Below are 144179 nucleotides of genomic sequence, written 5' to 3' on the forward strand. Positions count from 1 at the left end.
TTTCCTCAGTTGTGTCAGCCTCAAAAGTTTCCTCAGGAGTATCTTTCTGTATGTCATTCTGCCAGGTATCTGTAATATCATATCGTGTGCCATCTGTGAAATCATTCTGTCCTTCATCTTCTGTTTTACTGTCTTGTTTTTGGCTCTCCATGGTGATGTCACGCTCTCTGAGTTCCTCTGTGACGTCTTGCTTCTCATGTACCTCTGAGCTGCTTTTGAGGAAAACAAATTATCAACACTTAAAGATAAAAAAGGTAGGAAACTGCTTTCAGCTGACTGTTTACACCACATCTTGTTTAAACTTTAAGAAAATTCCAGCAAAGCATGTGGACTATAAAGTTTACATATTTGTTCACAAATTAAAAGACTGTTTGCCTGGAGGGCAAAGTAATTTTACAGCATATCACTTTTGAAACTTTGCGGCTTCAGATGTCCAAACAACATAAAGAGTGATTACATCCTAAGGCTAAGTTAACCAGAAATCCCTTCTCAAATGCTGCGCCCTGGGGACATATGTTCAGAGTGACGAGTTTTAATAGTCTGGAACATGAGTGAAACCTGCAAATACCAAATGTGAAATGATATTCGCAGCCTGACCTACAGCTGTACTACAGCTGCTATGATACTGAGATGGACATGGGAAACTTAAACATGGACGTGAAAATATGTACAATTTTCTATTTAAGTAGATTGGAGAAGCTATGCACTATTGGCTCTCTAAAAAAAATGCTTTTACATTACAGGAGAGCATAAGTAAATCTTTGAAGATTAGTGATTTTTTCAACATATTAATTTAATAAAAATGTGTGAAATATGTAATGTATGTGTATGTATATGTATATATATATATATATGAAGTCAGTGTTCCATTGCATGGGCCTGAGGTGCATTATGAGTGGGCCCCCTCTCCCTTGGCCGAACGAATAGCCTATATCATATAAAGGACCTTAGTGGGACCCCCTCACCCCCTTGGGGGCTGAGACAATGTTCCTACCTTGACGACGGCCTGCAGCTCAGTAATATCTGTTGGGAGCCGTTGTTGAGTTGAATTTACTTCATCTGTGAGCATCAGTTTAATGCCATTCCTAGCATGAGTTACTCTAGTCTGGCCTCCTCTGTTGTGAGTTTCCATGGAAGTGAGAACTTCACACTGTCGCCAGCTGAATGCTAGACACTAACCACACAGCTCACAATGACACTTAATACTGCCTCAGTGGCACAGAGGACTCATGATATCACTCATGTATCCTCATTAACTGCTCAAAGAGGATGGATGAATGAGTCCATTATTTTTGGCATTTGAAAATGCTAGCCATCTATTTCGTTTCATGTAGTTTTTATTGTACAAGGGCTCTTTACCCTCAACATGTTCTCACTCACAAGGCATCCAAAACTGCTGCATGTTTAAGTGACATGATGTCAATGAGAAACATTTGCTGTCAATGGAGTGCTGCAGCCTTCAGGGATGGTTTTATTATAGTACAAGTGTAGTAACCATGTGTTTTTGGCATACTGATTTCCATTTGTATAACCACATTTTACTACAAATACATGGTTAAACTATGGTTAGTGTAGCAAAACCATGGGTAATTTGTGGTTACCATATTTTAACTATAGTAACCATGGTTATTTATTTATTATTGTCTGTAGTAAAACCATGATTAATTTTAGTTTTTTGTTTTTTTTTGTAGGTCAACCCAGAAGTTAGCATCTATATTAAAAATGTTCTGGCTCTTTCAAGCTTTATAATGGCAGTGAATGGGTGGTGATATTCAATAGTCCAGTAGAAGTCCAATAAGGTGCATCCATCCATCATAAAAAATGCTCCACACATGAAGTGAAGCAATGCATATGTGTAAAATATATATATATTTTTAAAAGTCACTAGCCACTAGTGTTTCATAATAGTGAAACTTTAAAGTTCTTATTTGTGTTGGGATGAGATATCAATGCGTTTTTTATATGCCATTTTCAACAGGGTTGTTTACCTTGGTTAAAGTATGAAGTAAGTGATGTGTTCTGAAAGCGATGTCAGCTGTCTGTTTCATTATGTGCTTGATCAAACCCTCTTTTAAAGTTGTAGGCCAAGCTCTGTTTTAAAAATTGTGTACTGGTTAAGTTTTAGTTTTACCTTTTTTCCTGTCCCGGTGCTGTATATTCTCCCTGCTCCTGCGGCTGATATGATGAAGGCAGGTAGAGATGTAGTAATGGGGTTAGATTTGGACTATCCTCTTCATTAAAATGTTGAGGTTGTTCATCTTTTCTTCTCCAGATAATCTTGCACATAGGAGTTTCTCCATAAAGAATGACATGAGAATTAGTGTGTGAGAAATGGACTGTGAAAATGATCTTTAAATTTGCTGCTCACGTTTTGTGTCTTGTAAGCATTTGACATTATTTACTCTGAGAAGGAGAACATAGCAACGTTCTTCCGCTAGTTTACAATGTTGATCATGAGACCTTCGAGATGACATAAACAATTTACTCAAGTGAACAGGTCAGTTAGACCTGTCTCAGATGCCATACAAAACTCTCAGTGTGCCTTTGCTCACAGAATCTCAGGAGAAATACATTTATGTAGGAGTTTTGGGAACATTAGCTTCAATTTTGTTGTCAAATATTTAATTGGGTTTATTTTATATGGAAGATGATTTCGATTTTTTAAAAAGTAAAATGCACATTTCCTGAATCAAGAGGTCAAATCATTAGAGTATTTTAACATATCCAAACAAGCTTTCTTGATGTTATGCAGAATGAAAGCCTGTGGAAATTTTGCTGAAAATGTATCCACCCTCTGGTCTTTCAAGATGTAGTTTGTTTCTTCATCAGAACAAATTTGGAGAAATGTAGCATTACACCACTTGCTCACCAGTGGATCCTCTGCAGTTGAATGGGTGCCGTCAGAATTACAGTCCAAACAGCTAATTAAAACATCACAATATTCCACCCATTCACCACAGAGGATCCATTGGTGAGCAAGTGATATAATGCTGATTTTTTTCCCAAATATGTTCTGAAGAGATAAACAGAGATACAGAGAGACACCATGAAGTGTTTCATAGTGGTACCTGGTGTGCTTAGTGCTCGGCGTCCCGTCTGATTATCCAGTGGGACAGTGGAAGGCCGGTGGCTTGAATCCAGCGGGACTCTCTGTCTGTGTGTACTGCTTCTCGCTCGCTGTCTCTCCTCAGTTCTTTTTATCACAGTGAATGCATCCCATACCTTCAGTTCACCCTCTGTTTCAACACAGTCTCTACTGTATTTCTGTCCTCTTGCAGAGATGGAATGAGATCTGTCTTTCTCATCTTTATGGGGTGGTGATGTGGAGCAGTTGGAGGGTCGTGGTGACAGGACACATCGCACTCCACATGCTGTAAAACATAAACACAGATCTTGATTAATAGGGTTTTATATATATATTTATATATAGATATATATATATATATATATATATATATATATATATATATATATATATATATATATATATAATATGTTTTGAACACATTATAAAGAGATACTTCTGGTTATATTTAATATAAGATATTATAAAATAATATAATACACAGTATCTGTTCTTTGCAAAAACCCTATGTAATGTAGTGTTTAAATATATCTTTAATCCTTTGCTTAACCTTTTGCTCACATTTTAGAGAAGCATTGACAAATAGTTACCTATGAGCAGAGCTTTTTTGGCTGTGAATGATCTCCTGGTGTTTTTTTCAGAGAGGATTCTTGAATCTCTAAGGGACCTCCCCTGAAGCATGCTGTTGCTATAGGCACCAGTGTTTGGAGAAGATGATCCATGTTGATGTATTGGAAATGTTTTAAGAGGTGTGACCCCTCTCTGGTTTGTGACTTGGAGCTGCAGTCTTTGTTTCACCGTGGAGTTCCATGCCATTGAGCCTGCTGTTCTGACGGGTCCTGTGTGGCCTCTGAAGCATTTCACAGGACAGCAGTGCATCGCATGGCTGTGCCCATTTTGTTCACGGGTCAACATGAGGCACCTGTGATTGCTTACAATTTACACCTAAGAACGACAGAGAAAACATACAGTAAATTATTAACATAAATTACCTATTAAGTTATGTATTACCTTTTGAACTGTGTACTTTAACTTGCTATGCCTTTAAGGACATAATTATATAAAAGGGTGTTCTAGACTTCCAAAAATATGTTCTGGTCAAAATCAACTTTATTAATGATGACTTGAATATTTACACAATAGAAAGAAAATGAACATGATGCAATCTAACAAGATGAAAATAAAGAGCTGAATGTAGCCATAGATATTTTTAACTGCTTTTATAATTTTATATATATCATACGGATTTCTATATTTCTAATGGAATGTACGAAGTGTCTAATGGGACAAAACTTTTCCATTCCACCGAGAAAATTTTTGTATGCAAACATGCAACCGGTGACGCAAACAATATGAGATGGTAGGAAAAATTATATTTCAGTGCTTTTGTGTTTGCTTGTAACTTTGCATTTACCGATTAAATTTGTGTTCACTTCTCAAATATTTGGTTCTCTCTCAAAATTTTGCAAGTGAATGTAAAGTGAGATGGAAGGAAAAGCTATATTTCAATGCTTTTTTGAGTGAGCACAAGATTCTTGCATAAATTCAGAACTTTTACGAGAGAATGCAAGCTTAGTAAAAAATGCATGAAAAGTAAAAAATTTAAATTAATTAATGAATAATTAATTGAAAATGTAAATTTTGGAATAAATATCAAATAAAACTATATTCATAAATTTCAAACATTTTGATCACAGAAAGGAAAAATATGGAGAATCTCCTGAAATCACCTGTAATATATAGCTTTTTTCATGTTAAGTGCTGAACGCAGGGACATGGCAAAAATGACATTTGATAAAACTTAATTGTTGTATTGTAATAATATAAAACTAACTACATTTACATTTATATTTAGTCATTTAGCAGACGCTGGTTTCCATATTAAAAACTGTGGGTTTAATATTTTATCTTATATACTAAGACATAAAACAGGGTAATGAAAATGTAGAATGAGGAATAGATTATCTGTCAGTCAGTGCCAGTATGACTCATTTAAGGAATGTAAGTCACAGCTGCATCTGCTGCCTGCACGTAACCCATGTGTTCTCTGCGTCCAACCCTATCGCTCAGCATTTTGATGTTTTATGATTTTGGACAGTCAGTTAATCTATAATCCCATGATGAAAAGCTTCTGGCATATGGAATGTGAGGTCAACAGTAACACCAAATAAGGGCATCATCATTAGTCTATAATTAGCTTATAAGTTGGGAAGGTTTTATTTTTTCTCTCTTTGTGTTTTCTCCAATATTGCAGCAAGATGTTCAGACAAGCTTTAGGCAATAAACTATATTTTTATTCATTATATGTTGAACAGGATAAAGTGTAATTATGTTATACAGCTGTATATACAAAGCAACAGATGTTGAGCTGCTTTTTATGTTTTACCGTCCAAATGTTTATCTTGCACTGATACCAGAAAATTCTGAGGATTTTCTTGTGAAAAAGCATACAAATAACGATGTAAAGAAAATTTGTTAAAATAATGTACTTACTGTAAGTTTTAACTGATTGTAATGTTTTCGGACACTGCTATTTGCAATGCAATGAAAATGTTTTATAGTTAATATGCATATTAAATGCAATTAGTTGAATTTCAGCGTGTTTTGACCTTAAACGCATCTTTATGTAATTTATATTGTCGTTGAAAAACTTAATGGCTGTACTGTGGACTGACAAGCACTAAATACATTTTATTTTATTTCTATTGAAAATCGTATGTCATGTATTTAAATATATTTGCACATTTGTAATATTGGTATTTAAAATATATTAATTTTAATGTAATATTGCTTAACACTACAGTTCAAAAGAAAATCAAGTACTTTACATGCTTTAGTATGTTAGTCAGCAAATCAAAATAAATGTACTTCTTTAAAGCACAACAAAAGATTATTAAAACAATGATTTAAAATGCGCTTGAAAACCAGAAATGTTATTTTTTTTTAAATTGCTTAAGTGCATTAAAAAACATGCAAGTGTACTGTCTACACTTAAGTGGCCTTTTATTTCAGTGATATTTTATTAACTCTTTTTAGATTTGAAGTACACTACAAGTGGGCATTCAGTACAATTAAGTGTGCTTCTTAATCAAAAGGGTTTATCTGAAATCATCTCCTGACAAGTGAGCAGAAGCTAGGTTTGACAACGTTTCTAGTCTGTGAATATAGGCAAAAATAGATGGGGAAGGGCCCTCATTACACCATTCCCATGCTACCACAAATACACAACATCTGTAAATCCTTAAATGATGCACCAACCAAAGAGATACATACATTCTCTTTCATGTGGCCCAACCCTGGAAAGGGATTGTTCATGAAAGCCCCTCCGGTTCCTTTGAGAAACAGGGAAACAAGATTTCCTCACAAGCTTCAATCTGTTTGTTCGAGAAGGTTGCTGTCTTACCTGCCTGTAAAGTTTAGGTCCAAAATGATTCTTCTGCTTTTACGCAGTGTTTTAAACTCCAGTTCAAAAGAGTCTCTTTGTTGAAGGTTTGACCATCTTTGCAGTTTCCTAGGGAACTTGCAGATTTGTGGTTTGTTTAGAGTCTAAGGCAAAGGTGAATGAGCAAGACCTATTATGTAGTCAATGGATACAACAACAAATTCTTGTATGAGCTCCATGTAATTATGTGTTTCAGTGTCAAACCAGGGCACCGGTTCAAATGAGACTGCTCAGCGTTTCCATAATTTCTTTTCTGATTTCATACTTGACAAATGTGTTCACATGTGCAGCATGATTGATCTATCTACATTCTGTGCGTTTTGTCATTCTAAAGCTAGCAAGCTACAAAAACAGCAAAGACTGTGAAATACATCACAGATGGATTAACATCCCGTTCCCCTCCTCAGCCTCCCGCCCATTGTTAAACTGTCAGGGCATGGTGATGGCTGCTAGCTAAAGAAAAGCATGTTTTAGATTTATAAGCATGTGTAGTCATTCCAACAGCATGTACCTTTGTTTCCAATAACAATAATGATTTGTCCATCTATTACAATTATGAATAAGTGACCTGATAGTCAGAATTTTGTTATCATTCAAGTCTTTTGTCTCATTCTTGAGTCTCGAATTTTGAGTCTCATTTACTCGCCAAATATGCCCTGTCTTTCTGTCAGCACACTGGCCAATGCAAGCCCCCATGATCCTTTAGTGCCGCTGACTTATGTCAGTTCCACAAATGTACATTACCTTGCAGTACAGGTGATGTAATGTCCACTGAGAGAACGCTTGCAAAACAAGTTTGAATAGTTGAACTGGAATACGATATTAAATTTTGGCATTTCAATAGCAACCATAATAAAATCGTTCTGTCTGATGGGTTTTACAATGAGGGGAATGTGTTTAAATCATTTTAAGTTCTTCAGAAATAGGTGGTTTTGTTCTCTCAACACCCTAGAATAAATATAAGATGACTGTATTATTTAAAATGTATAATAAATGTATGTATATACAGTATATATATATATATATGTGTGTGTGTGTGTGTGTGTGTGTGTGTGTGTGTGTGTGTGTGTGTGTGTCAGATGTCATACTAATTTATTAAACATTTTGGATTTCTATCAGATTATTTCTTCAATGGTGATATAGTGTGAATGTTTCAAAGTTTAGAGTTGCATTTAAATATAGTTAGATTGTGAAGAAACACTTGATACAATTGCCCTTATGTTTTCACACACAGTTGCATTGCAGTCTATGGAGGTCCCCTGCTGGATAGGTAGACGTCACTCAGAGCTTCAGGACCCCACTTGGCATGTTTAAAAAAAAAATAAAAATGATTTTTTTAAGTTACAGTATGAAAAAAGACCTTAAATGAAAATTTTGTATGTCTTTTTTGTTTCTTCAAAATGACCAGAAACACTGGTCCCCTCTTGGTCAGTGTAGAGTGACAGTCCTCTCTTAGTAACATAGATGTGTGTGTGTGTGTGTGTGTGTGTGTGTGTGTGTGTGTGTGTGTGTGTGTGTGTGTGTGTGTGTGTGAGAGAGAGAGAGAGAGTGTGTATATATCGCTTTTGTATAATGACAACATTCCCAACAGCCAACTATAACATTAGCATTATAAAGTGAGTGTCTCAGCATATTATGGATTCACACTTTATCCGGTGACAGGCAGGGGTCCAGTCTTTCTTTTTTCCATTCTTCTGTTGATTTTCACATATGGAGCCAAGCTTGCTGCTATATAAACATCCTATCATGTGTATTAGCAGAACCACATTGCATTAAAATTGCCCACTAGCAGTGAAAACAGATACTAACTGCACCAACCAAGCTCTTCAGTGATCTTCCTTATTATTTTAGCACCAAAGCATGGTAACACACATTCTCTTTTAATGCGATTTGCTTGGAGCTGTGCTTATGTTGGATAATATCAATGAGAACCCAATGTTGTACAGTTTATGCTGACTGTGACAGCTGCTCACTCATTCTTCATCTACATTTCAGATGGATCAAAACAGACAGTTGGCGATGGATTCACAGAGGGAAGTCTCAGGGTAAGGAATGCAACGAACACTCACTATATCGACTTCAATATCATCTCAAACAAACTCTTCGGTGCTGTAGAAATTCAAGCAGGACTTATTACAGCCTGTGGGTTAAGATATAGATCACTTACAAATGTCCATTTCATTTTTCAACACTCAGTTTGAGGTCTAAAACACATCAGGCTCCCTCGACTGACCTCCTTGTATAGATTCAGCACCTAATGTGTTCAGGCTCAGAATGGAGCTCATAAGCCATATAACAGTGTTTCCTATTCCTGCCCTAGAGGTTCTCAACCCCGGAGCCTCACGGGACATGAATGGGAAACACTGCCCTGCCAGATTTAAAGCAGTCATTAAAGGATTAAAAGTACCTGAATGGGTCTTACTAGGTCAACATTAAGTTTAAAATCATAGAGAGAGTCTAATGAATTTACAGCTATAATATAATGAAATATAATCACAAACTTTTGTTGAAACATTTATACTGAAACTAGTAGGATAATTATTTAGAGTGTTATTATATATTATGTTTATGTATATATGGTTCATGCCATTGACAGACAAAAGGAAATATTTAGACTTAAAAATATTTCCTGAAATATATTTGAAAATTTGTTTCATATTTCTTCTTAAAAATGTACACCATTTTCCGAGTGCATATTCCTAGTGTTATTGTGCACGATTCATCAGTAGACATAAAATCTTTGTTATTTTTGCAAACAAGATGTCATCACTTTGTCTTCCTTTAAGAAAACATTATCTTTTCAGCTGATGTCACAAATTTAAAGGGATACTCCACCCAAAACTAAAAATAATTCTCTCAACATTTACTCAATGTCATGCTGTCCCAGAATGTACTTTCCTTCTGTATGTACTTTCTTTGTTTCTGTGACACAAACAGAGATTTTTAGAAAAGTAATCCATCTCTGTGAGTCTATATAATGTAAGTGGATGTGACCCTCCACGCTGATGCTTCAAAAACCATGCAAATTAAAACTGTAATCCATACGACCTCGAATGATGAATTAGTGTCTAGAAGCAAAACAATAGGTGTTTGTGAGAAAAATACTAATATTTTAAATGTTATAAACTATAAACCATTGTTTCCCAGGCTTCACAATGCACTTCCATCATGCTTCACAATGTGCTGACCATATGTCAAGTTTTCTATAAGCAATGTTTTAGAAAAAAAATTATTTTTCTCACAAACCTATAGTTTCGCTTCAGAAGACATTGAGGGACCGTCAAAGTTAAGGGTCCCATCCACTTATATGGACTCAGAGAAGGACGTGAGAACGCATGAGGGTGAGTAAATGATGAAATAATTTACATTTTTGCTGGGAGTATCCCTTTAATCCTGCAGATAAACTGTTATCAGGTCTTACAAAGTTACCATTGAAAAGGTAAATTCATGTTTCTCCCAATTTCAGAAATTATTCTTGTATGTGTAACACCATTTGGATCACAAGATACAGATCCTGCTTTCAAACATATGAGGTTTATTATGACAGAAGCATTTTAACATGGATTTTGAGTGACGCTGAAGATGAAGTACCAGTCTTTGGGTAAGTGGAGCAGATTTAATAAACAGCACAGGAACAGCACATATTTCAAGCTGTCACATTGTTTTAAGTTCATGCTTGTTCACATTCATCTTCTCAACAACTTTGGGCAGTGGCTCCTTAAAAAAAAAAAAAAAAAAAAAAAAAAAAACAATTCTACAATTGGCAGCACATAAGTAATAAAAAACAGATGTATTGAAAGAATAACTTCACTTTATAGCTCTTCCATGTCTTTGCGCTCCATTAAGACAAACAATGGAAAGACAATGAACTGAAGGCCTATGTATCCACTGTAATGTATCCACTCTATATAACTCTCCAGTGCTCCTGGATTCAGAGATGCTGCTATTTCCTTCATAAAAACCCCACAGACAATTCCATGGAATGAGCGTCTAGGAATTTGCACCAGATCCTTTTCTTCCCGCTCGACTCGTGCCCTGCCAACATCTGCTCTTTTGAAGACACCAGTAAATCCATTTTTATATTATTCTTTAAATTTCTACCCAACACATGCAGATACTGCTGTCCACCACAGCTGTTGGAGGAGAGTTTCAGAGCTAAGTGTAACTATGTGTGTTTATAAACGAGGAGGACAGGCTCTATCAACTCCATTGTTTTCATGTCATTTTGGTCTTTTATATGATTGTTAAAGGAATAGTTCACCCACATTCAATATATCATATTTTCCTCAAGGTCTCTGTGTCAGGTGTTTCTTGGCCTTTCTCTTTTCCTTTTCCCTAGAGGGTCCCTGTTTTTGAGATTTGAGATTTCACAATTTAAGTGTTTATTCAAGAAAAATCTGATGAGAAAAACTGTGATGTCTGATTCTTACATATTGAATATTTTCAATGCAATGGTTGGCTCATTTTACAAAATTTAAATAATTAATTCACAAATCAGACTGATTCAGTACTTGGGTTCAACTCGCTGACACAGAGTTACATTGTTGCGGTGTTTAAAAGATCAGATTATCAGCAAATAACAACTTATTTAGGTATTTTCCTCAAACAAAGCTATTAAATGACTTCAGAAGACTTGAAATAGAGTGCAGAAATCATATGGACTACTTGCACAGTACTGTATGGTGTGTCCTGTTGAAGCTTAAGATCGCATTCCAAATTGAAAAAAGAGTGACCAGTACAGTTTTCAAAATTTATCCTATTGTGCTTTCCAGAAGAAAGAACAGAATGAGTGAATTATCCTTTTATCATGAGTTTGGCCTGACAGTTTGCAAAATGGCTTCGGTCAAAATTATCAATGACTTGTTAAAGGCTTCTGATTCTGGTGCCATTTCCATTCTCATCCTTCTTGATCTTAGTGCAGTTTTTGATGTGTCAAGAACAGTTTTAAACTGGTTTAAATCCTATTTTACTGACTTTTCCCAGTTCATTTCTATGGTTGGTTACAGGTCTGAGATCAGCTTTATGTGTATTGGTGTTCATCAAGGCTCAGTTTTGGGGCCTTTTCTGTTCAGTATTTACTTGTCACCACTGGGGCGTCTTTTGTGATTGCTTGGTCTACATTACCATTTCCATGCTGACGATACTCAAATCTATACACTTAAAACCTGGTGAAAATCTTGATGTCTGCTATCTATCTGATTGTATTTCTGAGATAAAAACATGGATGAATAATAACTTCCTCTGCCTTACTTTTTAAAATGAGCATTTAGCACTTGTTGAAGTTTATGTTATTATTTTATTTATTGTGTTTTGCTTATTTTGTGTACAGCGCTTTGAAAAGCTGCTTTAAAGGTGCATTATAAAATAAAGTTTATTATTATTATTATTATTATTTCCATATCCACTCTCTCCATACACCAAACGCTCACAAACTTCAACCTTCTCAGATTCAGTTCCGGGTGACAGAACAGTTTACTTTTCGAAACCTTCCTTTTCACCCCATGTTTGCATTGGTGCATCTGAATCTCATTGGCTTCAAAGTCAGTTGCAAAACAAGGCATAACAATCAGTTACAATATGAGCCACAACCATCAGAGATGCAGGGCGATCTTATTTCACAACATATGGCATCACCTGTTCTCAAGCATATCGCTCATCCCAATATATACCATTCAAACATCTGTGGCCAATTTATCATTCTCACATTAAATAGAGGATTTTTCAGATGCCTGACTAAATCTTCTCTCCAGCCCATAATGCACTAAATCCTGCTTTATCACTCACAGCATATTTCAGCATGTCATAGAGAGAAATGTATACACCCTATTTTTGGCCCAGATTATGGAGGTTGGGTTGGATAATTATTAATTAAATGTTTATTTGATTTTCTCAGAGCTTTGAACCTGTGGATCAGATTACATGAGTTAAAACGTAGGGGAAATTGGTACAAATTGTCACACAGGGAAGTTGGAAATTGTTACAAAATCTCAGTATATACAATAAAACCTTTTTTTATGTTTAATCAAATAAATGCAGCCTTGGTGAGTAAAAGACTTAAAAACAATAAAAATCACACTGAACTTTTTTGATGTTTCATGAATTGTTTACTGTTTTAATTTTAATGAAAAGCCATTGTGAAATTTACATATATGTTATATTTAATAAACAACAAAATTAAAAATATATATATAAGATATCAATTCAGTGTATGCGTAAAATAAATTCTTCCTAAAGAAATATTCACTCGAGTAAGAAGTCTTCAATTTTTATGCGTAAACCTTCTTCCTAAACTCGAGAAATCATCCTAAAAACATAAAGTGCATCACACATAAAAATAAATAAAAGCTGAAGTAAGAAATTGCTCATGTGTGTCATTTGAAAAACATAGCAGGCCAGATGAAGGGTTTTATTTACATAAGGCCTCCCCCTTTATGGCTTGTATCAGCATCACCTGGGGCATTGGGTGATGTCATCAGACCTTTTTCTGAGTGACTCTTTAAGGCATTAGTTAGAATAATAAATGAAAGTGCATGTCATGGGTTCAGGTTACTAGGTTGTTTCCTCATGTTGGGTCTGGACAGGAACAGGACCACAACAGAAAACAATGATTAGTATTTTTGTCAAATATTGTACACGCACTCTGACCTTACATGGAAAATTGGAAAAATATAATTCTATTTAGTGATAGATTGTGTGAATTTTTATGTGTAAAAAAGCTAAAAATGGTGCAATAATACTTTTGCAGTATTGGGGTGCAATAAAATGCTATACCATTTATTGCTAGAGATTCAATGTCATTTTTCTTTTTAAAAGGCTGTCCAGAAACACAAATTCATTTACAGCATGAGTGAGTAATGCTTTTTATTAGAAATTTGTTGCACAAGAAAATTAAAGAATGATTCTAGCAAATGATTTTAGTTTTATGGCACAGCACATGCCCTTGGAGACTGCTGTTGTTGACAACAGCCTTTTTATAAGTATTTTCTCAAAGACTGAAGCAATGAGACGTTTTGATATGATTCCGATTACTCATGGCTTCCAGGCAACTGGAATCTCCTTCATCTAGAGCAAGAAGCAGTGAAAATATCTCAACAGTCCACTGCTTTCCAAATAAATGAAAGTACATTTCTGCAGAAGAATAACACATTTCAGCAGGGCTGCTGATGGCAACGCATTCTGTTTTTCACATTCATTTTTGTTCTCAGTTATCTTGCATTTAACTTTGTTTCAGACATGTGTTTAAAAACACATCAATAAAACACCAACTTCAAACACAAATTATCAAATAGCAAAACTTTAAAAACATACCTATATACACAAACAACATCATTTTACAGCATAAAAGAACACACTAGTGGCATTAAAATGCCAATGACCTTTATTCATTTTTTTGGCAGTTTATGGCAGTTTATCGATTAATAAGGAACTTATTCCACGCTGTTCCTTGCACAATACTATGTTATGAGCACAAAACACGTTTGCCATAATGTATGATTTGTAATACATTTTGATGTTTTCATCACATAATGATAGCTCTATATTTATGGATTTTCACTAGTCACTATAAAAGAGCTCAAAGACTTGTAGAAACTAGCTCAAATGACATGGTTGCTTCAGCAAATGCTTTTACAGCATCTCATGCAAGACACAGAGTTCTAAAAATGTGACACAAATTAAAATAAGTTCAACTTTTAAAAAACATGTCTCTAGACCTTGAGTTTTTTTCCCCATTCCAGTGTCCGCATCTTGGCTTTTTCATAGCAAAAATCAGTTCTGTGTGAATGGCCCTATAGAATTTGGTAAGAAATGTTAATAATAAAATATCTGATTTTGACAAATCAAAGCACACTTGTTGAGACCTCTTCTAATATGCTAGAGGAGCCTTAAAATGATACACATTTAGTCTGAGAAGCTATTAAGATATTAAGGAGATTTCATTTGTGATTTTTTGTTTGATGTAATTTGTGTCTTTTGTGAGGGTATCTGTTGGTATGTGTCAGTCAAAGTATATGTATATTTTAGACACAGAATCAACTATAGTCAATGTATCCTTAAAAAAGTGATGTTTTTAAAATATAAGATACTTTATTATGTATTATGCAAAGACAACTGTAAGTAAACCATCTGTAGTGTAAACATTGGGCCTTATCATACATTCAGCACAATGCGGTGCCAGGCGCGACACAAATATTTTTTTACTAGTTTCAGCAGTTATCATAACACACATAACACAGTTATCATTTTCACATGAACAATATGAACAACGCACATACACTCTGCTTATTACACACACAGGGACAAGCAGCAGCGCACAAATATGCTAAATATTAAAAATGAAAGGATTACAATGTAAAAGATTATAGTTGTGCCCCGAACATGGTCTGCTCACGCACTTTAACCTCGCGCACGAGCAGAACCTTTCCTCTCTGGAGAAGCGTTCAGTCTTTGCTCTTGCAAATTCCGCCATGTAAATAGCGAATCCGCCATGGCGCAAGTGCAACTGGGAGGTGGGACATGAGACTTGGATTAGTTTATTGCACAGTATGCCCAAAACACACCAATGACTCATTATGAGAATAGGTACAAACCTTTTGTGTGCCGACTGTTTTTCCTGTCGTTAAACTAGCAAAAGTGGATTATCTAAGGCTACGTTCACACTGCAGGCAAATTTTTCCCAAAACATATTACTCTTTTACCCACATTTCACACAGATCTGTTTTTGTTATGACAGTGTGAACAGCACAAACTGCATGGAATCTGATCTTTTCAATTCTGATTTGTGCCACTTTCATATGTGGTACTAAATCCAATCCATGTCAGATGTTTTGCAATGCGACCGCAGTGTGAACAGTCATGTCGGATTTCATGTGGCTTTTACGTCACTCTAGATCGATATTTGTCATAATTCCGTGCTGTCGGGAGACACTTCAAAGATTTTACATACCCAAAGTTATCAAGACATTAGTGAAAGGTAATCGGTGGAAGTGTGATGTGTCAGAACTCAGTGATGTGTATTACAGTGACAACTCTACAACTCACATCCTTGTCTTAATTATTTCATATTGCCTGTTCATAAATTCACTGGCTTCTGCAGAAGATCACACTATAAATAAATGCATAATTGCTTTCTTTATATCCTCCATATTTAACATACTTCTGTATGATGGCGCGTTATGCAAGTGTTGCCAAATCCACATTTTCCCCACAGAATTGGGCTTCTTTTTCCTCTGTTGCCACAGGATGTTTTTCAACTTGGTGGGTTGATGTGACCCCACTAACGTGATGTTTACCTCCATGAACATGATTGGGCAAGTTTTGGACTAGTTTTGAGAAAGAACTGGGCGGATTTTGTTGTGAAAATCTGGAAACCCTGTTTGTATCGTTCTTTTGTGCATGCAGGTCAGTTCAGAACTATGATCTGTTCACACAGAAAATCTGATATTGGCCACATTTAAAACAACAATGTGAACAGCTATACCAAAAATTGGATCTGAGAAAAAATGAAGTATGAATGAAGCCTAAGTGCACTTGCGGCGTGTCCTTTAGACCATGTGCTTAGATCGTTAAAATAGCGCCCTTTGTCTCTGTGGCGTTATCAACATGGTTTGTTTGAGGATCCCAGCAAGCTCAACCCAGTAAACAGCTCAACCACTGGTGTGAGTTTGAGGCAGAACTATCTGTTTGACTGACCAATGACAGATTGTAGAAGTGTTCAGGGAAACCTGTAGGGAAACCTGTTTGAAAATAGTCATTATTTTCAAATTGAATCTTTGGTGACACTTAGTGGCACTAGTCACACTGCATTTGCGCCGTGTCCAGCTTTAGACCATGCGCTTGAGATAATTAAAATAGTGCCCTTTGTCTCTGTGGCGTTATCAACATTGGTTTGTTTGAGGATCCCAGCAAGCTCAACCCAGTAAACAGCTCAACCACTGGTGTGAGTTTGAGGCAGAACTATCTGTTTGACTGACCAATGACAGATTGTAGAAGTGTTCAGGGAAACCTGTTTGAAAATAGTCATTATTTTCAAATTGAATCGCATTTGGTGACACTATAGTGGCACTAAAATTACACACTTCATCTTGGATCCACGTTTCATCCACATTGCTTATTTTATTAGCCAACTCTGGGACATTAATTAAAATATATTATCTCTTTACCTTGTGTTTATTGTCCTTGTTTGACCCTGTCACTCCCAGCATGCTGAAGGAGATACTTTCACAGCTGAGTGACTTGAATCACAAGGTTTATTTACAGCATTACGTTGTCTTCAGTGGTGCTGAACTCAGTCTGGACAGCACACAAGAGTTGATTATTCTGGCATTTGACAGCATGCTTTGTGTGTGCATGTGTTTGTGTGGATGGATGGGTGATTTGTGTGTGTTAAGTGTGTATTTTTCTTGTCCGTTTTCCTTAACATTGTGTTAAACCGAGCAGCTGGGTAACCGTCGCCACGTTTTGTTGCATATTTTTGGTCGTTCAAGCACCAATGCCCACACTGCCAAATCAATAAAAAAAAAAAAAAAAATCGTTTTTTTTTTTTTTTTTTTTTTTTTTGCATCATTAAATTTTATGTGTTTTGTCTTTTGTTTCTCCTCTAGTGTGTCATCTCTCAATGTGTCTGGAAGTAATCTGTTCTGCTTGTGCTTGTAGGTTTGTTACTCTTTACAGTACATGGCAAATGTGGAATTTTTCTTTGGAAAGTAACAATTAGAGTTATTTGTGAAACTTCCCTTGTGAAAAATGAGTGTGCTGAATTGTATTGAAATAAAAGGCCACTGAAGTGTACTTAGAGTCAAGTTTTATTACACTGTCTTAACACTTAAGTACACTTTTAAAAAAGTGCACTTTGCAAAATGTCAGATTAAAAGGTAAACTTTTTTTGTAATATTTTGTTGTGCTTTAAAAACCACCTATATTGATGTGTTGACTAACATACTAAAGCACATGTAAGTATTTGGTTATAATTTAAACTAACATTAAAGGATATTTTAGTTACCATAAATGCTTGTCAATACATCCAGCAGTACACTTTAACCCAAGTAATTCTGAAATTGTGAAGATGTACTTATGTCCTACTTAAGTGGGTCAAAAAACACTCTTCGGTTCAACTATTTGCATTTAACATGAATTTAAACTATAATACCTTTTAATTTAATTAGAATTACCATGCAATTAAGTGTCTGAAAATATTACATTCAGTTCACACTGAAGTATATTTTTATATTTCTTTATTTAAATTAGTAATAAGTATGCTTAAAAAATGCTTAAGTGTACATATTGTCTCACATAGTTACAAATATCAGATACCCCAAAAATAAATAAATAACTATTTTTAACAATTACATAAAATTTTTTGACCATTTGACCTCTGTATAAAAATTCATATCACCACATACTTACCATTGGAAAAGATTTCTATTGCTTTCTATCATAGATGTCTTAAGTGGTGTAATGCTGCTTGGTGGCAATGTGCCCCTTGTGGTTCAGCATGTAAGATGTATGTCCTTAGCATCCTGTACGTGACCCTTCTTGTCATTTCTGTTTCCTCTCAGTTTGAGAGCCCTTGTGACCATAGTTTACATCACAGTCTGAAAATGTGGAGCTTTTTCTGTCACAACACAGGCCATTATTCTCTCTCGACTCTCTTCCCATGGATGACATTTACTCTAAATGAAGACAAACTACATTAATTCAGCTTCCTGTTGCAGCTGAAACCCTCAGCACTGTGGATGATGAGCGTTACACCAAGCCCCAACTCAAATACAGTGCTACGAGTCCATGAAGACATCTCTTCAAAAACAACATGCCTTGGGTCAGTTTCTTCATCAATATTTCTGCTTTTTATTTCAGGCAGTGATGTATGAAAGTGAAGTATGAAGTACGACAGTATTCAAAGATTTATCCGAACATAAATCTCTCATTTGTCATCATGAGTGGGACCTCTGAATTTTTTTTTTTTTTTTACAATGACTTCCTACAGTGCCCGTTCACTGTGTGTGTGTGTGTGTGTGTGTGCTTTTTGTGCACGTGTGTGTGTGTGTGTGTGTGTGTGTCACAAGGGCTACTTCTTTGCTGATTAGGGCTGTTTATACAGTACCCCTCACATCCTGTTAGCAAATGCTTGCACACACAACGGGACACATCTATTACTGAAAGAGTCTAGTCTCACTGACTTCTTTTTAAGCATATACTTCAGTCAGTGTTGCGGAATCTATTTTGAAACTGTGTCTTGAGTTAGGCTAAGTCATGTTTTTCAAAAAAATAAAAATAAAAAATTAACTTTACCACATTACATATGAAAGAAAATCATTTAGTATGAACCAATTCACTAGAAAGATTCAGATTTTTTTCCCAGTTCTCTGAGAGAGAGAGAGAGAGAGAGAGAGAGAGAGAGAGAGAGAGAGAGAGAGAGAGAGAGAGAGAGTTGTTTAGTACAGTACATTACTATATGATTCAGATTTTTCAATGCTACATATGAGAGAAAGAATCATTTAGGATGAATTCACTATAATGCTTCATTAGAATATTTACAACTTTTCAATACTATTTGTGAAGTAGAATCGTCTAGGATGAACCGATTCAATAGAATGATTCAGACTTTTATAACTAGGCTATATGAGAGAAAGGACTGTTTAAACAAAACTGATTCACAAAAATGATAATGATTTCTCAGTGCCCCAAGAGAAAGAATAGTTTAGCATGAATCGACTGACTGGAATGATTTGGATTTCCAGCATTTCATATGAGATATAGGACAAAATTATTAATTAGTATGATTCAGACTTCAGTGCAACAAATGAGAGAGATGAATGTTTAGAACAAACCAGTTCATGAGAATCATTATAGGTTTTCCAATACCCTGAGAGAGAGTTGTTAAGGATTGACTCACTAGAATGATTCAGATTTTCCAAAGCTACATATAAAAGAAATAATTATTTAGAATGAATCAATTCACTAGAATGATTCTGACTTTTGAAAAATGCAATTCCTAAACTACTCTCAGGCTACTAGAAATGTAAAGTTTAAGTTAGTTGCTCCCAAACACAGCTTTTAATTGACTAACGTAGCCTGTTGTAGACTACACATTTTTTCTTGTTTTGTTTTGATGGGTTTCCACAGAGGAATCAAGCAAACAAGTCTTCAGTATTGTAATGCATATAATATGACTTGAATCACAGCCAGACAATTGCAAACTCAATTGGCAAATCAACACTTATTTGTTAAGCGCCTTGCGTAAGTGAAGGACTTCTGGGGGCTTCTTGCAGTGTTATTGTCATAATGAGTTTCAATCCCCTTGTGGTCAGGCTTCAGATTTTGTTTTGTACTCCTTAACTGCATTCAGAGAGTGCTGAATTAAGGACTGCTGTGGAAATTAACCTCAATGAGCTCCAATGAAATAAACAAAATCCAGTTATTACTGCAGTGGAGGACAAAGCCTCTGATGGGCAGGAATGGAAATCCCCTTTTTGAGTGAGCACTCATGTACAAAATTCAAGAACTTGTCGACCCTTTTGACATTTAGTACTTGTATCTCTGGGACTAAGTGTTCAGTGGCTTCAAAATCTGTTTATTTAGTGTTTTTGAAGGAATAGATGACTCAAAGTCCCAGCGTTGTAATTTGGATTAGGGTGTGTGTTGGAAAGGTTGACTAGACTCTCCAACACTCGACTTGTATGCAAGCCAAGGGGATCTTTAGGGGGTCTAGGACATTAGAGCTGCACAACACTATCCCACTACGGCTCATTTGTCTTCTCAGTTTAATCACATTAATGACATCTTGCACCAAATATGACAACCTGCAGCGTTTATTAGGGTCACGAGTGAGGTCTTGATGTCTTAATGCCCATGTTAACAAAGAAACGCAAGCATCCACGTGTGGTTTGCACATAAAACAAATCCTTATCCCGCTGTGCATTTGCGCTGTAGTCTAACAGATAGATGTGGTTTATTTGTGCATCATTGATGGAGTACTGATGTTGGCTTGGAATTCTGCTGTGCAAGACTTTGGCTCATGTTTAAGTGTCTTGTGGGTTAATTCAGATGCAAACCCTCCACGCATTAAAGCCGAACCTCCGCCCTGTTCCTCCAACAATATACTATACCTCTCCTGAGTTCATCCACACACCCTGTCGTGTCCGTCAATCATCACCACACCCAGACCTCCCAAAATGCAACAATGACCTCATGAAAAGACTTTATCTGGGTTTTCTCTTTCCTGCTTAAACAGAATGAATGTGACCTCAGACCTGGAAGACCAGAAATCTGCATGCCATTTGTGCATAAACACCCACTGATTTGCTTACAGGAAAAAGTGTGGTTAATGGATTTGAGCATGTAACTAAATGGTTACTAGGGTGTTCTGTGTAGTTTCTACTGTTTCAGCTGTTTTTGTCCATATACTGCAAGTCAATGGGGTTCAAAACAACAAAAGTGAGGGTGAGTAAATGATGAGAATTATCAATTATGGATCAACTATTCTTGGTATGATCAATAGCAACCTTGTGAAAAAGAAGTGCACTTAAATGTGAACTAGTAGTGTACTTCAAACCTTAAAAGTATATTCTTAAAAAGCTATGCTGGCAAATTATATCATATGAAGTAAAAGGACACTTAAGTGTACACTTATGACTATGTTTTAAAGTACACTTTGTATTGATGTCAAATTAATAATTTAGCTTTAAAGTACTTGTAAAATCAATAAGAAATAGATAATTAGATAATATATGTAATTATGAAATTGAATATAAAAATGATCAACTCCTACTTGAGGGTCAAAAAAGCACTGCAATATATAATTTTTATTTAATTGCAATTAACATGCAATTCATTTCTGAAAATACAAAATTTAGTTTACACTTAAGCATATTCTTTTGAAGTATATTATTTAAGTTCTATATTAAAGTATGTTTTCTTTAACAAGGCTAAAAGTGCTAATAATAAAACATTTAATCTAAATTTACTGTACACTATGATCTTTATTTCCCACTATATAAAATGTGTCTTCAATCATATATTGCAACATTTTAAAAATGTCAGACATCTGAAGATGGGGAGTTGTATGTCAAGTGACAATGATTTACTGTATCGGAACCATTTATGGTTGCATACTGTATTGCATACCACATAGCGAGGTACAGAATGTAAAACATTACATTGTGCATTAGCAAATTCATACACAGCAAATGATTTTACACAAAATGTGAAATTTTACACATAAATGCAACATATAAAACATTGTAACTCATCCAGGAGTAATCATAAGTAAACATTTATGTTGAATGACTATAATATTAAATATCTGGGGATGATAAATCTGAGGTTTAATAGCAGGAATATTGTAACACATCTTACTCTTGAAAATATTTACGATGAGAATGTAATATTTTACAAAATGAATATCTAAAATAATGAAATTTACATAGCATTCAAAATCCCATTGCCCAAAATTGATATTTTGTTGCTTTTAAATGATATTACTACACATTTTGCAAATCTTGAATGTAAGAATAAACATTACTGCAAAAAGTTGTGTGAAAACATTACGGTTACACTTCATGTTTGTTCAAGATCATTAACTGTACCATTTTTTACAGTGGTAAACTTTGGGGCCTGATTATTTTTGGATTTTATTTATTTGATATTTTTCTGTATTCCTTCAAGATGTAATCATTGTGATCTTTTGATCGGACTGATCTTTTACATTACATGCATCAGAGATATTTAACCCTGACAATAATTAATACTTTTTCTGTTTACTTATATTTTTGTATAACATCCTTCACCACACTACTGTTGTTGTTTCTTTTCTTTACCACACCACTCTATCTAATCTAGTATATTTTGTAATAAAAAAACAAAAAAAAAAAAAAAAAAAATAAAAAAAATTAAAAAAAGAGAGAGAGAGATTTGCATCACCTTAAAGTCCAATAACTCTTTTGTTGAGGGAAAAAATATATTCCCAAATCATGTGGACTTATTTTTTATGAAAGTTTATTTCTGCCATGTAATAAAAAAGATATGTATAAAAAAAAATTATTGCAACCTTTTATATCACTTTTTATTATTATTATTATTATTTATTTATTTATTTATTTTAGTTTTATTCTTGCAATTTGTACTTTTTCTTACAATTATGTCCTTTTTCCATAGAATTTGGATTTTGGACATCTATATTTTTTTAGACACCTGACCGCACACACATGCACAATTCTGAAAAAAAAGTCAGAATTGTGAGATAAAATATTACAGTAAACTTTTTTATATTTTTATTCTGCTTCCATAGAGTTTAAACTTTATCTCAATCACCATACCATTAAAGAAAGCAATGTGCTCCCATGGTGTATTTCCCTATGCACCAGGCCAAAATAAAGAAGACCGCGTCAGATTCTAGACAAAACCTCACTGACCCACAAAGTGAATATTGTAGGTCATCTGATGGCCATTGTCCCAGGCATACAGCACCTTATCTTTGGGATTGTAGTCCACTTGGGTGACAAAGGCATACTCATTAGTGAACGGCAAATGTGGAGTGGCCTCCGTGTTCGTGTGCGTATCGTAGGCATACAAAATCTCAGCCTCTTTCTGGTTGTACACGTCAATGCCGTACAGCACGCCGCATACGATGAAGCAGTTTCCGTACGAGCTGCGCTTCAGCCCAGTCCTCCATGTTGTCTCCTTCTTCATGGACAGGTCGCTTGGGTCCAGCTTGCTGATGACGATGACTTCGTGTTGCGAGTAGTCATAATCCAGCGCTGGGTAGATCACCCAGAGGCCACTCTCGTCAACGGCAAAATCGATGTCTGAATGTCCTCGCCATTTCCACGGTGTGGTGTCCTCATACACCGCATCATGAAGCTGAGTCCAAGCTGCCACGAAGCGCATGCGCAAGTCATATTTGATGATGTTTTTGGTGAAGGCTCTGTTATAATAAAAGGCACCATTGTAGACCACATGACCGGTTCCTATCCAGTTGTAGGGAAGCTTGAAGAGGTTACTCCAGCGACCTATCATTGATGAAGATATTCGAAAGATCTTGATTATGATACAGTCTGTTAAGCTTTATGCATGTATAATTTATATTATCTACACAATACAGGCCATCATGGAGCAATATTCTCAACTACATATCAGAGGAAAATTAAGAAGGAATGAATTGTGTTAGCTGATCGCATCTTTTATTTGAACATGCTGTCTGGTACATGGTACAATGCTTTTTCACTGCCTTTAGATCCTTAAACTGGATTGTGCATGTTTAGCAAGCAAGAACTGAAAGTGACAGAACTCTATTTAATTTGCCCGTCTTTGTTTTGCTGTTTTTTACCTTGTTTGAAATTCTCCAGGTTGCGGAACTCCACCAGGTTATTGCCGTAGTAGTAGTTCGTAACGTAGATCTTGTTGTCTTTGGCCACTGGGTCTTTCATCCAGGCTCCTTCATTCCGTCCATAACTGTGATGCTTCTCTGGCATCTCCACTGAAGCCAGTGTGCCCTCACAGTCTAAAGATTTACCTATTCAAAGAAATCAATAGAGATTCCCATGTATCTCCACACAGGTACCAGCATACTTAAAAAATACCGTTCAACAGTTTGGGGTCAGTAAGACTTTTGACTATGTTTTAAATGTGCTCTTATGCTCACCAAGTCTGCATTTGTTTGTTTAAAAATACAGTAAATTGTGAAATTGTATTACAATTTAAAATAATGCCTTTGTATTCTGATATATTTTAAAGTGTAATTTATTCCTGTGATGACAAAGCTGAATTTTCAGCATCATTACTGTCACATGATTTGTTGCTCAAGAAACATTTATTTGTATTTTCAATGATGAAAACAGATTTGCTGCTTAATATTTTTGTGGAAACCATGCTACATTTTATTTCAGGATGCGTTGATGAATAGAAAGTTCAAAAGAACAGCACATATTTAAAAAATAAAAATGTTTTGTAACATCAATTTAACGCATCCTTACTGAATAAATGTATTAAATTAAATTAACTTAAAATGAAAGGTATTCATTTAATTTTAAAACTCGTATATATATATATATAGTATATATATATATATATATATATATATATATATATATATATATATATATATATATATATATGAATAAATTGTACCTGCTTTGTGCAAGTGTGTCTTTCCTCCACTGTCCATTGCTTTCTCTGGTGCTGGTGTGAACAGGGTTGAATTCATGATAGACACTTCACTGGTGGTTGCTGGTGTGGTGCTTGTTGTTGTCACAGCAACAAGCGTAGTGGTTGTTGTTGGTGGTACAGTCGACATTATTTCAGACTCTTCCAAAACTAGCTTGGAGCCCCTTTTGTCCTCGGTTAGGTGGCCAGCGTGGGTTTTGGCTGAGTTTTCTAAAAAGAGCATAAGGAGAAAGCCAGGGCGGGTTTGAAAGGCAAACTACAACTCTTGGCTTGAAGTTTTACCACGAGCATTTCAGATTCCTCACATCAAAAGTATTATTAATGAGATGTTGCACTCGAAGAAACTTCCTGCATTGTAACCCGGTCTCTGCCTGCAACGCTTGGATTCGACATTCCTTCACTGAGCCCATTTCATCTCATGCCATGTACAACAGATCTCCGTAAGACAATGTCAGCGGAGAGACCCTAATCTGAGCCTCGTCTTCCTGCACTGTGGGAGCGTCTGGAACATTAAACATGTGGACATGAGCACAGGACACAAGTACATCAGATATTCATACACACTCCATCACTGCTATCTGTCATTCAAGGACACAGGGCCAGTACTGTAATAGTTTTGGACACCTCTGCAAAATTGTGATTATTTTCTCTTCCCTGCATGTCGCTGTTTTATATTTGGCTCTGGAAAGCACTGGAAATGATTTCATCCCAGAGGAAAGTTCTTGCTGATACTGCTTATGAAATAAAGAAATACAGAATAGCATTTCACTAAAATAACTCAAGTTTCTTAATGCCTCTCAAGAGATGCATATATAACTGGAAAGGAAGTTATAGATCCACTTTACTGATTTCAGGTCCAGATTGATGAGAAGAAAACCCCCTTTTTCCTTTGGATTTTAATGAGAAAGAAAATATTATTGACGAATTTTATAGAGGATATGTCGGAGAACCAATCTCGCTTACGAGAGGGTTGTGAAACTGTCTCTTGACTTTCTGCTCTTCTACCTCATGTAAGGTTTTATGGTCATGAGATGCACTGGAGAGTTCACAGAGCCTCGAGTCACAAAAAACTACAGGTGCACAAAACCTGTCCTCAAAAACTTTACATAAATAAAAATCAGGCTTATATTTTTAATTCAATTTGGACTATTTAAATGTATAACTGTAATGGGAAAAAAAAGACCTGTCTTAAAGAAAAAAGACTAGACTAACTTGTAAGACAGTGGCAAACTCAGGCTGAAACACATGCCTTGTTGCTAGGAGAGACATGACAAACGAAAACAATATTGGCTCTAAATATCCAAAATGTTTGATCTCCTCTGACTGGATGGAATCAAAGTCTGAAGCAGAGAAATCAGGGTGACCATCATACATTATGCAATTTTCTATGAAATCTGCAAAAGTCATCTTAATGTGTTCTGAGTAGTTGCCTCAAATCTCTCTGATGTTCAAGAATTTTGAAGTGTTTCACCCATTTTATCACCCACAGTAAAACCAATTCCTTTTGGATCTGGTAGAGCTACACTGAGGTGGTTTTCAGAAGAAATTAATTGAACACAGATGTGATGTGCACGGTCACCGTACCTCTCTCTCCTCTCCCCGCTGAATGGGACTCAGAGTTGTCTGTCTTGGATGCTTTGTAGTATGTGATCCCCCTGATGACTCCCGTCTGGTGCACTAAGGTCTTGGTTTTGCTGGTGGGGTCTGGCTTCACAGGTTTTGATGCTTTGGCAGAAGCCTCTTTCTTGGGCTTGACGGGTTTCTCTTTAGGCTGTTTGGGTGGAGGTTTGACAGCTGGGGGTTTCTTGTTGGGTGGTTTTATGACCTCCTTGGACTTTTTACTCTCTGTGCCCTGGGATCATACAGTTTTAAATTACAAGGCTGATCTTGTGCATTTGTGTGTGTGTCATAGTGTTGGAGAAAGTGTGTGTTACCTGTGCTTTACTGTCAGATGCTGCGTCTTTCTGTAACAGCTGTAGTCCCAGGCTGGAGATCTCTTTCTTGATGCTCACCATGATGTCAGAGTAGTTCTCATAGCGCTTTAGCTGATTGGACAGATTTACTACGCTGTCCCTTACAAAGTCATTCTCTCTGGTAAGGTTTGTCTTTATAGTCTATGAAGAGATGGTCAAAATAGTGTCAAACTTTTGTCAGTAACTTGAAGCCTAACTGATGCTTCACATTCAAGTCTGATCAGTCAGATGGTTACCTCTTCTAATGTGTTCATCTGAGCCACAACCTTGTTCATATAGGCATGGACCTTCATCAGATCCATACTGTACAATGTTCCTTCCAGCAGATCCACCATGGAATGGAGCTAAACACAAACACAGAATAATAAAGAGTGATTCTTTGAGCCAATATGATATTTGACATAAAAACACACTGTGCATTTACGCTTCAAGTAATATTAATTGGGATGGCTTGGATATTGCAACCAAATTTAGCTTTGGATAAATGGATTGGACTGTCTTCTTCCTATCAGTGTGTATAGGATGAACACTAGATATTCTGGTCTGGCCATGCTGGTTTCGTCTGGCCAGATGAGAACTGGCCCCTTGAATGGGGCTGATTTCTCCCAAAGTTTTTTTCTCAATTTCTGTCACGGATGGAGTTTTGATTCCTTGCCACTGTCGCCTATGGCTTGCTTAGTTGGGGATACTTAATTTCTGGCAATATTGTTGACTTGATTGCACAAATACTATTTGAAGAGAACTGAAATGATTTGGATGATGACTTTAACTGAACTATTGTCCTCCTACATTATCGACACACTACTTTCCTGTTTAACACTGTAAAGCTGCTTTGACACAATCTGTATTGTATAAAGCACTATACACAATATATATAAAGGTGACTTGACTTGACTTGACTATTCTTTGATATCAAAATCTGCCATGTGTATGTTTTTGGTTAAGCTCTGTGGACAGCATCTGCTGCATGCTGCTGATTACAATAGAAAACAAGTTAGACTCTTTTCACTTTGGAAAAATAAACAACAACAAAAAAATTGCTTTTGATGGGTAAATGATTTTCTGTTGTAATCGACAGCATCTGTGGCATGCTTTCAATTGAGAGAAAATCCCTTTGACTTCCAGTAGAAAGGTTATCTTGCGCTAATGCAACTTTTAATAAACACTGTACAAATTCAGGCCTGGACATGTTAAAAATACCAAATTAAAGCCTGAACATTCTACAAATGTCAGAGTACAGTCTTAACATCTTTGAAAAATGCTAAATTAAGATGGGGACATCTTAAAAAATGATAAATTCAGGCATGGCATCTTAACAAATGGCAAAGTATGACCTGGTCATTTTATAAAATGCCAAATTAAACACTGAACATCTTTAAAAAGATGCCAAAGTAAGGCCTGAACATCTCAGAAAATGTTAAAGGCTTCAACATCTTTAAAAAATTCCAAATGAACTCCTGAACATTTTTAAAAATGCAAAATTCAGGTCTGAATAGCTTGAAAAAGTGTTAAAAGTAAGGCCTAAACAAAAATTATCATGTATGTGATTAAGTATAGGTATGTCAGATATAGAACAGGGCATCATTTTTTACTGTCCGGGGTTTTGCCAAACTGCACTGTAGACAGTTTCACTGATTATAATGGGTTCTATCTGATTCTGTAGCCTATTCAATTCCAGTGTAGACACAGTGTTAAACACTTGCCAAATTAAGGCCTGAACATCTTAAATATCAATAAAAATCTCAGTTTTTAACAATTTGTCAATAAATTGTAAGTTAACCTTCTTAAAATGTTGGCCAACCTCAATAAGTCAAAGTAAATATGTGAGCTGCTTTATTCTGAATTTATTTAAATAATTTACTGTTACTAAATTGTATCTACAGTTTAAAAATTAACTTTTTGGTCTACTACAACTAGTTGTATGTACATGTTACAGATTTGTTGAGGTGGTACCATCCAAAAATCTCCATTTTAATGCTTTTAAAAAAATAATAGGAACTCAGTTTTTATTCAGTTGGTGGAAAGTTTCACTTAACTGGAGAATTCTTTTAAAGGAAAGCTTTTCTTTAAGTTCCTGACCTGAGGAAAATGCCAGTTTTTACCTTGAGTAGTTCAGGAGCTTGTTTCCTGAGTTTTTCTGTTCTCCATTCATTCTCACATGGGTTGAGTGAGGAGGGAGGAGCCGTGCAGGAACATTTACAGTCGGAGCCTGAGCTGACCGTCTCCACGCTGTAAAAATCATCCACTCGCAAGCTTCCGTCACGGAGCCTGGTGCAAGCCTCAATGCTCAACGGCCGCATCACACACTTACAGCGGCAGTCTGAACCCTCAGATACCATCCTGACCGGATCTGGCTCACCAAAAATCTGACAGAGACAGAGAATGTGAGAAGGTCAAATGAATATATAAGAAAAAATATACAACATGTTTTCGAAAAACTTTTTTGGCATAGTTATGATAAACAGTATACACTACCATTGAAAAGTTGGGGTCAGTAAGTTTTTTAAAAGTTTTTGAAAAAAGTTGCTTATGATTACCAACCCTGCATTGATTTGATCAGAAATTAAAACAGTAAAAACTGAAATATATTATAATTTAATATGTTAAAATTTTAAATAACTGTTTCTCTAATGTAATCTTTTTTTAAATGCAATTTAAAAAAAATTTCACATGAACCTACAGAAATCAAGAAACATTTCTTAGAAACAGGTCCTTTGATGAATAGAAATGTCAAAAGTACAGCATTAAAAATCTTTTGTAACAATGTAAAAGTCTCCTCTGTCACAGACCAATTTAATTTGTCTTTGCTGAATCAAAGCAAAAAAAATAAAACACACACACACACACACACACACACACACAGACACACACACACACACACACACACACATACATATATATATATAATTCTAATTCTATTTCTAACCAGCCTGGGGTGGGTTTCCCAAAGGCAACTATGGTTTCAAGTTCCTTCATTACTAATAGAGTAATAGAGTTCAGTGTAACTTGCGACCATAGTTAACACTACAACAATGCTTTTGGGAAATGCAACCCTTCACATCAACATCATACTAAATCCTTCAAGTGCTAGGGGAACTGCATGTTGTGCAATTGAGAACAAAACAAGTGTTCAACCCTTTCATGCCCCTCTTAAATAATCAGTTTAAAGCCTTTCTGCACTTTAGTATATGACCAAACAAAAAGCTGCTAATTTACATTGAAGAGTGTAAAAGACTTTGCCTTGAGCCCTGATGATCTGGAAGTGATCAGCCGTTACACTCTGGCCTGGGAGGAACCCACTGCAGTGAAACTTTACCAGGCCCTATAATGTTTGTCCACAATTTGAACTTCCCACCCATACCCTCTCACACACATACTTTTACTTGATGGATCTGTTCCATTTTACATCAGATTCAAATCTTATCTTCCAAGTCACACACACACAAAAACCTATCTAGTATCTGCATTTTATGAATCAAGACCACTACCTTTGGAGAAGACACTGAAAAAGATTCTTTCTCTCTCTCATGCATGCATCTGTTGTCAGTTAGTGCTAGCTTTTACCATGGCACTGGCTTTGAAGACAGCCTGGGGCTTGAGATTCCCATAAATTCAGCCCAGCGATGGGACCTGAGTGGATTTGCACCTTCTCCCATAAACAACTTGTTTTTAAAACACATCCTGCAGCACCACACAGTTTGACAGAACATCTCTTATTTCTCAATAACAGCCTTGCATGACATCCAGTGAGTTACATGTGAATATCATTTACAGAGTATGTACTTGCGCCATAAAGGAATAATTGGACTAATATGAGGCGTCATAAAAACCAGGTGTTGTTGAATATGGAAATTGTCCATATATGGTGCCGTGCTCTCGAAGATGTCAGCCATATGTACATCCAAAAGCTGCTCTCGTAATACTTACCTGACGCTGACAACACTAATAATCAATTGAGCTTCATGAACAGTAGCAGTAAAAGCTAAAAAGACAATGTGGAGCCATGGGGCAGAACCCACAGAGTCGACAAATGCACAATGATGGCATACAATTGAGAAAGAAGTAGTAAATGATGCACAGATGTGCTGCTTTTTTTTTTCTTAGACTGCCAAAAGAACTTGCTGCTGTTGAGTATGTACTGAAGACAGGAGTGTAAGAACTGAAAAGTTACAAAACCTTATTTGCTTGGCTTGTGAATATGAATTAGCTGCCATAACGCTCTACTCTATCAATTGGCAGAAGCTGTGCATTTTCTTAAGGCACAGTCCACTCAAATATGAATAATTCTGTCATTATTTACTCACACTCATGTTATTGTAAAACTGCATGACTTTCTTTCTTCTCTGGAACAAAAAATTAGATATTCCCAATGTTTCATCTATTTTTGAAAGTCAGTGGGGTCCAAAATTGGTTTAGAATGACATGAGGGTGAGTAAACGATGACAGATTTATCATTTTTGGGTGAACTATCCACCACTATCAGTTTTACTTTTCTTCCTGGTTGGCATAAATACATAAAGACAATATGACCCTGCATAAAAGTTGAAACACTATGACCTACTGTATTTGATTGACATTTGGCTCCGCCTCCATCTAAGAGTGGCCCTTTTGCTCTCTGACTGTTTGCCCAAAGAGCTCAGGCGTGTCGTCTATCTGTACTGAGATTTAGAGGTCTCTATAAATGCCCCGTCATGGTATACATGTGGAACTGCTTATAGGCAGTGAAATATTTCAGCATTTCATAAATTCTTCATTATAAGATCTGCTCCCTTTTTTAGAGACATCCATTTGTCTGATCTAGCAACTGCCACGTAGTCGGGTACAGCAGTGCTAAAGGCTCCCCAGAATAAAAGGACCTTTTGGGTTTTTCCGCTCTCAAAACACTAAATAGCAAATAAAGACACCATAGTGCTTTTCTAAACACCTGTTTGTTGTTAAGTGCTGCAAGATTGTCCTGAACCATGAGGTCATCGTGTGCAAAGGTTGCTAATGAGGTAATTTTTTTTTTATGTTAGTTTATAAGAATCCCTGATGATTAAATATGTATTTCTATAAAAATTCAAAAAAAACAAAAAAAAATTTGGGTAAAAAAACCCTTTTAAAAGGGCCCATCAAAAAAAAAAAAAAGTTTAAATAGAACCTAAACACTAAAACACCACCAAAAACACTTAAAAGAGGAAATGGAATTATACAGAATACCCATTTAAAAGAGCTAGTAAATTAAACATAAGTAAATAAAAGGGTGGTACTGTCACAATCCCTGCCTGTGTTCTGTGTCTCTAGTGGTGTTCACCTCATGTTTCCCTGCCATGCTGCCACCTTGTTAGTTGACGTGGACACTGATTAACCACGTCCTCCTTGTTACCTCGTTATCTTGTTTGCCCCTGTGTATAAAGCTGGGTGTGTCTCAGTCTGTCTTTGTCAGTTATTGTGGATGTTACACTTTTTTCCTTTGTGCCTTATTTTCCCCTATTACCTGTGTTTTGACCCCTGTGTTTTAGGTTGTGCTCTTGGAATACCCTTTGAATAAACTGCTGCATTTGGATCCACTCCCTTGCCTGCTCTTTGCCTGCCTAGCATCCAATCATAGTAGAATGACTGACCAAACATGGATCCAGCAGTAGCCCTTGTTCACCTACGCCAGGACCGGTTTTCCCTCGAGGACCATATTCAAAGGTGTTTAGACATTGGCAATAAATCAGACCTCCCTGAATTTGTTCTAATAGGCTTTTTCTGCTATGGTCTCAATGAACCACTCGTAGGCCCTGTCCCAAATGGCACACTTCATGTGGACTTTCGGTCTTGTGGACTTAAATTGCGCGTGCTCGCCGAGTCTACGGGTCCGTAGGCCGTCCCATTCAGCATTTTAACGCTCTGAAGTGTGCTCAGCAGCGCCCCCTTTGTACCCTTGAAGCGTTCCGAAGCCCGGTCTTGCCGCACACTTTAACTACCCAGGAATCCTTGCGAAATGCCAATCAGACAACGGATGGGAGGAGATTTCGCTTAAGAGCAATTGATGACATGGCTGAGAACGAAGGTTACATTTAAAATTTTACATGGTATATATCCAGCTAAAAGTGTGTTAGTGTCCATCTGTTTTGTAATTGTATATACACAAAAATGATTTTTGCTCAATGGAAAAATAATCTATTGTCCATCTGTTTTGTAATTGTATATACACAAAAAATTTTTGGGTGGATGTGGAAAATTTAATTAGAAGGAAAACAAATGTTATATTTATGATATATGTATGTATTATTCCAATTAAAATAACAATAATAATAATAATTTTAATTTTATTGTACAATTGTTTATTATTTTGGGAAAATTTCATATACACAAGAAGAAATGGTCAGGATCCAAGCCAAATTTTATTCATTTTCTTCAGGAGACAAAAGACTACTGCACCAGTTTGGAGAACATTATAAATAAAAAAGCAAGGAAGACTTGTCATATTCAGTTTTTTGATGAATCAATCAATGGTTTGTACACTCTGGCATGTTTTTTTTTTTTTCTGTGCATTAATATGTAAATTTCTGTCTATTATTGTATATTTCTGGTTTCTCGTTAAAAGAAAAAAAAAGGGTAGGTATCATTATGGTTTTTATGACCTAGTTGTACATTTTACCACCTGTTACGTAAAGTTTATACAAACATTATGGTCATCGACCAGTGGTTGATATCTCAAACATAATAATAGCGCGTTGAATAATACGATCACATTATGATTCATTAAATAAATATTACCGAATGTCAGGGCTTTACTGAGTCATATGTAAACCTAGTATTTATATTTAAACCTGCAAATTCATCTGAAACTCACGCACATGTTTGTTATGCGTTAAAATTGTAATTTTAGTTCAAATGGAACATAGGCAGCATATTCCCCGAACCTGCAGCTCCTGTCAAAAAAACAACCAGACCGTTATTTCCGGCGTGGCGATCGAGTCTGTCCCAAAAATACTTCTCAATGCACCCTCGTGGACTCTCGCCAAGGGCCCTATAGGTCTGCACTACATGACGTCACCAAAGTGTGGACTCTGAGGAAGTCCACAAGTCCGGAGTGTGCCATTTGGGACAGGGCTAGAGACTTCCTGGGCGAAAATGGTCCTTGAGGGTCTTTTCCCTTCTGTCTATGGGGTTGGGGAGGTCTAAATCGGAGGTCAAGGAGGATGCTACTCTTAAATCTTTTGGGGGTGGGGGCAGTGGTCAGGGAGCTCTGGTGGCCATGGAACTTGGCCAACCATGGTCTCCAGCAAGCCCCACGCTGGTGATTTGGCAGTTCAGTGATATCATTCCCCACTCCAGCACCTCTCCACAACATGGCCACTGCTGCAGAGCTTCTCCACAAGCCAGAGTCTACACCAAAAATGCCCTCCATGTCAGCTCCCAAGATGGCTACCATGCCACAGCCAGAATCAGCACCCAAGATGGCTGCCATGCCAGAGCTTCCACCCATCATGAAAGTTACACCAAGGTCTTCAGCCACCATGGACGACACACCAGAGTACCCAGGTACCATGGACAAAACCATTTCTGGTCATCATGGATGCCATGCCAGAGTTCCCAGTCATCATGATTGTTGCGTTTGAAGACTACAAGGCTTTCTATTAGTGTTTGAGGCTGGCTTCCAGTTTGGCGGACCCACCGTTGATGTCAATGAGAGCAGCTGGTATTCCAAGGCCTTCAGCACCAGCAGTTACTGAGGCAGTTCCCCTATCTACAGTGTTTCCAGTTATGGTGGTAGCTATCTGGTGTGTTTGGGCTGCATACTGTCCTCCAGCTTCTACATAATCCTTTCCTGAGCCATGTCCAGCCCTGGAATCCTTTCCTGAGCCAAGTCCAACCCTGGAATCCTTTCCTGAGCCAAGTCCAGCCCTGGAATCCTTTCCTGAGCCAAGTCCAGCCCTGGAATCCGCTCCAGTTCCCTCGTCATGGCCAGGAGTGCTGTTTCCTGGTCCTATGACTCTAGTGAGTCCAACTCTTTCTGAGGTGGCAGATTGCACTGCAGAACCACCCAAAGTGGTGGCATCCGCTCCAGCTCCTCCCAAGGTGGTGGCTTCTGGTGCAAAACCTCCAGAGGCGGCGGCATCCGCCTGTGAACTCTCTGCCTGTTCAGCCATGGCTAAGGAGGCTGTTTATGAACTCTCTGCCTGTCCTGTTTCGGCCACAAAGGCCATAGATAACCTCTCTGTGCTTTTTATTCCAGTCCAGCCTGATCCGCTGTGGTGGTTCCCTGCTCCATCAGCTCCACTCTGGTGGTCATCTTCTCCACAGTGGAAATCCTGTCTCATCTGCTCTACTTTGGTGGTCATCTGCTCCACCGTGGGGGTCTTCAATCCCATCTGCCCTGCTGTGGTGGTCGTCTGCACCGCCATGGGGATATTCTGTCCCTTTTGCTCTGCTGTGGTGGTCTTCTGCTCCGCCCTGGTGGATCTCGGCTCTGCCGGCTCGACCTTGGCTTCCTGCTCCACCTGCTCTGCCTCAGTCTCCAGGCCCTGCTCCCGCACTTGGACCTGGCCCTCTGTTACGTACCCAGTGCTATGTAAGCATACTTGTGTATATATAAAATACTTGCGTTTATTTGTATGTTCTGTTTCAGATGCGAAGCTCATTGGAGGATCTGCCTGTTACTCTACTGACATAGGATGCTGATGTCCGTGATTGAGCCGCCAATGGCCTGCAGCTGTGCAGTTTAAAAGAGACTAAAACTTTAATGGCAAAGAGAGACGGGGGGCTGGGCGAATGTGCGGCTCTGTGAAGACGTTCTCTCTCTTGAGAGAAGATCAGTCTGAGAGTTTGCTTTTGTTGTTAAGGTTCTGTCTTTGCAGTAGTTCACTTGTCGATTGATTTTGATGTGCGCGTTGCACTTGTTTGTCATCTGATCACCTGTTGTGAATTGTAAGTCTCTGAGTTGTGCAAGCTGTGTTGGAGAGGTTGTGAGTAAGGTAAGCATGTCGCGACATTTACATGTAGGTTTCTCTTGCTGTATTAGACACACTAGGTTAGAACGAGGTGCATTTTTTTTTGTATGTTTTTGTTTGATTGGTTAGAGTAGGGTTAGTCATGGCGTCTTGTACGCTGAAGATGTTGGTTTCTACATTTTCTGTTGATAATTTAGTTTGGTTAACTTTAGTTAGGGGGGAGTTTGTTTTGTTTAGTTTTTTTAAGCATCTCTCTCGCTCCTTCCTCTCCAATTTGTTTCCGTCCGTTATTCATTTGATTGTGCATATTATATTACTCTACTACTTCATCCTCTTTCAAGCACTGTAAAAAGAAAACATTAAAAACATAAATTACTGTCTGTTTTGGTGGCGGCATTTTTCTTCCCTGGTGCAGTTTCCTTCCCATCTTGATATTCACACAATTTTAAAATTTGTATGTTATGTCTCAATGTTCCTAGACGAACCATGATTAATTAACTGGGGCGTAACACCCTCTATCCCTCCTCCGATCCACCTCCCTCCTGGACTTTAATCTATTCTGCTTTAGGAGTGTCTGGAAGCCACTCCTTAGGAGGGGGGCTATGTCACAATCTCTGCCTGTGTTCTGTGTCCCTAGTGGTGTTCACCTCATGTTTCCCTGCCATGCTGCCACCTTGTTAGTTGCCATGGACACTGATTAACCACGAGTCAAGGCGTCCCCCTCCCCCCACCCCCACTGTTATCTTTTTTGCCCCGTGTATAAAGCTGGGTGTTTTGTATTTGTCAGTCGTTGTGGATGTTACCCCGTTTTCCTTCGTGGTTTCTTTGTGCCTTATTTTCCCTGCTTGGTTTTGTTTGGACTAATTACCTGTTGACCCCTGTGTTTTGGATTGTGCTCTTGGAATAAACTGCTGCATTTGGATCCGCTCCCTTGCCTGCTTTCTGCCTGCCCAGCATCCAAACATAACAGGTACACCATTTGCTGACATGGCTATTTTGTATGTAATTAAATATTGCTCAGAAATAAAACAAATACAATAAATGCTATTAACAGCATATGATGTCAAATTTTGTGGTCATGTCACTATTACATCGATTTCTACCAACCTATATTTAAACTATATTACTACAGTTTCTTTAAAGGGGTCAAATTATGCAATTTCAAATTTTCCTTTCTCTTTTGAGTGTTACAAGATGTTCATGCATAGATAAGAATCCCTAAAGTTGCAAAGACTAAAGTCTAAAACCCAAAAAGATATTCTTTATAAAAGTTAAGACTCGTCCACACCCCCCTAAGACGCCTCATTCAAAAACGCCCCCACATATCTACGACAGTATGTGGGAAGATTTGCATAATGCAGCCAAAATGTTCACGCAAAGAAAGAAGGCGTAACTTTACTATGTTGTGGAGACGCTGTGTGTTTCGTTGCAAAAGCGAAAATACTTTGTTTGGCCTTCCAAAAGAGGACACAACTAGAAAACAGTTCAACCCAAATATTCAGATGTGTGCAGCACATGTTATGGAGGACTGTTTCCTGATACTGGGAGAGTAGACTACAATGCTGGCTGTTCTGACACACAGACTGTAAGTACGTTTACATATTTAAAGCATTTGCTACTGATGATTCAAACGTGAGTTTTGAGCTGTGTAGAGTAGCGCTTGTTGTTTGTTTCTCCGATCACAAATGCAGACATGGTTTTGTTTACGCAGCGTGATACGCAACGTGTAAAAAGACAATATAACTCATTATAATCAGTAATTATGTCCCCACTGGATACAACAAATGCCTCGTTTATAATGGCTTTTAATGTTTTTGTCTCATCGCTCCGAGACTTGGCATCACAGTATTGCAAGGAGCGTAATGTTTCCGTCACACGCTTGAGGTGTTTGGCCAATCAGTGTACACCTCGCGTTTCAGACCAATGAGCTTCGTTTTAAATGACACATTTCAGAAGGTGGGGCATAGAGGAGAAACCATAATATACATTGTGGAAAATTTGTTTTTGTAACCTTAAACTGCATAAACACATTTCATTACACAAAATACACAAAATAATGTTCTTTTTAGCAGCGTCATCGAGCCCTTTAAAAAAATCAAATACCATTTTGTAATCAATAATAATCAATTTCATACCATTTATTTTAACACAAATTAAGTTAATCAGGTTTTTTAAAAAAAAAGAAGAAAGTATATTTTAAATCAGCACTTACTTTGAGACCAGGAAAGAATTTCCTCATTTAACTCATTTTCCTATTTTACCTATAAAAAATCTGTAAAAATAGGGTACAATTAACTGTATTAGAATGAAGAAATTTTCTGTATGGATTTTTTGCAGGTGTTTACCTGTAATTTTGCATTGCATTGTATTTTAGAGTTAACGGAAATGTCAGTATAATTAATGAATAATGTCCAGACAGAAAATTACCACTACATTTCCTTTTTTTTTTTTTTTTTTTTTTTTGTAGCATGTGGCATGGCACTAAAAATAAGAGATGGATCAAAACTCTTAATAACAGGCTTAAAGTTCAAGTCCTTCTGGAGACTTTAATCATGTAGTTCCATGACAACCGCACAATACTGCACACGGGATGCCACACAAAAACTGAGAAACTGTCAGCTTGAAGTGGAAGGATTAAATAAAGCTTTGCTGTTCTTTTATGTAAGCTCAGACTGATGGGGACATTAAAAAAATATTTATTCAGACAGTAATTTGCCCAACTTCTCAAAAACACATTTCATCATCTGTTGAAATAACCCCAGAATGGCTTCCATTGTTCAAGTTTTGAGTTAATTAGGTGAAAAGTCCTGTAACACTTGTGTCTAGGGGGCTTTGACAATAAGAGCCCTTGTTAACCAGAATGAAAGAGTGTGTTATGGTCATTTTGGTGTGTATGCATCAGGCATCAAGGCATGCTCAGTTCTTTATATGCTCTCTATAAGCTATCTAATATAATCTAAGGTATAGCTTCCCTAATACATGCACATATGCATTATATCACACCAAGGACTTAGTATAGAATACTTAGAACCATGTGATATTTCAGTTTTTCTTTTTTAATAAATCTGCAAAAATGTCAACTATTCTGTGTGTTTCTGTCAATATGGGGAGCTGTGTGTACATTGAGGAAAAAAATTAACTTACATGATTTTAGCAAATGGCTGCAATATAACAAAGAGTGAAAAATTTAAGGGGGTCTGAATACTTTCCGTACCCACTGTATATATAATTAACTAAATTAATAGCATTCCAACAATTGTAGGTCATGCAAACAAACACATTTGTTATCTAAACCTGCTACACTGGCATGGTCTAACTGTAGCAGTGTACCTCACAACTGACCAAACAGGGAATAGGCTGCTATCCTGAGATAAGATTTCCAAAAATACTTGGCAGGAGCAGTTGTCAACATTGGCCGTTTTCCTGAAAAGCCTCTTAACCCAATAACCTCATGCCTGGTGAAGCAGTTCAGGTTATGAGTCTGATCTCTCTTTCAATGAAGTGTTGTCAGTGGCCGGCTCATCTTCTTCCTTTAATCTAAGGCTTTGAAACAACACTAAACCAAGTTTATGGCTAGAATTCAAGATTATCCCACACTAAAAGAAACATGTGAAACTGTCTAGAGCATTCTGAAATTACAAAGATCTCTTTGATGTGCACCAGGGTCACGGTTCATATCAAGCGTGTTCAACTGCAGCTATCACAGCCTTGAAGACACTTTCTCATTAAGACTGAGACACAATAATGGATCTAGATCTGAAGAGACAGCAAGACTCTCCATCACTCCATTCCAGGAAACACACAGATAGACACATGCTATTAGGACAGACGTGTCAATTAGCCCCAAACTAGTTTAGAGAGCACTTGTGGATTTTGGGGACACACCGCTACATTCCAGCTGAGGCTGTTTATGTGTCTCTCTCTGAACCTCAATCACTAAATGCTCTCAGTCTCAGCACAGCCAAGAGATGCGAGACCGAGGAAGTCAAACAGATGGTTCACACTCAACAGAGTCAGACTCAGATACTGCAATTTCATTAAATGCTATCTGATTATAAAACAAGCTTTCTTAACCTTTGCATGTTTGTATTCCCTTGTGAAAGTACCCTATAGCATACTTTTAATTAGAATATGAAAAAACACTAAAAAACATTCAACTTAAGTGTGAACTGAATCTAATGTTTTCAGACACTTATGTTTATGTTAATTCCAATTAAATTCAAATGTATTATAGTTTAAGTTTATACTTTATATATATATATATATATATATATATATATATATATATATATATATATATATATATATATATATATAATATATAAATTTATAGTTATACTTTTTATAACTTTTTATTATGTCAATAACTGTCTTTGAAATAAGATTGTATACTGCCGGATGTACTGATAAGCATTTACAGCAAACTAAATTATACTTTAATGTCATTTGTAGTACACATTTAATAAAATTAAGCACACTTCTTTTGAACAACGGTTTATCTGCCACTCTCCTCATTTCAAAACACCAAAATGTAATTTAAGGGTGACTAATGCATAGTTACAGACAAGGGGTGTTCATAGATTTGATGCAAAACTTTTTTTGGTTTTATCCAATGAGAGCAACGGCAATATAATATAAACCACCATCAATGTTTAATAATGAGTTACATGTATTACTAATAGTTTAGCATAACCAGCTCTTTTGTAAATAATATATGCTGTTTCTCTGCCCTCTGTATGGCATGAACATGAAGAATTCAGGCACCAGAAAGGATTTTATCCACTAGTCATTGGGACACTGATGAGTCAGTTTCCAAAACGATTACGTGTTTGTTCATTAAAACATCTCCATTATTTATCATCAACAATGCTGCACAACACAGGAGGACACATGATTTGTTTTGATTTGCATGACTTGTTTTGTTTATCATGCATCTGAGTATGATGATCACTAGTTTTTACACTGCTTTGTTGGAATTTTAAGGAGTGAATGTTTGAGAAAACTGGAACGATTTTGAAAGTGGAACTGACCTAGAAATGTCTGACTCCCTGGAGAGTGCACTGACTAACTAGGGAGCTGATTGAGACACACCCATAGTTCATAAATCTAACTGAATGCTGTTTACGGTTACCAGAGGGCTTGCCATATTTAGATAATATGTATAATAGCTTATCCAATCAAAATATAGCATAAGAACTATTCATTTTATAGTTAAAAACCCATGTATTCAAAATGTACATCACAAAATTACGATAATTTGTTGATTTAACAGAGAGTGCAGAAAGCACTTGAAAATGAATGCCGAGAAACCAAATGTTTTAAACAAAGTTGCTGCAAATAGCCCAAGTTCATGCTGGCAAATAAACACTAACCAAACATCATCTGTTGTGGTAGGTCATGAGTTATAATAGTGCTGGATGCACGGTAGCTTTCAACAGAAGGGCCACTAAAAGTCCAGTTTTCAGTCACCATACAACCAGTGCATTTCCTGTTCATTCGCTGAGCACACTAAGGTTAAAGATCAAGTCTTACATAAAGGTCTATATAAAAGAAGACTGGCATTGTTGCAGCATTCTGAGGTTCACTGTCTGGTCTGGATAAAAATATGACAGCCCTTCAGCTATTATGGCCATCATTACCGTGACGGCTCGGTAAAAGATGTGACGCATTAAATGGGACACAGATGTCCCCAGTTATTTCTAGTTTAAATCTTGTGGTAGAAGTGTTACGACAGTTTCATAAACATGAACTGCCTCAGTCTTTGATTGGCATTGTGTGAGGTAATGTTCCATGAAACTACAACCAATAGAGTTTGATATTAACAAAACACAGTGGCTGACCTTGCCATGCCTCTGTTCTGTTTTAGTATCAACCCTATAATTCTTCATCCCTCCATCCTCCATTCTCTGCTCTTCTTATGATCTCTCATGGGTAACTCTGGGATTGTTTCTGAACCCTCTGAATTAAACTTACCTGCCTGGCATCCTTTCCGAGACCTGTTCTAATTTTCGGCATGTTGTGCTAATAATAGTATACCTGACATGTTAATGTTTAATGGTTTTGAAGTTAAAAATACATTAAAATACATTAAATGTATTTTTAAATATATGTAAACATTAATAATGATTTTGAATTTAAAAAAGAATTTGAATTCATGATATATATATATATATACTTTTATTTGTATATATATATATATATATATATGTATATATATATATATATATATATATATATTGATTTAGCTTTGATTTATTTTTATTTCCATTATAGTAATTTTAGTACTTCAACAAACTTATGATTTGTTTTTTAGTTAAAAATAGCAATACTGTGAGCATATGGCCATATTAACATGAAGTGTAACAATGCTGTATTAGGCCTCAACTAACTTCTCAATTACCTAAAATAATACTAAAAGTGTTTATAACAATAGAAATGTTTACAACAATAACAGTGTACACAAATATATTTAAAGTGTAATGAAATCATGCTTTTTACTTGATTTTTTTTTTACACCACATCAGATATTACATCAAAAATGTTTTTGAAATAAACCCTCTACTAGATGGCAGATGAATGCCTAAAGAACAAATACATTTGTCACATTTATAATAAAATATGATATTTTTATAAACACCAATTTTTAGGTTTCACAAAATTTTCAGTTAATTATCCCACATGAGTAACAGGTTTTTGTTATCACAGCCCTGCCTATGCTGTTTTAACCTCCTCAACTCTTCACACATTTAACCAACAACAAAGACGTTTCAAAAAAATTCAAAACATAACACAATTAGTTAGGGTAACTGAGGTGTTGACTATCATTTACAATGAGTCAAGATCTCTCTCTCTCTCTCTCTCTCTCTCTCTTTCTCTCTCTCTCTCTCTCACACACACACACACACACACACACACACACACCGACACACACACACACCACACCCAGTCAGGGTAGGGCATGTTTCTGTGGGACCAACAGGGCTGCTCTTAAGTGCTACAGCTGTGTAAGCAGACATATATTGTTTTTAACCCCAGCAGAACTCGACTCCAATTACCATACTAGGCATCGAGCCCAAAACACACTCACACACCCTATCAGGGTCAGTTTTGAAACAAATGTCGTGGTTTTCTGAGGAAATGTTGGTCATGCTGTCTGGCCAAAAACTTTATTGAAGGACATCTGTCTCTGGTTGTATCAGCAGCATCAGCTGCGCTGTTAACACAGCTAAAGGTTTGATATACTCACTCATCTGAGTCATCTTTACTATTCAGTAAAGTGTTTTACAATGTATTGTGCATGTAAACTATTAAAACATGCTGCTTAGCATTGTAGCCAGTTCTCACAATGTTAGCCCAAAAAAGCTGGACTGGATTTACAGTAAGGTCAGGGGTCTAAAAATGCCAATTAAATTATATTGCCATGCCATCTCAAGGATTAAAGATTGGAATGTACTGGCAGTGCCAGGAATCATTTAGGCCAGGACATATGTGCCAAAATATGTTGCCTACAGCTCTGGGAGTGGAGATTGTGTGAGAAAGCTGATTTGTTAAGTGTTGTTTGACTTATTCTGAGTGATCTGTCTGTGAAAATGACTGTGAAAACCCCCATTCTCATGGGCTTTTCTGTCCAGTTGCAGCACTCTTGTACTCTGATCTGGAACGCTATGAACATGTACAAGTGGAGTGATGCAAATTCCAGTGCTGCTGGACTAAATATCAGCACTCTTGGAAAGGCATTTGACCAATTAAATTCAAGCACCAGAATAAACTGTTGTATTGGCACTATATAATATAATATAATATAATATAATATAATATTGTTAAAAGCAATATTTTTTATTTGAAATTAACTTATGTTTTCTGTTTACTATTTGATATTATTATATTTTAAATATTTTTAAAATTATATTTTAAAATGTCATTTAGATCAATGCTGAAAACAATCGTGCAGGGTTTTTTTTTTTCAGGACACTTTGATGCTTTAATAGAGGTCAGAAGAACTGCATCTATTTAAAATAGTGCTTTATGTATATACATACAGTCACTTCATCAGTTTAATGCTTACATGCGTTGCTGAATAAATGTGTTTAAAAAAAATTAAACAAACTTACTGACCTCAAACTTTTGAACAGAAGTGTATAATGAGGTTTCATGTTCCCGGCTCCTTTATTAAAACAGATTAACATTATACATTTCACATTTCATTAACGCTGATTACAGGATACGTCGTTTCACAATCCCCAGATGAATTTTTCACAATTTCAAAATCTCAGTAATTCTGCCAATACAGACACTCCCATCCATTGCGATTACAAAATCAAGAAAATACTGTATGCTCTTAATAATCTGTCTGGAGATTTGAAGTCTTCAGCTCATCCAAAAACACCATGCGCAACAAACGAATGGCATGCCAATGCTAAAGAAAAATGTATCTAGTAATCAGATGATAAATGCACTTGTCAAGTCGGTAATCGAAACGAGATCGAATCAAAGAAATTTAAATCATACACTAATAATCATGTTTAGCTATTGCAAAAGTGCATTTAGCATTCCAAGCTCTGCGTAAAATGTAAGCGTGTTGTTCAAAATAAAAGGAAATATACCAATGAAACACATCTTACCTTGCTCATAGCTTTTGCATCTCTGGCCAAAAACAGCACATAAGTTAAAATGCTTGCGCAGATCCACATTTTTCATTAACTAACCCAAGTCCCTTTTTTTGCACAGCTGCCACTTTATGATATGATTTGGCGTCTCTGAAAGCACCTGTATCCTTAGCCTGGAATTATGAGTCTAGATCCACTAGAATACAGGTTTACAGCTCCATGATTACAGGTCGGTGCCATGCAGAGTTGTGTATGTTGTGACACGCAGGTCGAGTTTTGCTCCGCGCAGTTCTGCGATGAACGCGCGCGCACACCTACCATCACCATCTCTGACGCTTTGTGCCAGTGCGAGGAGAGGAAGCGCTGGCTGCACTTGTGCTACAGTGTTGCTGTGTTACTTTCCAAGAACATTAAAAGGTGACTGCTGACAAATAATTATATTTAAATAAAAAGTTATGTATAAGCTATTTCGTGCTTAATATTAAATAGCCCACATAATACTAAAACAGGTGTTTCTTTGTTCATGTTATTCCTATATTAATAATAATCGTATCGGTATTACTAATGTTGGACATATTAGTGTATAAAATACTAACAATATGCTTTATATTTTCAGTGACATAATGGGCAGCCTCAAGCAACCTTCAAGTGAAGTATTCGTTGTTGTATAGCGCCATCTGTCAGTTAATAGGCTATTAAATAAATTGCAATAATAATAATAAATACATTAACAGTGCCTTAACTCTAAAGCATTGTGTTTTCAGGGCCTGCATTTTTGTGGGGCTGAAATTCAACATAATTGTATATCTGTAAATATTTCAACTGGAAAAAATGTACACACACATTTTCATTATTCAGAATCATAACTAGAAAGAGCTTTATTGCCACGTGTATTTACACACACAAGATGTTTTTCTTGATACAGGAGCTTCCAGGGCAAAGAAAAGTACAGACACAAATACTGCAGACATATAATTTGACATGATAAAATGAAATGATATAATAATAAAGAGAATAGACTATAAATTAAAATAATTATAATAATTTTGCAATATAGTCATGTGATATAGTGTGAATAAAATTATGTGATTACAAAGGAATGAATAATAATTCACCTGCAGACTTAGCTTCCAAAATATTCAGTCCGTTTAAAAATACCAAAATATTCGACTGGCAATTTTCAAAAATCAGCACTGGTCTGTCATGTGCCTCACTACAATGTAAAAGCATTGGCCTTGCTGTGTCCAGTGCATCACACAGCTTTACAGCACAGCACATTTTGATAGCTGGACGCCTAAAACAGGCGGTGTGGGAAGGTGGGTGCTGATGCAAGGTACATTCATATTTAGGAAAAAAACACCCAATATTTTCCGAATTCTAGGATCCTTCTGCCTCTTATAGACAACCACAATTTTGTAATAAGGTCAACTTTTATTTTCAAAGTAATCAAAAAGTTAATTATGATGGAGACTGTAATATTACAATTCCACTGGATGAATGAGGCACCAGTTCAAGGCTATGAGAAAGATGTGGACACAAGACGACCCACCGTATCATGCACCCAGAAAGTGTCACCCTTCTGGTGCTGTTGCCCTTCAAATGACTGGATATCACCAGCACTCTACCTGATGGATCTATCAAATGGTGAGAGAACGGGTAAATACTGTATCACAAAAAGGTCACGTTTGACCACAAAATAAACAGAGAAAAGAAATGACTTTATATTTCATATTATATTTAAATTATATATTTATATATTTTGCATAAAGAAATTAGCCTGTTTACAACTATTTTGTTTTTGCTCTGACATTTATTTTTATTACAGTGTAACAAATTTTCCACTAAATACTCATAATTCTTATGCATATATCAGCAAAAATGAATTGCAGTACAACAAATGTTGTACTAATATGTGTAATCAAACTATGATGTGTAAATAATTTATTAATCAATATTTTGCATTACAGAAATGAGAAAATGAGTTTGATTTTGCTTAATCATTATGGTCCTATAAGCTTTTTTCCTTTTTGTTTTAGCAAAATATAAGTTTGTATGTCTTTCTTTTGATTTTAAGTGGAAATATGCCTGGGGCAATGGTTTTTGTGAGTCTTTATGTCTTAAATGACATGTATTTTGTTAGCAACCTTTTTCTCTTAATGTATTAAAACGCGGTTTAAGGTAATAGACAAGCTACAAGTCACCAAGGACAAAGTAAGATCTGTATCTTTATTTTGTGCTTAAAAAATAAACCTTTTAACAAAAAGAGTTAAAGACATTTGATCAGACATAATTGGGTTTAAGGAAGTACACTTTGTCTCTACAAACTGCACCAAGGAGACATAACATCTATGGAGACCAATGTTAAGATACACAGACTCGGCTTGAGATAATCATAGATTACATGTCATGTGAACCTTTTAGCATCACCACAATGCACTCTACATGGCTGCACATTAAGCTTTACAAGAAGCATTATTGTGAAATCTGCATGATGACAGATGTGAGTTATGTATAAAGATGTGTTGTGCATGTTAAATATCAAGTATCTTGATATTTAAAATCTCAGTCTTCATTGTTCTGCAGTTGCTTTGGTCTTCGTCTAATGCCCACTTGCTCCACCTGCTGGTGAGCCGAATAACAGCAGATGCTCCACTGTAGTTCCCGGATGTGCAGTGTTGAATATTCTGCCGAATTTAATTGTAAAGCAAATTGGAAGGAACATTGTCTGTCGAAATATTATAGGTGGTATTTTTAGACAGATTGAATATGTTCTGGAAGGTGAATATTAAATTATTGATTTTTTTTTTTAATAATGGGAATGTGTGTGATTTTTTAAAAAATATTTATTTTCAGTTGAAATATTCGCAGCTTAACTACAAAATCATGTTAAATTTCAGCCCCCACAAAATGCGAAACTGAAAATACAATGTATTAAAATGCAAGCACTGTTAATGCGATGCATTTTATTTTCATTTATTGCAATTCAACGTGCTTGTTTATTTCCAAGACTTTAGTCATTAATTTACTTCTCCCAAATGTTATGTTCTAGATACAAATAAGTGCATATGGGTATCATAAAAAAAAAAGTTTAAATAAATGTGGCAATGTTTAAATATGGAATACTACAAAAATTTGCATATAAATATATAGTGAACGTAAAAAAATAAAGGAAAAAAAGGTAATACAAAACATAAAAAATAAATTCAGAACTAAATTGAAATAAAAAATAATTATTTGTTTAAGCAAATGATTTATTATTATTATTATTTTTCTATTATTACATTTATTTATTTACTTTTCGTTTCTGCAGCTTTGGTCCTCCATACTCACAACCTCTATTAATAATTATTCATAGGAAAAACTCAAAATATTTACTTTAAGAATGATAATAAATTAAAAATGAACATTAATAACAAATGTATAAATGGCAATGCCATTTAAATAAATAAAATATTAATAAATAGAATTTTAAAAAATAGAATAAATAGGATGTCACCATACGTCCATTATTAACAACTACTATTAATAATACTATGATCTATAATATATTCATAAAAATAACTAGCAAAAATGTTTAAAACAGACTTTCCCTTTCATACAATGCACACAATGCTCAATATTCTTCTCTTTTATTGTAGTGGTGTTCAGAAGTACGGCTCTTCCAATGTGAATATTGTGATACAAATAAAAATCTTATTTTGATCCGTCACCCCGCCCCCTTTGACCACGAGGAATATTATTGGCCAAACGAAACCCTGAAGTAAAGTGCAGTGTTTCTTTTCAAAGCCAGTTACGCACGTGTTGAAAATATGGTCCGATTCAAGTCGAGGTAATGAAGGAAAAAAAAAAAGTTCCTTACCGTATTTTTAATTTATTTTTTATGAACTTTGAAAGATTTGTAACCTCTCGTCATTCTGTGAATCGTCCAGGTATTTGCTCTGTGAGGTTTGCGTCCCTGATCGGAGCAGCTGTCACCCGCGCGCACGGAGACACGGATCAGCGCTCTTCAACACTACACCCTGGGCTTCTTATTATTTTGTGCACTTTAAGAAAACTATTGCGTTCTTTTTTATTGTTGTATTTATTGTTGTTTTTTTCTCCGTGCCTATTAGGGTCTTTTGCTGCAGACTAAAAACATGATTAAAACACAGAAATAAAGTTCTGTTTTGGAATACATTAAGTTACTGACATCAGATCACAAGTGTGTAACGGTCAGCAGTTATCCAACATGACATAAACATCAGAAACATTCCACTTGAAAAAGAAAAAAAAAAACGAATAAGATGTATCAACAGAACAAAACATTAATGGTTTTCCACAGAAGAAAAAAAATATATTTTTAAGATTTTTTATTAAATATTATTTTAATATTATTTTAATATCATTCTTCTTTCTTTTGTTGTTGTTTTAAAGTACACTGAAAAATTAAGTTGTGATCATGAGAAAAATTATTTTATGTTGACATCACAAGACAAGCATTCATTATGTTAAGTTCATGTGAAAATAAAGTCAAGATCACAAGAAAACAACAGTTGTGTCATGTTAAGATTAAGAAAAACATTGGTTATATTGAGATTACAAAAAGACTAAAAATAAATAAATAAATAAATAAATATGCATGGCCTTAAGGGCTTCCATAATTTTAAGCACAAGACCAGTATATTTATTTATTTTGGAAAAGAGTGTCCCCAGATGGCAAGCCATACATATCTGGAAATGCAATACTATAAACCTGTACGTGTTTTTTTTTCTGCTGAATCCTCTTGTGTTCAGCAGAAGAAAAAAGGGTGAGTAATAAATGGTGACAGAATGCTCTTTTTTATGCTATTCTTTTAATCTGCAAAGTTTGAGAACCACTGCACTGATGTAGAAGAGTCACATACTGTATACACAAGCTCTCTTTCTCTTCCCATCCACAACACAGCCGAGAAACAGGAGGAGAGCGATCCTGAGCTGTTCCCTGAGTAACGTCAGAGAGGTGGACGCTGATGATGATGGTGATGAAGACCTAAAACCCCTTCTAAGAACTTTATGTTAGATGTTCTTGAAAGCATCATACAACCATGCAGTGATCAGGGAGATGTTTTATGTTCTTAGTAAAACTGACAGGAAAGGGTTCATGTAGAGCCCTAACATTTTTGATAACATTTGTGTTTTTGTATTCTGGAGCATTTTGTGATTTGTAAATGGAGTATATCATTCATATTACTGCTATTACTGTGTGAACTCTGGCTGTGTAAGTCACGTGTTGTACTGATTAAAATATCTAATGCTGTTTCTGTTTGTTATAAGATGTGTGTAAACGTTTGTTTCGAGTAAACCAAATATCAACAACAATAAATGATTTGATAGCAAAAATAGGACTAGCTGTCTATAAAAATTGCGAGTGTGATAACACAGAGTACATTACATCACGTCTCGCGGTCAAATGCACCAATCAAAATGGCAGAGTCCGCGCATGCGCACTTCGTAACCCTGCCAGGTTTATAACCCTCATCCGGGTGTTTACGGTTCCTGTTTGGCGACTCGTCGCCATATGTCTGACGTTATTTAGCTGAACTAAAATTTGGGTTAAAACCCATTTATTCACCCGTTTTCCTCTTTTGGAGAGCGGTTAACGCCTTGTGGGGCGCAACACTTCCCACGCCAAGGAAAAAACGACGCTTTTCAAGGGGCGAGGCCCCGCTTTTTGGGCACTTGTTTTTTTGTGTTAGCACACAGCTTTTTTTAACGAGACATTTAGCTTGTGTCTCTGTTTTTCTTTCGGTTTGTTTGTGGTCAAGATGTCGCCGTAATGGGGTCTCCGCGTTTGACAGAAACGATTAAGGGCCTTCGTCGCCTGACCTGCATTCGCAACAGCCCGTTGTTCTCCCCGTTTGCCCCGTTTCATGCTAGAGAGCTCGCAGGCTCTTTCCCCGGAGTTCGGCCTCAAGATGGAGAAAAACCCAAACGCCAACAACAGCAGCAGCTCGAAGATCCCGCCTCGCTCCAGCTCTACAGGCCCGACTCCTGCTGACTCTAAAACCAAAACAGGTAAATCAGCGTCTCTTACACACAAACACACGCTTGTCATGGTCAAATTTTAGTGGAAAGTGTTTGGGGTTTACGGCACGGATTTGTTTGTCTGTCGAGATGACGTAGCCACGGCCAGCGATTGGCCCATGTCTTGAATAATGGAGGAATAAAAGTTCAGAAATGTACAATAAGAGTCAATGTTTTATCTGATATTGTTTTTCAGGGATATTTTTACCTTTATTGCATTTTTAATATGTTAATTAGTTTATCAAATGAATTAAATCCATAATAAACTAATTGTCCTATTATATAATGCACATGTTAATGATGTTATAAATAAACTTATTGAATTACACCCATACATTATTTATAATATGCAGGCAAAGTGAAATCAGTTTCTAATGTTCATTTTATATTTATGCATTAAATGTATTCATTAATTTTACAACATTTCACTGAATTTCAAAACTTGGTAAACTGCTGTATTTTTGAGTGTGCGTTGTTTTTGTTTTGTTTATGTAACTTTTGTACTTAGCTTTTGCCATGAAAATAACCTTAGATGCTGACATGGCAAAAAAATAAAAATAAAATATGGCTTTTCATTTTGTGATCCTTGTATTAACAAGCATTCAGAAACACTCATGATTTGTTGATTAATCCAGTAAATCCACTTTTTTTCTATCTTGGTCAAACTGGGTTTACAGATTTGAGCCCATGTGTTTATGTAATTTATTCTGGTGTCAGTGCATATATCCACCCAGTATAAACTCATTTTCTGATGACACACACATTGGGTGGTGTGTGTGTGTGTGTGACGCTGTTATATAGATAAACAAACACCAAAAATGAATTCCCCTGAACTAACCTAAAACAAAAAGAATTCCTTTGAAATTCTTGATCTACCCAAGCTGAAATTCATATTTGGGTTTATTATCCCCTCCTCTTAGTGGCAGATTAGATGCATGAGGATCATGGTCAGGATCTATTCTTGTCATCGGCCTGCCATGTGACAGAAGAAGAACTTCAGTGGTGTATTGCCCTCTAGCTTTTGGATGGACCCAGGAAAGCCTCCACCCCTCCGGCATATCAGAATCCAATCACTGTAGATAACTAAAACAGTGCTGTCTGTTTTAGTTTTACTTATGTTTTGATGTGGGCTTGTGGAAGGCGGTTTCTGCTGCCGGATGATAAGCTGTGTGTGTTTACAGCCCTGTGCTCTTATCATGTGGTCCTCTATAAAAACACTTTAAGTGCAGCGCGTGACTGGATTGATTAGCTAAGGCTGTGCGAATGTTGTAAAAAATAATGAAAAGCAAACAGGTTTTTCATTCCCAAAAACGACGTAGATCTCGTTTCAGCTTGCTGAAGGAAAAGACACAAAGTTGTCAATATTGCAATCAAGAAAATGTAATGTGTTTTTCCCCCGAAGTTGCAGGGACACCCTGTTATCAAGTAAAATGTTATGCTTGATTAATATATTGATGTATTTTGACATTTCTCCTTTATTTGCTCTGTTCTTTTAGATGGAAAGAATAATGGTGGCTCAAAGCGCTATAGCCGCAAGCGTGAGCCCACTTTTGCCAAGGCCGAGAGCTTTCCGGGCCCACGCCGCTCCCAGCCACATAAAAGCAAGAATTTTGACAAGAGACCCCCTCAGAGAGGTGGCGGAGGGGGGAGACAGTATGGACTCGCTGGTGGTGGGAGAAGAGAAGAGGTGTGTTTAAATAAGACTTTGGATTATGATTCATTTGTACTTTCATAAAGGGCTGTTGTTATGCTTCCTTATTGCATGTTAATGTGAAGATAGCAGTGATCGTGTTGGTTAATTTACTGCTTGCAAATAGCCTGTAATGCTATGTAAACAAACAGACCTGTAGTTATATGGGTTAACCAGGATTAAAGGATTAGTTAACTCCAGAATAAAAAATTTCTAGTATTTCTAGTAAATTTCTCACCCCCATGTCATCCAAGATGTTCATGTCTTTCTTTTCTCAGTTGAAAAGAAAGTAAGGTTTTTGAGGAAAACGTTCAAGGATTTTTCTCCATAAAATTCACTCAAACAGGGACCAACGGGTTGAAAGTCCAAACTGCAGATTCAAAGGGCTCTACACGATCCCAGCCGAGGAATTTCCATCCTGCCCTACCTGTTTGAACCAGAGTCTGTACATTTGGCTACGTCACGTATGACCATTCCAACGTGATTACATAATGCTTGAAGTAGTAGACACGCAATGCAGAGCTAGTGCAAGATAAGCATATGTGGTTATATAGATTTTTATTTTATTTTTTAGAAAATGACAGATTGTTTCGCTAGACTAGACCCTTATTCCTCGACTGGGATCATGTAGAGATGATTGAAGCTGCGGTTTGGACTTGGAATTTGGACTTTGGACGTCCCATTGAAGTCCATTATATGGAGAAAAATTCTGTAATGTTTTCCTCAAAAATCTTCATTTCTTTGTGACTGAAGAAAGAACGACATGAACATCTTGGATGACATGGGGGCAAATACAATATCAGGAATTTTTAATTCTGGAGTGAACTAATTGTTTAACTGTTGGATTCTCTCATTAGGTAGCAGAGAACCGCCGGGCAGAGTTTAGCCCGGCTCAGTTTGCTGGACCCAAAAAGATAAGTCTGAACCACCTGCTCAACTTCACGTTTGAGCCACGAGGTGGCCATTTTGGCTTCGGAGGTGATGGCCACTCCTGCTGGGGTCGCCGCAACAAGTGGGGTCACAAACACAAGCCCTTCAACAAGGAGCTTTTCCTGCAGGCTAAGTGAGCACAGCAGAATATGTTGCAAACTTTTATATGAATGGACATTAAATCACATGCAACAATAGTCTGTGTACTGCACTGTTATGGTAAGCTGATAAAAATGCCAAACTGATGAGTGTAATTTCTTTTTGTCCACCAGTTGCCAGTTTGTGGTAATTGATGATCAGGACTATCAAGCCCACTTCACTGATCCGGACACTTTGGTGGACTGGGACTGTGTGCAACAAGTGGTCAGTTCAGACTTCACACTTCCTTGTACATCCTGTCAGTGCCTTTTCTACAAATCTCAGCATGTTCATCTTGTTTTTTTTTTCTTGTTTTTTCGTTCAACACAGCGCATCTACAGTCACGAGGTGCCGTCTTGTCCGATCTGCCTGTATCCCCCTGTGGCAGCCCACATCACGCGCTGCGGCCACATCTACTGTTGGCCATGCATGCTGCACTACCTCTCTCTGAGCGAGAAGAGTTGGTCCAAGTGCCCCATTTGCTATGAGGCTGTGCACAGCGCTGATCTCAAGAGGTTCGTACAGAAAACACCTGTTTATAATTCTTGTTTGGTTTTTAAATTAATGTGAACTTGATGTAGAAATCTGTTATTTTATTTAAATCATCCCCTGGTATCTAGAAGTGCCATCATTTAGTCAAGACATTCCAGTTTGTTTAGTATTGTCACTGAAACCTGTCAACTTGCAGTGTGGTTGCCATGGAGACGCGTCAGTACGTGACCGGTAACGTCATCACTATGCGTCTAATGCGGAGAGAGAAAGGGTCGCTGGTGGCTCTTCCCAGCTGTCAGTGGGTGAAGGTGGAAGAACCCATTCATTTTGGAGGTGAGACATTCTGCTGGTTGTGTGAGACTTTTGTGGTGTTCACTTGAGTGTCTTATTTGACATTTTCCTCTCTTTGTTGCAGATGTGCATTTGCGTGCATACTCTAAGCTGCTGCTGGCATCTCAGGAGCAGGTTTTGGGTTTGCTGGCTGAAGAGCGTGTGGCTCTCCAAACCCAGCTTAGCCAAGAGAAAGACGACCCACAGGCCTGTTTCATACAGAGCGCCTTGCTGCAGCTGCAGGTACACATGCATTCATGCCGGCATATGAATGTTGGGTTGGACAAGCTGTTTTGACTCTTTTCCTAAATACAAAAAACACTTAAATTTAAAACTAGTGAGACAAGTCATGCTACTATTTTGAAAAAGTCGTTTGTATAGGTTGCTCAAAAAATAGATTAACAATAAAAGTATTTAAGGAGCCAAAAACTATACACGGAATTGTGTATCTCATGTAATTTGTGTAATTTAACACCAAACGTGAATGTTTACATGCAGTTATTTTAAACATGTTCTGATGCATAAATTGTTTTTATAAAAACTGGAAACACACAAAGACATTTTAAAAATAACTAGGGGAAAAAAAAAAACCTGGGAAAAGTTACATAACTTTGGATGGCGTTGTATAACTTTGAAATTTACTATCAATTTCTCAAAAATAGTTACACTACATTAAAGCTATTTCAACGACTATTGAATTTTGTAACGTAAGTTAATGTAGTTTATTGTATAATATCTTAATTATACACGCACAATGAGAATTTGGGTTGACAGCTTGAACAACTAACTTTAATGTTTTAGAAACATTTTCTGCTTCATAAACCATTTCATAAAACTGAATAAAAAATATAATGAGATGTTTAGGAAAGGCTGAATTTTTACTGGAAGCACTACATGACATGGAAAAAGCATTGTTATACTATTACAGTTTTTATGTTTTACTTTTGTTATTTACTCCCAAGCACCACAAAAAAAAAACATAAACATTACATCTCATATCTTATTAATAAACAACAGCAACAAGAGGATCTTTTCTTTTGAAGGGAGGCTGTAAAAATGGTGGTTTTGTTGATGGGGCAGACATGAGGAAACTGTCTCTATCTGAGCATTCCTCTCCAGAGGTGGTCAAGATCCTCCCAAACTCAAAGGTCAGTAGAGACCGTGCTCCTTTCTTTAAGTATGAAGTTGAATAAGTTGTCATTCATTGTTTTTACCCATAAGAAAATATGTTTTTGTCTAGTGCTGTGTTGCAAGTTTATGGTATTTAATTGTATGAGTGACACAAACAGTGTGATCTTGTGATCTGGTCACCTGATTGAATGAAAAACATTCAAAGAATTATTCTACTCCAATCCACATGGAATTTCACTCATTTCACATATTTTTTTTTTGCATAGTGTTACATTTTAAAACTCCCCTTCTTCATTTCTAATGCTTATACTTTCCTCTGGAATGAAAACATTTGAACTTTTCTGTGTATGTTTTTAAAATTAAGTAAATCCCTGAAAATGTCTGGTAGCACAAGCTCTGGTCTCATTGCATGATATTTTATCCTGTGTCCCACCACAGCCCATCCTGCAGTATGCTTCAGCGTTTGATGATGAGCTTCAGGAGGCTCATGAGGAGCCTGTGGAAGAGAGAGTTGCTCAGAGTGTTCCTGAGGTGGCCGAAGAGATGCCTGAAAGAGCTGTGGAGGACAAACCTGTAGAAGAGACACCTCAGACCAGCCAGGCCGCTCATCATGGCCCATATTACTACTTCTATCAAGGTGTGTGTGTCTGTCTGTTGGTAATGATGTTCAAAGCTACTTTTCAGGTAATTTTTAATTGAATGGAAATGGAGACTAAATGTGATGTTTCTCTCTCTCTTTTTTTTTTTTATTTTTGTAGCTGAGGATGGTCAGCAGATGTTTCTGCACCCAGTAAATGTGCGCTGTCTGCTGAGAGAGTACGGGAGCCTGGAGAACAGCCCTCAGTCGATCACGGCTAACGTAGTGGAGATTGATGGACAGACTGTCACTGAGGTACACGCATCTCTTATTCTCACACAATCATGTCACCGCAGTAGTGGTAGCTGTTGTCAGGATGCAATACCAGTTTACTGCTTACTGAAAACTTCATACTAGAGTAAAAAGAGCAGTGTGATTATGGTGCTATCATGCCTAGTGTCTGAAGTCATAGCACCACTGAAGCATGACCCATAAATGTATTTTTGACTGGATTACATTTATATCACGCTCACAGAGTCAAGTACTGATTCAGTAATGCCTACCATTAAGAAACTGATGGACAGACTTAACTTTTAGGAAATTCGCCGTCGGCATCGTTACCTCTCTCACCTGCCCCTCACCTGTGAGTTCAGCCTGTGTGAGCTCAACCTTCAGCCTCCTGTTCTCTCAAAAGAGACCCTGGACAGCTTCGCAGGTACATGCACATAAACATTAAACTATTAAACCCCATCATGACACCCACATAGATGAATAACAGACAGTATTTGAAGAGGTCAATGTTTTTATGAGAAATCTCTTATGCTCACAAAGGCTGCATTTATTTGACCAAACATACAGTAAAAACAGTAATATTGTGGAATATTGCTACAATTTAAAGTAACTCTTTTATATTTTAATACATTTTGAGTTGTATCTTATTCCTGTGATGTAAAACTGTATTTTCAGCATCATTACTCCAGTTTTCAGTGTCACATGATCCTTCAGAAATCATTGTAATATGCAAATTTGTTGCTTGAAAAACATTTCTTATCCATGCTAAGAACGGTTGTCCTGCTTAATATTTTCTTTATTTTTAAATGTCATTTATTTGAAGCAATAATTTTATTAAAAATATATTTATTTGTTTTAATATTTTTTTTTATAACTGTCTATTCTGACACTTTTGATTTAATGTATTCTTGAAGTATAGTTGTTTGCATAGTGATATAATTGCAGTGTCATTAATTGAACTGATGAAAATTTGAAAAGAAAAAAATGACATGATTAAAAATGAGGGAAAATGTATTGGTAAATGGTTCAGTCCTACAAAAAATGTTATTAAAAAAACTTTTTTTTTCTTTTTCTGGCAGATGACTTGGAGAAACGGAAGCGCCTGAGGCAGAAGAAAGCAAGGGATGAAAAGAGAAGGGAGAAGAGGATTGAAATTGAGGAAAACAGGAAACATGGCAAATGTGAGAATTTAATTCCTCACTGCATGCGTTTCTGAGAAAACATGACGCACAATGTCATATAACTAGACGATGTTTGATTATAGAACATTCAGCTAATTTCAGGGTTGCAATTGGTTTGGTTATTGAATTTATTTTTGTGTGTTCTTCAGATCCAGAGGTGCACATTGGGCTTGAGAACCTCCAGCATTTTCCTGCTTTTGGATCGCCGCCTCAGAGCGGCTTACAGGTGCAGCTCCCAGAGCTCCTGCTGGGACCCCCGTCTCCTCTCAGCAGCAGCCCTTCATCAGGTAGCTCTCTCTCTCTTGCAGTGATCTTCAGTGGTTAGTCGTCTGTGCTTATGACCTGTTTTTGTTTCAGATGGAGTGATGTTTCCTAATCTGAGTGAGCACAGTCCATCTCTGAGCGTAGCCAGTGTGGAAGAGGATCCTCACTGCATGTCCTTCGCTCAGGTTTGCCTGGCATTTCACTCAGTCTGCCTAAAGCACTTTTTTCATGTTTATAACAACAAAATAGTCAATTTTGTAGCCTTCATGTGGTGGGAAAATTATCACTAAAATGAAATTGAAACAAAATTTAAATAGAGTATTAAAAACAATGCCATGTTGAGAATTTTCTAAATGTACCATATTAATGTGTGCAGATGCTGAAAGATGGGAAAGCCCGTGTGGATACCGGGCCTAAAACCACCCCAAAGAAAGGTGAGGGTCCTGTCATCACTTGACTTGCCTGTTTGAAACTGTCTTGTTTGTTTTTGGCTCACTGGCTACACTAACTCCTAATAGTATAGTTTTGTAGTCATTTTTAGTGGGTTGTAGTGACTTTATTAGAACCTTCAATATTAGTAGTAATTTTTAGTGCTGTGTTTTCTTTCACAGCAGACATGTTCCTGGCCCCACCTCTGGCAGACAGTGATGGAGAGAGTGACATCACCGATCCCCACCAACCACCCACCAAAAAAAATCCACTCAAGCCATTCATCAGACCATGCCCCATCCCAACCATACCAATCGCATCGAACTCCAGCACAGGCTTTACCCATCCCTGGTGAAAAAAATGATTCATACTTTAATTCATCCAAAAATGCTAATTGTTATTATTTACTCACCCTCAAGTTGTTCCAAACCTGTATGAATCTATTTCTTCTGTTGAATACAAAAGATTTCTTGAGGAATATACGAAGCCAACAATCTTCAAAATATCATCTTTTATGCACAACCGAAGAAACCATCTCATACAGATTTGGAACAATATAATATATTACTGACCCAAAACTTTTGAATGGTAGTTAAAGGGATAGTTCATCCAAAAAAAAAAAAGATTAATATCGATGTATTACTCACTTTGATCGATTTAGCATCACTGCTGAGTTAAAAATATATTAAATTGTTTACAAAAAAAAGTCTGACCCCAAGTTTTTAAATGGTAGTTCGTAGTTAAATATAAAGAGAAAAAGCACTGTTTATTTGTCACAGAAATGAAAAATAATAAAACATTAAACCACAAATGCTTAATGCCACACAGGGACTTCTGGAAACTTTTTAGTCATGATTCAATAGTGTTTCTTTGAACCAGCTGAATCATTCATGATTCATTAAAATAATACCACACTCCCATCAGCTAGCTCACTCTGAAACAAGTATAATAAAAAGCTGTTTTTTTTTTTTTTAATTGCTTTTGGTTTGCCATAATGTTTGTTACCTATGTGACCTTTTTTCTCTCTACTATATAGATGAGAAAGGGGGGAAGAAGAAGAAGAAAAAGCAGAAGCTTCTGTTCAGCACCTCTATGGTTCACACCAAGTAAACACTGAAGTCCACCCTTCACTCCTGTTTCTACCTTCGGCCTTATTCCTTCCATATGCTTAGGCTTCATTACGACCAGCAGTTTCCCTCCTTTTTTCATGCCCCTGTTGAATGAGACCCTCTCCAGACATTCAGTGACCCGCAGGAAGCTCAGCAGCAGCAGCAGTGATTGTACACTTGTCCTGTGTTTCTTACAGAAGGGCCATATGCTGAAATTAAAGAGCTCTAGATCAGGTATATTTGACATGGAGCTGTGGTTTATAGCTGATATTTCAATATTGTCCAGAATGAGGGTGGAGAAAAATGACATGGTTGTTGGTTATGGGTTGCAGTTATATATTTTGGGGGGTCCTGAGGTAGCAGTCAGCCAGCTGCATGCAGAAACGTTCTGTCCCTCCATCATATCTGTGACACCTTTGTACTTCAACCATGGTGCTTTGAGTCTGGGAATTAAATTTAGCAATGCTAACAGCCAAAATAACACACAAAGTGAAGAACCTGTGGTGAGGATTATATGCATTTGAGTTATTATATACAAACTATGCTGATTGTAACACATTCTTGCTTGTTTACACGCCTCCACACATTTTCTTTCCATTTATTAACAAGCTCTGAGCTCTTGGTGTGAACTTCAGTCTGTATTCAACTCTTACCAGCTGTTCTTATCTGTTCAGCCAGAGAACTGCCTTTCACAATCAGACACGTTAAGTACAAGAAAAACATGTTCTGCTGGAATAGCTGAGAACTTAAGTGGGTCTTTTAAAGCACTTGATTTTATTATAACCTTCATTTATTAGCCAGGATTCAGAGCTGCTCATGTTCAATAGTGTTCAGATGTTAAAAGGCATCAGAGAGCAGCCAACTCCTGTGTTCAGTGAAGAAAATATGTAAAGACAGAGAAAAGGCTATGTTGTAGAGGGTTTAATTTTTCTCTCTATTTTTCCCTTTTATTTTTTCCTGATGAAACCTGTGCTACAGAACATGCATATAGACTAAGTTGGAATGAATAAAGGATTATGCACTGGCATTCTGTTTCTCTTTTTTAGAACTGATTTAATTTCACTTATTAAAGGCCATACCATATTTTTTAACAGAAATATTTTGGCTTTTCTGATTGTAATCTCAGATGGCTTTGCAATAAAATGTTAAGTACAGGTTTATATTGATTTGGGTGTTTTCATGAAGTTTGTTTGATCCTTGTGTGCAATTGTTTTGTTTATAATAACTTATTGTTGAAAAAAAAACAGCTTTTATAATTAGTCTTTGCATGTTCTGATGTGTGTACACATGAATGTTGACAATTTAATCCAAAGTTAAAGATGTAGACAACTTTTTTTTAAAACAATTGTAGACATTTAAACCATCATTTTAAAATGAATGGTATTTAAAAAAAATATATATTGATAATTTTAACTTTATTTGATAATTAAAAATGTAGTTAAAAACAAAATGGTAATTTAATAAAGCATTTTAAATGCACATTTTGAATAGAATTTAAAAAAAAAAAACTGCTTGCTTTTCTTTGTCCTTTTGTCAGTGAAGCATTACTATGGCATTTCATAAACTTTCTCACACATTCTTTTCAAAGACATTTATTCTCATGGTCAAACTGGACTGGATACAGAAGTCATCGTGCTCCGTTTTGTCAGCCAAAATGCTTTTGTTTCTTGATTACACACAAAACGATACTAGTACAAAATGGACAGTTGTACAATATGCATTATTTTTCTCTCAGTATTGCCAAACAAAATCACAGAAGTAAATTCATTATCAATCACCGGCTCAACTTCCCCACCTCTTACATGTCAGTTCAACTCAGAAACTGTAAGGCTGAACGGTAAGAACGAAAATAAAACACTTTGGTTTGGTTGATTCGCTTTCAGCTCGGTAAATGCTTGTTAGAAAGGGAAAATGTGCACAGTACTGAAGAATAATTGGATAAGATGATTTTGTGTGAAAGAGGAGTGAAGAGGTTTTTAAGGACGTGAAGAGATGCATTTATGTACGTATGGAGCATCAACAAGATGAGAAAATGGACAGTGTTCAAGACGGGATAGAAGTAGGTCATGGTTTGCCACATCTTACATGCAACGTGTCAGACGGAGCAGATATGAAAGCCATTAATCGAGAAATGGCACTAGACGGAAATTACTGAAATAATGAAGGACAAGAAAAATAATTGGACGTGTATTTAAAGCTCCAGGTACTTTGTTGCCATGGCAAGAATTGGGGCGCCTGTGGGGACACCAGGGAAGGGGCCGCTGGATCCAGCAATGTCGATGTGGGAGTAAGGCAGAGGTTTGTCCGAGTCCACGCCATGCTGTGGGACGAACATTTAGATGGTTAGCAAAAATGTTACATCTTAAATAAATCCTGAACTCATAATACACCCATTTTGTGTTGGTCTACCTTATCCAGTCCAGAAGCCATGATGAGGAAGGCAGCAGGCGTCTGGTGTCCACGCGGCGTGGCTGACGAGGGCAGGTTATTAGACTGCAGGATCTCTTCATACTCAGACTTCCCTTTGTGGAACTCGTAATCCTCTCGACGAATGGTGGACACCTCGAACAGATCCCCCAGCATCTCTCCAGCTGCCACACAAACAGATTTCAGACAAATGTAGCTACATTTATGATAGCAAAAACAAACGCTTCTTAGCTTTTCTTACCTTTCTGCCACTGCAGAGCGTTTCCTGAGCGTTGAGCAGCACCGTTATCCATTATGATCTACAGTGACACATGGAGAGTCATAATGGAAATGGTCACACTGATGTGTGATGCACAGTGTTTTTCCTCAACCTTCAGAAGATATGTAGGAGTATTTTGAAGTACTCACAGAGTAATGAGGTCCCATGGCTCTGATAGCATGTCCTGTCAGAGTGGCGATAGTGAAGAGATGAGGAGACACCTCCTGCAATGCCTAAAGAAGCACACAAGAGGTCCACACTGCTGTGAGCATGTAAGATATGCATTAATAGCATGCAGCTGCATGAACAGGTGATCAGAAATCCCGTAGGAGATCTAGACAGGTGGAACTGGGGGAGGTGGAGGGTTTCGGAGGAACTCTACAGTGAACGCTGAACCAGACAATTTAAATGTGAATCTCACTGGTGTATGTAAGCATTATATTTGGACTTTTTCATAAAAGCACTGAAATGCGCAAACTGAGAAGTGATCAGGGACGCTCATTACTAACAACTTTTAAAATGAAATGCAGAGCTGTAGGTGCTACACACAAGCAAATTAGACCTTCCTACATTTCAGTGTTTTGGCATCTTAGTTTTAGTAGTCATTTTGGTTCTGTCAGAGTGATTTTTCATATAACAAAATGATCTTGATGCAATGATAGGGCCGCTTTAAATCTTAAATCGTAATGCACACTACTTAAGAGTGTATGCTGAAATATGCAAGTACCTGCTCCTTCATCTCACAAAGCAAGTCCACCATCACCATTCTTCCTTCAGCATCAGTGTTTCCAACTCGGATTCTACGACCAGCACGAGACACCACCAACTCATCTGCTACATAACAATCTGCCAAAGAGTAAAAAAAATAATAATAATAATAGATGACCCACATTTAGCAACAGACACCTAAACTGGACAAAACATGCACACACAAAATCGCTTACCAGATCCGACACTGTTCCGCACCATTGCCATTGCACCCACAACCTTCAGGTGTTTGGGCTTTAGCTTGGCTAAGATCTTAAAAAAAACAAACATGCAATGATATTAGACTCTAATATTCTCGTCAGTAATATGAGCAGGTGCATATGTGATCAGTACCTGGAAGAAGCCAGCAACAGCTGCAGATCCACATTTATCTCTGTGCATTCCAGCCATGATTCCTCCGGCCTTGATGTCGGCTCCACCGGTGTCATACGTAATGCCCTGCAACAACATACAATGTTCATATGTACTGGAAACTCTTCTATCTTGGGTGTCCAAATACAGTTAACCTAAAACTCACCTTGCCAACCACCATGAGGGTCTGTTGAATGGGTCCTTCCCCACAGTACAGCAGCTTGATCACTCGGGCCTGGTGACGCGGCACAGCTGAAGCACAAACATGAGCCTTAAGTACACTTTACATAACACAACACACTAATAATACCCAGAACTGGAGTCTTGAGCTATCAAGAACACAAATGTGTATTAGCTGTATTATTTGTAATGCTTATTATTTATTTATGTTTTTGGTTAAATGGCAGCATTGAAAATAAGTTCAGTGTTTGAAAAAAAAAAAAAAAAAAAAAGTCTTACTGTTAGCACAGCGGTTGACTGCAGCCAAACAGGGATACTCCTTCTCCAGAGTATTCAAATTACTCACTACAGTCACCTAGCAGAGACACGCAGATGAATAAAGCATGTCAGCTCTTACTGAGATGAGACAGAGAGCTTTAAATGCTCACAATAAAGTCTCACCGTTACAGGACTATCCTTGAAAACTGCTTGCACATATTCAGCTGCACGTGGGGCAGCCATTCGCTCCGGGTCAGAGCCACCGATGTCACGATAGACAAGCCTATACCATTCACAAATTATCTTTTTTATTTATTTTTGTACACAATGGATCCTTGGAGGTACCTGGTTAATCCAAAATCTTTGTCCATATGAAATGCTAAAATAACACCACACAGACTCATACCTGCCGCTCTCCAGAGCAGTGGCCAGCTTAGTAATGGCTTCTCCCTGCGCCTGGTTCTTCACCCAGATGCCCAGCACAGCCACCTTATGAGGGGGCGACTTGTGCTCCCTCACCTCAAGAGGCTGATGATGATACAGAAATATAACTAGATTACGCTGATAACCGACAAGCAGAAAAGTCAAAAACTAAAGAACAAAGAAGCTGAAATAAGAGAAGCACAAGAAGCTGTTTTCTTTCAAATCAAAGCTAAATACACATAGAAACAGCACATCCTTGTGGCACGGATGATACAGAAGAGCATACACAGAATACGGTGAAATGGAGAGACACAGAGGAGACCGTTATAACAAAGGAATTATTGAATAAAGTCATTATTTTGTTTTCTTCGCTTACAAAAAGTATTCTTGTTACTTCATAACGTTACGGGTGAATCACTGATGGCAGATGGAGTATTCTGATGATACTTTTCTGGACCTTGACAGTGTAACTTACTTATATCTATGGGACAGTCACAGGCCTCCCGGTTTTCATCCAAAATATCTTAAATTGTGTTCCGAAGATGAACAAAGTTTTTACGGGTTTGGAACAACATGGGGGTAAGTGATTAATGACAAAATCTTCATTTTGGGGCGAATTATCACTTTAAGTACAATTTTCAAAGTTTTAGTTAACAATACCAACATTGCTAAGATATAAATAAGGAAATAACTTTTTAAGGAAACTGAAATTTTTAATATATGTAACCATTCTGATGATTGAATGAAATAAAGTGAAAAGTAAAAATATCAATTACAAAAAAAAAAAAAAAAAAAAAAAAAAATTTCTCACTGTGTAGAGAACATGCAGGGCTCCTAGAACAGCCACTAGGGTGTTCTTTGCATAGCTGCTGTGTGGGGGACAAACCAGCAGAGGGCGCTGCATGCCAGCTTTCATAGCCCTATAACAAAAACACATTCAGATCAACATAATAACACCTTTAGATGAGTAAAAATGATTTTCAAAGAGAGAAATGTGTCCTAGAAGAACATGAGGCCAAGGACACACACACACAGAAAAAAACAGAGTGTTGTTTTGACAGGATGTACACTGATCATTACACATCACACACATCATGTTTGCATAAGCACCTCTTAATGCCATTAGCAGCAGCATCACTGAACCGCCGAACATCATCATAGTCCCGATTCACTGGACCAGTGCAGGCAAACACCACTCTGTTTCCAGGGAGACCAGGAACCTTGACCACCACGACCTCTTCACCGATGCAACAGTCCACCTGAATGTGACAGAGTGACAGATGTGTGCAATAAAAAGAAATGCACATAAACCACAGGGCTGATTAGTTGTTTGTGGAGTTGAACTGACTGTGCTGTAGTCCTGTAATGGTGCTTTCAAACACTCCAGCTCATCAGGGAGCTGCTCATGACTTTGGCATATTAAGATAATGCCATCAAAACTGCAAAAGAGAAGAATAATCCAAATGAACCTTCACAATATAACAATATAGAAACTGCAGAATAGCAGTGCCATAATTACTCACTATTACACAGCAAAAAAATGATTTCCTTCATCTGTATTGTTGTATTGTTCTCTGGTATAAAACATGCTTGAAAGCACATAAATTTAATTGTGAAGCAGAATTGTGAAAGATATTAATACTTATTTTCAGAAAATATACCCCACGGTCAGTGTTGTTTGCTGTTAACTAAACCTAAAATTAAATGATTAAAAATTATTTTTGTTAATTGAAATAAAGCTGAAACATAATAAATATAAATATGAAAACCTTAAACTAAATTTATTTTAAAAAGAAAGAAAGAAATGTTGGATTGGCAGCTAACTAAAAAATAATAATTGAATTGCTACAACTGAAATAAATAGGCTGAATAGAAATATAAAATGACAAAAGCATTTACCAAAATTGCTAAAACGTAAAATTTAAATGAAAGCTAAATATATAAAAATAAAAGCTAATGAAAAAAATTTATAAACACTAAAACAGTGTATAAATAATAGTAAAATAACACTACCACTGGCAAATTGTTGAATTATATTGAAAAAATTAATAAAAAGAATTAATAAAATGCTTAAAACTTAAAAAAAAAAAAAAAAAAAAAAAAAAAAAAAAATAAATAATAATAAAAAAATGTATGCATGTGGTTTTATGTAATTTTACTGAAAAGTCAGGCCCAAAATACAGATCTAAATGTGTAGTTGAGTTTACAGAGGGCCACACTTTTAAAGACAATAAACTCTACTTTTACACGTCAGTTAACAGAAAGCAGTCTAAAGTCTAAAGTCTATGTGCTGTTGATTGTAATGCAGCCAGTTCAGGGAACAGCAGTGATGACTGATTCATTATAATCTCAGTTCCTCTGCTGGTAATGTGATGCTGACAAGTGATCTGTAATGCTCGTGAGCACTCGTGCACAAGTGAGGCCACAAGACCACTAATGCACATCCAGTTGAGAGTTTGAGACAGAGATTCACTAACTTCTGGTCCTTGCAGTCAGTGGTACACTGGAGAGGCTGGACACTGGATTGAAGAAAAGACAGAGAGAAGATTATAACCTTTACAAATGTTTTCTTGCTTAGTATCACGTTTACAGACATGGAATCTCTTCAAGGTTAAATAATAATAATAATTTTCTGTTTAGCTTGACTCATTGCAGCTGCTCTTACTATTTCTGATAATGTTTTATTAACATTTGAGTGTCTTTTGGCATGAGTAGTGGGGTCCAAAGGACTGAAACTGTGACAAAGGACCATGGATAAGCTTCTGTTTTGCAGAAAATGCTTCCTTCACATGTAGTGCTCACTGAAACATTTAGGAAGAATAAATCGCCTTCAGCACTTACAGTTCCTCACTGCTGACATTGCAAATTGAAATACTTCTCATATATCAAATATTTATTCAACGTTGTCAAAATCAAAGAAGAACTGTTCTGCTGAAACTGTTATTTAATTACGCTTCATGAACTTAGTACTCTGAAACAGGGGCTGCAGCGTGGTGACTGGGAGACTTTGGTTTAATAAAATGCATAATAATAATATGTTAAAATTGATCAAAGTTGACGGTTTCATTCTGCTTTCTAAACGCTGTGAAGATTTCATAAGATTGATCACATACGATTAGTAAAAATCGCAGCAAGAAACAGATTAAAAAAACAATCTCCACAGAACAAGTTAACGCATGTTTTATCAGCAATGCATAATCTAGCTTTTGGCAATTATCACTTAAAATGATTGCAGTTGCACAGATTCAGATATGCAGTGACCGCAGAAAACTCAATATACCCCCCGAAAACAGCAGTATTAATAAAAGCTATTTTAAACTTGACCAGTTTTAAATAAAGCTCTTACCTCACAGACATCTTCACGGATCCTTCTTCTCTCGCCTTGCAGAAGTGAAGTCGTGATGTCAGCTGACAGAGTTCAAACACAAATCACATGACCACTGGAGAGCTATGGAAATATAGTTTTTCACAATTCTAATGAAATAAAATGCATATAAATTGTGGAATAAATATATTATAATTTTTTTTCAAATGTGCGATTTTTAATATGTATTTCAATGTTTTAACTCACGCGTGTATTTCCTTAAATTACGTCTTTGTCAACAAACTACAAAATTAAACCGGAAGTCACAGTGACGAGAAGTCCGCCTCATTTTTGCGAATCGGTTCTTTCGAACAATTTATTGCAAACCGGCTCAAAAAACTATTTTTAAGTCTTTTCCTCCCACTGGACCATAGACTGTATAAAAACAGCACAGGACACACCTCGGGATTTTTTTTTTATATCCTCGTGATCCGTGCACCTGTTGAACCGATGCAATGAAAAGATCCGACTCTTTCACACGAACCCGGACATCAAGAAGTCACGTGACAGCGACAACAGTGAGTGTGAGTGTCTTGTGTCAAAGTACAAAGATTATGTAATTTTAGTCGGATTACAGTGCGATGTTCAGCGAGTAACACATTAAACTTCAATCAGATAATTTTGCAATCTTTATTTTGTATCTGTTTTTGTTAGTTGCATGATCAAACCTGCTGAGTTTTTGCACCAAGATCAGGTAAGACTGTCACACAGCATTGCAAGAAACTGAAAGCAAGGACAAGTAACCTCTTATCTGCACTGCCTTGCATGATCTTAACGATAAACATGTTGTCTTAAGCAATCAGTAATTTGACTTCTGGTGAATTTTTGTTACATAATCAAAATATATGAAATAATGCTGCCTTCAGCTTATCTTTATCACTTATTTATACATGGTATCAAAAATATATGCTTGTGTTACACAGTAAGTCCAGTGATTAAGTATGGTGTTTTATGCAAAACAAGGAGGCTGAATTTTTGTGTATCAATATTATTTACACAAATGCAGATTTGTTAAAGTGGCTCTTTTGTGGCATTTAAAATAATTCAAACATTTTATTTAAATCAAAAAGCCGTTGAAATAAAGCAGTGTATTGATTAAAACCCCTTGAGTTGAATTTAGTTTGTTATAATTTGCTTTTATGTACGGTATTTCATTGTTTATTATTTTGTAATTAATTAGTTTTAAAAATGTTTATATTTTTTCAATGTATGTTGCTTGGAGTTAGTGCATTATGTGTATCATCCCTTTAAAAAGATTTAAATTCAGCATGCAAAATCAAAATAACTTGCAAAATCAATCATTAGATTTCACTACACTTGCTGATCTATATAGATGTATTATATATTATCCATGTTATAGATTAGTGCTTCCGCAGTGTTTTAAATCAACACGGCAAATGTCACAATTCAACAACTCATGGATCATCCGTCTGATTTTCTCTCTCTTCAATATGACTTTGCTGTTATTTATGTGCTTAAATATGATATTTGTGACTCTATTTGAAGGGCACGTTATTTCTCCTGTCATCTTGCACCTCTTGGTATGTTTGTCCATTTCTCCCTTTCACTTGTGTATGTCCTTTCTTCTTTCTGTCTCTCTTTCCCTCTGTTTTCTAATAGATGAGATTTCTGGGTATCTCTCAGCTCAGTTTGAGAAGACTCAATGCCGTATTCTCTGCAGGCACCGTCAGAGGCACCGCAAGCTCAGCCGCTATGAGACTCGTCCAGTTCTGCCACAGAGGAGGCGAGGGGGGCGTCAGAGTCGGGGTGGAGCAGGCAGGAGGTCAGGGGGTCATTGATCTGAAAGCCTTCGACCCCTCCATGCCTTCCACTATGAGAGAGTTCCTAGAAATGGGGGAAAAGGGAATGGACTGTGCTAAGAGGTTTTAAGAATGCACGCTTTAACACAAACTACACACACTCAACAAAGAGAGCACACTTTACAGTCACCATTTTAGAATTAATATATCCAGACATGACCGGTATAATAAATACCGGTAAATACTAAATATAAAAATCAAAAAATACAAACAATAAATACAATAAACCTAATAAACATCTACATTTTATACCTTTTATTAATTTTTAAAATTTATAAATATTTAATTTATTAATGTTTTTAATTTATAAATAAATATTAATTTGATATTTTTGTGGGGGAAAAAAAATCAATAAAATAAAATAATAAAAAATATAATAAATAATCTTATAATTAACCACCTAAAACTTAAAAAATATAATAAAGTAGTTTAGCATTAATCTTTTATTGCTCCACCGAAAACATTTTTGTGAAGTTTCTTGTCCTGCCTATTAATATTTAAAAAACACTCCAAAAACACATGTTGCAAAACAAAAACACAAAAACACACAGGGATTTTTTTTTTTTTTTTTTAGAAAGTACTGCTGCAAGGTCGAGAAGTCACTTAAAATAACTGATAATTTGACGCTTTTTGTGACAAGGAAAGGTTAGCTCAGGTTGCACTATGTCATGTGGAACGAATCCTCAAAAATGTAATATTTATGAGAAAAAACAACATGTTATTAGCTCATTATTTAGGCATTCAAGATATGTATTACGTGTAGAAAGTGTCAAGGAAACAGCATTTATTCATCTTTATCTCTCGCTCTCAGGGCTTTGTCCAGCGGTCAGCATGTGGTGGCACAGACGGATGTCAGGCTGCTCTCCCCGGTGACCGGCCCAGAGAAGGTGGTGTGTGTTGGTATGAATTATAAAGACCACTGCCTAGAACAGAACGCCCCGATTCCTGAAGAGCCCATCATATTCAGCAAGTTCCCCTCCACCATCACTGGCCCTTATGATGACATCATTCTCCCAGCGGAGAGTCAGGTGAGTTTCAAACTGACAGCTGGTGTCACTTTAAATCAACAATGACACACATACCTTAGAGTAACTACAGTATGAGACTGACTGGTGTAATGTCAGCTGGAACCTGTCACATGCAGATTTCTGTTCGTAGAAGTGTCCAACTTCAAAATAATCATATTTTATTCAAAATTGAATATTGAAAAACTCAAATTGCAGAATGGGAGGTGGGAAAAGCTGTTTTCACATTGTGGCGGTTCAATTTACAGGAAGTGGACTGGGAGGTGGAACTCGCCTTTGTGATTGGACGGAAAGGAAAGCATATTAAGGTAGTAAAAGGATTATTTATATATCCATCTGTTGACGTATGAGTATTAACACGGACATGTTCTGTTAATTGATTGTATTGAGAAGATTTATTACAGTATATTAAACACTACATGTGTAATTTCAGCAGCTCTTGCAGGACACAATCACATTTAAGCATGAGATTGACATGAAATTATAGGTTCAGTGGCTTTTTTGACAAATGCTAAATGTGAGCAGTCAAAATATGCAATAGAACACATTTAACCCTATAAAGCCTACTCTATCAAAAAGTTTTGATCATAAACTAAGCATTTAAATATCATCTTACCAAGACATATTATTGGAAGATATAGAGTGACAACTGATATATGCATTAATTTAATGTCTGTTATAAAAATCTACATTTTGCATTAAATAATTAGCATCTGCATCAAATTGCATATTTTTGCTAAGTTTGGGCCTCTAAATAAAATGGGGGGAAAAAAAAGTGTATTTACCTTGAGTATGAACTCCCTATTTTCATATTTCATTATATGAGCCATAAAAGCTTTTTTTAAAAAAACAAAAAAACTTACTTTACTTTTGTCTGAAGGTTCAATGAACTCCTCCATTTTACTAACTATTATTTTATATGCCAGGCTTTACAGGGTTAAGTTAATAAAGACTCAAGTATAATTCAGCATCCTAGCAGCAGGACATTTCTTGTATCATTCACACAGTCGCCTCAACCTTGTTTTAAATAAATGTATCTATTTGTCTCAGGAAGAGGAGGCCCTTTCCTATGTTGCAGGTTTCACTGTAGCGAACGATGTAAGTGCTCGTGATTGGCAGATGAAGCGTAATGGAAAGCAGTGGTTGCTGGGAAAAACTTTTGACACATTTTGTCCACTTGGGCCAGCGCTGGTTACCACTTCGGCACTCAAAGGTACTTAAAGTGAGAAAATATAAAAATGTGAAAAAGTAAGATGGATGTATTTGACAATTAATACTAGCATGATGTCTGGTCACAAATCAGATCAATCCTACTTGTTCAAACAGATGTTCATAACCTGGGTGTCCGCTGTCTGGTGAATGGGGCCACGGTTCAGGACAGTAACACCAATCAAATGATCTTTAGGACTGAGAAGCTAATTGCCTGGGTTTCACAGTAAGCAAGCTCCCTCTGTGTTTATTTATAAAATGCTAATAAACGTCTTTACTGTCACCTTTAATCAATTGAATGCATCCTTGTTGAGTAAACAAACATTTAAAATGTATTCAATTCTGTACATGTGCTTCTCAACTTGTCAAATTGGTGTTTTTCTGCAGGTTTGTGACGCTTTGTCCCGGTGATGTGTTTCTGACCGGAACGCCTCCAGGTGTGGGGGTGTTCAGAAATCCACCTGTGTATCTAAAGGTGAGCTCCTCTATAGGAAAATCAATGCATATTTCAACATGGCTGGGTTAGCGTCATAACCCACAATCAGTGCACCTGGCCGGCTGTTAACACCCGCTTAAAGCCTTACCTGAAACCTTTGTCTTGATACGCAGATAAAGTCTGGCTGATTCCCTTCTGTTCAAACGCTCAGGAAAGTGTGGCTGACACTAACACAATGAGAACAGCTGAAATGCGTAACAACATAATGGTCTTACTGATGTGGTCGTGATGTCAGTTTTCACACGAAACAGAAGTTTAAAAAGAAAAGAGGCACATTTAACAGGCAGAGCTACTTTTCTCTGTGTATGGATGATGTGACGCACAACAAATGACTTTAAATTTCCAGCAAAATCCACACTTGTAGCTCGAAAATTAAATACTATAGAATATATACTACAAATATTTTTTTCAAATAAAAAAAGTCACAGTGTAGCTTTAATAATAATATTTGAAGCAACTCATCAAGCCTTCAGAACAGCAGCTGTCTGTTAAATCAGAAACCTTCAGTGATCTTCATTCAGTGTGCAGCAGACGTGCCCAGGAGAAAAGCAGCTGCCACGCCACACGTCATTTACACCAAATATGAGCTTGTTACATTAATCCTGGGTGATTATAAATGCAATTTACACAATAGCAAAGTGTTAGTTCCTTTAGAAGCGGTTACATTTTGACTCACATGATTGGCTGAAGAATGTACCGTCACTTTTAAATTGATCTGGTCCACTGAGGTTTACAAGCAAACACGTCCAACTGGGTAAAAGCATCTTTAAATTGTTTGAGAAGCTGTTTAAAAAATTCTCAAAAATGCAGCATTTTAACATTTTGTATTTCATTCAGTCAGTATACTGTAATGAAGTCATTTTAATGCTGTGTTTCAGAGGGGAGACGTTGTGGAGTGTCAGATTGACGAGATCGGATCCATACGGAACACAGTAGTGTAACACGAAGAGCTACATTGGTTGAAGTGCCACAACTACATTTTGAATTATTTCAAATTGACATCATAAACATGGATTATTTTTTAACAGAAGGCAATAAACATTACGCTCTGGGCCACTTTTATAATGCAGCCTTTTATTCTCATCATCAATGTGTTTTTCATAAAGAATTGAATTTCAAGTGAGTGTCAAACTGAGGTTTTCATGATCAGGTTTCCAGTAGAGGGCATTACTGACCTGTGTACGCTAGCTTTCATTATTTCTTGTCCATGTAATCATGTTCTCAGCTTGAGCTAAATAGGCTTGCTTCCCAAAAGCAAATTTATTTTTGTGGTAAAATACACTGTCATTTAAACTAAGACGACCAATTTGCAAGATTCTGATTCTTCTATCTGGAAAAATAATTAAAAATGAATAAAAAGTCTTAAAGTTGGTCAAAAGGTGTGAGAACCCTGAGTTTAATACTACATTTAATCCAATAAAAGCAGGAAATGTAACCTTTTTTTCAAAGTATTATGATGAAAACTAGCGACAGATGTTTTGTACCATATTGTGATGTACATCAGAGTGTAACGGATCCATTGGAAGATTCATGGAACTTGGATCCATTGGTCACTGATTGGATTTGGAAATGTGGGTGTTGCACTCAAAAACCAAAATAATAAAAAAAAAATAAAAAAAAAATTTCCACATTTTTGATTGTGAGCTTTTAGCCACATGCAAGAAAAGAAGCAGGGTTAATAGAATAACTGATTGGAGAAGTCCGGTGTTTGCCACCAGAGAGAAGTCAGGTGCTTTACCGGAAGACTGAGTGGCGACATTTTGATGAAATTAATAAATAAAATAAAAAACATGGATGAATCGTTCACAATATAAGATGCATTCACAAAATAGATAGGGTGAATTTCCATTTCATGCCAACTTTAAAACATTATAATAAATGTAGGAATGAAAGTGATCGTTAAAGGAAAGTGTTAATCAAGTGAATCCCGGAGTTCAGCGGCCAACTGTTAATTCTCTGCCTATCTTATTTCTTGTTAATCACCTTATTATTTTCCCATCTCCTTAGCTGTGTGTGTGGAGTCTGTGGATGGATTGTCTGGGTGGCTCTAGAGAGTTATTCAGCACTTCTGCACTACAAGCAGCAGCCGTCCATTAGTCTTTGTGTTTTAGATGAACGCGGTCAAGGCCACTCACTCGTGTGTTGCTCAGTATTAAGATCCACAGGAATGATGGTTGTATGTAAATGCACATTTACTCAGGAACTGTTCTCATGTTGCATGGATGGGTGTTTATATGTGTGATTGTCAGATGATATAGGGTATATATAAAGCCCAAGTCATTTCCAGTGAGTGATAGTGCTGTACCTCTGTCTCTGTAGCATCCATCATCATCATTATCCATCGATACTCTATATTTAGTGAAAACCTCCTGAAACGTAACTGGACCACTGGAATCACTGATTCCTTAGACAGAGGACTTGTTTTGGATTGATCTGTTCAGAGGTGTTTATTTACATTATGGAGTAAAAATGTTCCTCTTTTAATTTTCTGGCCATTTTTAATAAATAAATGTCAACACCATCATATCAAAAGTATTGCATACTCTAATGTTAAATATTTGTAATTATAAATCTAGCATTAAATCAAGTCAGTCAGTGGCAAATTATCTGAAAACTGACTCAAATTAATTAAACATCCCAAACAATTTATTTGTAATTTAGCAGTTTTGATGGAGTTGACATTTCCTCTCACCAGTTACCTAAAAAAAAAAAAAAAAAATTATAAATATATATTTTTAATGTATATTAAGTACTGGTTTATGTTTCTTTTCTTTCTTTTTTTTAAAGAATACTTTATGCAGTGCTGTGTGGCTAAACTATAAATCAAACCATGACAAAAACACTGCAGCTAGGTCAATTATCAGAAATGTATGTACTGAACCAAGCCCATTACATATTCATTACAGTTAAACAAAAGAAAAATAATAAACACCACAATCTAATATAACTACAAAACAGCTTTTTGATGAAATTTATCAACAGAGAACATTATCTAACCATCTGAATAGTCATTATCTAACAAATAATGTAACAAATCCTGGGCTTTCAATAACAAAAACTAACAAAAAAGCAGCCTCAGCATCACATATATTACAAAAAGCCAGTGCTCTAAGCAAAACAAACCAAACCCATTCATAATTAATGCTTTACACAACACTGAAGAACTGAATTTCAGAAGTGCTTAATGTTACCATCTCCAGCTGAGACTGACTTTTCTTCTCTTCAAACTTTTTCTATTTCAGTTGTACATGTAGATGAACTGTTTGAAAAACTGCAAGAGTTTCACTTTGTAAGCGCACTGGGAGAAGAGAGGACTGACATCTAGATACACATCTCCTCTCTGCCTGTCCTCAGTCAACACCTAAAGCGCAGGAACAGAGAAACGCTGTTTATTCCCCAGAGGCCAAATTAACTTTCCTTTATTACAACACCTGCTAGATATGTTAGACTTTACTGCCCTCGGTTTATCTGGCCTTGCGCTTTTATTTACAGCTTCTGTAGGGCTTCTTGTTAGTGTGTATAGAATCACTTACCCCAAGATCAATGAAGGTACGAAGCACCAATCTCACCAAGTCAATAGATGAGCTCTCTACAGAAGATTTACACAAATAGATCAAATATACAGCACTGGGGCGATCAAATGAAACCAGAACTTCTGCACTGAGGTATTATTTAATAATGCTGGAATACAATCTGATGTGCAGCAACTCTCTTATAAAACATCAAGGCTCTAGTCTTCAGCAGAGTCAGATTACCCAGTAACACAGAGAAATCCAAAATCAAAATCCAATCCAGTCAAGCTCAATTGGATTGATTCAGGTGTTGACATGAAGGCTTTTCAGTCAGACTGAGGCATCAATCAAATTACTATTGGATTCATTATTGTATACATATAATAGTAGCTACTGGGGATCTGTTTGGTAATCCAATCACAAGTTCTTTATATGAAGTGGTAACGTGTCTCAAATACATTTTCTGTGACCATTTCTGAAGGGATTAATAGGCAGGTATGAGAATCCTAAAGAATTTAATAATTCCTCTTTGCCAGTTTGGTTTCTTAACAGTTCTTATTTTAATAGTCATTATACAGGTCCTTCTCAAAAAATTAGCATATTGTGATAAAAGTTCATTATTTTCCATAATGTAATGATAAAAATTAAACTTTCATATATTTTAGATTCATTGCACACCAACTGAAATATTTCAGGTCTTTTATTGTTTTAATACTGATGATTTTGGCATACAGCTCATGAAAACCCCAAATTCTCAAAAAATTAGCATATTTCATCCGACCAATAAAAGAAAAGTGTTTTTAATACAAAAAAAGTAACCTTCAAATAATTATGTTCAATTATGCACTCAATACTTGGTCGGGAATCCTTTTGCAGAAATGACTGCTTCAATGCGGCGTGGCATGGAGGCAATCAGCCTGTGGCACTGCTGAGGTGTTATGGAGGCCCAGGATGCTTCGATAGCGGCCTTAAGCTCATCCAGAGTGTTGGGTCTTGCATCTCTCAACTATCTCTTCACAATATCCCACAGATTCTCTATGGGGTTCAGGTCAGGAGAGTTGGCAGGCCAATTGAGCACAGTAATACCATGGTCAGTAAACCATTTACCAGTGGTTTTGGCACTGTGAGCAGGTGCCAGGTCGTGCTGAAAAACGAAATCTTCATCTCCATAAAGCTTTTCAGCAGATGGAAGCATGAAGTGCTCCAAAATCTCCTGATAGCTAGCTGCATTGACCCTGCCCTTGATAAAACACAGTGGACCAACACCAGCAGCTGACATGGCACCCCAGACCATCACTGACTGTGGGTACTTGACACTGGACTTCAGGCATTTTGGCATTTCCTTCGCCCCAGTCTTCCTCCAGACTCTGGCACCTTGATTTCCGAATGACATGCAAAATTTGCTTTCATCTGAAAAAAGTACTTTGGACCACTGAGCAACAGTCCAGTGCTGCTTCTCTGTAGCCCAGGTCAGGCGCTTCTGCAGCTGTTTCTGGTTCAAAAGCACACGCCTGTGCACGATGGCTCTGGATGTTTCTACTCCAGACTCAGTCCACTGCTTCCGCAGGTCCCCCAAGGTCTGGAATCGGTCCTTCTCCACAATCTTCCTCAGGGTCCGGTCACCTCTTCTCGTTCTGCAGTGTTTTTTTGCCACACTTTTTCCTTCCCACAGACTTCCCACTGAGGTGCCTTGATACAGCACTCTGGGAACAGCCTATTCATTCAGAAATTTTCTTTCTGTGTCTTACCCTCTCGCTTGAGGGTGTCAATGATGGCCTTCTGGACAGCAGTCAGGTCAGCAGTCTTACCCATGATTGCGGTTTTTGAGTAATGAACAAGGATGGGAGTTTTTAAAAGCCTCAGGAATCTTTTGCAGGTGTTTAGAGTTAATTAGTTGATTCAGATGATTAGGTTAATAGCTCGTTTAGAGAACCTTTTCATGATATGCTAATTTTTTGAGAGTAATTTCCAGTTCAGTAGAAGAAGAATGTTTTGAAATTAGTAATTACATTAAAAAATCATTCTAAGGATATAAATTAGTAATTACATTCCAAAACAACAACATTATTTCTATAACGTCATCATTGCACAGTCCATTTAAGAAAAAAAACAACAACATATTTTGAGTTTTAAAGCTGAGTCTGATGATGAAATCAATGGTTTTGGTAAAGAAAACAAACCAGCTTCCATGGTGTATTTTCAACCACTTCCTTTGAGGAATGCCATGTTGCAAAAGCAAAGAGGAAAACATCGTTACTTGATTCAGTTTTAAGGTCATGAGGCATTCTTGGGGGACCAGATGTGCTCATCTATCTGATCCGTTTTTATTGTCTATGCTGACCACTTGTGATTGGATCAATCAAGATGGATGTTCTCTGTTTAAAACAGATCTCAGTGAGGACCGAGGATGTAAACTCAAATTGGAAATCCTTTCGCTTCATGGTGGTGAGTGGAAAATGAAAAGCGTGTTTTTGTCTCCTACCGTAGTGCGCTTTTTCCAGCTGAGCTCGGTTCTTCAAGTGTGTGTGTAGTTGGCTCAAACAGTCTCTCTCTAAGATAAAGGTTTTTTTAGGTTATAAACACTTCGTTGTTCACACTCAGTGTGAACAGTGACAGTGATGCTGCCAAAGCACACTTACTCATCACACATGGCAACACCGCTGTTTGGGCAGAGGTCAGAGTTTGTGTGTGTGTGTGCTAACCTGTGACAGGTGAGGGGAGGTAATGGAGGCTTTCTAGTGCCCAGCACAGAGCTCTCAGCCGGACACTCAGTAAACTACAGCAGAAGAACAGCAGCTCTGGGCACTGAGACGGCTGACTCAACTAGAAACAGAGAGAGAGGGAAAAGAGCAGAAAGGTAGAGCACAATGAGAAAACATGCAAAGGTTATTATTAGTTAGGTAACAGATGTTGTTTGGGTGTATTTATAGACTTCAAGAAAGAAAGAAAAAAAATGGACTTAAATAAAACAATCAACACTATACATAAAATATTCATCCAAAAAAAATCTTTGTTGCTTTGATTGCTTTTATTGTCCTCATTTGTAAGTCGCTTCAGAGAAAAGTCACTATTATATTGTAGTTGAATCTAAAACATTACAGCACTACTGTTTTCAACCTCGTTAATAATAAATTTCACCTTTTCATTTATAATTTGTATTAAATCTCATTTTGTATAAAAATAAATATATAAATAAATTGTAGGAAAATTGTATGGTGTAATCTGTATTGTGAATTTTATCGCATCGTAAGTTTATTGAATCGTTACATCCCGATATGCTAATAGTTTTTGCTCATCATGCTGATTTGTCCACAGTAAAGTTCAGCCGATGTCTTTTTTTATTCGGGCTAGTTAAATTCATTTTGGGCTACCAAAACCTGAAGAATGCCTGCCCGAAGGGCTACCAGGGATTTGGAAATTTTGCGAGCCCTGATTTATTTAAATTATAATTATTTATATTTTATATACATGTAATAAAAATATAAAATTCACACATATTATAAACAAATAAATTAATCATAACACAGCGTTCCCTTCTAGATGAAAAAATTGTTCAAAATGTCTGCTTGAGGTTCTGATGCAACAGAAGACACAATCCACAGCAGCTCCTCTCCTGCAAGCTCACGCCAAAGACGTTCCCTTCCTGTTCTTCTCTTCATTCAGAATTAATCGCACAGCTACTGAAATACTGAGAAACATGCACACAGACATCAGACTTCAAGAGCCGCATCTCTGAACTGTCTGTCTTAGTTTTAACTCTGTTTTGTCTGTCTGTGTGTGTCTGATGTTTGCGTTTTAGTGTTTGTGAGTGGATTTCAACTCGCTTAAACTCTGGATCCAAAGTGTCGAACGACTGAGAGCACTGTGAATCTGAATATATGATTATCAACAAAAATATTCAGATCCAAAACACTGTATGCTCTAAACTTTGCTGTCTGTGGGTTTGTGTACCTTATAAGAGCGTGCGTCTGGTTCCTCACAGTCTGAATCGCTGCTCTGGTCAGGATTGTCTGAAACAGCCCATGACAACACACCCTGCTTCTTCATGAAGTCACACACTGGGGTATCCTTCTGAACCTACATTCACACACAAACAAGCAGTTCACATCTAAAAACACACACAAACAAGCTGCAAAAGGATCAGTTTAGGGTTGAAATGACCTTTAACCACAGACAAACAAAAATAGCTTTCACCTCTGTGGGTGTTCGTAAATCATTCTGCTGAAAACTCTTATGGCACTTGAAAATAAATGGACACAGACCAAACGGTCAGCATGTCAGAGATTAGATTGAGTCTGACAGCTTGCTAGATGTTTGGGCAGTGGAGTGAAAACTGTATTTTTGGCCACGTCTCTGTGAATTCACTTTTCTGTAAAAATTCAGAAAAACGACATTTGTGATGGTGTGATACTGTAAACTGACCAGGCTGAATAATCGTCTCTGCATTTATTTATTTCCAATTATATAATATAGAAAAATATCTATTTTAAGATAACTGGTATCAGCTGATAAGTAGTGTGCCTGCTTTGGCCGAGTGGCACAGACGTTTTTGCCATTGTGCCAGTGCCAAAAAACTACCAACAGCCTTATCAATGATACTAAAAATAATCATTATCTGTCATTTCATGTCATGCTCTATTGTAGTCCGTAAGGAAAATAATATAACACTTGGTCTTTTAAATGTGGTTTCTCTTCTTTGTCATACCTGACCTTTTAAAGAATCATGTATAAACTCTATTATCATATTTTAAAGTGTGATTACCAAAATAGTAATGTTAATTTTGTCTGCCTTTTTTTTTTTGTGCCAAATATCCTTTTCAGTTTTTATCATAATTAGTCAACCTGTCCCGGTTTTTGTTTAGTCATGTTTCGGCAGTAATTGTAAATATCTGATAAAATATACATTATAAAAATTATTCCCAAAATAATATATTATAATATATATTGTAAAATATTATTATTATGATATATTTATGCTATATAAATACGTGACAGCTACTCTATTCTCTAGAAAATTAGGATCAGCCGTCGAAAAACCCCTTTGGACTGAGCAGTGATGAGGATTTTGAAAACGCCGCATGTGTGAAGACTAACTGTGATCAGAGGATGAATGTGTTTGTTTGTTAATGCAGGTGTCTTACCTCCTCCATAACAAGAACCCCGCAACGCACCATGCTGTCCACCACATCAAGAGCGAAGCCATGAGCGGTTTGACATGGCTGAGAGAGAGACAGACGAAGAGATGGATGGACAGACAGACAGATACGAGCAGATCGACAGGAGGAGAGATAATTAGTTGTGTAGTGTTTTTGTTCTTGTTGACATTTCACAACCTTTACAAGTGTTTATTTGCTGTTGCAAGTGTAAAATGTCCTGGCAATAATTACCCATGCTATTCCAACCGCTGAATAACCCTTGAATGGGAAACTAAATTTAAGAGACACAAATAGAGAATAACATAGGGGAACAGATGGGGAGCGGCTGATCGATTGGAAGCATGAGAGAGATATTTGGAGACTGTATGAAAAATAAATGAGGCTTTTTTTCTGACTGACTGAAGAGAAAGAAGGCTATTTGATTCACTGCTAGCGTCAGCGTGATAACAGACATCATAGTGAGATGCCCTTGTGTGTGTTTGAGTGAGACTCACCGGTACGAAGCCGGGTGACAGTAGATGTGTGAGTTGAAGGCTTTTCTCGGTAAGTTCTTCCTGGCCCAGAACAACATCAAACTCCGGGTCTCCACCACCTCCACAGCCTACAACCTCACTCAGCATGGCTGAGACAGCACACGCTTTACACAAACACACACACACAGAAGCCTTCAGGATTAGCACTGTCAATAAACCCTGCTGTGGTGCAAACGTGACTCAGTCCAAACACATCAACATCAACACATTCAAACTGGACATGTGCCTCCTAGATTATTGAGCCAAGTTTTTTTTTTTTTTTTTTTGTTATTTGTATCTTGTTTTGTTAAAGAAATATTCAAACACTTATTGTTGGTAAATAAAGTGTTCATCTAAAACAATCATTGATTCATGAAAATCGGTGAGTCAAATCAATCTGAATCTTCTGCAGATCTTTAAACTGAAAATCAATAAAATGATATTATTAAAGGTATTAGAATTAACCCAGTAATATTAAAAAACATAACAAATATGGGTACATGTATATACAGTATATATATATATATATATATATATATATATATATATATTCTTATTTTGTGTGATCTTCATTTGAACTCGATATTAATTCTTATAATATAATCCCAAGATTATTTTAAGATTATGTTTTTAAATAAATCACTTTTAATCTGCATTGATGCATTAAATTGTATTGTGATAATAAGAAGAAATATATAAATATATTTATATTGTCAGTGCGTTAATTAGAGGTGTTGTGATATACCAGTTATTGGCGATGATGATATTTCAAAATAAAAAGCACACAGAGCTGAACTCTCATGAGTAATGTCCGTTTCATTCAACATTACTAATATTTTAATCTATTAATAGAACAGAAATCACTTTTCAAAAACTACAACGAACGACTCGTTTGGACTACAACACATATTTTCTGGGATTTGTGATATCACAAAGATCGACGAATGGGACGAGACCTGGTTGAGGTGCACTAGAGAACGCAACGAGTGTTATCACTATGTCAGAGACACGCAAGTGTTCCCAAGGCAGATGAGCTTATAGTGGTTACAATCATCCGGGTTTAAATCAGGCTCAAATTGATTTGATTTTGACAATATTTACACTGAAGCTTGCAGGCAGCTATGGTAAGGGGCATGACATTTCCTGACCAGGCACCGAGTGCTGTCAATCACAACACACACTGGTCCAGCTAACCAATCACAGCACAGACTGGCCCAGCTAACCAATTACAGCACATTTCATCTTTCAGAAGGCGGGCCTTCATTTGATGCAGGAACTATTCCAGCCGTTCATGCCAGACTGGGGAAAGAGGTGTTGTAATAATGTAAAATACGTGAAAAATATGTTTTTCGAACAACCTAGTATGAGAGCCTGTTCTAGTACACCCCCAAAACAAAATCAAGACCTTGTAAAAGAGCACAATACATAAGGACCACTTTAATAGAACATTACTAACATTTTAATCTATTAATAGATCAAAAGGACTAATATTTTGATCTATTAATAGAACATTACTAACATTTTAATCTCTTAATAGAAGAATAGCAACTAATATTTTAATCTCTTAAAAACAATAGCGACTCATATTTCAATCTCTTAATAGATCAATAAGACTAGTATTTTAATCTCTTAAAAGGGATACATAGAAAACGTATACTTCGGTGAATAAATTTTTTGTACAGCATGCTGTTTATTATAATATGTTTTATTTTTTCAAGATTTCTATGAATATCACAATTTATTGTTATCATAAATTCTTTTGGCCACGTATAATTTGATAATTGTGAAAGCCCTACTGAAAGTTTTCTTTTGTTTAGTCATCATGTCTTATCTCGCCAAGTTATAGTAAATGAGCCAGGACTCCCACGGATGCCCCCTCAAAAAAAAAAAAAAAAAAAAAAAGATAGGTGCGTGACGCCTGCCAACAGCAAGTGTCCTTGCCTCCATCTGCAACACACTTTACCCACCTCCTACAGCCTCGTGTATGAAGACGTGCGTGAGCAAATCGCAGTGTTGGCTCAGTATAAGCAGAGAGTCTGGATCGGGCCGGGGTGCGATGATGGGTTCTCCTGTGGGCGGAGCAGCAGCCAGCAGCAGATACGGGCGGAGCAGAGAGAGCGCGTGAAGCACCAACCCAACCAGAGAGCCACCATAACCCACGTCTATGTTTCTGAACAACACCTCCTCCAACAGCCAACAGATGTCCCTGCACAGCACGGACACACGCACACCCTGAGAAAGGAAGATCGTTACAATCATTAGCAACATCATTAAAGCAAGCCGAATCATGTTTGATGCTTGTATGAATCATCTACAACCAGTGGATGATTAATAAACAAATTAAGATGCTATTATAAAAGATATCCAGTCATGGATGTTAACTGGTTGCTAGAGTTTGTATTAGCTGGTAATAAATGATTTTTATTTGTACGTACCAGTCAATACAGTGTATATACACACATGCAATTACAAATGTTAAAAATTATATTAAAATTTCTTGTGTTGCAAAGATGAAGGAAGTCATTTACTTACATATTACATTCATTCATCTTTGGAATACAAATGAAGATATTTTTAAATACTATTTTTAATATAATTTTTGTTCATCCATTAAAAGTCTACTTTAACATCTTCAAGCTTCAAAAAGCATAAGAAGAAATCATAAATGTTATTTGTATGAATCAAGCTTTTTTCTGAAGAGGTATAATTCACTTTATATGAACAGATATAAGTTAGTCACTTTTATTGATATAGAGTGTAGACACGGTTTAATGTAGCTTTGTTTAATACACAGAGCACGTAAATATGGCAAACACAGATTTGTGTTGTGATAATTATCATATCTGTTAAATCAGGGATTCCAAACTTTTCAGCAAGCCAAACACTTTAAACTAAAAAATAAAAGTCATATTAATAATAAGTAGTAATAGAGGAGTTTTTAAAACGTGTTCATGCTCCTGTAATGTTGATAAAAAGTTACATAAAGAAGGTAAACAAAGGTTTATTTTTAATTTTATTTTTTAGTAAGTGCTGTATTTCGATTTATTTTTTATTATGAAACTATTTACTTATTTTTCTTTTACATTTTAGTCATGTCAGTATTAGCTTTCATTAACTCACAAACTCCCTGCAGTCCCTCACAAACCCCAGTGTGTTAAATAATTAGCAGCAGAACTGCTTAGCCTGGGCCTTGTTGTTAATTATTATTATTACTTATTACTATAATATGAATCTCACATATGAAATATTAACAACAAATATCAATGAGGTGTATGAGGTGTATATAGTAGTATTATTATTATTATTGTTGTAAAAAAACAGGTTTAAAACTACAGTACTTTAAGGTATATATCACTGCAGAGCACCAATAGAGGCCAACTAGTAACATTAGTTTTCAAAGATACCACTTAATTTGCTTAATAAACAAGCTTTTAAAAGCACTCACTTTTTAATTCATTATCTGTAATAGAGGAGTTTTTAAAACGCACCTTGCGATGCTTGTGGAGCAGCAAATATATGTAATAGTAAAAGTCATATTAATAATAAGTAGTAATAGAGGAGTTTTTAAAACGCACCTTGCGATGCTTGTGGAGCAGCAAACAGGACACCAGACTGGTAGACATGACGGCCATAGTTGTAGTTGAAGCTTTAAAAAAACATCACACACACACACAGGACTTAGCCTCAAACCCAAAGTAACGATTATTAAAGTGCAAGAGTTTGATCTTTGAGAGCTTGCGTGTGTTGAACAGACTCACAGTACATCAAATGAAGAGTCAGTGCGATAGTCTGCTGTCTATCAGCAGGACACAGTTCAGGCATGACAGCGGGAGGGAGGAGCCAGGAAACATCCTTCTGGCTGAAGATGGAGTCCATCCTGATGAGATAAATGGCATTTCATTTTATTACAACATACTTTGTCTAAAATATATATACATAAAGTGGTTTCATTCTCTGAAACAGCCTCACTGCCTTGATTTCAGCATTAAATTTACATTACAGTCCTCTGCAAACCTCCTGAGACTGTGTAACTTGACTGTTCATTGTTCTCGCTCCCTAACGTGTACAACAAAAGGCTTTACAACGATAAATTAAAATACGTCAAAATGCAAATGCCGAGCCCGCAGGGCTGAGTCTTCGTGATAAGGCCTCCCGCTGTGGATTTGCCGCTTTAAAACATATAACAACCCCTGAGGCTCTCGGAAGAGACTGAACAGCAGATGAGAAGCTCTTTGAAGATTTTCCAGGATATTCCAGCTTATTACGAGCTGGAGTTGGAATAACTGACATCTCCCAAGAACTTGCTTAAAATGATTGCACTGCAGAAATGTTTTAAGCATGTGGCTCTGGAGGTCTGCTTCAGCAGACTGGAGTCTCAGTTAGACAGGAAGTTCAAAGAAAGCGATATGTTGAACTGGCTGAAGTGGACTGAAAGGTATCGTCCATCATTCTCAAGCCAGCATCCTTCTGTTAATGTTTATGCTTCCTGTTATTTTTCTTATTTTTTCTGTCTTACCCGTTGTGCATGTCAGATAAACACAGGTGAAGAAGAACTGAACTGGAGGTCCAGAACTCCACAGACCATCATAACTGACAAGAAAATCTACAGTGGAGGAAGCAGCATGAATGAATGGTTTGAAGTGAAAGGTGTGAGCTTTTCATCTTTGACCATATGGGACAACAGATGTTGCGGGGGCAAATAGGAAGAGATGGATGAAGAGTTGAATGCTGCAAATGGGATCTAAGAACAGAGAGATTGAAGAGACCTGTCCTGCAGTATGGCGGTCAACAGCAGGTCCTGTAGGGGGCGCCCTCCATCCACACGACACTTTCCACTCTGGCACATCTCCTGACAGAGTGGAGAGAGAGTGTAAAAACTTTTCCACCGTGCTCATACATACACTTCAATTGAGACGTTGCATTAAGGGATAGTTCACCCAAAAATGAAAATTAGCCCATGATTTACTCACCCTAAAGCCAGTTGTATATGGCTTTCTTTCAGACAAATACAATCAGAGTTATATTAAAAAATGTCCTGGCACTAACAACAAACATAAATCCATCCAACCATCATCGAAACCATCAATCCAAAAAGAGTGCATCCATCCATCATAAAAAGTGCTCCGCACGGCTCCAGCGGTTAATAAAGACCTTCTGAAGCGAAACGATGCTTTTGTGTAAGAAAAATATCCGCATTTAAAACTTTATAAATGGTAATCATAGCTATAAATCTCTAGCTTCCGCTAACAATCATATGCATGTTCAGGAGAGACTGGCGTTTCAGCGGATGCTGTAGGATGTAAATGCAGCATAAACACCAGTGAGAAGTGACGAACACAGAAAAATGATTTCATTATAAGCCAAGAGGAGACTGGTTTTCCTTTGCTGTAAACAAAACTTGGTTCTCATGAGACTAGATATTCTCACTGGAGTTTACGCTACAACTACAACAACATCTGCTGGAACACCACTCTCTCATGAACACACATACGACAGTTAGCAGTAGATAGAGATTAAGGTTTATAAAGTTTTAAATATGGATATTTTTCTCTTTAGAAGGCCTTTATTAACCTCCGGAGCCATGTGGAGCACTTTTTATGATGGATGGATACACTCTTTTGGGCTTCAAAATCTCAACCACCATTCACTGCCATTATAAAGCTCGGAAGAGCCGGACCATTTTTAATGTTACTCCGATTGTATGCGTCTGAAATAAGAGTCATATACACTTAGGATGACTTGAGGGTGAGTAAATCAGGGGGTAGTTTTAATTTTTGGGTGAACTGTCCCTTTAAGGTGGTGGTTCTCAACTGGTTTTGATTCAAGTCCCAGATTTAAGATGTTTAAATGGCAGTCATAGATACATTTACTACACAAAAATAAAAAATAAGAATCTTTAAATTTGCACATGAAGTTTATCATCACAAACTGCATAGGTACAACAATGTCGTCTTCACAACAAAAACATGAGATTTGTGACTCTCATGCTTTAGTAACAGGACACCAAAGTGTGTCATATACTATGTCAATTTTATGCTGTCTGACATGCAGCCGCTTATGTGTGTATTCATACTCTGAAAAAATGCTAAAAAAAGTGCATATGTGCCTTAGGTCATTCACATAGTTATTCAATATCAATCAAACTATAGTATTAGAAATAAAACAAGTTTAGTCTCACTGCTCTTGGATGGATAACTTTAGCAGCTTTAATAAAACCTCAATAAAAAAAAAAAAAAGAATGAAAATAAAATAAAAAAAACAATTAAATCAATATTATATCTTGGCAAACGACTATACCAGTCATTTCAATATATTTATTTTGAACATTGTTTCATCTTTGTCCTATATTATTGGTTCCATTGCTTGTATTTTATTTTATCACAGACTTTTCCCTTTTTAAACAACTACTTGAGTTTACTTGCACTCCCGTTCAGATGTTTAGGGTTGGTGAGAATTTTTAAATGCTTTTGAAAGAAGTCTCTTATGTACACCAAGGGTGAATTTATTTAATTAAAAATGCAGTAAAAAAAAAAAAAAAAAGAGTTATATTGTGAAATATCATTGCAATTTAAATTTCTATTTGAATATATTTTAAAATGTAATTTATTCCTGTGATTTTCAGCATCATTACTCCAGTGTTCAGTGTCACATGATTCTTCAGAAATCATTCTAATATTCTGATTTGCTATTAAAGAAACATTTACTTTTATTATCTTATTATTATTAGTTCTAATGAATATTTTTGTGGAAATTGTGATAGTTTTTTTCAGGATTTTTTTGATGAACAATGTTCAAAGGAACAGTCTTTATTTTGTATCTTGTATTATTTGCATTAAAATTGTATTAATTTGTATTAATTTCTTTCGAAAATAAAGTATTTTAATTCGTAATTAATGATACTGATTTTATTTAACTTTTTTAAAGGAAATTTTCAATAGCTTATTAACATATTTTTAAATTCTATACCATATTTTGCTGTGGAATACAGCAAGAGAAATTTTAGGTATTGATATCAACTACTAAAATTGTGGTATTGCCAAAAACCCTAATGTTGGCTTTATTACCAATCACTGGATGAATATGCAAATTTAATAATTATTCTCCTCCTTTTTATTTTTAATAGCCAATTTGCATCACTATACTTAATATGCAGAATTACAGGTGCATATCAATAAATTAGAATGTCGTGGAAAAGTTCATTTCAGTAATTCAACTCAAATTGTGAAACTTGTAAATTTGTAACTTGTAAATAAATTCAATGCACACAGACTGAAGTAGTTTAAGTCTTTGGTTCTTTTAATTGTGATGATTTTGGCTCACAGTTAACAAAAACCCACCAATTCACTCAACAAATTAGGATACTTCATAAGGCCAATAAAAAAAAAAAAAAAAAAAAAAAAAAAAAAAAAAACAATTTTAGTGAATTGTTGGCCTTCTGGAAAGTATGTTCATTTAATCAGCATCTTCAAAAAGCTGGTCAGCAGAAGGAAGCATGAAGAGCTCCAAAATTTTCAACATTTTCAAAAACTTCAAAATTCTCTCGATTGGTTGTGCATCTTTTTCTTCCACACTTTTTCCTTCCACTCAACTTTCTGTTAACATGCTTGGATACAGCACTCTGTGAACAGCCAGCTTCTTTGGCAGTGAATGTTTGTGACTTACCCTCCTTGTGAAGGGTGTCAATGATTGTCTTCTGGACCACTGTCAGATCAACAGTCTTCCCCATGATCGTGTAGCCTAGTGAACCAAACTGAGAGGCCATTTTGAAGGCTCAGGAAACCTTTGCAGGTGTTTTGAGTTGATTAGCTGATTGGCATGTCACCATATTCTAAATTTTTTAAAAAAGTGGGTTTTTGTTAAATGTGAGCCAAAATCATCAAAATTAAAAGAACCAAAGACTTAAACTACTTCAGTCTGTGTGCACTGAATTTATTTAATACACAAATTTCACAATTTGAGTTGAATTACTTAAATTAACTTTTCCACGACATTCTAATTTATTGAGATGCACCTGTATATGGCTAGATGCATTTTATTATTTGCATTTATTATTTCCCCTGCTTTCTGTGACCCTATCAGAACAGTTTGGCCACCCAGCAGCAGAAAACCACTGCGTTAAGGTTCTGCATTTGTATCAAATGATTATTTTTTATTTGTCGAGAGTGTGTATGGATGAGCTCATGTGTGTAATTGCTCGTGTGTGAGTCATACCTTCAGAGAGAAAGCCTGTGCAAAATGGATCCTTACACTTCCTCTGTGACCACCCTTCAGCAGGGAGACAGCAAACCGCAGAGCAGACATCACGCCGGCCTCGAGACCACACAAACAAATTAAAAAATCCTCACTCAAACGCTGCCACTCACACATAGTCTGATGAAATGACTTGGATCTAATTCGAGAAAACTATTCCGATCTTCACATCGCTTTAATGGTGAAGAGCCATTAGAGGAGACATTAGTGGCTGTAATCACTATAATAACTGCCGTCTATTTAAAATGGATGCATGCAATAATATGGATTTCTCTTTATCCTGCTCTTCTTCTCTAAATGTGAGTTGACACATTCTAGCTGCGTCTGTACCATTAGAAAACACAGCTCACAAGCTGAATATTCAAAATCATCAAATCAAAATGAAAAAACACACCATCTGATTATAATTATCCAAATATAGCTGCATATTACTATGTAATGAATCAGCTCACTTCAGGAATTACAAATACAAAATTACACAACTGCAATTCCTGTGCAAGACTTCTGAGTGTTCAATAGTGCCCTTCTGTAATGTTGCATGGATAATGCTGGGTATTTACTAAAACAATGCAAGGTGGTCACTAGGGTGTTCTGGGTGGTCACTAGTGTGTTCTGTATAGTTGCTAGAATAATGTTGTTTGTGTTGTTTGCTTAGGATGCTGCTAGGTGGCCACTACAGTGTTCTGGGTGGTCGCTAGGATAATGCTAGGTAGGTGCTAATTATTTCTTGGTTGCCACTACATTGATAAGTGGTTGCTATGGTGCTCTGTGTGGATGCTAAGGCAATGCTAAGAGGTTGCTACCATGTTATGGATGGCCGCTAGAGTGTTTTGTGTGGTTGCTAGGGCATTGCTAAGTGGTTGCTAGGGTGCTCTGGGTGGTTAATTGGACCTTAGTAAAAAATAATAACTAAAACGAATGACTTTCTACTAATGATCTTTTTCTGATCGCTTGAAAAATCAGTAGCACACCTTTCCAAAACAAGCTGCATGTTTTAAGGCATCACTCATATTGGTAGCAAAACTGACTGCAGAGTTACATGACAAAGTGTAATACTTAAGAGACAAAGTCTGTGATCATTGTTTAGGAGCACATTGTCATGTTTGCCTCTGTCAGGTTAATGTGAATCTAAGTGTTTGTAATTTGTTTACGGATTTGTTTAATAGCCCCCTGCGCTGATGCTGATTGTCTGATAGAGGTCATTATGAATACTAAGGTCGTCACCTGTGGACGTGTAAAGTAGCGTGGGAGGCAATCGTAGGAAATGCCCACTGGCACGATGCTAACATCAGGCACTAGACCGTCACTGATGGCTTGATGTACACGCGCCAGCCACTGCCCGCCGTGACCTCTGGACCCACAGATGCCCACGCTGAGAGAGGCCCCCTCCCGTAACAGCTCGCCTGTGAACTGTGGAGTGGAACAAAAGAGGAGAAATGAGAGATGAAAATGTTTATGGGAAAATAGTTAGCCTGGACAGTTTTATGATGAGGAAGCGATATGAAGCAGAAAAAAAATGAACAGCAATATCTGCAAAATCAGTCTAATAAAAATCTAATTGAAAGCCTGTATGTTTGAGGCAAGCATTTGTGTGGGACAGAAGAGACAGATTAAATGTGCTCTAGCAAGAGAGAAAGTGGCAAGTTGATACCTCTATAGAATAAAATGGCACTTTTCTCACGCTTGGACAAATTATTATGATGATTCTGTCATTATTTACTCACGCTTGCATCGTTCTAAACCCATACGGCTCACTAACTTTCTTCCATGAAGCACAGGGAAAAATTCAGGAGAATGTTTCGTCAGCATTACATGCAGTGAACGGGGCTGTCAAGTTTGTCCAAAAAGGACAATAAAACACCACAGAAATGATTCATGTGATATTTTAAGTTGTGTTATGTATGTAATGAACAGGCTGCACTTAAGTAGTAAAAAAAAGGCTCTCAAATCTTAACAATGCTTGCACATATTTAAACCAGTGTTAGTTATTTTACTATTATTTAAATTCCATTAAAGTATTCATTTTGAATTAGATTTAATTTTTCTTTTTATATTTTAATTTTAGCTATTTAATTTAATTTTGCTATTTGCCTTTTATTATTATTAGTTTGTTTTTTTCATAAAAAAAAATAGCTTTATTTCAATTAATGAAAAGGATTTTAGTTCTTGTGTGCTTCAAATTTGTATTAAGTGAAACACCATACAGGTGTGAGGGAGATGCATTAGTGTAATGATATGATTGTTTGAATTTTTAGAAAGCCTGACATCTGGGAGATTTTTTTTTAGACTTCATTTCCATATGTGAAAGACTCCACGGTCAATCGTTGGTCACACTCATGTTCACCTGGCTGTTATTAATTTTCACTAAATAGTTTTGTCTGTTGTCTCTGTAATAATACATAAATCATAATTTACTCATTCTCATGTCGTTCCAAATCCTTAAGAGTTATGTCCATCTTCGAAACACAAATGAAAATGTTTAATGATACCTGAGAGATTTCTGTCCATTTCACCAAAATTTGATGTCCAAATGTGCTTAACACACAAGAACCAATGAGACTGGAAGTACAGCTGAGCTTCTGTTTTCCATATTTGATGTGCTCTATACATGTGTATTGATCAATGTTTATATGAGAATAAAAGTAAAAACTGTTCATCATATAAAATGATCGTAACTTCAGTAAAACTTGGATTAAACTGCTCAAATCATGTGGATTACTTTTACAATGACTTAATTAACTTTTTAAAGCATTATGACTTTTAATGGAGAGACAGAAATCTCTCAGGTCTCATTAAAATTTTTCATTTGTGTTTTGAAGATAAAATAGCCTTGTGGGTTTGGAACGTCATGAGGGTGAGTGATACTCCTGTTCTCATTTAAATATGAGAAAGAACAGCAGCAACGTTCTACAAAATTTTTCCTTTTGTGATTCATGCAAGAAAGTGTGTCATCGAGTTTTGAATTATATAAGGGTGAGTAAATGACAATATTGTAAACTCTTTAACTCTCTCTCTCTCACACACACACACACACAGAGCCAGATCTCTCCCAAATCCATCTTGAGAATCCTGATAAGCTCATATGCTATTCCAGGCATGACAGATTATTTCCTCTGTTCATTTACGCCAGTCAGAAGTCGTACAAATGCACATATCTAATCAAAGCCCTTCATATTAATACTAATATCAGCTCTTCTTGCAATCAAGATACTAATGCCGATTATGCCAAATCCTGTTTAAAACCGCTCTTACAATCAGGACGTCCAAATTCTTGTAAATATTTCTTATAAACGGCTAATAAGATGTTCCCTTCAAGAAATTTAGATAACAGTATGATTCTGACAGTAAATCTGGAGGCAGAGGAGATTTATTATCCACCTCCAGGCATCAGTGAGTAATGGGTTCAGCGACTCATGCAACCTCCCAATGAAACATCTGCAGTCCGCAGGTGCCCCATCATCATGGGAACCGCTGCACCCATCAAGGGCAGGTTACTAATGCAGCCTCACCTGCCCTAAAAATGCAGGGGACTGTCCGTCTTGAGACTAAAATGTATCGATGGGATTCAAAAGCAGTGTGTCTGTGCAACCATCTTAAGTATGGTCCAGCAGCTCAGAGCCTGAAGTGACAGTCTGTTTCACTTGTCTTATTGTGTGCTGAGTCTTGGCAATTCAAGCAAAACAGCACACTAAGACTTTGTGGGGGCTTACGGAGGTCATGACTGGAGAATAGAGGCTGTCCATCTCAGCATCTCGCTCTGACTCACTGCCTTCTGGAAGCAAGACGACACCCAGCCTCTGAAGGAAGGACCTGAGAAGAAAAAACGGCCTCAATTAACAGTGACTAATGGGACATTACTTAGGTTATTAATCCAACAAATAACAGCATAGATGAGACTTAAAGGGATAGTTCACACAAAAATGAAAATAAGCCCATTATTTACTCACCTTCAAGCCATCCTAGGCGTATACGATTACCTTGTTTCAGATGAATCCAATCGGATTTATATTAAAAACTGAGTTTGATCTTCCAAGCTGTTTAATGGCAGTCAGCGGGTATTTGCAGTGCATCAGTCCATAAGAAGTTAAATAAAGCGCATCCATCCATAATCAAAAGTGCCTCACTTGGCTCCGGGGGGTGAACAAAGGCCTCCTGTAGCAAATCTATGCGTTTTTTTTTTTAAGAAAAATATCCATATTCAAAATGTAATCATCACTTTAACCTAGCTTGGGCCAACAGTTGTACGCGGAAGCAGCTCCAGGAGGATGACGTAACGCCGGTTTCACACTGCAAGCATGAGCAGCGCAAATTTTTTAGGCGTGCATGTTTATCAATGAGTGCATTCACACCGGCAGCAGGAGCAGTACGTGAGCGTCAAGCAAGAGCGTCACATGAGCAGCAGTGAAGCGGGGGTTTTGGTGCCAAGTCTATTTTTGCTGCACTGCTGACGCTCAATTAAAGAGACAGCACACTTTTGATGGAGAAAATAAACATGATTTCACACAAAACGTGCTAAAAAGGCACAGAATAAGCATGTCTAGCGTGTTTTATAACGAACTGGAGTATGTCAGGAAAGAAAATGAAGAATTAAAAATATGTATACAAGATTTAACCATTTTAACTTGTTTTTAATTTTTTATTGCCATAAGCAAATTATAACTTTTATTATTATAAATTATTTTTTTTTTATTAAACTCACAATGAACAATTTATCTTGCTCAGGATCTTAAGTTACAATGGAGTATATATAAAATTCATTATTCATTCATTATTGACAGCTTCTGTAAATATTGTTTTCTGTAAATATTGCACACGTGACACTTACGATTGACGTGATAAACTTACTCCTTTTATTTATTTTCCATTCCACAGTTACATAACCAGAGCATAAACACACCTTTTCATTTTTTTAAATGAATCTCTATGAACAAATAATGACTTAAACATAATATTCTCACTTAACAATTACCTAAAATAGAATGAATAATATTCCAGGTCTTCAGTTACAAAAACGGACAACAAGGCACAATTTACAAATAAGGACACGAGACGAACATAGACACAAAACAATTGTATAAATCTTATTGACAACTAAGAAAAAATATTAAGATTTAAATTACAATTGGCTAGAAATGCATAGCCTGCTTTTCTTTATTCAGCTCTACATAGGCTAAATACATTTTGACATTCTTACTTAGCCCAACGATTAGTTAAAATCCAATGAATAACTCACATTTTTCCCAATCAGTTACAAAAACAGAGCTTAATCACAAGTAATTACATAAAGCATACTGACAGCTTCTATAAGAAATGGACATGGAGATTATGGACATACACTGAGCTATAACTTGGATATTAGCGCATATCTGGGTAAGCGCCTATATGGGTAAAAGTATGTATTATTATTAAAAAAAAAAAAAAACAGTATAAAAAATGTTCTACACTTGAGTATAACTGAAACAAAATGACAGGAGCTGTTTTTGTTGTTTACCATTGACACCCGAATCCCCGTGTTAACAAACTTTCAAGACTTCAAAACATTCAAGTTTATAACTGACCAACCTCTAAAAACAAATTTATAGTTGTCTTCATAAAGAAATATGTAGCTTTGGAGCCGCTGCTGTGACGCTTTACATACACTTCCAGTGTGAATACTCTGGCGCATCTGCGGCTGCAGTTACAATGTAGTTACGCTCACTTGCAGTGTGAAACAGGCGTAAGACATAGCATTGCGGATGCACTGGTGAGTCTCGTGAAAACTAACGTTTGTTTACAGGATCAAAGCAAGCATGTTTCCTTAATTTAGCAAAGGAAAACCAGTCTCCTCTTGGCTTATATCGAAATCCTCAGACATTTTTCTTTATAAAGCCTTGATTTGTACTTCTAATTCGTGACCATTGTTTTGTTTTGATCTCTCCCCTGTGCTTCCGCGTTCATCACTTCTGAGCGGCGCATGCGCAACGCCGACGTCTTACGTCATCCGCCCAGTGCTTCTCGTGTACAACGAGCACAAGCTAGATTAAATTGATTGTTATGTTTTAAATATGGTTATTTTTCTTACAAAAATGCATCGATTCGCTACTGGAGGCCTTTGTTCAACCCCTGGAGCCATGTGAATCACTTTTTATTATGGATGGATGCACTTTATTTCACTTCTTTTGGACTGATGCACTGTAAAACCTGCTGACTGCCATTAAACAACTTGACAATTTTTAATATAACTCCGACTGGATTCGTCTGAAAGAAGAAAGCCATATACACCTAGGATGCCTTGAGGGGGAGTAATTCATGGGCTAATTTAAATTTTTGGGTGAACTAACCCTTTAAAGGGACCATATACTGCACTTTCACAGCACTTTTTTTTCCCTTGATGTCTATTCAGAGACAAGGTTAGAATTTCACAGTGTGTCTCTCAATCTGTTCCTTAGTTCAGTAGTAAGTGGACTGCCCAGGGATTAAGCCATTTCTAGTACAATTTACTATATAAATTGTTTTTTTTGTAGGCAACTGACTACATTTACTTTCTGGATATATCATCATCACAAAGTCGTTTAAGTCACAGGAGGAGCAAGCCTTACATTTACATTTGTAATAACACTACCGTTCAAATGTTTGGGGTCAACATGAAGTGAAAACTGTAATATTGTGAAATAATAATGCAATCTGAAGTAACTTTTCTATGTGAATATATTGTAAATTGTAATTTTATTCCTGTGATGCCAAGCTGAATTTGTGATGTCAGCATCATTACTCCATTCTTCTGTGTCACATGATCTTTTAGAAATCATTCTAATATGTTGATTTGCTGCTCAAGAAACATAATCAATGTTGAAAACAGTGATGTAATGTGACGTAAAAATTTAAAATATTATTTGTTGAAATTAACATTTATTTATTCATGTATTTTATTGTACTGATATACTACTATTTATCTTTTTTATGTCTGAATTCCATTATGCATGTAAATTTTCTGCTTTATTTAATAAGCAGCAGAACAAGCACATGGCAGAGTGGTTTAGTATGATGATCCATGCATATCAAACATTTAAGAAGTGTATTGTCTACATCAGTGTGGGCCCGGGGCCCACTAGGTGGCCTCAACAAATTTCCAAAAGGGCCACAGGATGATGTAGACATTTTTAAATAAGTTATTATTCATATATTAAAATAATCTAACTATAGCAAAGCCACAACCCTACACAGCATTAGGTTTGGAAAATGGATGGATGAATTACCACTATTTAGGGATGCACGATCATGATTTTTCAAGGCCAATTCCGATACCGATTTTTTACAAGCAAACTGGCCGATTCCGATACCGATTTCCGATTTTTTTTTTTATCTTTAAGCAACAAACAAGAAAGAAGGAAAGTGTGCATAACTGGCTATTGAAAACAATAACCGTAACCATCTGAAATTAACGGCAGTAACTGCACAGTAAGTAGGCTACGTTCAATACAAACATAGATGGTACAGACATCAGCATTTAGCTTTTGTTTTTGAATTGGGTTGAAACTACATAAAGTGGCCTTAAATTAAAAGATTAACTGTAACCATGTGAAATTAAAGGCAATAACTGCATAGTTCTACAGTCCAAACAACACAATCAACACATATTCAGTAAGATGTTCCTTAATCAGCATTCAGTATTTTAGTTTTTAAATTTGGTTTAAAATTAAAAAAAGGTCTTTACCAGTGAGACTAAATAAAAGTATGCTATATAAATACATTATTCCAAAATGCTAAAATCAAATAATGTTGGTGCGAATAAAACAAAGATGCAAATAAATTCAATCCACCAACCAAAAAAAAATAAAATAGGGTAATGATTCACATCTATATTTTTTTACTTGAGCCAATGAAAATAAATAACTATTGGCTCTAGTTAAAAAAATATATAGATGTGAATCATTACCCTAAAATGTTTTAATTGGATGAATGAAACAATTTCAGCAGGTGATTTTTAAATCAAAGTAAGTCAATGTAATTTTAAGGTAAAATAAAAATAATTATCCTATACAGAACTGACGTTTACGTCTGGCTTTTCAAACGTGTATGCAAGTTCTACTTTACAAAAAAAAAATAAAATCTGTTTTGTCACAGTTTAGTCCGTTTCGTTTCTCATCCAACACGCAAGAAGTTGAGCTGAACATCCCTTCACAGTCTCTGCTTGTGCAGGGCGCGGACAGGTACAGTACGCTCGCGCAGCTTTAGCGAGTAGGAAAGGGGCTCTATTTGTGCACCAGTACACCAGCGGCTGTTCACTTCCTGTTATCTGTGCCTCAGACATGTAACTGCACTTCCAGTGCTGAACGGCTGCCCGTGTCCTGCGCACAGATTTCAAAATACTTCCACACAAATGACATGATAGCGAATGATTACAATATAGTCTGTGCACGCGGGCGCGCTTCCGGACAAATCGGCCGGAAAAAAAAGACCAAAAACCGTCCGATTGCCGGGATGGATGAATTACCACTATTATTACACTAATTACTTTCATTTAATTTAAACCACACATACACACACACACACACACACACACAAAAAGAAAATCTAAATGTAAACTGAAATCATCTGAAAAAACAATCAAAAAACAAAAATACCTATTAAATGTATTAATGAGTCACACAATGAATCACTAATTAAATTTATCAGTACTCCCACTTTCTGTTAATAAAAACGTTTAAAAACAAGCAGCGTTGTCAATTACAGCAGTAAAATACCTATTGAAATATCTTCTATTGTTTTGGATAATGGGAGGCCTTTAAGTAAAAAATATATATATAATTGACAACCACTGGTACATAATATATTTACCTCTTCTTTCAAAGGTTTCAACTTTTCTTTTTTTTTTTCAGTGAATTCATGGTATATTCAAAACAACAGCTAATTTTGTTTCAGAAAATGAAAAAAACAGAGAATTCTTCAAGGTGATCTACACTATAAATTTTGCATTCATATGTGCGCCACATCCAGTGACAAACAATCAAGCACTGCACCACAAGCTTGATGCATATCATAAATACATTAACAATTACTGACACAGCCATCTGTATAAACAGCTATTAAGTAATTATTGATGTAGCCTTGTAAACAAAGCACAAACTTCCCCGCATCCTGGAGTCTAAGTCTTCCGTTACTGCAGGAGGAAACTATTCACCCCTACCAATCCCTCTCCGCGGTCGACTGCTATTTCCTGCACTCTTTTCCATGATTCTTTAAGAATTGTACGTTTCATTACTTACCAAACCATTATGCTCTGTTAAATGTGTACAGGTGTTTCCATTGGTTGTGTAACAAACTGAATAAGTGCACTGCGCTTTAGAAACTGCTGTGTTTGCACCAAACAAGTGCAAAACTAATGAACAAGAACATTATTTTAAACAAAACCAGCGCTGCGGATGCAAACAGAGCTGTGATGTAAGGAAAGCATGTGAACTGTGGGAGTATGTATGTGGTAAGAAGGTTTCTAAGCAAACTACAACTCTGTGGGCACTATAGGGTGAGTGTTTTTGTAGTTTCAGTATGTGTCTGTGTGTGTGTGTGTGTGTGTATATATACCTTAGCCAGGATTGTCGGACATGGGCTGGATAAATGGTGTAGGGTACCCTCAAGTTGTGGCAGAAAAGTGTCAGACAAATGAGAGCGTGATCGATGCCACTCTGCCTAACACACACATAGACCAGTGGAGATTTCTACAACACACACACACACACAAAATGAGAAGACAATTCAGCGCTGTTAAAAATAAGAGTTCAGTGGTATATATATAAAATCATCTACACTCATGAGATTACAAGTATGTAGCTAAAAAACAGTAGTTTAATATTTTTACTGGAAAACAATGAAATTGTGTTGATAATGAATAGGATTTTTGCATTATACATGCTAACTCTTTCAAACTGTTTTTTGTGGAGTTACACTGTGCTATTCAGGTGGGCGGTGAGTATCTGATCTGCAGGTGAGCTCAATATTTTCAGGAATGACGCGCATGGATTGAGGCCAGAGAGATGATTTCTGGTTGTGATGTGGGATGGATGTTTAATTGGTTATAAAATCAGACAACAAATGAGGTCTAATCGGTTCTCTGATGTTTGTTTCATATGGCACTTGCCCAATCCAATGCTACAAAAAGCTTTTCAAAGTGTGCTTTTACTTCCATATAAAGGGTTATGTGTGACCAAAAGCCTGAGGTGAAAAACCTGACTGCAATAAAAATAAATGTGAAAACAGGATTAAATGGAGCAATAGGTTGAGAGAAGGCGAAAGAATGAGGCACACACAAAAAGAGCATTTTGATAAAGAGAGCAGCCTTCAGCTTCATATATTTAAATCCCAATATCTTACAGCGAAATCGAGAATAATTGAGTTTGGTTCAGAAAAAAACACTGCAAATGTGAAAAACAAATAAATAAAAAAGAATAAAGTTGAAGAAAAACTGTGGTGAAAGAAGAAAAGCAGTGAAGACTAATGAGATATAGGAAGAACGGAAGAATGAAAGCATTAAATGCACGAAGCGCAGGATGCCTACAGGGAGGAAAAACAGGGGATATGAGAGAATGGGGTGAAGAAATAAAGGCTGGATGTGTGGTTACCAGTTGTGTGGCGCGATGTAAAGCTGCCAGTTGGTTGCGGTTGACCTGCACACTGCAGAACATTAAACTGAAGACCTTCAGCAGCATCCAGCTCACCAGCCTGAAAAAGGGTTTGGTGAGAAATCAGTTGAAAATGATAACATTTCTATATGCAGATGGATAGTTGACATGACATGTCAAGCAGCACTGACATTCTGCCCTTCATTTTTAAAGCGCATTGTAATTATTTAATGCAGTTATGCAGCTTTTGTGAACTCATATTAACTGAAAGGCTAGGTGGAATATTTGTGCTTTTTTTAAGTCAGAAGAATTCAACTGAACTGCAAAAAACCTTCAAATGATTAAAATGGTGAAAAATACAGGTGACATTGACCATCTGAACTCATTTGTACGAGTGACCAAGCAATGCATGAGGTGAAATATTTCTCCATTTGACATTTCCTTGAATCCTAAAACTTCAATTTCAGTTTTAAATTGGATTTTAAATCTCATATTTTCACTTTCAGACCCTACCAAGGGTTATTTTTTAAACCTAAAGAAATGTGACCATTTTAAATTTCTGTTACACATTGAATGCTGAACATCATATTATTTAAGTTTACAAAACAAAAGATACACCTCAAGCATTAAGCGGCTCTGGCTGAATGAACTTCAGAAGAATGACCAGGTGATTTTCTTTCAGAATGAGAATTGCATTCAGACCTGAGCAGGTAGGGGGAGATGAAGGTCTGTGTGAGGGCCAGAAGTCTGCCTAAATGATCTCTGACCTCAGGCATCACCAGCTCCATCATCTTAGTCTCATCTGGAGAACAAGCTGCCACCAGTGCCTGCCTCACTCTGGGTAAAAACACACAGAGTCACAGGACAACAGACCACAGAGTAAACAAAGGGGATATTGTGTGATGGATCATCACATAAACACCACGCAAACACACCAAAACCACTTATGCCTCCAGAGTGAAAAACACACCAATGCTGTTTGGGGACATAAAAGGTTATTTAAATGTTAGGGCCCAAATTGAGTTAGGTGAATGGACGGAGGGTATGTTAAAGGGATAGTTCACCCAAAAATGAAAATTATGTCATTAATGACTCACCCACATGTCGTTCCAAACCCTGGAGACCTCCGTTCATCTTTGGAACACATGAACACAGTATAAGAAGGTTTCTGAAGAATGTATGTACAAAGAGAAAGGTTAACATCATCAAAGCACCAAGTGACATCAAAGGTCCCGTTATTTTTTTGACAGCAAAAAAATAAAAACTATGAATGCATTGACTTCTCAGTATGAGGCGTTCACAATTGGTTTAGTGATATCAACGAATCACTCGTGCTCTGCTGAACTGAATCGTTTGAACGCAAGAATAATGCATCTTTATGTAATTATGGCTGCCCTGAGAAATAAACGCATTCAATCAAGGTCAGGACCCGAGCCCAGATGAATCGTTCTCGAGTCAGAGACCGGTTGCATCCAGTGATGGGAAGTCTGTTCTTTTTCCGCCGAACCTGTTCACAGTTTGATTCAATAAACCGGTTGCCGGGAAAAGATTGACCAGTTCTTTTGCGCTCGAATGTAATGACTTTCATTGTCCTGATTCCCTTGATTTCAAGCCGTTAAGACCGATCATTAAGCAGTCCAAGAACTTTAGTTTCTAGAGTCCGGCTCTTTTTTCGAGTTCCAGCTAGAAAAAGACCTTTTACAAAATTGCATTTTTCGAGGGCAGCAGTCTGTTTGAATGGAAAAATTGGTTTTATTGTTGAAACTCAGAGGGAGTGTTCAAAAAATTTAACAGCTTAAGTCATATGATTATTTCAAACGATTCAGTTCGATTTGGTGAACTGGTTCAAAGATCCGGTTACATCGAGTGATTCGTTCGCGAGCCGGATATCACTAAACTGCAGTGTTGTGAACGCGCTCATAACAATATTTGAATAAAGTCATAGTTTTTGATATTTTTGGACCAAAATGTATTTTCGAATGCTTCAAAAAATTCTAACGGACCCCCTGATGTCACATGGACAATTACCTTTCTGGACGTGGACAGTATACCGTAACATACATTTTCATTCTCGAACTAAATCTAAAATATCTTATACTGTGTTCCGAAGATTACGGGTTCGACATAGTCGGCCATTTCAGTAAAAATCAAACACATTAACTGGGTTGAACCAAGGTGAAAAGCAAAGAGAAAAGTTAACATGCCACATATGGCTTATGGTTGACAGCAAAAATAAAATGAATGCCATCAAAGTAATGATAATCCACATCCACTCTAGTGGCCTTATACAGGGCTCAAGAATGAGTCCGGCTCTTTTTCGAGTTCCTAGAATCCAGTTCCACTCTAGTGGCCTTATACAGGGCTTCATTAAGACCAATCTTTAAGCAGTCCAAGAGCTTCTAACTAGAGTCCGGCTCTTTTTCGAGTTCCTAGAATGGAAAAAATTACACATAACGATTAAACTTTATAATTTCAAATTACATCTATAATTCTATATTCTTAATTCTGGGCCAGATTAGGCCAATCAATATGACATTAATATTTTTAATTCTACTCTCACGACAAGGACAGGTCATTCATTAAAATATTATTTTATTTTATTCTACTGACAATTGTTTATTTGATTGCAATTACTTTATTCTATTGACAGCCATAGTTTTTAACAGTAAGAAATAAAGACTAAATCATCAAAGTTCTGTGAGTTCACATAGTGTTTTGTTAAATTTACTCTAATAATAAAAAAGAAAAAAGACAAAATTATCTTTTATTACTTAATTTACTAAAATTACATACTAAATATTTACAAATAATATCAACACTTTGCTTTCATTTTAATGCAATGATAATATAAACTGCTGATATTTACTTTGGACACAACATGTATTTATAACTGTTTATAACTTTATAACTATATAATAAATAATGTTTGCTATTTTGCATCACATAGTATAAGCTGGTCTTTATGCTTCATTTATATTTTACACTCAAAAAATGAATCATACATTTATTTTTGATTGCTGAAATCTATTTGATTTTATTTAAATGATCATTTTTTAATGTATTTATTCAAACTTCATAGAATCAGCATCTGTCAATAGTGAACATTTGATTTAATTAGTCAAGAGGTATGAAAGCATTATTTATTCTTACTTGTGATGCATATTTATCAGTCATAAATAAACATTAAGTTTATTAGTTTGTTTTAAAACTTTCATCTAATTTGTCATAAAAATGTGAAAACCCCTAGACTGGTCACCATTGACAATATGTAGGTTTGCACATCTCTGCATGCAATATAATGTAATGTCAGATTAAGTGGCTACCAATCTTCTATATTATCAGAGGAGAGAGAAATTTGAATTTAATCTCAATGGGAGCCTCACAGGAGTGCCTCTCAATCCTCAAATGCATCTCTCTCTGCTCTCTCTCCACGTGGCATGTCATCTAATCAGTGAAGAGTGCTCAAGCAAACCGCACCTCTCGCTGCCGTGGACTCTGTGCCGTCTGTCTCCAGCAGGGCTGGGGTGAACTTCACAACCCCATACAAACAGCAAACAGCACACCCTCCTTACTAACCAGCCACGGTACCTAAAACACACACACAATACACTCAGGCACGTCCACTGTCTTTTACCCGATTAGCAAAATGAAAAGGAGCCCTTATGTAAAGAGATATTGTATCACTCACCTTGGGACAATGAAAATTGGGTGAATACATCATATTCTCAGCATAATCAGGCTCCAAAATGTTAATTAGCTCAGCCTATGAAAGAGCAGGCTCTGATTCGGGACTATTAATTCAAGCCGAATTAAATGCTTCAGCAGGATCTGCAGCGCTTGGCTTCTGACACTTTCTAAAGTGGGAGGTGATTGAGAAGATAAACTGGGTGCTCACAGAGTCTGCCTCTGTGTGTTTTGATGCCGGAGAGACAAATCCCATTTATTTGCTTTAACAATGTGTTTTCTAGGAAGTTAGAAACACTTCTTCATGAAAGTCCTCTTTCTTTTTAAGGAAGCAATGCCCGCATCACGTCACATCTTGATCTATCAGCAATGGCCACAAGAGAGTCAACAGCTTTTAAATGCAGGGGTGAATCCCCTAAATTATCATTCTGTTCGTGTGCACGGAATACAGAAGTCAGACTAGAACTCAAGACGGATGACATACTAATATTTACAAAAACGTTTTGCATAGAAACATGGATGAATATGGTCACTTTAATTATGCTCACATTTAGAGAAAACAGTGATTATTGATATCAGATTAAGCAAAATTTAATAAAAAAAAGAAAAAACACTAAAGTCATTTTTTGTCACTCCCATGAATGCATAAAACATTTTTCCTGATAGGTGTATTGTTGGGAGAAACTAAAATTTACAGTAGCTCATTTCAAAATAATCTAGGTTTTCCAGTAACAAGCTTTTTTTTTCCACCCAGCAGCACTGTAGCATGACAAAATGCTCCATTGCTGGTTTAATTATGTCATATTTTACACTGCTTTAGAGACTATTATCGAACACAATCTCCTGAACTCTCTGAGGTAGCATTAGGAAATCCAATTTATTTTGATGAATCTTAGTTCTATATAAATTAAATATAAAGAAATTTTATATCTGCTGTTCATCACTGTTTTCTACTTTTTTTTTTTTTTTTTTGAGTTATATTTGGTGTTAATTATTGAAGAAATCCTAAGTCTTCTTGGTGAATGGAAAGATTTAAGTAACTGGATGAAACAAAATTCCCATTAGTAATTAATGTATCAGTAATGTCATCTTAATAGATATCAATATATTGTGATATATAACAGGTATGTTTATCATAACTTATGTTAGTAATACACTAAAGTCTGAAAATTTGAGTTTTTTGAAAGAATTGTCTTACTGAGGCTGCATTTATTTAATCAAAATACAGTAATAATGTGAAATATTATTATTATTTAAAATAGCTGTTTTCCACTTGAATATATTTTAAAATGTAATTTATTGATGTAATGCAAAGCTAAATATTCAGCATCATTACTCCAATTTTCAGTATCACATAATTCTTCAGAAACCATTCTAATATGTTGATCAGCCGCCCAAGAAGCTCAATTATTATTATTATTATTAATGTTGAAAACATTCTTTAATGAATAGAAATAGCATTATTTGTAGAATAACATGCATTTGTTAAATATCGTATGCATTTTAAATATCTTATGCTGTTATATATCTTACTAATCCAAAACTTTTGAACGGCAGTGTATAAATAAAGCAATAAAAAGCACTCAAGCCTTTCATAGCTACAATGAAGTTGGTTAGTTTTTGTTAGTAGCTTGTAGTAAAGCCAAGTACTTTTTCAAAACAGTAGTTTGCCTGTAGCTGAACTACTTTAAATGACTAGCTTGATGCTTGGAAAGCTGCAGTTTCAAAGTATCTTCCCAGCACTGGTCTATGTGTGGCTGATAGGACTCAAAAGTGTACAAAAAGGGTAGCGGGATTGTAGAAACCACATTCGATTGTGGGTCTGCGATGTAAAAAAATAAAATAAGAGAAAGTTATTCTAGGGCTCTTTATTTTCTGACTGAAGTGCATGTGCTAGGCTTGCGAGTCAGAAATGCAAACAGTAATTACACTCGAGCAATTGAGAGATGCATTGTTATTTTAATGGGCCGGATGGGGAGGGTTTGAGTCAAGTGAAGGATGTGCACTTACCCGGTGTGTGTCTCGTTCACAGACGTCAGGTTCTGAAAGCCCAGAGGAGGAGTGTTACGCAGCAACTTCAGACCCTGAGAGCAGCAAAAGGATATTTGATCAAACTTGATGGAGAGGGTGCTAACCAGCCTCCATCACAGTTCAGAAAGTCTGTTCTGCTGTCCTATATAGACTGAGATAATGACACACTTTAGGGAAGCCTTTGCACGTTCAAAATAGCACCCTATTAGTTCCACTATAAATCATAGCCTGAAAGATGTTCAAGAATTGTCCCCAAGCAAAATACTTCCAAAATAAAATGTTTCTTAAAATATGCTGACATGCAATGCAGTTGCAAAGTGATCAAATAAAATGTTTAAAAATGCTAGTATCTCATTGTTTAGTTTTTTCCTCCTTTTATTTGACAGAGATTGAGAAAGTGACAAATTCACTCAGGATGTGTTACATCCCAGGTGTAAAACATGATCTCATTCATATTTAAAATAAATTATCATTAAAATAAATAAATGCTGGTTGTACAAAGCAAAGCAGATAGAAAAATGTCTTTTAATCTCAGTGACAGGGCGTCTGTATCAGCTCCAAACAATTCATCACCAAAATGTGACTGGAACAGATGTTTTTGAGAGTCTGTGAACATAAGAGTTGGGAGTTGAGTAATAATATGCATTTTTTCGTGTGTGTGCTGCCATTTAGGTCAACCATAACTAACATGATCACAGCCCTCGCAGCATCAGCCCTCTTCAAAGCTCTTTAAACAAACTAATTACTTCTGGAATTAAGACTAATTTTTAAATAAACTTTTTTTTTCTTTTTTGGAAAGAAACTAATGGTTGCACTACTGTTAAAAAGTTTGGGGTCAGAAAAAAATGTAATTTTTTTTAAAACAATTAATATTTAAAAAAAATGCTCCTCTTTCTATTCATCAAAGAATCCTAAAATCACAAAAGCATAACTGTTTTCAACACTGGTAATAAAAATGTTTCTTGAGCAACAAATCAGCATATTAGAATGATTTCTGAAGCATCATGTGACACTGAAGACTGGAGTAATGATTATGTAAATTCAGTTGTGCATCACAGGAATAATTTAAACTTTAAAATGTATTAAAACAGAAAACTTATTTTAAATTGTAATAATTTTCACAATATTACTGGTTTTACTGCATTTTAGATCAAATAAATGCAGCCTTGGTGAACAAGAAAAAAAAAAAAAAAACAATTATTGACCCCAAACTTTTGAACAGTAGTACGAGTTAAGACCTGCTGCACCAGAATTGACAATAAACTGAAAAAAGTATTAATGTTACTGCAGAAAAAAAGGTTAGTTTAAAACTTTAGATCTCACAATTATAACTTATCTTAAAATCTCATTTTAAATTGATCTGACATTTTTTTCTTTCTTTTTTTTTTTTTAATTCGAGGCAGAAACAGGCTTCCATAGAAAAGAGATGAAGATGAATACATCCTGCTAATCATCTCCTTTAAAGCTCCACAGAACAGCATGATTGTGAGTACATAACTATTCCTTTAAGGCGCTGATTTAATAATGATCTGTGTAAATCTAGGAGGGCAAATGCAGACATCTCAAAAAGTGGTTGCTACGCCCCTGGTTCTGATCTTTTTATTTGACATAGCTGTTAAATAAAATCCATGTATGCATTTTAAATGACTTTTAATACAAACACCAAATGGCTCAAATATGATTTATCTGGCTGGCAGGCTTGTCTGAAATGGTTGAGATTAATAGATTCGTTCAGGAAGGGTTCGATCCAATAACCCTCTGATTACTGCTCCATTAGTCCTGCTCTCCCAGCTCTCAGCACGATGTGTCCACTGGGACCAGTGCTGCTGGAAACAAGCTTAGTCATCTGCAGTTTTCTAAACAGCTCTTCATAGCACGAAGGGAACTATGCTCTTGAGTGTTCATTATTTTTCTCTCCACTCCTAATCCCTTTTTCATGCTATTCCTACCATAAGTAACATGTTCGCTTGCGCTCTGAAATCCCTTTGATCGTCCCTCATGATATGGGTTTGTGAAAGCAGCGTCTGAGGTCTAAAAAAGTGAGCCTAAATCTGTGTACTTCCCTGTCTGCGTCTGGCTGTTTGTCCTTTTATTATCTTCGAATAATCCTTTCATCCCTCTCGTTTTCTCACCAGACTCTCCGGGGTGCACTGGTGACAGCACTGTCCGACCAGCGGCCTGAACCTGCCCAGGAAAGGAGCCGCGCTTTTCAACTTCCTCTTGATTTTCACACCCCACGACAACTACCAAAGGAGAAACACACACACACACACACACACACACAGAGAAACATATAAAAGGGTTTGCTGGGACACAGGGATAAAGGAATAAACCAAGGATTCAAAACCAGCGTTGGGCGTGATGAAAGCGTCAGCACTTTTTCCACATATTTCAAGCTGAGATAAGAAACAATGCTCCAGCCAATAACACAGCTCTTGTTCTCAGCGCCGGGATGCGACATGTTCCAATTTTATCGCTCCATTTGTTTCACATTTTTCAACATCAAAGCAGGATGGATCAATGTTTGAATGCAAACTGCACAGGGAGGGGAGGAATACGAAGTCAATGCATGAGTGGTTACTACAACAGTGTCGCAATTGATGGTAAAATTGAATCGCAATCAATTTGGGCCTTTGTGACAGAATGGCTTTCCCTGAAAGATTTCTACTGAAGATGTCATCAATTTAGATTGATACTAATCATAACATTTTAGGACAGACAGATAAGAGACATGGCTGGAGACAGTAGGACTGATTTCTCATCATTCAAATCCATCTCATCAATGGACGCTATTACAAAGTCTCTAATCATCATCTGTGTGGGAAATATCACTTACAGCAATCAATTATTAAATAAGACTGCATAATGGATAGGGGGGCTCCAGCACCCAGGTTAATTCTTTTAATCTCCTTTTCAACGGAAAATAATTTCTGCTGGTAATGTTTCATTAGCTCAGGCTCACAGACTCCCTGTGTCTGTCTTAGGAGTAATAAAAGCACGAGAATATATAGTGTGACATCCAGAGGGGCTGCATTAGGCTGTAATGTTTTTATTAAAATTCACTACAGCTCATATTTCAGATCAGATGAGAATCGAATCCTTTGGTTTTAGGAGTAAAAGAGAAATATTGAAGAAAAAAAAAAATAAAAAAACAAATTATGCATAAAACCATTCAAAGTAGCTCACTAAATATTTTAAAATAAAAAAAGGTTTTGTTTGCACTGCAAACTCGCAAGGATCGTTCAGACTAAGATGCATTAAATATCTAACTTCATTAAAATTTTAAACCATCTATGAATGTAGTTTGGTACGTGCTTGTAAAAATTTGAATTCGCCTAAATATAGAGTTCTAAACAGGCACCACAGGGAGTACTTAACCATGTTTTAAGGGGACCTTTTGCCATAGCTCTTGCTAAAAATGAAGCATATAATTTTTCAAATTAATAATTTCAAACTGCTTTCTGCCTAGCGAACCAGGAAATGTATATACACATATACAGCATTTTCCATTAATCACCTAGACTCTGGAGGCCTGCCACAACTTCATAATGCACTGAAAATATTTTACCTTCACATAACAATTTAAAATCTCTCTAATCTAGTTTTTTGTGCAATGGCTTTGGGAAAGCATCTTTCAGTCAAACTAAAATCTAAATTTTAATATGGCTTATTGTGCTTATCAAATTGCAAATGGCTGTGATTTAATTAAATAAGCACATAGTCTAATGCACTGAAGGATTCAGAGCGATGTGTGGCACGCAAGCAGCTCATGATCCAATGTTTTTATTGTATCGTGCTCACAATAAAAGCTGTTAACTCTATTTTCCTCCTCTCTATGTGCTGTGAGTTTAACATGCACTTGGCAACACAATATGTGCCAGTTACCCTTTATTTTCACATTCTCATAAGATTTTTGAGAAAACAGAAATTACTTTTCATGATGAATTTTAAGGTCTCGCTGAAAAAAAAGAAAGATTAATAAAAAAGCAAGTGAAGAAATTAAGTCCTAAGCATTTTTCATTATTTTAAATTGTTGTTTTACAGTATAAAGACTTTTTTTATTCTGTTGTTTGTTTTGATATTAAACGAACTGAATGATATAATAATGTTCCTCTTTATTATATCATGATGAAAAGAACTATATAATATTTCATGTTCGGTTGCCCTAGCGAATCGTTTTGTACAAAAAGTCTGCCTGGTTCAGCATTACCCAGAATTGTCATGGCTCTGTGCAGAAAATGTTCTCTTCAACCTAATAGACTGAAAAAAAAAAGAAAGAAAACAGCTCATTGAACCCTTGCTCAGAAAACTACGTGTATTTCCAAGTAATTCAATAATTTGGTAAAGCCACCATCCGGTTATTACTTCGTGGTACAAAGCAACTGCTACATCTAATCTGACAAGTTTTCAACCTCACTCCTGACCAGGTTAGTACATCTATGTCTTGCGCCAATTATACAAAAAAAATGACATAACGAGCTCACAAAGGTTCCACATGATTGACTCCTGCCAGCGTGTGGGTGTGAGCGCTTCGGCTGTGTGTGTGCATTCATTAACAGAAGCCAGGGTTACCTTATGCTTACCTGGTGCTGTGCTTTGAATCTGATTATGATAATCACCATCATTACAAACACAGATAACATTTTTCAATCTGAAACAGAAACGCTAATGAATCAATCAAAAATAGAATATATTTGAGGTCATTTTCATCAGCGTTTGATGGGACGCAGCTTCTGTGGGAATTTATCACACTGCATCCAATTTCAGCTTGTTTTTCAAACAATTTGCAAAGTGATGAAATCTGATCATTATGTTCCGACAGTGACATCACCATCTACAGCGGTTGCCATAGTAATGATACAGGACAAACTACTTAGAAATTTAATATGACCTTTCACCCGTTTTAGTCACATTTCAAGGCCATTTATTGCTGTTCACATAACAAACTGTTAATAAGATTTGTGTTGGATACAGAAATAACATTTTTTTTTCTGACTACCTGAGCAAAGCTTTTTTCTATTTCAATGTTCTTTTCTCATCAAAAAATTAGAATCAGCAAAGACGATGTCACATTCTTACGTTTCCCGCTCTATTGCACAGTAGCTCATTATTTTTTGTTATGCATTCAACCTGCCCTAGAAAAATGGGACTACTAGATGATCAAAGACCCAATCAAGAACCCTCAAGTGGACTGACTGAGATAATCTACATATGAGTACTGTTCAGGTGTACTGAATGTCAGCAGCTCTTAGGGGGTAAACCAACACTGGCCACAACAGCTGGGAGAAGATGGGATGTCGTTTAGACTAATCGTCTGCAGCTGGTCTGAGTTATGAATTCAATTATGTACTAGAAAGTAGGTGGATTTGGAGAGAGACTGGATGAGTCAAAATATGACAGCCAGAGAAGTCCTTGAGCCTTAGATGTATGTACTGTTGACAGATTTTATGGCGTCTATATAGCATATACTGTATAACGATTGGACAATACTGACAGCTCAAATTCAGGTCAGTATGATTTTCGTTTTGGAAGAAATTAATCCTCTCATCCAAAAAAAAAAAAAAAAAACAAAAAAAACAACAAAAACATTAAAGGGATAGTTCCCCCAAAAATTACCCCATGATTTACTCACCCAACACAAAATGTATAGGGACCCACAAATTCAACAAAAAACATTAAGACTCTCACCCTCAAGTCATCCTAGGTGTATATGACTTTCATCTTTCAGACGAAGTTCCCCCAAAAATTACCCCATGATTTACTCACCCTCAAGTCATCCTAGGTGTATATGACTTTCATCTTTCAGACGAAAGAAAAAATGTACTGGCTCTTCCAAGCTTTATAATGGCAGTGAATGGGTGGTGATATTCAATAGTCCAGTAGAGAAGCCCAAGCGCCCCTCCCCCGCGCGCGCGCAATACCGTAGTTCTGTCACTAAAGGATTTAAAGGTTATTACGTGTGCCGTGTGAATTACCGCTGGGTGTGAGCACTTTTTATTCCGCAACATGCAGATGAATGTCACTTCCAGTATGTTGGGCTTCAAACATCGCAATGAATCCTTTGAGCCATTCATTATAATGGAATCTGCCGTTGTCTGAAAAAGCTTAGAAGAAGAAATGAGAAAGTAAGTGTGCCAGGCAAGAGTAGTTTTTTAATATCCACAGTATGTACCTCTGATAAATTACCTATAACATCATTTAGTATTTGTGAGATGAACTAGATCAAAAGAAGCTGTTGTCTAGCTAGCTGCTAATTTTATTAAGGTAAAAAATTACACTATTTACACCTACACTAGTTTTTTAATGCTAGGATAAGGTCTGTCAAAAAAGGCAGTTTATTATCAGGTCTAAAAAAGGATGAAAGGTCGTGGAAAAAAAATCACAGCTTTTTTTGCAAAGAGGGCATAACAGGATGACAGTGAGCGAGTGACAGGGGTGGGATAATTGCATAATTTGTAAATAGATCAATTTGATCCTATTTTTGGGGTGAACTTTTACTATATCCAACCAATCAAACGACAGCTAAGCACAACACGGTTTTAAGCCCGACAGATAACATGAAATTAATTTTGATAAAGAAAATTTATTCAGGACATCGAAATTAAGCACATTATCAACCAGAAATGTTTTTTCATTGGAGCAAGAAAAAAAATCAAAACTATTTCTTTGTTATTTATTTTAAATTTAACATTTATTTGTCACTATTGGGCAGTGATCATGTGGGTTACTAGGGATACTCTGTTCCTGTGTGTGGATTGTCCGGTCAGACCATTATATCTGAAGTATATCTGGGATCATGTGGCACTAAAGACGACGAAAGTAAAAATTGACTGACGGAAATAAATTCTTAGGGCTGGGCGATGTGCTATCACAGGAATAAATTACATTACCGCTAAATCGCCATCACCTGCTTTCAAATGGAAAATACAGAGCCGTAGATCACTGAAAAGCTACGCAAATATAAAACAGCTGTATTGCGTACAAGTGATACGGCTATATTAAATATATTTGAAAGCACACATGGCGATTTACACAGGGAACACATGATGCGGCGTGACATTGCATGCGATATCGCCCATAATTACACTTATATTATTAAAATATACGAAATATAAAACATGTGTTTTGAACAAATACTATATATATATATATATATATATATATACTATATATATATATATATATAAACATTTTAATTTTTTTCCCTTGGTGTTGACACTACAGTACAAAAATTACTGGCATGGCCTGAAGAAAAAAAAAATCTATCTATTTCCATATAGATGACGTACACAAAGATTTTGCTGAATGCAAGTTAAAAGTAACTCAGGCTTAAATTTTCAGCAAGTTCTTTAACATTAATTCTGTTCTAACCCTATATATAACAGCTAGATGTGTCATGTTAAATGAAAAGTCTTACCCCAAGGCATTTGGGCTGGAAACTGGAAGGATTTTCACTGACTGGGTCCATGATTCTAATGAATTTCTGTCCTACCATCAGAAGTAATCCTGAAGAAATAAAAATGATAGATTATAAAAACTGCATACTGTTTATCAGGAGCTGTGTTTCAGAAGCTCTAACACATCAAGTGAAACAAAAACAAAGATACAAAATGCAACAAGAGACAATGCATTTTAAATGAGAAATGAAATATGCAAATAGCCCAAGTTATAACTTTGTTGATATTTTAAGGAAGCTGATCAGCTGTGGTCTCAGTAGGGGCTTCATGAAATGTCTGCTTTTGTGCTCCTCAGAAAAAAAATAAAGTAACAGCGTATTGGTTTGGACTGACAAGGGTGAATAAATAATAACTGATCTGAAAAAGATGAAAGTTTAGCATCAGTTATGCTGTTATATAGTATTGATGGCATCTACTGCTGACCAAACATAAAACACAGCAGAAACATTAACTCTGAATTTATGGGGAGTGCAAACTTCTTTTTATTTACGCAGCAGCATTTCTTTCATGACAGTGAATCCTTCTAGAAAATTGAGGGAACACATATTGGAAGTTTCCAAGCTGTATAAATGTGTCTTTCACAGCTTCTGCATTAATACTGATATCCACAGAGCTTCCTCTCTCCAATAATAACAGAACAAGGCAAGCATAACCAACACCAGGCCTAAAATCTCATTCTCTAGCACCCTCAAAAACATCATTATCCTGATCTCTCTCTAAAGCTGAGTGTGTCCAGGCTCTCACTGTTCCTCAAACTTCGCCCCTGTAGCTACAATTATTTCATGCTCGAACATCTTTATTTCTCTTGTTAGTCCTGTTTTCATTTCTCACTCCTTTTCTCCACATCCGCCTCTGGAATACTGAAATACATACATACATGTTTTATTTTGTGCATTGTTATGAAATGTGTCAGAAAACATTTCTGAACTCAGTGTTGGCTGTGAGTGACTTGAAATTAAACAAGGGATACAAAAGACATCAGGATGGAAAGTGATGGACTGTAATATTATTTTCATCTTAAAAAAAAAAAAAAAAAAAAAAAAAAAAAAAAACACAGATGTGAAAAAGTTCTGCATGACAATAATAACCCGCGTATTTATATTTGGCGCGACTCACCAAACCCGCAGCACTCGCGAGAAATATAATTTATTAGAAAAACATTCACAGTTGCTTACACAAGCCGTCTGTTTCTTTGACGGACAAAACGAGAACAGCTCAAGGGTAGGAGCTCCTTTAAAGCGTTGTTATCCATTATGCAGATTTATAACTAAGATAAAAAACAAAAAAAAAAACTTCCCAATCGATCCACGCACATTTAATAATTAAAAGGCCTCGGCATTAATGTCGAAATAAGTCAAGGCTAGATATCAGTCGCTGCTTGCTAAGCCCACCATATTCAGAAAAATCAACCTATATTTCACCATGTCCATATTAAAAGCGTTAAGTTACAAAATAAAATCAATATTTCGATCAAGTAAAGAAAGAATGACCAATAAACACCACCAACCCACAGCAACAAAACCCCCTACAACTTATGAAACTAATACATACAACTAACCCTACAGGTATTCACATAACACTAAGGAAATACAACAAATATTCAATCAAAAATAAATGTAATTTATTCCTGTAATAATTATTCTCTGGCAAGGCTGCATTTATTTGATCAAAAATACAGTAATATTCTGAAATATTATTAGAATTTAAAATATTTTCTGTTTTAATATATTTTAAAATGTAATTTATTCCTGTAATCTTAAGTGTCACATGATCCTTCAGAAATAATTCTAAGAAATTCTAAATCTTTTAAATTGTAATAATATTTCACAATATAACTGTTTTTACTGTATTTGATCAAATAAAAGCATTATATTATATTATATTATATTATATAAATTATATTATATTATATTATATTATATATGATCATGCACAAGATGACATATTAACAATCAAAAAAAGACTAGATTAAGAAAAAGAGAATATTTATTACATTCAAAATGTTTATGCTTTTATCCCCAAGTTGTTTTTGCTTTTAGCTGCATCTGTATTACTTTTCTACCAGTAAGTCTTGGGTCCGACTTGACCTTCAGTATTCAGCATTTATATTATTCTCTTTTTCGCTTATTTTGACAAGTCTCAAAACTTTCTCCCTCCTGCTGCATTGTCTTCCTTTTCATTCTGTTCAGATTTTTTATTCATTTATTTATTTAAGACTTTTTTATTATTATTTATTTGTCCTGCCTCTTGTCTTATTTATCTGAACAGGATTTTACTGGTTCAGATGTCCACATGTTGAATAAGTCATCATGTTTGCCGACCTTTCCAAGAAATTGTAAAAAGTTCCATGTTTGTTCAAAGGACATCTTGAAGCCCAAGTCTCCATTTTTATAACTTTTGTTCTGGCTTGGAAAATGTTTGCAAGATTACCATCACTTCATCTCACAAGAAGCCAACTGGTAATTTCATTATAATACTTTTAAAATGAAATCATTTTGAAAGGTTTTAGAGTATGTTTGATTTCACGTCATAGATCCGCTCATCCAGAAATCACCACGTCTTATTCTTCTTTTGATACAGTGCCATGCTTTGTCATAAGATAATGTCACCTGATACATAAAAGGCCAGCTGCCCAGGTAATAAGAGATGCTGGCTGATTGCATTAGCAAACACTGTTTCATTTCAGTCCAAAAGCACAAACTCAATCGTAGTGGATTTATTATTACAGGCAAAACATGAATAAGTTGATATAATAAGGGATTAGACCCAATGATTTTTTAAAAAGACTTTAAGTGCTAACAATTTCCTGACATAACATAAGTGAAATAGGATTTACATGAATCATACAGATTTTAAATTAATCTTGGCAATTATTAAAGCAAAGACACACAACAAAGGGATTACAGCTCAAAAAATAATACAGATTTGTCAAAAGTGAATAATGACAGATTAAAAAAAAAACATTTTAAGCAGATGAGCGTATTGAAAGTATCTTATTATACAAAATAATCACACTAAAGGAATGTGTTGTTAAAGTACATACCTTGTGTGTCTTTCATATTTTTCATGTGTCCGCACTCCTTTTCTTCACTCGGACAGCTAAACCAAACCTATATAGCCATTTGCCATTTAATATTAATAGCACTTCAAAAGCAAAATGTCATTTGAAATACAAAAGACAAAAGCACTACACAGATACCTAGTGCAGATAGTATGGACTGAAGAGGCCTCAAAGCAGCTGAAGTGTTGTGAGTAACACTGTGTAAATGTGTCTGTAGCCCACATGTATGTTTATATACAGTAGGTGCTACTGTCAATTAATATTCACTGGGAAAGGAAATTGCATGACGTTAATGTTAGACATTGTCCAAGAGGTTTATTTTTTGCACAATGAATATACTTATACCTCTTGCGCAATGTAGGATGTATTTGCTGCACTGATGTGTGTGTGTGTATATCATGTAGGTGTAAAAGTGGGTGCTTAAAAATGAGATATGACCCTGTCTGTTGAAAATAACAATATGTTCTCTCTTTTGTCTCTTTTCCCATTTTTTTTCCTCCTCACCCTTGGACCTCTTAGTGATTTTTGCTTTTTATGTATAGAAAAGCACTTTGTATTCAGCAGTTGTCCCAACCTCTCCAAAAACATTCATCATCGCCCACATTCATAAATATACACTTTCATGAAAATTTTCGGTGCTGTTGACTACATTATGGACTACATTATGGAGACATTTATTATTATTATTATTATTATTTAATTATTAATAATATACCATACATAGTTTTTCAGATAGGGAATAATAAAAAAAGGGAAAAATTAACACACCATTATACATACTGTATGCAATTCCGTCCTTAATTTTAATACAACCTCAGATTTACATTTTCAGACCCCAGGGCTTTAAAGGAATAGTTCAATCAAAAATGACAATTTTGTCATCATTCACTTACCTTGATGTTGTCCAAAACTATCTGGCTTTTTCTGTAAAATACAAAAGAAGAAACATCTCAGTATCTTTGTCCATACAATGGAATTCAATGTTCTTCAAGATATCTTCTTTAGTTTTCTGCAGAAGAAAGAAAGTCATACAGGGTTAAAACGACACAAGGCTAAGTAAATGATGACATTTTTCTGGATGAACTCACTTTAAATAGCATCCATCAAGCCCTCTATTTTGTCCATAATGATCTATTACATAAAAACAAGGAATTAAACTCTGCAGACAGCCTAGTGAATACAATTACATTTACAAAAAAAAAAAAAAATGAAATGAAATGAAATACTCACAGTAAGACCAATAAAAAGGCTAATCTTACTGAGAGCTATAGATGTGTTTCTGAGAGAGTTTAATGAGTGTGGGCTTGTCTTGTAACGAAGACACATGCAATTCCTAATACTGAAGAGAATAAGTTTGCTGATCAAATCCAAGTGAGAATGAGAACTGAGTGATGCACTGGCAAACACAGTGCAGTACCCACACAATCAGTGATATACAAGTCTACACGCTACCCAGCACACATCAATAGGTTAAAGCAGTGCTCTTGGCATCCCAGGAAACCCTATTAGTATTGAACAAGTTTCAGCACAGATGTGGGGGAACAAAAGCATGATAAACAGAGTCTGTGGATGTTTGTGTGAAGATAAGAGTTCCTGACACCGCTAATACCAAACAGGCAAACTCATTCCGTCTCAAATCATTATCCAGTCAACTGTTTCCTAAGCCACAATTCCTGTGGGCTCTGATGAACCACTTAGAATCGGAAATTGATTAGGATTGGGAATCACTGGTATGGAAGTTGGGTTGCTAATTGTATACCAGTGGTAATTAATGTGGGAAAGAAAGGTTGCAAGAAGCCTTGTAACTGGAGTGGATTGCTTAAGGGACACTCTAAGAGGGATCTAATTACTGCAGATGATATGAGGGGATAATGACCAGCGGGTTACTGATTTTACTATGTTTGTGTGTGTATCAGAATGTAATGAATGGCTTTACAGTAGTGTTTTCAGAGTTCTCAATGTGTCATGGTGTATATAATCACGCTGTTAAACAAACTTCCTCTTAGGGTCAAAAAACAGCAGCTTTGTTTTGAAACATGGTCAGTGGTTAATGATGGGTTGAGCGGGTTTCCTGTGTCAGAGAAAAAAAATTCTCAGAAGATTCATTGCCCAAGGATAGATAATTTTATTTACAGTAACTTAGTCTAAAAATATCAATCATGGTAATTATTAATAAAATTGATAATACATTTATAAATTAATATTAATAAATGATTAAAATAAAACTGTTGTACACAAAAACAATGTACACTTTTTTTTATTAAAAAGTAAAAAATAATAATAATAATAATAATTAATACCATTAAATTAATGTAGTGTTAACATGCAAATTGTGTACAATTTTGATTAAAATTAAAATAATATTAAAAAATCAAAATAACATACAAATTATCCATAATGTTTGAGCAAAAAAAATGATATTAAATGAATTAATAAAACAAATACAGAAACAGAATACAAACATGTACAATTGTTGTTTTCTAAAAAATAAAATTACTGACTTTATAAAATGAAATAAATGTAGGATTTATTTTAGTCAAAAATCAAGATAATAATAACTGGAAATTATTATTATTATTAAAAAAAATTGATAACCATGGTAATTGAGTAAAAAAGTAATTAACAAATAAATACTAATAAATTAATCAAATAAATGTAGAAATAACAAATATACACTGTTTTGATGGATCTGTGACAAATACCAATTTTGTCAAAACTAATATTAAATGATAGTTAAAAAATATATAACTGAAAATTATTAAAAATAAAATATTTTATTGTAATGAAATACAACAGCATAAAATAACAACATAATAAAATAAATAATTAAATGTGAACATAAACCTTATGTACACCATCTGATCTTTGAACCATCTTCACTATTATCGATCAGTTCAATCTTATCATATGCAAACTTGTCGTGTGAATCAAAGGTATTTCCCAAGAAAGAAAGAAAAAGGGGGAACTATCTGTAGAACATACAGGCTACACACACTCTGTTGACGTAAGACCTCATTCTTGAAACATTCTCATTCTGTGTAAATAAAATAAATGTGACATCTTACAAATGAATTAAATCACATTTGTTTTGTTTCATAAACTATTTCCTCTAAGTAGCCTGTATGTAGGTTTTTTCCTTGGGAAAGGCCCTTGGCTCACATGAAACAGTGCACATTTACATCACAAGGCTTGACTGATCAATTCCATTGGTAATTGTGAGAAGAGATTAAAAAAAAATCTCTCTTTATCTCTCACTCTTTCACCAATCTGATGAATACTAATTCCACATCCACATCCATAATTGTTAATGCTTCCTTATCTCATGCCTATTTGATGTATTCTTTACACAGAAACACAGTCACATGTCACAAGATGCTGCTTCGCAAATTAACAGGACGTCTGTAGTAGCTGCAAATGCTGGTATCTACAAATAGGGGCCTTGTGGAAAAATATCTGTGATACATAGATTTCAGAAGCAAGAGACTGGTGCATGGAATTTGATTAAGCATGCACATAATTGATTCTCTTTAGGTGATTTCACAACATAAAGACCTTGGAGACTTTCCATTTGTGCATTTTAAATAATCTTAGCCTACTCCTGTCAAATCATCTTCATGTACGACTGGCTCCCTGTCAGTTTTTTGACATTCCTTTTGAAGGATTAATGGTTATAGTTTAAAAAAAAATAACAAACAAATCTATACAAAACACTTTTTTTCAGCCAACTAATGTTTCCCTTCTCCCCCCCCGTCTCTTCCCTAAAAGCTCATCTCTGCAATGTCATGTTGTCCTGTGGGTAGATTTCTTTTTTAAAAAATAGCTTTGATTTGTGAACAAAGTGCATTTGTGAGCGCTTGCAAAGAGCTTTACACATGAACTGAAATACCTTTGGAAGTCTGTTTCACTGTGGACTTTGTACAGAGAGTATAGAGACTTTAACTTCACTGGCAGCCTACTTTATTGAACTTTATCTCATGAATTGATTACATTGCTATTTACTTCCCTCTTAAAACTTCTACGATCCTGCTGATCTTCTTCAAGATCTGATTAAAACACTGGTGTGCTCATGTGAATGCAGAGGTTGAACGGTGACCTTTTGGTCATATAGCATAAGCTGTGAAACACTTGATAATCAGCCATCTATGAGAGGCAGTGTAAAGAAATAGCCTTTCCTTTCCGTCATGCTGTCATACTGATTGCTAATGTATGCATGCCAGTGATATCACACTCAGCATTTGATAAAGACAACTTTCAGCTGAGGTTTTATCAGAACGCAGGCATGATAGGAGTCTCTGTTTACTTTGAAGTTTTTATCTTACATTCTGGCAGCATAACACTTTATAGTCTAGTGCATGTGTGAATCTATATTAAGTTTTATTGTATCAATATAGAAGAGTATTAATTTAGGATTATACTGTCTGATCTACACCATAAATCCACTGTAAAAAAAAAAATCCATAAAATAACAGATTTTTACACAGGAAATTATCCATTAATTTTACAGGCATTTCTGTTAACTCTAAAAAACAAGGCAATGAAGTGTTAAATTCTAAATACTGGTAAAATACCTTTAAAAAAATAAATACTGAAAAATTCCATCAAATTAAAAATTATACAGTACATTGAACACTTTTTATTATTTTATACAGATTTTACACCAAGATGCTTTTTAAATAATAATAATAATTATTATTAATATTATTATAAATTATCTTTAAAAAAGGTATTTTCTTGAGGAATTGAAGTAAACCATGAAAACAACAATAACAACAACAAAATATTAGGGTAAATCACATGGACTACAGAAACTCCACAATGATGTAATAATTTTAAAAGTCTGTTGTCCAAAATAATTAAGTTTGGAAATAGAATAACTTTAATTCATAATTAAATAATAATTAAATAAATGGATTAAATATATGTAAAACATTTATTAAATAAAATAACATTTTCAATGTTAAATGAGCTTTATTTTATAAAGAGTACTAACAAAACATGGAAATTAAAACACTAACAATACAAACCATCTAAATCTTTAAAAGCTTTCATTACAGCAATAAAAGAGCATTTTGAGTTGACAAAACATCTGTGTGAATATCGTGGAGAACAGATGACAAATCCAGCACATTTTCAGCACATGTGTGATCTTTCTCGTCTTGATCATGTATAATCATTCATTATTATTACTTGAATTAAGGGTATGCTGTACGAGAAATTACATATGAATCTGTGCTAGAGTATTTATAGAGAAAGCTATGCATATTTCCATAGAATCTAAATGATATCATTCACCTAATTGTCCATGATCCCCACTCATGCAGTTCAATTATACTTTTATGCTTATGATAAAATAGTTTCTGAATAAATATCTTTCAGCAACAAATAGAGCCATTTAAATCCATTTTATCGGCACAAAAAAATGGAAAAGCATGGACTGGCATGAATCTACTTGTAATATGTACTGTAGGGACATGAATACTGAAATGTTTATTTAAATGAATAAATCAAATTTTAATTTATGCATAATGTGTTTAATGTATTCACCCACGGGTGAGCTAACACACAGTGGCCAAAAAGTTGAAATATTTAAGAAGGCAAAGTGAATATGCATGAATTTCCAAGAACACTAAACTATGCATATTACAGACTGGCCAGATGCACAAGAATAATGCATAATTTATCATTTGTATTGCTAACTTTTTTACTTTAGAAAAGTGCTGATATTCCTCTTCCACTAATATGCACTAAAACGTTTTGATTAAGCTCTTAAAGTCTTGCCCTTCTTGCATGTATTTTGTATCTTCAAACATATAAACACTTATATAACAGTATCTAAGATCAGACACCAAAAGTCAGATTTCATATGTGATTTACTTCAGTTTTTGTAAAAAAAAAAAAAACTCAAGTGTGGACTTTTGATTATCTGAGGAGTCCAAGTTCAAGAGTTCATGAGTTCTAGAGTTCATCAGCAGCATATGGAGAGCCAATCATTCAGATGGGAATCTTGACCTCTGATAGTACAAAGAAAGAATGCAGCAAGAGTGGGAGAGAGAGAGGGACAGGGGATAAAACAAATCAAGGGGATTACAAATCATCAAGGCAGACAGTTAAAGGAATTCAGAGAGCAGCACTCAAATGTGTGAGCTAAAATCAGGATACTTAGATGAAGGAGGTCACCAGGCTTAAAGGGATAGTTCACCCAAAAATGAAAATTACAGATTACAAATTACATGATTTACTCACCCTCAAGCCAGATGGATATGACTTTTTTCTTTCAGACGAATACAATCGGAGTTATATTTAAAAAAGGATTTGAGGTCCAAAAAAGAGCATCCATCCATCATAAGAAGTACTCCACACGGGGGGACTAGTCATGGGGTACATGATATGCTCAGGGAGAATTTGTAATGTCAAAGCAAACAAAGTCATAATGTGAAATGACAAAATACCAGCTCAAGACAAAAAATACATGGATGGGTGGCAGTGTAAGGACACTTTTTGTGGCTACCTCCTTGTCTCAGGGCACAAGACATTCCCATGTGATGGCCTAGGCTCACTAAACTATACAAAGAATAACGGACACAACATTCCTCACCAAGTAATGGCTGCAGTTAAGACTGACTCACTGGATGGCATCACATGCTTCCCTTTGTGTCTTCTTTATGTAGAAAGATTAAGACTTAATAAAGAAAAGAGACTGCGTCCAAAGAAACATCCTCAAAAAAGTCAATTTAAAACCTCTATTCTTTGAGAACAATCTTTAATATCAGCACACAGACTTCAGTCTCATCAACGGCATTGCCACACTGTCTAGACAGCATAGCCATAACTCTAATGAAAGAATCTCATGAGCTCTGTGGATGCAAATCTAACACATACTCAACTGAAACATCAACTGACCAGCAGACAAGGTTCAAATATTATGGAAAGTGGAAGATTTCCTTGATCCAGGTCTTGTGATGGTCTCTATAAAACAAGGAGTGGTTGATAATCCTCTAATACAATCAGCCCAGCAGCAGACATGTGACATGTGAGTCCCATCTACTGCGGGCACAAACATCAAACACTGCAACCAACAAGAGATAAAAATATTTTCTTGGTTTCTCTACATTCCCGGAGAGAGCAAGAGAGAGCGTGATATCAGGAGTTTAAGAAGGGCATCTATAAAGGTCTGAGCTGTGACATTAATTATCTGAAAAACAGCAAGAAATAAGCAGATTCCACTGTCAAAAATAAAAAGATGAATTGACTAAGTCAACCAGCTGCAATTAAAGTAATTTAGTAGTTGTGCCAGCTAATTTTTGAAAGTAAGACTGGTTTGTTAACTCTATCATTTTAAAAACTGGTTCAAAATGACCTTTTTTAAAGGGGACATCAGATGTCCATTTTCCACAAGTTGGTATGATTCTTTAGTGTCTTCATGAAATGTCAGAAACATTCTTTGCTTAACCCTCTGAGGTCTAGGGGGTTTTGGGGACCTGGATAAGTTTTGACAAGCCCTGACTTTTGTGCTTTTTTCAGTTGCTTCTAAACATATACATGGCTAAATTCCGAAAACACTTTAATCAGTGGTTAGTGAAAAACTAAAATTTTGAAGTCACTGAAATGAGGTCATAAAACAAATACACAATATTTGTTCACAAGACTGTCAAACCTAGAATTTGTAGCCTAGATTGTAGCCTAGAATTTTTGCTTCAAAATGATGTGAAAATCATCTTGTTTACTCACTCACAGAAAACAATAGATTGATTAAAATTTTCTAAGACACTTTTTGTTTGTAAAGGGCATATGCGAGTAGAGATCAACTATCATGAATATTTGTGTGATTCACACCTGAGAAGACAAAGGCCCGCATAATGAGCTGCATAATGAGCCTTTCAGCCAGGTGTGTGACTGAGAGTGAAGAGTTACAAGAAAGAATGTGAGGACAAAATAAATATATATATTTTTATGTTTGTAGTTTATTTAGAATATATTTAATTATCCCCCAAAATAATTTGAGATTCACTTGCAAGTGCAGTTAAACAGTTTATTAGGAACAATCAAAGCTGAATTTTTAGCATCATTACTTAGGTCACACGATCCTACAGAAATCCTTCTAATATTCTGATTTTCTACTAAAAAAATATTATTATTATTATTAATGTTGAAAAGAGCATTATTTATTAAAAAAAAAGAGCTGAAAAAAGTTTTTTTTTTTTTTTGATAAATTGAAAGAACAGCAAGACTGGATGCTGAAAATTTAGCTTTAATCACATGAATAAATTAATTTGTAAAATATATTCAAATAGAAAGCAGTTATTTTAAACAGTAAAATTACTGAACAATATTACTGCTTTAGCAGACTGGTATTGACTGGTATTGTGTAATGTTGAAATATATAAATGAACATCACATAACTAAATTAACTGAAAGTGTCATTTAAGTTCTTTTCGGGGTTATCAGATGGATGGATTTGCAGATGGAAACTAGTTTGAGCTAAATCTGGTGCAAAACATCTTTAATTAATGTTTTTGCAAATTGTCCCTGTTGAAATTAATAAACAAACAAACAAACAAATCAGGAGGAAATGCCTCAACACACGTATATGCGGGGCTCGACTCCAGAGGGTTAAAATTCCTCAATGGTCACCCAAACACACTTTTTACCTTTTCAAAAACAGCTCTGTTCACAGCGACCTGTTTTGGTGCATGTTTCTTTAAATGGTAATGAAAAGCTACTGCATACTGCATGGGAACAGTATACAATCCCGCCATGAAAGTATCAAAGATAAGCCTGAACCAAGGGCTAAAACCACACCAAGCCTGGGGTAGAAAAACACACAATTCCCAACCAATAGTGACGGCGCTAGGAAATCCCGCAGTTGATAGGTGGAGCTAGACTAATGAATATCTTAACTCAGGTCTACCAAATTAGCATACCTGGCCAGAATAAACAAATGGCTGCAGTGAATACAGGACAGACACAACAACAGTAAGCATGATAGCGCCGTGCAACGTAACAAAAAACACATATAAAAATTTACATAGGCCTGCACAGTGTCAACAGCTATAAGCAGTAACAAACTGTGTCCCGAAGCAGCATAGTAATGAAAGTATAAGAATAATTGAGGTTAGTCACTCACTGAAAGCACTTGAGACACCAAGGATGGCATATCCAACTTGTTAAACCTAGCTAAAATATTCTGTGAGGAATAGCCGGCTGCATAGCACATATCCCGAATAGACATTCCTTTAGACCAGGCCTATGAAGAGGCAATAGCCCTTATTGAATAAGCTCTGATGTTGAAAGGGCATTCCTGTCCCTGGCTTGCATAAGTCGACACAAAAGCGTCCACTATCCAGTGAGAAAGCCTGTAGTACAGTCACCATAGCATACGAAGAGCTGGTCAGACTGTTCGAAAGAGAGCCGAGCGGTCAATATAAATCTTAAAGCTTTGACAGGGCAAATGGCACTCTGAGCCTCTGTGTCAAATGAGATCAATGGCTCGGAAGACAAAGCAGGCAAAGAAATGACCTGCGCTTTAAAGGGGGTAGAAAGAGACTTAGGCACGTCATCCAGTCTCAGTTGGAGAGTAACACTGCAGTCACCAGGTCCAAAGCGAATACAATCGCCATCCACTGAGAATGCTACAAATCTCCTATGCACTTAGCCGAAGTAAGGGCAAGATGCAGAGTAGTTTTGAAAGAGAATTCCCTCATAGCAATGAATGCCAAGGGCTCGAACAGGAGTAAAAAGAGAGCTTTCAGTACCAGCACTAGGTCCCATGGTGACACCAAAGGCGGGCATTGGAGATGTAATCTCCTCGCCCCTCTGAGACATCTGACCACCAAGGCCTGCCTCCCAATCGATTGCCCATCAACTGGGGAACGAAACAAGGCAATAGTGTCCACATAAACTTTTAGTGTTGATGGTAGCTTTCGAGCCTGTGCTGCAGAAAATGTAAAACGTCAGACATGGGACTGCTCACCAGGTCCATATCTCTATCACAGCACCATTTCACAAACACTCCCTGTTTAACCCTTTGACAGGTACGATGACACCGGTGTGTTCAGTCTTGGCTGGTCCCTGAAGCGTACGATCACACCGGTGTGATCAGTCTTGGCTGGTCCCTGAAGCGTACGATCACACCGGTGTGATCAGTCTTGGCTGGTCCCTGAAGCGTACGATCACACCGGTGGGATAAGAGCATTCAGTGCGTCACGTCATCAACTGCTGAATTCAAATCTGCTTTCATGCTTTGGCTGGCGTGCAGCTAGATCAGACGCGCTGAGCGCTTGTCATATTATCACAAATATTCAGTGTTTTCAACCATATAATGCTTATTTTAGGTTTCAGACATTTAAATACACATAAGTACTAGCAAAACCATAAATTTATAGTTTGTAGATTAACTAACATGGTCGATATAAAAGTGTTTAAACAACCAAATAGATTTACTTGCACATATTTCAGAATCGGCAAATCAGATATTTCATAACATAGTGAGCATGTATATTTTGAATAAAACAGAAAAACAAAATAAATGCGAGCCATGTGTCATACAGAGCTATTGTGCCTGCGTTTGTGTCACATGACAAGCATGACGTGTCGCATAGAAACAATAATGCAATAAGTTTTAAAATAAAACCATTGCCTAAAAAAACTTACGCTGGGGGCTCACCTAGAATATTTTAAATTCACGTGTGAAAGGGTTAAGATCATACAGTCGCCTAGTAGAATGTGCATGAGGAGGCAGGATGCTTAGCCCCTCTAAGACCCCTGAGGCAACCACACATAAAGGCTCCGGGCTGGGGTGCCATATTGTGCCATTCGCTTGAGACAACAGGTGAGGGGAATTCACCAAGGGGGAGCCACCAGCATCTCCCTTAGGTCTGGAAACCAAGGTTGATTCAGTCAGTTTGGGGCAAAGAGTTTCACCGTCGTTCTCTCTTCTCTGTTTTTGCATAACACCAGAGGCAAAATATTCATGGAGGGAATGCATAAAATCTGGCTCTCGGCCAGCACAACGTGAGAGCATCCCCCATCAGAGGGGAGTGAGACAACACTACAGTCTCCACTCCCCATAAGGAATTCCGTACCTTGAAAGCATGTCTGCACCACAGTTTAGGAGACCAGGGATATGCATCGCTCTGATGGAGAGTAGATGACGATCTGCCCATAATAAAAGGGCTCTGAAGGACATGCCATCTTGGCAATTTATGAACGAAACCAAAAACATATTGACATATGACATAACCACAGACATAACCACATAACATACAGACATACTGACATAACCGTAGACATTGGGGAACCTCCCAGCTGAACACTTCTGGGTTTTCGCCATGGTCTCAGAGCACTGACACAGCTGTGTTTGACCATGATGCGCATATGACCCCAGGTCCATGCTCTCCATGGGACTCAGATTTTCAGCCACAACTACAGCGGCCGCATTTGTAGAAGACCCAGGTGGCAAACTGATGAGGCCGATGCCATAAGTCCCAGAAGCCTCTGAAATTAGTAGTGATGCTTCTTTTAAAACAGTGTAGCTTTTGCTGTAGCTAACAACTTTTTCCAGCACGTAGACATGTAGCGTGACCAAACGCTACATTCTGTTTTGTGTTCTGATGAGTCACGAGCCGGTAATGCATTAAAGCAGTTCACGCAGCATCTTCTTCTGACTAGATAACAAGCTAAATTTAATCATTACCACAATCTGTTGTGATATCATTCATCGTGTGGCTTTACAGTCTTTCCACCCTCAAGAAATCGTCTGATGATAATGCAAAGGATGTACAGGAGTGGATATTTCACATGAATCAACTGTACGCAAAACAAAGATTAAAATGCAGTCTACTTCGAAGACTTAAAGCACATACAGGAGGTGAATAATAGCCTTTTTAAACTGATTAATTTGTCTTCTTTATTGCACTCTAGATCAATGTCTACAAAGTTTTACAATGATAAACGTTCATAATATAAACTGTGCCCTCACAGTTTTGTAATAAGCACTAATCGAACAGAAAATAAAATGGCAATATAGTAGTGTGCTTATCATTTGGTAAAGGATTGTTGTGGCGGGACTCACGCAAAGCAAAGTGTTGACGTCTCCATTCACAGTTAGTAAATACCGCATGAGCTGTGAGTTTAACCTGATTATTTTATGACTCCTCCGTATCCAGTTAGATCCAAGTTGCATTCAGATTGTTCTTGCATTGATGTTATGTTAATAGCAATTTTGCACTTTGACAGTCAGTTTAAGATAATATAACTATATAACAGTAGCCTATTTTATTATTGTGTGTATTGGATAGTTTACATAATTAACCTGAATTTACCCTATCTTTGAAATCATGATTGCATTTCAATATGTTGTTCAAATATTTTACTTATAACTTTATTATATTTTACTTATAACTTCATTGTAATTCTTCATATAATTATTTAGTTATTTGTAATGTTAATTGTAAAAAAAATTAATAATAATAATAATAATAATAATAATAAAATTGTTTTTAAAAAGTCGTTTCGATGTAGCTAGCTACTTTTTGATAGTAACTTGTTGTGTAGCTAGCTACTTTATCAGAAGGGTAGTTTGAATGTAGCTTAACTACTTTAATTTATGAGTAGCTTGTACCTGTAGCTGGTCAAGCTACAGTTTCAGAGTAGCTTCCCCAACACTGCATCCAGCTTATATTGAGAAGCCATGTATGATGTGGCGACCTGCTAAGACATTTTCTGAGCAAAGCGGGGTGTAGATAAGGAGCATGATCTTGACAGCAGATGGAACGTGCCGGGCATAAGGTGACTTTCGCTTTTGCATGCTTTTTGCCTGAGGGAAGCAGTGTCCGGGGGGAGTGATCAGCGCGTTAAGGAGCACAGTTGGAGTCCTTCAGGTCAGCTAGGGTCAGCCATAGGTGCCTGTGAAGGACCACTATGAACCCCATGGATCAACTAATGGCTTGAGTGGAGGGCTTTGTTGCCATCAGTGGAAAGCATTTTGCCATGCGCAGGTCTTTCACAGCACCTGTTTCCATTTTGCCGCTGTCCAGGGACTGCAGGGGCATGGCTTGTAAAACTTGCAGCACTGCCATTGCATACAGCACAAATGCCGCTTCGCCAACGGAAGTGTAAACCTACAAGGCTTAGAAGGCAGGCTGAGGTCTACGTTAAGTATATTATATATATATATATATATAAAGTCTAATACTGTGGCTCTATCACATATCAAAACATTACGTTTCATCCTAACCAGCCTGACACGGCAACAGCTCAACCAATGGTGTGAGTTTTAGGTGGGGCTACCTGTTTGTCTGATCAATGACTGGCGGGAGCGTATTGCTTGGAAACCAGTTCAAAAAAATTTCCTTTGGTAAAACAGAAATGACACCCTTGATCTTTAAAGATTGCAGTATATGGTGGAATTCTGTCATCATTACAAGTAATTAAGGAGTCTGTTTAGGACTATCTAGGGTGGGGTAACATTAATCATGCACCACTCTTGTGAGACTAACAACACTTTTTATAAACTAAAACTACGTATATGAACTCATATAAAATTCATGAGTTTAGAATAAAGCGTTACCTAAATGCACAGTCACAGTGGACTGGATGCGTGAGAGGCCCAATTTGCTTCTTTTCTTGAACGAAGGCTTTCAGGTGTAAAATAGATCAAATTCTATGGAGAGCTGCATATTGATGAGAAACAGAACAGGGAGTGTGAGAGAGAATAAGAAGCAGAAAGAGAAAATCACTGCTGCACTTTTATGTGCTCATTAAATTAGCTTTTCATGGTTGATCAAAGTCTTGATTGATTTTTGCGGACCATGCTAACAGATATCTGTATATCTTGGTCATCTCAATGAATCAAACATATTTTAACAGACCAATGTATATACTATGCTAAACTTTGTGAAACATATGTTACAGACATAAAAGGCCAGTCAAAGAACAACACATAGCCAACATGTCCCAAACAATTAGGAGAAGTGTCTGAACATAACGCCATCACACATTTCTAATGTTTCGCTCCAGAGGTGAAGCGAATGCATCACGGGCGTACATAATAATTTAGTCAAAACTGCTCTCCAACAACACTGACATGCATTCAAGCCCTTTCACGGCCTTCATCTAGTTAAACCACAGCAGTTAATGTACTGTGAAGGTATAAACATGTGAGGCAAATGGAAAGTAAACACTGGTGCTAAGCCAAACTCTACAATTTTATCCATTGCAGAACATTATCTTCTGGGTTTACCCTGCTGAAAAGACTGGCTTTACCATGATTCCCATACCAGTTTGGTGCTGGACAAACCTTGCAAAACATAGCTAGTGAAGCTAATTGACCGATCTGGTACTTTTTAATAAAGCTCCACAATTATCTGAGCTATAAACTAATTTAAGAATTTTAATAATGTATCTAAAATTTCTCTCACTTGTTTTTCTATTGTTTTAATGCAATTTTATGGAACAAAAAATGTGATACTTAAATGAAACATATCTTGGAACTTCAGTATCCTCTCCCAATCAGTGATATTTGTATATGATTATAGCGTTTTTAGCTTAGGAATAGCACTTTCATAAAGCAGTTTTATTGTTAAAATGAAAACATTATTATTGGCCAGATTTGCTACAACCAATTTGACACAATGAGGAATGATGGGTCCCTTCTAAATCTCTCTTTATTTATCAAGTGGTTCTAAGTTTGAAAATGTTTAAGACCCCTGGTCTATGTCCATTTATTTTTCAAAACAACCTAATTTATCGGTGAATATCAGCCATAAGCACAACTATACAGTATTTTGTATATGCGTTCAGTACTAACAGTTAAATTCCCCTGCTATTCACTAAGATCTTGTCCTATTTATGGAGTGAATTCAATCCAGATAAAAGACGACTGTTTTTATAAAAACACTAGCTACCATGCTGAGATAATGACTGAAATTAATGCTACACTGCTATTAATATCCATGCTTTCCTGCTATGATTTTCACTAATAGAGCTGCAGGACTGATAGAATCAGCTACTAATATATATTGCTGCTTAACATGATATGACTCCCACAGCCCCTTTAGAGCCTGAAAGACATAATCAAGAGCATCTTGGGGGATAAAAAACAGTTTTGTCTGCAGCATTTTTGAATAGTGCTGATTGGACAGAAAGAAATTGAGCCATGATTCATTCCTGAATATCCTAAACATGCAATAAAGCTCAAACGTACCCTGAGAGAGCAAACTGTGGAGTTTGCAGTTCCATTCCTCAGGGATGGAACTTCTGATAATAAAGCAGTTAATTATCTGCCATTAGCCAATACTGGATAGAAAGGGGCATGATGAATGTGTTTGGGAATGGGAGAATTCTGTTTTTGTAGGAACAACAAAGCCCCTGTACAACAGCTTGCTCATTACAGCATTAAACCTGGAGGCCATGAAAAAGACAATAAACAGGAATGTTGTATAGTTAATATAGAGACAAAGAACAAGAAAAATTCCTTTCAAGACCAGTGACATAAATTAAATAAAAAGAAGTACCTCTATGGGTAATTTTATAATTATTATTTTTTTATTAAATAAACTGAGTTACATCTTAAATTTAGCTTGTTTAGTTTTAATTAGTTTGCATGCTAACAATATTTTACAGTCAATATGCATGATTTACAGGGGAGTTCTTTTTTTGCACAGTCATGAACACGTCATTTCTATCATGTGAAATCACCATTCGTTCTGCGATTGGAAATGACATTTTAAACAATTTTAAAATAAAATAGCTAAATGCCTCAATGGCTAGAACTTCATTTACCTTAAATATATACTATTAAATAATATTTATAAAATATGTTGAAAATACTGCTTGATTGAAAATGACGCACAATTTTTCTTTGATTTCTTCAAACGTCATGTCTCATATTTCATCTTAAGCTCTTCACTGACATTGTTGTATTTTGTTTTATCAAAAATAAATAAATTAATGAATTAATGTTAAAACCTACACCAGTACACCATCTATGTAAAATGTACACCAGCTTAAAGTCCAAAAATGTTGGTTGAGCTGGGAATGACACAATAATTTATTCGACTCTCATCTTAGTTTTAAATTATAATATTTTTATAATGGATTTTAATCGCTAAAGATTGAACGTCTAGGTCTGGGCCAATGGTAAAGCAAAGAAATCTTTATATACTGTAAAAAGCAGTTTTGAAAATGACAAAAACAAATGTTGATGTCATGTTAAAAGGCCAAGTTCTAAAGTTCTATGTGAACATGTTTAATGTTCTAATGTGAACTTCATATAAAAATAAGAAAAATGTTATTTGTAATAAAAATCAAACCTGGGGACATAAACAGTACAAGTCTGTGGTGGGAGAAACCCAGTCACTAAGACTAAGGCACTTAAATACCAGGCATCAATAATGCATTGCAAGTAATCCTCAGTCGAGTAGTTTAACAAACACAACAGGTGCCCCCTTAAGCACTCTTTAGGACATAAAGCAAATCTTTGCCCTCGTAAAGAAATGATATTCTCTTCACCAAAAACTGCATGAACTGGAGTCTATAGCAGACAGACATTCATGCCTGACATCCAGCAACTCAACCAATGACTGCTGTTTACGTCAAGATTCCTGAGGACTCCTTTTACAACCAGGCATTGTCTGGATCATTGAGCCAAAACATCAGATCTCTAGACTGCATTTAGCCATTTGCTGATAGACATTTGGTAATGGTCTTTCCTGAGTTCAGGACAGTTTCCAGTCTTGCTTTGAATTGGTCTGAGTGACAGCAGAGAAATACTTACAAGAAAATAGTTCAGCCTCTCAGCAACTGTTTAAATGGATGAAAGAATAGTTTAAATAAAACTGAGAAGGCCTGGGAAATATAAGCTGTTAAAAAAATCACAATAACCCTTCCTTCCTAAATAGATTCTGGGAGACTAAACAATATCTGAGGACAAATGAAAGCTTAGCTTGTAGTTTTCTATACATTTGATCGACCAGTAATACCTAAAAGCATCAGGGAATGTGGGTATCCTATCGTGTATGTTATACAAAAAACATCAAACCTAAATGGATCATGGCAAGGAGGCTTTAAATATTTCACCTGTATTGTGTCTGCCTGTGAAATTAAACCATGTCCAGAACACGACTTAAAAACATAAAAAAATAATAAAATCAACTCAATGACAATGGTGGGCAATTGTAACACTATTCCATTTTAAGATTTTCTATTTTTATATGGTGCTTTATTTTCTTTTCTTTTTTAGCTGTTATTATATTCAACAATGTATTTTTGTTCAATTTACTTTAGTAAACATTGTATATTTTAAAGATGGCCTTGAATTTTGTATAGATCAGCATCTGGGATTAAAAAGAAAAACCACCTATTTCAACTTAAAAACTTAAGTTCAGTTGCTGCTTAAACTCTTTAAAGTAAAACCAACTTGGTTGATGGTTGAAATAGCTCAGCTTATTTTGATGAATAATGCAAAAACTTAATTTGACTTACTGATCATGATTTCTTTTTCTATTGTTCATATTCATTTTCAACCAACAACCTGGAAATACATACATATTGAAATTTTAAGCATCAAATCTTTAGATAGCAGAAAAACAAAACAACAACAACGACAACAATAATAATAATAATAATTAAAAGAAGAAGAAGCCCTTTACACTCGTTTGTAACTTTTATAACTCAACATATTTTATTATATTTTATTATTTAATGAAAATCAGCAGCAGTTCAGTTTCATCCTTATGCCAAACATGTGAGAACAATCCTGATCAAAAGAGACAGAAAGAGAAGGAGAGCGTGAAGGTGATGAAAAAGTGCAGACAACCATAAGAGACCCTGACTCTTGAGACAAGAGAGGGGAAAGTGAAAAAACAAGGACCTTTGAAGCATTTAAACTATAGAACATCCAAACACACCCCTATTTCAATGAAAAGGAACACAAAGGGAGAAAAAAAAGTGTGAGGAAGGTTGGGAGGGTGTTAGAATGCAGAGGGCCAGAGAAAATGTCACATTGTAAGAGATCTAGAAAATCTGTTCTGGTTCAGTCCTACAGGAAGCATCCGGTCTCACAGCAGAGTAAGCACTGTTTAAATTGGGGCTTAGTGAGTGGGATCAACCAGTCATCACACAGAACAAGCTTAGTCACCACCAGCACACCACAACCCATCCTGATGGATCAGATTCTCTGGCAGGTGGAAAATGCAGCATACAGACACTAATGCGTTTCTGATCTAAATGGGCATTGATATTCCTATCTATCTGTTAAAACCTTATTGATACATCGGGGACGGATCTTCAATGTTTACCTGAGAGACTGGTTGTGTTGCTGTTATTAGCACATTATTTAAATCAAAAAGCTCAGAGTGTGAAACAGTCACTGATGGAAGAGGAGTACTGAGCATTGATTCTGCATCGATTCAGAGCTTTCTGATGGATATAAGCTAAAACAAAGTGCACATGCAACCTTTGATTCTCAGCGGTTGGTTTATGCTGTGTATATGAGCAGTGATATTAGTATGCCTATATGTCCAGTTCAGTGTTTATGATCATTTGATGCATCACATAACTAACAGGGGGGTTCATTATAATACATCCATCCATTCTTCTATCTGTTTATCCAGTGTAGTGTCGCAGGGATGCTGGATGCCCGGTAGACACAGAAACACTCTGGATGGATGTTTATAATATATGTAATCGATTTAGATACAGATATATACCAGCATAGACAAAATGGCTTTAGTCTTTGCATGAATTTAATAAACTTTGTTATCATTCAAAGGTTTGGGCTCTGTAAGATTTTATTTATTTATTTATTCATTTATTTATTTTTAGGTTTTTGAAAGAAGCATTTTAAACTCACCAAGGCTGCATATTTCATAAAAAGTATAGGAAAAACAGTAATATTGTGAAATATTATTACAATTTAAAATATATGTTTTCTATTTTAATTTATTTTAAAATGTAATTTATTCTGTGATGGGAAAAGTTGAATTTTTTAGCATCATTGCTCCAGCCTTCAGTGTCATATGATCCCTCAGAAATCATTATAATATGCTGATTTGCTGCTCAACATTTCTTCTTATTATCAATGTTGTAAATTTGTGGAAACCATGATACATTTTTCAGTATTCTTTGATAAATTGAAAGTTCAATAAAACAGTATTTAAATGGATTAGAAATCTTTTTTAACATAACATATGTCTTTACTGTCACTTTTGACCAATTTAATCCATCCTTACTGAACAAAAGTATTATTTTCTTTTAAAGCATAGAGGAGAAAAGTTGGATAGTTTGCTAGTTTACATTGGCGTGAAACAAATAACAGTGTTTTGGACATTAAAAGGTAAGACACAGCTATTTATGAAGTCTGTCTCATGAAGGTTTATATCTCATTCAGCAATTGTTTCCTGGCAACAGGCAATAATATCTAAAGAGATAAAGGCGAATAGTAGCATTTAGTATATGGACATTCTGTTCAGAAATGATACAACTTCAACTGGGATGAAATGGGCCTATTTAAAGAGAAAAAAAAGTGTGTGTATATATATATATATATATATATATATATATATATATATATAATATATATATATATATATATATATATATATATATATATATATATATATATATATATATTTCACTAGCAAAGTGATGTGACATACAGCCAAGTATGGTGACCCATACTCAGAACACCGTGAACACACACCCGGAGCAGTGTGCAGCCATTTAGATGCCCGGGAAGCAGTTGGGGGTTCGGTGCCTTGCTCAAGGGCACCTCAGTCGTGGTATTGCCGGCCCGAGACTCGAACCCACAACCTTAGGGTTAGGAGTTAATCTCTCTAACCACTAGGCCACGACTTCCACAAGCAAGGATCAAGTCTCACTGCTAATGTCGGGAAGTAATCTTTATTGTATAGATATAGGGATGAATGGGGAAGGGAAGGATGAGAAAAGGGTAAAGGTTGATTTGTGCGTCCGATGTTGGTGGCCCAGAGAGACTCAGGATGGGGGTATTGTCTCAGTTTGTGTGTGGCTGAGCGATTAGGACCCCTTAAGATTGGAGAGAGCTGAGGTTTGCTTGGGCTTGTCAAAGGTCATTGAGATTGTTGCAAATGTAAGAGTGGTAGGCTTGTGATGACCAGCGTCTGAGGATTCTGATTGTTTCGTCTGAGATGCCCTGTCTGGCGGCTGAGGTCGCTGCTCCAATTCGGAAAGAATGTTTCAAATAGAGTTCTGGAGGTATACCAGAGACGCTGAGAATTTGGTTGAAGTGTTTGCTGAACCAGAATCTAGTGTCCATTTTCCCGGTTTACGTGATGAAGAGTGAATCTTTGGCAGTTGGTTGAGCAGCAAGTCTGGAGTGAACATACACAGAAATGGGTTCGAAAGGTCTGAGAAGGGAATTTAGGTGGGATATGTAGATAGGGAACGATGCTCCTAATTGGTCTGATTTACTTCTCCGAAGTGTGTATATGAGGGTGTCTGGGGAGAGGATGGTGATGTCAGAGATGCAGGGATGGATGGATTGAAGGTGGATGAAGTCGGTACAAATTCAGTGCATCTTAGAAAGCCGAAGAATGTAAGCATGAACATGGACTCTAAGGTTTGAGCAATGATGGGATTTAGGTAACCCGAGCGTAGAGATAAGATACAGATGCTGAGTAGGTCGGTGGTAAGTGGAAGCCGTTTATTGATAGGAGAAGGTTCTTGTTTTCACAGACCTTTGATGAGCATGGAAGTATGCAAATGGGAGATGGATGGACAGTTGTTGCCAGTTGTTAGTTTGTAGAAGTTGATTCCTGATAAGTAGGTTTGGATAGAGCAGGCACATATTTTTAGAAGGGAATGAGCATGGGTGATGAAGTTGCAGATTGATGGAATGTAGGTTGAAGAAAAAAGGAAGCTGATAGTAGGTGTTATAAGTTTTAAAACAATTCCAACCGGTTAAATATGCTGAAAGCATGTTCGGGGCTAGACAATTGAATATCACTTCTTAGGAGGTGTCTGAAATACTTCTAATCTGCAGGATTGATTGAAGATGGTTGCTGAAATTCATGGAACTGGAGTTGGATAAGTGTCAAAAAGCCTGAATTTCTTAAAAGAAAAAGGAGAGTAAGTCGGCTATGGCGTTAAGATGTCCTGGTATGAGAAGGAACTGGCGTTGAGTGGAAGTGTAAGTTTGTGCATGAATGGCATGATAACTACTGAATGTGATCTGCCTTTATTTATAATTTCTACTATGGCTGTGTTGTCTGAGTGGATAAGTATTGATTTCTTGAACCATTCATTCCCCCAAAGGATGGCAGCTATAATTATGGGGTATATTTTGTAGAGTAATGAAGAGAAGGCGCCTGACTGTGAGCTGAGAGAATCAAACTCGGTGGGCCATCTGGAGGCGAACCATTGCCCTTCGTAATAGCCACCATAGCCTATGGAGGGTGCGGCATTGGTATATATATGAATGTCGTCGGGGTTGGTGAGATATTCGTGGTGGAAAAAGGAGATGCCATGCCATGATGAAAGAAAATGTTGCCAGAGGCTCTACTGTGGAGAGACAGGATGGCTGTGGCTTTTGAAAGAAGATTTGCCTCAAAAGATTTTCCTTGAGGGATTATCTGAATGGCGTAATTGAGGTGGCCTAGAAGAGCGAAAAGCTGTTGCTTTGTGCAACTGTCTGCTAGTAAGAAGTTGGAGAGAAGCAGTGAGATGCAATGGATTTTTGTGAGAGGCAGAAAGGAAACTGAATCAAGAGTGATACCTCGAAACTCAATGGAGGTGCTATGCCCGGAGGTTTTCTCCTCTGATAGGGGTACGCCGAGTTTGGTGAAGACTTTAAAGGGTTAGTTCACTGTAACACGATAAAAACTCCATAATGACGGGAAGAAGGAGGCGAACATTCAATCATTCAAATAAAACTTTAATAACAAAATAAACATAAAACAGCACGACAACCCCTCACGGGCGACTGCCGCGCACAAACAAAAACCAAACCACAAAATAAAACCCAGGCCTGGTCCTCTCTCGTCCTTCACTGTCGTCGCTCCTCTTTTGTATCCTCCCAAACTCCTCCGTGGGACTCGAGACTGGTGAGTGGAGCAGGTGTCGCTCATTTCCCAATCACTCCACCGGCCTCGCTCTGTTCCCACGGCTCTCGGCCCCGCCCCACTCGTCACATTCACCCAAAAATGAAAATTAAATACTCACCCTCGAGTCATCCTAGGTGTATATGACTTTCTTCTTTCAGACAAATTCAGTCGGAGTTATATTAAAAATTGTCCTGGCTATTCCAAGCTCTATCATTGCAGTCAGCGGGTGTTGAACAGTCCATAAGTCATCAAATAAAGTGTGCTCATTCATAATAAACATGCCTCACACCACTCCGGGGTTTTCTCTCACTTCTCTCACTTCCGTTGTCTGTCATACGCAGAAGCCATTCCAGCGGATTCCTTATTTTAGCAAAGGAAACCAGTCTCCTCTTGGTTTATATCGAAATCCTCTGACATTTTTCTTTGCAAATCATCAGTTTGCACTTCTAATTTGTTACCCATGTTTTGTTTTGTTCTCTCTCTGCATTCGTCACAAATCACGCAAGGCCAACATACTATGACATCCCCCGGAACGGCTTCCGCATATGACAGATTACGTTTGAAATATGGATATTTTTCTTACAAAAACACATGGATTCACTACAGAAGGCCTTTATTCACCCCCAGGATATGTATGCCGTACGTTTTATTATGAATGCATGCACTTTATTAAAATACTTGTGTAAACTAAGCCTTTAATGAGGCTGGAGGTAATTTTATTTGCCTGAACAAGAAAGTCATATACACCTGGGGCCTCAAGGGTGAGTAAAAAACAAGCTAAATGGCCAACAACAAGTGGAGAGCCCTGATCGTGGTGGTGCTGATGAAGGTGTAACTACTAAAAAGTCATTGAGAAGGTGGATGACGTAATGAAGTCTGCGATTATTAAGAAGAATCCATCATAGTGCACCTGAAAGAGAGTCGAATATCTTGGGGCTACTTCTGCAACCGAAAGTTAGGCATACTACGAAGTATTAGACTCCTTTCCAGAAAACTCAGAAAAGGTGCCAGAAATCTGGAAGGATGGGTAAGACCATGAAAGCACTGGTGATGCGCTGTTGCCTGCCAGGTGGATGAGTTTAATAGCATGGTCAATTGTAGCATATTTCATGAAGAAATCTGGAGCTGGGATGAGGCTGTTAATGTTTGGGGTGTGAGTACCATAGGGAGAAGATTAGTTGATTATTAATAGCTTTTTCCCCAGAGTATTTGCGGGTGGCAAAACCTATAGGGCTGATGCGTGTGACAGGGAATGGTGGTATATTGAAAGGGCATATCATGAATCATTTTTTTTTACTTCTTCTGCTAATAGCGTATCAACTATGTTGGGTTCTGACGTGGCGGACTAGAGATTATGGGATGTATGGGAGGTTTGTGAAGCCATTGAGTAAGAAGTGTACGAATTCTCTATCAGAATGTTTTTTGTTTTTTTAGCACAGCGGCTAGGGCCTTTATCTTGATTGGGGTGCTGAGGTGCTTTGCTAGTCAGTCTGCTGGTGTGGTAGGATTGTGGGGGAAGGAATTTCTTGCATGGACCCCAACACAGAAAAAGCAGGTATGTAGAAGCCTGCAGTTGGAAAAGATGCAGCCTAAGTGGTTAAAGTTATTGGACACCATCCTGCCTCCCTGGTACAATATTTGACGGCCTCTTTTATCAACACCTTTGGAGGTTGGGATGTTGATTGAGGGGCCAGCTGGCTTAGGGATAATGGGGGGGGGGTGCTGTTGCGGCTAAGCAATTAAATACTGATGGTTTCCGAGAGGAAGATGGTTGAGGCTGGAAGGGAGTGATAATAGAGCAAGATGACGCTGGATGTGAAGGTCCTCCACAAAGTTCACACAAAATTAATGATTGGGCTGCGAACACTCGGCAGTAGAGTTTGGAGTCGAGGGAGCCCCAGTATGTTTCTTGGTTAAACTGATGTAGGTGTCCTGCTGCTTGGGTAGTAATATAGTAGATATAATTGTAAAGGCTGGTCCCTCCGAAGCATACTTCCATGTCAAGGATAATTGAGAGGTAGTCGTCAAGTTCAGGTCTACAGCGAATGTGGTAGGAGTGAGATTTTTGGAAGGAATAGGATGGCTGAGCTGCATGGGACCTAGGCTGGTTTGCAATTCTCTAGGCTGTCTGATGGAGATAAGAGATGGTTGAAGAAGCTGAGCTAATTCTATGTAATTACTGGCCAAGATTTGTGAAAATAGAGTTGCGGAGACAAGAGAAGTACAATGAGCTGCTGAAGTTGGCTGAATAGGTGGCATGGCTATGGCTACAGAAAAGGGGGTATTGCTAGATGGCATGATGTATGGATGTTGGGGTTAAGGGTTAGGATGGGTGAGGGAAGGGACAAAGGACAGGGCAGTTGGAAGTAGAATTGGAGGTTGAGGAAATCCAGATTGCCCAGGGTGAAGTAGAGTCTCTTGGGGCGGTGGGTGGGGTATCTGGTCTAGAGGGATAGTAGCAGGAGTGAAAGAAGGAACAGGAGCCGTATTACAGTGTATGGCTGTAGGAAGGGTAGAGGAATGGATGACTGGATGAAAGGGTGTATGTGAATGGGAATTTTGATAAATTTGTGAACACAGAGACGAGAAGATTACATTATTTGAGTGAAATCAGATGAAGCTAGAGAAGGTGGAATTACAGCTTGTCTCCCGCTAGTGGGAGCTAGCACTGGTGTCTGAAGCTGCGGTGGAGGGTAATGCAGCGTGACGTCACGGGTGATGAAAGATGACTGGTTTGTGGATTCCGGATGTGTTGACGGATGAGCGTGAGTTGATGTGGAAGTTTTGATGGATGCTAAGTATAGTTGGAATAGTCTTGCCTAATTATCTAAATGATTGAAGTGGATGCCTTTGCTTTTGAGTGTGTGTTGAAGTCGGGCCATGGTCTAATTTGTGATATTGTCTTAGGTTTTGGGGGATGCATTGCGAGATTGCCAAGGACGGCAATCGGGAGTTGTGTGCTGGTGACGAAGCTGACAAGGTGAGCAAGAAGCCCAGTTTCCGCGTCTGTGGTGAGTATGGCTGTCTCTGTTCGTGGATCTTGATGCTGGAGATGAGGGAACCTGGGATAGAGGTGGGGTTGGACAGTTTCCTTGAGGGGTATTAGAGTGAAAATGCTCGCGAGGTCAAAGAATGTGTACAGATGATCGCAAGCGCTGGGAACTACGACTCGGGTTGGATTGCTGAGAGCTGATACTCAGCTGAGTAGAGTTGGACTCGAACAGAACATCGTCTGTATCGTGTGAGTTAATCTGTATCTCTGAATCCATAGTTATTCGAGAGAACGAGACAAACCATGCTGAAGGATTGGCCTGATATAAGTAAGTAATATTTATATATATATATATATATATATATATATATATATATATAGGCCTACTTCAACTTATGGAATTATAAAGGCTTATATAATACTGAAAGAATTACCAGGAAAGTCCGCTAGTTCACTTGCTTTGGTCTGGAACAAATACAATGTTGATTTATTATTTATTTAGTTTTTTGGTGTGGTTCGCTTTCACACTGCCCTTTTTGCAAGTGAACCAGAAATTGTAAACAAAATCACACGTGTGCTAAGGTCATCCATTCACTGGACAGAAATTCTCAAGCATACCAGTGTTCATTTGGAACCGGACCGAGACAACCACCTAGCTACATGTTGATTAAGGAACCAAAATGGCATATACATTGCTGTGAAAACTCGTGTTTTTGCAGTTTTTTTGCAGCTGTTTCCTCTTTCACACTGTCCTTTTTGCGGAACCTTGAAATTCGCTTTCAAACGAAACTGTCCTTTTGCAAGTGAACCAGGTTCTTTAAGGAACCAAAATGGCATATGACATTGCTGTGAAAACAAACAAAACATCCTTTAGACCACCTCTTTAGCTACACTGAAAGGTTCTTTAAGGAACCAAAATGGCATATGACATTGCTGTGAAAACCTCTGTTGCAGCCTTTATTTTTGCGGCTTTAAATCCTCATTTCTTAAACAAAACATTTGTTATGAAACTGCTCTATGGAAAAAACTGCACTTCTACATTCAGGTTAAAGAAAATATAGCGCACAATTCTTTAAATACAGCGAATTTCAAACTAGATCATCATATCCATTGTGTCTTGTCTGCTATGGTGACTAATATAGGCTCATCTCTCTCTCGGCCAACATTGCATCTATTTTCCAAATGTCCCAGCCTTCCCTCCTGTTCTCTTTTCCTCATTCAGAGATGGATGATGGCATGGTGCCTTTTCTCTACCTCTGCCAGCTGCATTTTACAGAGTGCCATGCTGACACCCTAAATGGGCACTGGCCTCGGAATAAACACACTTAATTATTGTATAAACCATCAGTTGCCAGTCTTCAGTCACACAGATACGCACAGACAGTTGTTTGTCATTATTCACGGTGAGCTGGCTGCTTGCTTCCTGGGTCTTGAATTTAGATCATTTTGCGGCAGGGTAACACAGTCTATGTGCCATACTGAACCATAAATGTCATCCCCAATTTACAGTGTCTCTCAGGGCAAAGCTGACTTGACCCTGGAGTAATTCATCCTGTAAACACTAATCATTCCACAGAGTCTGTTGACACTGACTGGTTTGTGATATTTGAATAAGCCATGTAATAAAAAATAAAATGCAATCAGTTTTGGTTGCTGTTAACTTGTGGCTCTAATTTTGATAAGTGAAAATGATATGAAATATTTAATTTATATATCATAATTTTTGAATGGTTATGATAGTGTTACAATATGCAACAATGAATCTGAATTTAATTGACAGTGTGTTGAGAAACATTACTTTTAAAAGTAACATGTATATTTATACCAACAAGACTCAATTTATTGGTTAAATCAAATAGAAATAGCTCTTTAAACAATTGCAGGTTACCACTTTTCACAGCATACATCATTAAAATAGTACAATAAAAAGGAACAAATTGAGTTTTTTTTTTCTTTTTTTATTTATTATAATTTTTTTATGGAAAATAAAAATTAAAAGGATAGTTCACCCCCCAAAAAATTATTTTGAAATTAAATCATTTACATTCCCTCATTTCATTCCAGACTTATAAGACTTTCATTCACCTCTGTAAAAGAGGCTCCTTTTTGTTGAAAGTTCATGTAATCCACATTTCAGTCACACTTCAAGAAGTACATAAAAACATTGAATCTAACTGTATCGATTATGTGCTATTTTATGCTGTCTTTGAAATAAGGTTAAATTGTACTGTCGAATGTACTGTCAAGCATTTATTGTAAACTAAAAGCATACATATTATTACAAACTTAAATATGTAATTTCTCTTGAAAATTGTCACATTTATTTAGTATATCTGCAAATACACATTTGTAATGATGAAGTTGCAGCTTAGTAAATTTAAAATATATTAGGCCTTTAAATGAAATATCAAACAACACACATATAATCAAGTACTTTACTTGTGCTTTAGTATACAGTGTAATAAGTGTTCTTTTTTAAAGCATAAAATATAATTGAAACAATGATTTAAAATCTACTAAGTAAATTTTTTAAACTGACAACTTAAACTTAATTTGGCATTAAAACAAAGTGCATCTTTTAAAAGGGTAGAAGAGTTATAGTGATGAAAGTGTCTTTAATTACACTTAAGTGGGCTTTTATTTCAATATTATATTATCTGGAAGTACAGTTTTAACAATGCACTTTTAAGATTATAATAAATAAAAGTATTAAAAAATGATTAAATAACAGACAAATAAAATAATTAAAAGGAAATTAAACAGATCAGAGGTAAAAGTCCATTAACAGCCTCACACCATCAAGCCAGAATTTGTGAATTTGTCTTACCTAAGAAGTCGGTGTGGAATCTGTTACCTCCTAATGGGCTGCTGTTAACCTTTTAGGCCTACCTCTCACTAAAGAGAGAGAAAAAGAGTGAGGGTGAGTGTGAGAGATAACACACTCAAGGCTAACCTTTCGGATTTTGGAGAGTATGAATAAGAGGAGAGATATACTGTAGAGCGATAGAGAGGGTGAAAGGACCCAGAAACGATGAGACACACGGGGAAGAAAAGAAGAGCGCGAGAAGGACGAACTGAACACTCTGTCAGGAGAGCCGCTCTCAGGAAAATAACCTTTTACTATATGGAGGATGGAGAGCTGCAGTGAGAAATAGAGAAGGAGAGAGAGTGAGTCTGTACAAGCTCTGATATAATACTTCTCTGAATGACAGAGACCTATTGAAGACAGAACAGAACATTTTACGACCCATCTACAATCATAATATAATAGCCTAATCAGTTTCATGCTACAGATTTCCCAGAAAGCTCCCACACAGTTCTCAGGGAAGTCATTTCATTGTGCTTGGTAAAATGAAATATCCTAGTTCATTTGGAGTACTTCGAACAGATGAAGAGTGAAAACAATCTCAGAGAAGATGATTTGAAAAGTTTGGTTTGAAAAGCTTTTGCCTTTTAATTTTCATAAAATATTGTCAT

The 144179-nt window shown here is 36.5% G+C and overlaps 6 protein-coding genes across 13 annotated transcripts in view; 2 read left to right on the forward strand and 4 right to left on the reverse strand.

Moving 5' to 3' along the window:
• The window catches only part of LOC122146022, a 5394-nt gene extending 897 nt beyond the window's left edge, over positions 1 to 4497 (reverse strand). The window contains exons 1-4 of the mRNA XM_042763057.1: positions 3676 to 4497; positions 3069 to 3371; positions 2132 to 2294; positions 1 to 209 (exon numbers count right to left, since the gene is read on the reverse strand). The exon at positions 1 to 209 is cut by the window's left edge and continues 897 nt beyond it. Coding sequence (XP_042618991.1) covers positions 1 to 209; positions 2132 to 2294; positions 3069 to 3371; positions 3676 to 4000 — 1000 coding nt within the window. The 5' untranslated portion in view covers positions 4001 to 4497. The remainder of the gene's footprint in view (positions 210 to 2131; positions 2295 to 3068; positions 3372 to 3675) is intronic.
• Positions 4498 to 22397: 17900 nt separating this feature from the next.
• LOC109094749 (olfactomedin-like protein 2A) lies at positions 22398 to 44516 on the reverse strand. Its single transcript, XM_042762581.1, has 8 exons — positions 44205 to 44516; positions 28762 to 29025; positions 26896 to 27003; positions 26621 to 26800; positions 26271 to 26538; positions 24651 to 24896; positions 23851 to 24036; positions 22398 to 23533 (listed from the first exon to the last, which is right to left on the reverse strand). The coding sequence occupies exons 1-8, from the start codon at positions 44271 to 44273 to the stop codon at positions 22929 to 22931; spliced, it is 1926 nt and encodes a 641-aa protein (XP_042618515.1). The 5' UTR covers positions 44274 to 44516; the 3' UTR covers positions 22398 to 22928.
• A 5171-nt stretch (positions 44517 to 49687) lies between these two features.
• Positions 49688 to 59818, forward strand: LOC109095347 (RING finger protein 10-like). The gene is given in 19 exon segments (XM_042762593.1): positions 49688 to 50222; positions 51728 to 51918; positions 52779 to 52984; positions 53124 to 53214; positions 53320 to 53504; positions 53678 to 53814; positions 53897 to 54054; positions 54676 to 54680; positions 54836 to 54959; positions 55381 to 55579; positions 55701 to 55834; positions 56117 to 56234; positions 56890 to 56991; positions 57141 to 57278; positions 57349 to 57440; positions 57632 to 57689; positions 57870 to 57958; positions 57960 to 58035; positions 58721 to 59818. Coding segments are annotated over 19 exon segments (2322 nt in total). The 5' UTR covers positions 49688 to 50077; the 3' UTR covers positions 58795 to 59818.
• Positions 59819 to 60369: 551 nt separating this feature from the next.
• On the reverse strand, positions 60370 to 66921 carry LOC109095348 (putative aminopeptidase W07G4.4). The gene is made up of 16 exons (XM_042762587.1): positions 66806 to 66921; positions 65937 to 65978; positions 64808 to 64898; positions 64570 to 64718; positions 64271 to 64379; positions 63443 to 63564; positions 63220 to 63319; positions 63058 to 63133; positions 62765 to 62850; positions 62581 to 62685; positions 62424 to 62499; positions 62207 to 62325; positions 61629 to 61712; positions 61462 to 61519; positions 61203 to 61384; positions 60370 to 61113 (listed from the first exon to the last, which is right to left on the reverse strand). Exons 1-16 carry the CDS (start codon positions 66814 to 66816, stop codon positions 60985 to 60987), a joined length of 1539 nt encoding a protein of 512 aa, XP_042618521.1. The 5' UTR covers positions 66817 to 66921; the 3' UTR covers positions 60370 to 60984.
• Positions 66922 to 67234: 313 nt separating this feature from the next.
• LOC122145940 (fumarylacetoacetate hydrolase domain-containing protein 2-like) lies at positions 67235 to 72435 on the forward strand. 5 transcript variants are annotated; one of them, XM_042762590.1, is made up of 9 exons: positions 67235 to 67347; positions 67478 to 67517; positions 68444 to 68706; positions 69455 to 69671; positions 69917 to 69976; positions 70719 to 70881; positions 70995 to 71103; positions 71265 to 71352; positions 72252 to 72435. In XM_042762590.1, the coding sequence occupies exons 2-9, from the start codon at positions 67482 to 67484 to the stop codon at positions 72312 to 72314; spliced, it is 999 nt and encodes a 332-aa protein (XP_042618524.1). In that variant the 5' UTR covers positions 67235 to 67347; positions 67478 to 67481; the 3' UTR covers positions 72315 to 72435. The 5 variants fall into 5 exon arrangements, with proteins under 5 accessions (XP_042618524.1, XP_042618526.1, XP_042618523.1 ...); XM_042762592.1 differs by having other exon boundaries at positions 67240 to 67347; positions 68505 to 68706; XM_042762589.1 differs by having other exon boundaries at positions 67324 to 67341.
• LOC109108707 (glycerol-3-phosphate acyltransferase 2, mitochondrial-like) lies at positions 72333 to 114043 on the reverse strand. 4 transcript variants are annotated; one of them, XM_042762584.1, is made up of 22 exons: positions 113884 to 114043; positions 112531 to 112619; positions 107246 to 107356; positions 105093 to 105166; positions 102876 to 102986; positions 100101 to 100235; positions 99399 to 99498; positions 98365 to 98498; positions 92514 to 92613; positions 90028 to 90213; positions 88765 to 88863; positions 85320 to 85402; positions 84312 to 84430; positions 84129 to 84199; positions 82521 to 82785; positions 80536 to 80678; positions 80027 to 80104; positions 78837 to 78962; positions 77588 to 77708; positions 77368 to 77436; positions 74907 to 74962; positions 72333 to 74734 (listed from the first exon to the last, which is right to left on the reverse strand). In XM_042762584.1, the coding sequence occupies exons 2-22, from the start codon at positions 112606 to 112608 to the stop codon at positions 74612 to 74614; spliced, it is 2382 nt and encodes a 793-aa protein (XP_042618518.1). In that variant the 5' UTR covers positions 112609 to 112619; positions 113884 to 114043; the 3' UTR covers positions 72333 to 74611. The 4 variants fall into 4 exon arrangements, with proteins under 4 accessions (XP_042618518.1, XP_042618516.1, XP_042618517.1 ...); XM_042762582.1 differs by lacking the exon at positions 113884 to 114043 and adding an exon at positions 113746 to 113836; XM_042762583.1 differs by lacking the exon at positions 113884 to 114043 and adding an exon at positions 113783 to 113812.
• Between the last annotated feature and the right edge of the window lie 30136 nt (positions 114044 to 144179).

The sequence above is a fragment of the Cyprinus carpio genome, chromosome A8 (genome assembly GCF_018340385.1).
Source record: "Cyprinus carpio isolate SPL01 chromosome A8, ASM1834038v1, whole genome shotgun sequence".
Lineage (NCBI taxonomy): Eukaryota > Metazoa > Chordata > Actinopteri > Cypriniformes > Cyprinidae > Cyprinus > Cyprinus carpio.

Bases quoted from the DNA above. Each gene is read 5' to 3' on its own strand.
- LOC109094749 (XM_042762581.1), bottom strand. From the start codon at position 44,273: ATGTGGATCTGCGCAAGCATTTTAACTTATGTGCTGTTTTTGGCCAGA. The intron at 24,897-26,270 runs GTACGGTGACCG...TGCTCTTTTTAG, and splicing joins AGCGGGGAGAGGAGAGAGAG to AAAACTCAGCCAAAACCCAC. The intron at 24,037-24,650 runs GTACAATTTATT...TTCTTTGAATAG, and splicing joins GACACACTTGCACAAAGCAG to GTAAATCTTTAGACTGTGAG.
- LOC109095348 (XM_042762587.1), bottom strand. The intron at 62,500-62,580 runs GTACTGATCACA...GTTTTTTTTAAG, and splicing joins CTGTTGCTGGCTTCTTCCAG to ATCTTAGCCAAGCTAAAGCC. The intron at 61,520-61,628 runs GTGAGTACTTCA...GTGTCACTGTAG, and splicing joins CCATGGGACCTCATTACTCT to ATCATAATGGATAACGGTGC.
- LOC122145940 (XM_042762590.1), top strand. From the start codon at position 67,482: ATGATCAAACCTGCTGAGTTTTTGCACCAAGATCAG. The intron at 68,707-69,454 runs GTTTTAAGAATG...TCTCGCTCTCAG, and splicing joins GGAATGGACTGTGCTAAGAG to GGCTTTGTCCAGCGGTCAGC. The intron at 71,353-72,251 runs GTGAGCTCCTCT...GCTGTGTTTCAG, and splicing joins ATCCACCTGTGTATCTAAAG to AGGGGAGACGTTGTGGAGTG.
- LOC109108707 (XM_042762584.1), bottom strand. From the start codon at position 112,608: ATGGTAGGACAGAAATTCATTAGAATCATGGACCCAGTCAGTGAAAAT. The intron at 85,403-88,764 runs GTATGACTCACA...CCACTCTGTCAG, and splicing joins CACAGGCTTTCTCTCTGAAG to GAGATGTGCCAGAGTGGAAA. The intron at 84,200-84,311 runs GTGAGTCTGTTC...GTTTTTTTAAAG, and splicing joins GACTCTTCATTTGATGTACT to CTTCAACTACAACTATGGCC.